Source organism: Equus caballus, chromosome 20, assembly GCF_041296265.1.
Source record: "Equus caballus isolate H_3958 breed thoroughbred chromosome 20, TB-T2T, whole genome shotgun sequence".
NCBI classification, from domain to species: Eukaryota; Metazoa; Chordata; class Mammalia; order Perissodactyla; family Equidae; genus Equus; species Equus caballus.
In genome coordinates, this window is record NC_091703.1 from 13137031 (window position 1) to 13269745 (window position 132715).

Sequence of the window (132715 nt, forward strand, 5' to 3'; positions counted from 1 at the left end):
AAGTTCTGAAACTAGATAGTGGTGATGATGGCACAACATTCTGAATGTACTTGATACCACTGAATTGTATACTTTAAAATGATTAAAATATAAGTTTTCTGTTATGTGTCTTTTATCACAATAAAAAATATACAAGGTAAGTGATCATCCAGCCGAAATATAGCCTGCGCAATCTTTGAGCAATTTTGAACACTGGGTTTTCCTTTTCTCTTTAACTTTCCTTCATGGACACAGCAAAACACGGTCTTGAAAAGCAAGGACTTTTGTGCTAAAGAAGGCTCACTCTTGTTTCAGGGACTCACCTCCTTCCAGAGGGCCAGAGAAAAGTGTCCTGGAGAATATGAGTGCCCACTCCTCCCTCAAACGACAACCCAAAAGGGAGAGCTTCCAAGTGCCCAGCCAAGAGCCCACTGGGGCCTGACCAACTGCCCCAAGTCATTGGCTAGGACATGGCTACTCTCAGCTTAGTGGAAACTGCCCACAGTTCAGATCTTGGCTTGTGATGTTGCCCTATAGAAACCCAAATCCTTTCCCCTGGCTCCTTCCCCTAGGAAGGGGACATGTCAGCAACTGTAGTCTCTGGGATACTCCTTGGGATGTCGAATGAGACCCCTAGAGCAGGTTTTGGAACCCCATGGGCTGCATTTGCCTGGATACCACTCCTTTGGCCACTTTTGCCCTTGCTATTATTTTTAATTGGTGGGATCATCATTTTACCCCTTTGCACAGTTTTCATTAGGAGAATCTTAAAGCTCTTGACCTCCATTCCACTCCACTGCAGCCTTTTTATCATTGATCATTCTTTTGCATTCCAAACTGGAAAAACAAAGCTCTTGGTGAGGCAAACAAACTCCCTTCAGCCAAGCACAGGACACACCTTTGGGAGGGAAGAGCCTGCCCACTCACCTAGGATGACCTTACTCCACATCTGCCCGTTACACTCAAATACGCGTCCTGTTCTGAGCCAGCATCCTGGGTCCCAAGCCCTTCTCTTAAAGAGAGAATTGGGTTTGATTTTGTTCTTCCGTCTTTAATTATTTCCTGCTTTATCACTTAATGGCCCAAATTTAGTTTAACACTCCATCTTTATAGTACAAGATTTCCAATGGGCCATCAGAAGCAGAAGTAACTATGAGTGGGAGGCATTGGAGAGGGATGGGGGAAGGGACGCACGAGGGCCACTAGGGAGGAGGAGGAGCCTATTAGCAGAGCCGGATTCTGACGTTCCCAGACTGCCCTCAGACACATGACAGACTCCAGGACCACACGATCCTTCTGATTCAGCTGAAGGGAGGTACAGAGCTGCCTGCAGCGAAATAACTAATCAGTCCTTTCCTTCCTACATCCATTCAGCATTATGGTGTGTTGGCACAATGCACAGTACTTGTTAACCACTCCAGGAAAAGAAAGAGCCACTCGCTCTGATTAGCTGTCAGAACTAATTTTCAGCCATGTTATTATATGGTAAAAAGGGAAAAAGAAAATCCAAGAAAACTGTGCTTAAGGCCAGTGCCTAATCAGGTTTTTTCCCCTTCATCTGTTTCCTACAAAAGCTGCCTGGAATCATTGGTGGGAGCCATTAGGTTTCTCTCTTCAAGTGTTAATTAAATGTGATATTTTAAAATATACACTCTTCTCTCCAGGTAGAACAAACTGAGCCCTTTGTAAATTGCTCAATGCCCGTTGGTCCTCCCTCACAGCTCGACTTCATTGCCTGGAACCTTCTATTCTCCTGTTGGGCCACAACTCCAGCAGCAATAAGTATAGAGTAATTATTTCTGCCAGAAAGGCTCCCCCTGAAAGGGGCTTGCCTTATTTGAGTTGTTTGCTTGGGAGAAAGGCATATTATAATATCAGGCCTCTTTGTTTTCCCTCTTTTAATACCCACGGGTTCTCCAAGATGTCATTGGCAAACACAACACCATTTGCTTTTGTTCCCTTTACAAATATTTTCCACTTGAGCCCTATTTCTTACAACTGCTGAGTGCCGTGCTATGGAAAGCAACTGTTCCAAAGGAGTAGACTGAATGAGCGCAGTCTGTGAGGTTTGGATTTAGGAAATATTTACTAAGCTTTTGGTCTGAAATGCCTTGGAATCCAGAGCAGTTTAGAGTCTCTTGGGTCCTTGTAGTCAAATCAAATGATAGGTATGTGTGTGTAAGGTGGGAGCTGGGGGCATATGGGGAGACTTGGAGAAACAAATTAATTTGTCTGTCATGTCTCTTCCAATCAAGCAATTATCCACTCAACAATTGCTGATGCCTACTATGTGTTTGCTACTCGTGGGCAAGTTGGGTCCCCCACAGGGATGAAAGCTTGTGTTAAATACTCCGTGTAAGGAAGGTCAAGGGACCACATCTCATCACCACCACAAATCTATGTAAGATGTAAGCCCTATCCGAAAATCTGGAGACATTGAACATTTTCCTATCTCAGAAGAATGACTACCATGAGACACTTACATAATTAAGTACTTTTTTTAATTAAAAGAAATGAATAAATTTCTTTGAGGGCTGGCCCAGTGGCGTTGTGGTTAAGTTCACACACTCTGCTTCAGCAGCCTGGGGTTTGCAGGTTCAGATCCCTGGCGAGGACCTACACATTGCTCACCAAGCCATGCTGTGGCAGAGTCCCATATACAAAGTAGAGGAAGATTGGCACAGATTTTAGCACAGAGACAATCTTCCTCAAGGAAAAAGAGAGAGGTTGGCAACAGATGTTAGTTCAGGGCCAATCTTCCTCACAATAAAAAAGAATAAATTTTGTATTATGCTAACAGACAAATCACATTATTGTCTCTTACTCCTGTGAAACCTCCAGATTATTTTAGAGTCCCAGTTCTTCTCTTGCCAGAGTTCATTGGAACGAGGTGCTTGAAAAGGGTCTTTCTGTCTAGGTTCAGGTCCTCCAACAAAGCTTATAATCCTACACTAAGCTATGATAACAAGAGGCCAGGCATTTGGGAGTCACATGCCTGGATAACATCCTCAAGATTCTGCCTCCTCCTCTGAGAAGTGCCTCCTTCACTCCCCAGATAGCCTCCAGTTTTAATTTGCTGGTACCACTATGACTCATTCCCGCAGAAGAGTGGTCTATACCTCACCCTAGAGCAGGTTCTCCTAACCATTCCTTTTTAAAGCATTGTAGCAAGTCAAACAGTGACTCCTTAGTTTGCTCCCATCAAGGTACGATAGGTTTAGACAAACTTCCCAGGACTCTCAGAAGTATGTGACTAGGTAGAATTTGGGAGCTCTATCCTAATGGGATTCTCATTTCAAGCATAGATCTAGGTCTTGGGGGTAAATGCTGGAGGGCAAGGACTGGCTCTTTTCTTCCTGTGCAGCCCACCATACCTAGTGTACAGGCAGCAGTGGAGAGCACACAAGATGTATTGCTATAGGGTGACATGCTTAGGGTACTCCATTAGCTGGCAGTGACAACTAGCTTCAAGTAGTGAAAGTGAACTCTGGCCTTTCTCCACCCTGTACACTGATCAATGCTGTGTTGGATCCATTAAATAGGAATGCACCTTTATAACAGGAAAGCCATCAAAATCTCAAGGATCCCACCCTCTATTTTCTTAAAGTGATACCATAATCATTTTCCTGCCATTTTAAACAGTTAAAGAACCATGCAAGAGGACTTTTAAAAAGCCTTGTGGCAGATTATGTTTGCAAGATGTCTACAACAATCTCTCTCAATCTACAGCTCTTTTGTACTATGATCTTGCCACTGTCTCATAAACAGATGGAGTCTATTTCCCTCTCCACTCTGCTTGGATCTAGGCTGACCCACTGACCTCTTTTGACTAATATAATGCTGTAGAATTGCACAGTGTACCTCCAACTCAAGGTCTTAACTTTTACTTGCCTTTACTTTTGGGGAGACTTCTTCTTGGAATCCAACCACCTTGCTGTTAGGAAGCCCAAGCAGACACACGGATAGGTCCATATGGAGGAGAACTGAAGCTCCCAGTTCATAGCCTCGCTGAGCTCCCAGACAGCCACCAGCAGCGTCTCCCAGTCATGTCACTGAGACCGCCTTGAACCTTCCGGCTCTCCCAGCACTCCAGCCAACATAATGCAAAAGAGAACTGCTCGAATTGTGAGAAATAATAAATTAACTTTTCTTTATAACTCAGCAAGTATTGGGGTGATTTGTTACACAGCAATAGACAACCAAAATAGGTCCTTTAAGGGCCCATCTTTTCCACCAGATTATATGTGCATGTGTGTGTGTTTGTGTGTGTGTGTGAGTGTGACCTGGTGTTTTAAAAAAACTATTCTTATGTACAGCATTTATCTAATCCTTTATGTTTACTACTGACTTGATAATTTCTAGTAAATCTCACAGCTTGGGTAGGGAGAGAGGTATCATTCTGTGGTTGAAACTTGATTCCTAAATATTCTCTTCTGCTCTACTCTTCACACTGTTTCAAGAATTATCTTTCTAAAATACAGATCAAATCATATCAGTCTATTGTTCTAAAACCACCCATTGTTCCACATTGATTACAGAATAAACTCTTTACCTTAACAAATGCTATTTTTGTTGAATTGAATGTCAGTCTTCCAACACAAAGATGCTGTTTGGAATAGAGGTTTGCTAGAACAAAATGATCATCACTGTGGAGGTGCTGGGGGCACTGGTCCTAGAAACAGAAATAGAATAAAAGCCAGAAGAGAGAGTCAATCTTCAGATCAACATAGACGATTTGAAATACCTAGAGATTCATGATGGGGAATCCAAGGGGTGGAATGACTTTTGAACAGTAGAATAAGGCACATTGGATTTGGATTTTTTTTTTTTTTTACTTACTAGATTACCAATTTATTTTCATAGGTTATAACTCAGGAAGAGCCAGATGGAAGAGATCCATAGGGAAAGGTACGGGGAAAGAGCATGCAGCTTCCATGCCTTCTCCAGTCATGCCACTCTCCCAGTACCTCCCTGTTTTCACCAACCAGGAAGCTCCCTGTACCAGATTTGGATTCTTAGAGGCCAAATTGGACTAGAGTCCAGATAAACTGTGGTTAGAAGCACTATATTTGTTCTAGAATGAAAAACAGGTGAAATAACACACGAGACTCAAACTTATGTACAATTGATCAAATTAAACAAAGATGTGAAAGATGGTACTAAAAATTATCACACACTTGTCTTCTATCAACAGAGAGTTGTCTAAGTGGCCCAGATCACGCCATGAACCCCAGATGGCAGCCTGTGCCAGAAAAGAAGAATCATATCTCTGTACAAGGTCAGGTTTCACTTAGACCCAGGGCATTTGAGATGGGAGATAGGTAGAATCAGTAATCATTTTGTCATGAAAAGTCTGGATTTATGAGTCCCAATGCCCAAACCAAACAAGCTAAGCTTGGGGATTGAAATCTTTTCCCAAAGACATGTGCAGAAGGACCTGTGGCTCTTAATCAACCACCTTGAGGTTTCTGGAATATGAACAGGTATTACTTGAGTGGAAACAACGATTAATGGAATTCCTGGCTTTGGAGGGCAAATGGTGACAGGCGTGTGGGATGCACTTTGGATAACTGGACTTTCCCAACTTCTGAAATCATGCCATTTTGTTTCCTGACCACTCTTGTGGGAAACTGGGAAGGTTGGAAGGTGAAAAGAATACAGAAATGTTTTTATTGGGATAACGACATCTTAAAGACAGGCCCTGAGTGGCCTGTTCAGCCCTCTCTTGCAGGGGATGCTTAGTGGAAAGGGAATGAAGTCAGAGGCGACTCCCATTCCCCTGGGAGTCTTTACAGCCCTCTCCTCCCCTACCCGTCCCCCTACAACAATCCTCCATCTCCTGCACCTACCGGTTATCTTTTGTTCAAGCAAAACTCAATATTGCTTATCTATGAGTGTCTCCAATAGTATTCAAGATAAATAAGCTTTCTCAAACACCACATCAGCTAGGACTCTAACAGGAGTGATGAGCCTGTTTTCATTAGGAAACTTCGAAAAGATTCACATGAAAACAACGGCCACCCCCCTTACCCCACCCACAAGAGGTCCATCTGGCCCAGAGAGGTTGAGATTCTGTTTCACCAGATTTGGAAGAGCTGAAAGGATTTAAATTTGGGGATTAACTGCAAATGAATAATACAAAATTAGAGTGAGCTTGCCATAAGTTTCCTCCTAGGGACACATCCATCTCATTAGGTCACTCTGCATTTGAGGCCTCAACTGAACATCCCTTTGGCTGGAGATAGCTATGTTGTAGATCAGTACTTCTCACACTTTAATGCATATAAAATGCAGATTCAGTAGGTCTGGGGAATGCCTAAGATTCTGCATTTCTAACAAACTCCCAGGTGATGCTGATGCTCTTGGTTCACAGAACATGCTTTTAATAACAAGGATGTGGTGAATTTACTCCATTGTCAATAAGCCAAAAGACATGGGTTCAATCCAAGTTCTACTCTACTTTGTGTAAGTTACTTCATCTCACTGAAATTCTGACTTTTCATCTATATAATGACAAGTAGTAATATCTGCTCCAAAGTATTGATTCAAGAGTTCAGTGAGGTAACCAGTAAAGTACTTTATAAGTCTACATTGATTGGTGATCCTGAGGCTTGCCTGGACTTTCCACCAAGTGTGTATTGGACAGCAGTGGGCTTTTCACAGCAGAACTGGAAAGAGGAAGATGGGGGAAGCACAGCTTCTCAGTGACTGACAGTCCCTGTGGCTGCTCCCTTGTCTTTGAGTGGAGGGGTAAGCAAAGATTAAAGTGGATCATGGGGACACCACCAGGAGCCAGGTGAGACCTCAGCCTCCCAGAAAGTGCAACAGCTATCTGTGTCCCTTCTTCATTTCTGAGAAAGAGCCAAGAATACATATTTCCCTTTTGATTCTATTTCTTATTAAAGAGAAAGGATGGAAAAGAGAAAATGTTTCTTTCACTGAGATATTAGAATTATGAATTTATTGGACAGATGGAGCAATTTTCTCCTAGGATTAAAAGTGATAACTCATGTCGAAAGCCTTTGAAATCTCTGGTGCTTACACAGGTCTAAGGCCTTATTATTGTGGAATTTCATTGTTGAAAAAGACCTCCTAGGCCACATGCTGATCGTGTTGAATTGGTAAGAGTCTTATAATTCATCCAAATAAAAGTGGCTTGCCTGGGTCCTGGCTGGTTGTGCTGGGTCATAGCTACGTGTGAGTGCTGTGGTGGGGAGAAACTGCTTGGGTAAAGGTCAAACAGATACCACATTCCTCTGAACAGTCATTAAACTCCTAAAGAAAATTCATATCAAGCCCCTTATGATGTTCTGTAAGGTTTCTCCAAATCCTTTTTTACTTTGGTTTTCTGCCAGAAATGAATGCAGATGCATCAGCTACCTCTCAAGGAAAACCTGTTCTCACAAGTTTTATCGCACCACTTGGCAGAGAAAAAGGCTTGAGTACAGGCTGAGAACTTCCACATAGATCCAGAAAGCTTGGGAATTCAGCCATCTTGACTTACCGCCCACCCCCTGAAAAGAAACTTAGGCAACTCTGAGAGCCAGGATCTAAGATTTCCCTACTCAGAGAAGGGAAAAATTCTTACAGAGGCCAACTTTCTCTTTGGGGCAAATTCCATAGATTGTTACAAAGACAGGCCATTTCAGAACTTTTCAGGGTAGTGAGGGAGCTCAAAGTTGCCGTGGCTCCCTATGCTCACACCCCTCTGCCCCTCTCTTCTCAACATCCACTGGCCCAGGGCAATTCCCTCAGGAGACTGCAACCTCAGGAAGATGCCAAACTGGTGCTAGAAGGCATGAGGGGCAGTACAGAAAGGGGAGCAGGAAGAAGAAATATTTTTCTTGGGCCAGTCTATGTATTTGGAGTCCATGAGAAATATGAGACGGGCTCACTCTAATTAAAGAGTAAACAAGGAAGACCATGAGACACATAACTGGGAATCTGTTGAGAATGTCTTCACATTACTCACAAGTTGTAATTTCCCCAAAAGTGGAAGCTTCTGGACGATGTTTGCAATTTATTTTAAAGCCCTTTAGAGCTTTAGAATAACACTCACAGTTTCTCTTGCTTTTTCATGGTATTCAGAGGTTTCAAACCCAGGCATTTTAGAGGCTCTCCACTTTGAAAGATGTAGACAAATTAGTGAGAAATACACAGAAACCACTCAAACGCATTAGAGAGCTTATTTACAATGTGAAATATATATATATGTATATAGATACGTATATATGTATATAGAATATGTGTATTCTATACCTTATGATCCTCATGGGACACTGTATGGTGTTGTCCTTGCAAATTTGCCATGGTAGCCTGTTCACTGTATACAACCCACACTGATGTACCCAAGATATCATCATTGACTATGCTAAGTCATAATTCATAATTGGTGCTGTGGAATACATAAGTCAAGGGGCATTTTCTGGGAATCTATTAGGTAAATCTCACTGCCTAGGGACTGGGAGGGAAATATGCCACCAGAAGATGTGACCCTCTCTGCTTGATAGAAGAGGCCTCTGAGAATTATAAAGGGAGAGAAAAACCAGTCATATATTTGGAACTGAATCAAATCTACCCACGTTCTCAGGGTACTCAAAGGAAGAATAAGCCATTGAACTTGCTTACCATTTGTTGATTTCACAGACAATTTTATTTCAAGTGCTATTAGGCCTAATGCATATACAAAGATGAATATGCAATGTGATTAAATGAATCTGAATCAATGAAATGCAGTAAAGCATGGCACATAGTAAGAGCATAATAAATATTGGCTCTTATTATCATCATTATCATTCTTATCCTCCTTATTATTATTTCTGTCATTAAGGACCTCTAAACCTAATAAGATAAATGACACACATATTTATAATAGAAGGCGGGAAGTATACAGATTATGTTGTTGGTACAGATAAAATTCTGTAGGAATCCAGGGACAGGAAAAGTAATTTCAGACTGGGGATAAGAATAAGACATATAATAACAGGGAAGGCCAGTACCCTCATCACCTTAGCATTATGTGTCTGAAAAGACCATCAAGTAAGATTTTTGCAAGAAGGCATGGCAATTTGCCCTTGAGCACAAGAACCCCAAGTGTTCCCGATTTGCTTAACAATATATTGTGGCTCTGTGCACCGTTAATTGATTCCAATCCTTCTAAGATCTATTTATATCTTTAATCATATGATCACTAAACAAGTGGGTCTCCAAGCCTGCTGTTTGCCCAGTGCCTTTAGGTGGTAGAATTATGGGATTTGGTAGGTAATTCTGTGGTCACTCTATTTTTATCCACATGATTTTATAAACTTTTATTGTATCTCTTGTAATCTTCTCTGTAGTCTGAATAAAGAATTCTACTATGTCAATTGTTTTTCCTAAAATAATATATCCAATCACTTTATTCTTTGAAATGCCTTCCCCCCCAGTCTCTGCAGCTCTCCGTTATCATTTTTAAGATATGTCAATAGAATGGCACTCAGAATTCCTCAGGTAGATGTATGTTGGTTAAGTTAAAAAATGTGATGCTGTTTAAATCCTGTTGCTAAAAACTATTCCCATATTAGCATGAGCTAGGGGACAAGCTTCAGGTTGACAGGGAACTGCATGTGTCATTGGTCATGAAATACGTTTGTAATCTAGGCTACAAAAAGAAGTGGTGTTCAGTTATAAATTGGTGATGGTTTCTTATAAAGTTGCCTAAAAAGAAATTGACATAATATGATTCATCTTCTCTCACACATCTTTTTCACACCTTGTGTTTGGGATGACATCAATCAAGTTATTGATTGGGCATGATTTATGTACTCAGCGTTGTGCTAGGCACTCTAGGGGTTATGAAGAAGCATGTGGTAGGTCCCCTGTCCTTCAGAAGTTTTAAATCTACCTGAAACAATACGAAACATAAAAGGAGAGCACATGACCCAATATAATCTATGATAAGTCTTCTGCTGTAAGCTTCAGGCAGAAAGAGCTTTTAAGAGTTCAGAGAGCGGAGAGATGAATGTCGACCTGAGTAGTTAGGTTTGGGGCATGTTTGGGGGCTGAGAAGAGCTCTTTGGTCTGCGTCAGAGAGTAGAAATGGCCTCTTGTCAGAGCTCCTGGTACTCAAGAGCCTTTAGGAATAAAAATCACAAGCGGGCTTCTTTTCCAATGAAGAACAGCGTGTGTGTTCTCACATGTTTTCAAAGGAGGTGAGTGTAAAGAATGGAGCTCTGTGAACGCTTTTATACGCTCCATGTTCTTGAGCAGAATCGATCAGTGGCCTTTCCCTGAGGAAAATGTCTGAGTTATCTAGTCAGGGAAGATGAAAGTTTGCTGTCGTCTTCATACTTGCCACAAAGGAGAGGGGAATATTTCTCAGCTGAAAGGGAGCATGTCAGGTCATATCCTCAATGTTACCGGACGTTAAAAAACAAACAAGCAAACAAACAAACATTTTTTCTGACCCCTTTTTAGAGCATGCCTAGATGTATTGGCTCACGAGCACCAGTTCACAGAATTATCAATTGCGTGTTTTCTCTTTTCATAAATTAGCCTGCACTATAAGGCAAATTAGTCAGAACAACAACGCCAAGAAGAAGATGAGTCAGGCTGATCCACAAGCTAGCATCTCAGATTTAAACCTCTCTGTCTAGTCTAGAGGACAATTTCCTAGAGCCTTCTCTGGTTACCAACACACCACTCCATGTTACTGCCACCCGTGGAGGATGGTTTTGTGACTGAAAGGACGTGACCTGTAGCCCCAGAATTCATGGAAAGTTTCTCCTTTGCATGCGGTGGCAGACACAAGGCCACGGGACTGTCTGTAACCAGCACGAACTTCCAGGCAAAGAAGCCTGAATCAACGCCTTGTGGCAGAATGGTAGTCTCTCAACCACTCAGTCAATAGCCTCACTCATCCAACCACCATTTGCTGGACACCTATGACCTGCTGGCCACCTCCCTAGGAAGAACACATGTGAAGGCAAATATATAAAGCTTCACCTCTAAGTCTGGGGAGCAGGAGACATGAAAATACAGAATCAGAATGCAGTATGGGAAGAGCTCGAGTAGAGTTATAAACAAAGTGGCATTGATCCCAGTGGAAGGTGTGACTAATTGAATGAGGTGTGACGGTCAAGACAACTTTTGACCTGCTGCATCTTGAAGGATAAATTGTAGTCCCAGTGGAGAAATGGAGAAGGGCTTGGAGTATTTAAGGAATTGCAAGTAGCCCCATATGAAGGGAGTATAGGGTGGAAGGTTGGGTTGGGCAGCTGGTGGTAAGTGATGGAAAAAAGCTGGAAAGATGGGCTGAAGATGGACTCTCAAAGAAGCCATAGATGTCATGCTAAATTCTAGAGTTAAATGGAGGGTCTTTGGAGGTTCGTCATTGGGGGAATAACATAATGAATAAAGCGTCTGTTTCAGACACTTTATCTTGTGGCAAGGGATTAGTGGGAAGTGAGACTGAGATCAGAAAAAGTCAGTAGTCTGTTAGCCCTCCATCTGGAGAGTATGTGAGGGAGAGTTCATGCTCCAGGTTTAAAGGGCCAGTCCTACCAGCAAGAGAAAGTCTACCCACCAATTCTTACTACCACAGCAGAAGTCAGTTCTCTGTAGTTCTTCTCATTCATTCATTCAGTCAGTCACTCCAACATTTACTCATCAAATCTTTATTGAGTGATTACTCTGGTGGTAGCCACTGAAGATACAAAACATATAGTTTTACCCTCTTGGAGTTTAGACTCTAATGGAGAAGATGGCAATTAAATCAGCAATTATTATTGGGTTTAATTCACTCGGACCCACGTTAAATACCATACCTAAAGATCTACATTTTTAAGGTGTGCTAAAATAAGTGCCTCTTAAATCTCCTCTGAATTGCCTAACTTCTAGCCCCTAATTATTTGTTGAATGAAGAAATAAATAAAGAAGATTTCAAAGAGGAGATTTCAGCCCCTCAGTGCTGCATGCCTCCTGGATATTCTCTGGCTGTAGGGGTCCCATCTCTGTGTCTTTGTTCACAGGGAGAGACAATCTAACATAGTGGAAAGAGTTTGGAAGCTGGAATAGGGAAAATCTACTTAGGTACCAACTCCTACACCATCTTAGCTAGGGGTAGTTGAGCAAGTTCCTTAACTTCTCTGGATCTGTTGTCTCATCTTAAAAACAAGGGTGACAAAATCTATCTTGCAAGGATAACATATAAAGGATTAAAAAGATTTAAGTGTAAAGGTTAAATAAAAGAATACATTTCAGTGCCAGGCACAAAGTGACACACTTAAGGCAGAAGTATTATGACTCTGTGGAGTCCCCTGTGACCTTTCTACATACAGAGAACTTGAAAGAGCTTCAGAGTAAGTCTCTGATGATGCCACTCTTTTACCTAAAACTTTAATTGACTCCCTATTGTCTTTTTCCTTGGGATAGCATTTAAGATCCTCTGGGATTGAGTTCCAACCTATCTTTCCAATCTCATTTCCCTTTGCCAACCTGGCATCACTATCACCCCTCCAACAGACTCTGCATTGCAGAGAAACCAGAGATTGCATTTCCCCAAGTCCTTACTCCATACTGCTTCAGGTTAGAATTTGCCAACATGAGCAATTTGCACAAGATTTGGAAAGGAGAAAGAAAGGCCGTTATTTTGTGAAGGTGGTTGCAGCCTGACCAGTGGTAATTTGGTATCCGTGGTCAAACATTCATTCTCTACCAGTAGCAAGCCAGGAGCTGCTTTTCACAATGAGAATAGTAGTTACTTTGCAGAAGAAGGCATAGCGATGCATCCAAATTCTAAAGGCCTGCATAGTGATTCTCCTATCGAGGGCTTCAGAGACTCCATCTAGCATCTCAGACACTTCATTCACCATCCAATCTGCTAGATCAAAGCATTCAAGTTCTAGAGCAGCTTATGTAGTAGTCTGAACCTGTTGCAGAGCCTTCCCTTGCTGTCAACATCTTGCAAAACTGCCTGGCTTAACCATAACTTGGTAAATCCGTTAGCACAGCTCACTTTACTCTGACATGTGCTGACTCCAGATTCCAAAGATTCCTGCCAGTCCTTGCACCTCTTTCTTAGTGGTAGGAGGTGCAAAATGACACAACTTTGCTTTCATCTCAGAGGGAATACCTCAATATTCCCCAGACCACTGGGCCCCTAGAAACTTCACCATAGGTTTGAGTTTCTGCTCTCTGCCACGAGAAGCATATTCTAGATAGAGGCTGCTCCTCCCAGTTCCTGGAATAAGAAGACACCTGGAGCTGGGCCAAACCAAGCTGCAGACAACTGGCAGATCTGTGAGCAAGACAAAAATGGTTATGGTTATGAACCTCTGAGATGTGGCAGTCATTTGTTATCACAGCAAAAGCTAACTGATACACCTTCACAAACCTTTCATCTCAGCCAAATGTAACTTGTAATTTGACATATGCCTATTCTTTACCATTGTTATTTCTTAACTGAGAAATTGAAATGCTCTATTTCATTTTCTTGAGCTAATTCCTGTCTTCAATTTGGAAGTCAATTCTTTCTTAATCACCAGCAGGAAATAAGTTCTCCAGGTTTAACACCCAAAACACTTTAGTTATGTCTTTTCTATGTTTCAACACTTTCTATCTTGCACTTTATAATGTATTTAGATGCCTGCTGTAACTATTCTGTTTGATTTCTCAATATCTACTCCATCTGACATGGTTAGTCTAAGCCAAACATACTAATTCCATTCTTTTATTGGTGATAGTTTTAGCAATGGTCTTAGAACCAAATACTGACTAGTAAAAATGTAGAGGAAAGCTCTGGAGGATTTCTAGGAAAAATTTCCTTACTTCTAAAAAAAAACGTAGGAAGAAGGATGGAAGAAAGAGGCAAAGGCAGCCCTTCCCTGTTCTTTCTCTGTCCACGTTGCTAACAGTGTGAGGACTAAGAAAACATAAGAGAGGAGCGCCAAGCTGAAACAAGGCCAGAGAAGGGGTGTCCTGCATAGCTCGGGACCTTGTGACACTGCCCTGGGTGACTCTGGATCTGTGCGAACTGCAGGCCTTCCCCAAGACAGACACTCAAGTAATTTATTACACGAATCAATAAAAAGAAAGCCTTTCAGGTTACTTAAGTCTAGGACATAAGATCTTTGAGTAAAGCCTAAGACAATGACAATTATTGAAGCCTGGAAGGTTGCTGGAGAAGCTCCTTAATCAAGGTACTCATGTAAATTCATTAAAAAGCAAAATAACAACAAACAAAAACTTTCAAGGGAATGAGATTCACTTAAAAGAAAAAATAGCGAAAGACTTTTGGAGATAAAACTTGTGTAATCTCTCTTTCCGAGGTATTTTTAAACTAAAGATTATATAGATTTTCATCCGTATGGGAAGTCTAGGTTTAATTCTGCCCACAGGATTCCAGCAAATCTTCGCAAACTAAATAAAGATGGAAATCTGAATTCGCTAATGTTCCTGACCAAAGATCACACTTAAAAAACACTAATTAGGGGTTGGCCCAGTGGCATAATGGTAAAGTTTGTGCACTGCACTTCTGTGGCCCAGGGTTTGCAGGTTCAGATTCCAGGCACAGACCTACACACCGCTCATCAAGCCATGCTGTGGCAGCATCTCACATATAAAATAGAGGAAGACTGGCACATATGTTAGCTCAGGGAAAATCTTCCTCAAGCAAAAAGAGGAAGATTGGCAACAGATGTTAGCTTAGGGTCAATCTTCCTCACCAAAACAAAACAAAACAAAACAAAAAAACACTAATTAATGGGACTGGCCCTGTGGCCTACTGGTTAAGTTCAGTGAGCTCCACTTCAGTGGCCTGGATTCGGTTCCTGGGCCCAGATCTGCACCACTGATTGGCAACAACTCACATATAAAATAGACAAAGATTGGCACAGATGTTAGCTCAGGGCAAATCTTCCTCAGCAAAAAACAAAACCAAACACCCACTAATTTAGTACATGAAATAAAATTGACAGATGTTTCTTGTATTTATACATTGAAGTGTAATAGATCCATATCAACTCTTTTAAAGAACATAGTATTACATCTAATCACGACAATTTAGAATAGCTATTTTTCCCTTGTTGCAGAGAGCTGCACATAAAGGTCTGATTGCCATCTCCAAGCTGTGTTTTGACCGTTTCTGGTGCACCTCTTAGGCACCTTCCTAGGACTGCGAGTCTATGACCTTGAGGCTCCAAATAAAACTGGTCTTTTGGAGGCCTGAGAAAATTGCTTTAACTCCTCTTCCTCGCCAACTTCTTAGCATGGCATAGTTGGAGCTCCCAGGAAGTGAATGCTGTAAGTAAAGGAAATGAGGCTCTATAGAGTTCCATTTGTCTTTAGAAACAAGAGATGTTGTGTCAGTGCTGCAGGGATGGGCCCGTTGAGCTTTCAATCCTTAGAAGAAAAAGGACAATTACAAAATCCCTTACATAGTTGTGAATTCCTGGCTTCCTTCACCCTGGAGAAAAAGAAAAACTCCGTTTTCCCCTCATCTGTGATCCTTTCCACTCCCCCTTATTCAAATCCTAAATGCATAGATGTTACTGGGGAGCAGAACAAAAGCAGGGGTTAACATGGCTACCGTAAAGTACAAGCAGAAGTTCTCATTTAAGTGACTAATATCCTAGGAGGCAGGAAAATCTGTCCTGTAGCTCTTCTTTTTCTTCCTCTGCAACACTGGGAAAAAACTGCTTCATTCAAGTGAAATGGTGCGTCTCATATGACAGCCCATTGAAGAATCAATATTCAGGTTCAGAAGCACAGCCATTCATCTTCTCACGCACGCGCAGTGCATGACCTCAGGTATTGATGCGCTCAGCCTGTAGAAGTAGTGCGATCTCAAGGCAGTGACGGTCTGTGGGGCAGGATTAGGAAATCTAAGATTTCTGACTTTGGTATTGACTCACAAAGAAATGTAAAAATAAAACCATTTTTTACCCCATGACTCAGTTTACTTCTTTTGAAAATGAACACATTACGTTACAAAAATGGCACAGTCCGCAGTGTTGAGAAAAGCAAGGCTGATGTTCTCCTTCAGACTTTTCTCTGTTAAAAAATCGTTAACTTATGACTCATCAATACCAGTCTTGCAAAAAGTATGTTCTTAGTACATGGTTGGGGAATCACATTTTTATAGAAGCACAAGTGTGCACTCATGGATAGAAGGGATCCTTTGAAAAATAGATTGAGAGCAAGTGGCTTTGTTTGACTTTCCAGGATAGCTGCTAAGCAGTAATCTCAGGAACAACCTTGACAGGAACTTCTGCATGGGGAGAGGATGAGAATGGAAGAGAAAGAGGTAAGCTGGGTGTCGGTGTCGCAATCCAATGTACACATCAGGATAGATGCGGAGAGGGCTGATGGCCGCTCTGAGTTTGTTGTAACCAGCGTTTCAATATATACATAGCTTACATCTGTTAGACATACACAGGTGTTCTGGATGAAATAATTAGCCAATGCCAAGAATTCTTAGTGATTTCTCAAGGAGCCCTCCCTCGGCGTCTGTTTTGATATTATCATGTTATTGCTGTGCTCGTATATTTTTATCTCGGAGCAGGCAAGGTCTCTTAGGCAATGGTCCCTCTTGCTCCCAATATCGATATCGTTTCTCCATCTGTGCCCCCGGGCGGCCGCCGCCTGGCTTAGGTTGCCCCCCCAGGGGGTCTTACCCGTCATTGGCTAACCGGCCTTCTCACCTCCGGGTCACAGTTTGTTGGCAAGCTTTTTCCAGTGATTATTAACCCTTCCTATGTCAGGGGCGGCTACACTGGGGCCTGGGGTGATTCAAGGCTGGTAACTAATGGGATAAATGGGAAACAGAACAGAGAGCGTTCTTTGTCTTTTTCATTTATCTTGTTTTGTCTTTTAAAAGGTATGAAATCATGATTTTATGAGACAGTAATAATGTTTTAGACATTTATGACAAAAGATTAATTTTCTACTAATTCTAAGTTGCCTGAATTATGGCTTGTTGTCGTTGGTTCTTACTTGACTTAGTAGTATTATGCATATTCAGAGAGTTGTCTAGAGCCTCTGAAACAGACAGTTTTCCAAATTTCCTTTGATGCTTTTGTTTATAGTCTCTCATTTATATCAAATACTGAATAGGAAGCTACAAATTGACATGAGGTATTAGGTGGCTGTGCAAAGTGCCTCTGGTGTCTTGGCTGCAGGTGGCATAATTGACCAACAGCCCCAGCCATTGCACTCTGGAATACACCACCGCATTGGCGCCAAGGCCGTGCTTCCATGGGCTGCCCCCAGCCAATGACTGAGTGTGGCAAGGTTGTAAGGCAGGCCCTTTCCTGGAAGGCAAGGACTCCTCCCATTGGCATTGTGTGGATCAAGGACTCCACATCAGCTTTGTCAATACTTTCTTAGAACTGCACTACAGTCTAAGGTGCTTGCATTCCACCAGCCTTCCTTCCTTGTCTCTCTTCTTCAAAGTCTGATGGCTCTTCCAACCTGTTCTCCCTCCCTCCCTATCTTTCTCCCAAAGATATTTTCCCTAATAAATTTCTTGCATGGCTAATCTCATCTTGGGGTCTCCTTCTTGGAGGGTCCAGACTAACACAGGGTAGAGGAAGAAAACTAGTCATTTGTTGGCTGATATCTACTTACCCAACAACAGTCATTTTTTAATCCATTTATTTGATATTTATTGGTTTGTCTACTATGTGCTAAGCACTGTGGTGCCATTTAATGACCACTGAAACAAAAACTTGAGGCCTGTGGACACTTCAGGGTGTGGCTGGACCACCATTTGATAAAAAGACTATGGGTGTGACTCATGGATCTAACCAACCATCCAGCAGAAACACTGCCAACTTGGACTGAAGGAAACAGAGACAGGAAGAAATGAAGGAATCCTATTGGGCTTCTAGGATTCTACAGGATGGGCCAACAGAGCTATCCAGCTGCAAGCATACATTATCCTTCAAGAGAAGGGAAGAACAACTCTAAAGCTGATTCAGAGATGGGCAGGGCTGCCACTGCCATCACAGGCCCAGAGAGCACCGTCCTGGTGGAGGAGGCTGTCTCTTCCTCAGTTACCGAGGACACCTCCTCAGTTTCAGCAGACCAGGCTGCTGATTTCCACAGCCACAGGGACAGGGCCATCCCTACAGTGGGGCCAGAAGGTGGGGCCGCCACTCCATTGGGCCCAGAGGACTGCGAATGGAACCAAAGAGGATTACTCTTGAGCCATAAAATCTAATGGAATTCTCTTTGCTAGGTTTTTAGACTTGCTTGGGACCCACAATGCCTTTCTTCTTTCTGATTTCTCCCTTTTGGAATGGGAATGTCTGTCCCATGCCTGTCCCAACATTGTATTTTGGAAGCAGATAATTTATCTGGTTTCACAGGGTCATAGCTGGAGAAGAGTGTTGCCTCAGGATGAATCATACCTTGAGTCTTGCCCATACCTGATTTAGATGAGACTTTGGACTGAGTTGATGCAGGGGCTGTTCAGATGGAGTTAATGTATTTTACATAAGAAGGAGGTGAATTTTGGGGGGTCAGAGGGCTGAGGGTCATGGACTAAATTGAGTCTCCCCAAAATTCATATGTTGAAGTCCTAACCCCCAGAACTTCAAAATGTGACTATATTTATTTGGAGATAGAACATTTAAAGAGGTAATTAAGGTAAAATGAGGTCATATGCTGTGCTCTAATCCAGTATTATTGGTGATTAGGACACAGACAATACACAGACTGAAGGATGATCACGTGAGGACCCAGAGAGAAGGCAGCCATCTACAAGCCAAGAAGAGAGGCTGCAGGAGAAACTAACCATGTTGACTCCTTGATCTTGGACTTCCAGCCTCCAGAGCTGTAAGAAAATGAATTTCTGTTGTTGAAGCCACCCAGTCTGTGATATTCTGTTATGGCAGCGCTAGCAGACTAATATATGAGGTGATAAAATTTCTCTGCTTAAAACTCTCCAATGACTTTCCATCTTCTGAGAGTTCTTACAGGGTTCTAGAAGGTCCACAATCCAGCCCCAGAACTCAGGTGGGAGGTGACTGATTGAACGACCTTAATCACTAGAAGCCTAAAGCCTCCAGCACCTTTTTCCAAGAGCTGGTTTTGCTCTCCAAGGCTAATTGTGCCACTGACCTGATCTCCTTTCCCCTGGATGGCAATATAAATGTGCACTTAATTTTTGCCTTTATAATGTCTCATTTTTTTATTTTCACTTAGGGCATTCTCCTTTGGTTAACCCATTCTTTCTCTAAATGTGTCTACATTATGGCTTAGGCTTTGGAGCTAAGCAAACCTAGGATAAGTTATTTAAACTATCTAGGTCTTAATTTTCACATATATAAATTGGGAATAATAATAATATCTATTTTGCAAGGGCAGTCATTATTCAGTCAGTAAATGTGTATTGAATACTGGTAGGTTCCAGGCACTATGCTATGATGATAAAATTAGGCAAAATATGTAAATCAAGATGCTCACAAGTTGGCTTATATTAGTTGTTCAATAGATGATATTATTGGCTTATGGTTATTTTTATTATTATTGATGTTATGATCAAATTCTAACTCAGCTCTTCAATCTGAGAGATATTTTGTCTTTGTAAGGTGGCTTTGCATAGATGTTCTCATTTATTATTTGCTAATTTTCAAATTTAATCCTTATAATCCTGAAATCCCACAGTTCTCCTGGTTTATCATCTTATGCCTCTTTTTCTCATCACATTCAAATGTCTTGAAAGTGTTAGCTATGCTCCCTGTCTCCATTTATTTTCTCATCTCCCACTTATTCTTCAATATGATCCAATTCAGGTTTTTACCTCCCTTAGTCCCCAAAATAACTTTATCGTAGGACCCCTTTTGGCTAGTATGAGTCTGATAGGGCTGCTACAACAAAATACCACAGACTAAGTGGCTTAAAGAACATGTATTTTTTTTCTTATGTTCTGGAGGCTGGAAGTCCAAAATCAAGGTGTTGGGAGGGTCGGTTTCCACCGACACCTCTCTCTTGGCTTGTAAATGGCCACCTTCTCCCTGTGTCCTCACACAGCATTTCCTCTGCTTGCATGCATCCCTGGGGTGTCTGCCTCTTACAAGGACACGAGGTATATTGGATTAGGGCCCACACTTATGACCTCATTTAACCTTAATTACCTCTTCAAAGGCCCTATCTCCAAAAAGCAGATACATAGGGTGTTAGGGCTTCAACATATAAATTTAGTGGGATATAATTCAGTCTATAATATGCTAAATAATTTTTTCCTTTTGCTTATTTTTCTTACTGACCTTACATGAGAATTTAAGGTATTGACCACAATTGCCTTCTTGAAACCCTCCCTTCTCTGGGTTTCTGCAACCCCCACATGCTGATAGTTTTCCCCTTTTTTCTCTCACCTCTTCTTAGGGTCCCGTTTTCAAGCTTATCTTTGACTCTCTAACAATTAAATGTTGGATTTCCTTAAGACTGATTTTGATTCCTTCTCTTCTCACTTTTTGCTTCTTTCTACATAAGCTCATCCATTCATGTGACTTCATCCAACTAATACGCAGAAAACTCTGTTTTTTTGTTTTGTTTCTTTATTGAAGTACAGTTGACATACAATATTGCCTTATTTTCAGGTGTACAACAGTGATTTGACACTTACATACATTGCAAAGTGATCACCACAATAAGTCTAGTTACCGTCTATCACCATACAAAGTTACTAAAATATTACTGCCTATATGACCTATGCTGTACATCATATCCTCAGGACTTATTTATTTTATAACTGGAAGTTTGTATCTCTTAATCCTCTCATCTATTTCATTCATCCCCCCAGCCCCCCTCCTCTGGCAACTACCAGTTTGTTCTTTGTATCTATTACTTTGTTTTGTTTTGTTTGTTTGTTTGTTTTATTTTAGATTCCACATATAAATGAAGTCATATGGTATTTATCTTTCTCTGTCTGACATATTTCACTTAGCATAATACCCTCTAGGTCCAACCATGTTGTCACAAATGGCAAGATTTCCTTCTTTTTTATGACTAAGCAATATTCCATTGTGTGTATATACCACATCTTCTTTATCCATTCATCTATCAATGGACACTTACATTACTTCCATCTCTTAGCTATTATAAATAATGCTGCAATGAAGACAGGGGTACATGTGTCTTTTCGAATTAGTGTTTTCATTTTCTTTGGATAAATACCCAGAACCATTTTTATGTGTATAGCGTATGTTTAAGTATATTCACATTGTTGTGCAACAGATCTCCAGAAATTTTTCATCTTACAAAACTGAAACTCTATACCCATTGAACAACAATTCTCCATCTTCCCCTCCCTCTGGCTCTGGCAACCACCATTCTGCTTGCTTTTTCTATGAATTTGTCTACTTTAGATATCTCAGGTAAATGGAATCAGACAGCATTTGTCTTTTCATAAATGGCTTATTTCACTTAGCATAATGTCCTCATCCATGTTGTAATATGTGACAGGACTTCTTTTTTGAGGTTGAGTAGTTTTTCATTGTAAGTACATACCACATGTTGTTTATCCATTTATTTGTCAATAGACATTTGGGTTGTTTCCACCTTTGGCTATTGTGAGTAATGCTGCAATTAAAATGGGTGTCCAAATATCTCTTCAAGATCCTACTTTCGGTTGTTTTGAGTATATATCCAGAAGTTGGATTGCTGGATTGTATGGTGGTTCTATTTTTAATTTTTTGAGGAAATTTCACACTGTTTTCTATAGAGGTTGAACCAATTTACATTCCTACAAACAGTGCATGAGGATTCCCTTTTCTCCACATCCTCACCAACACTTGTTATTTGTTGTCTTTTTGATAATAGCCTTTCCGACAGGTATGAGGTGGTGTTTCATTGTGGTTTTGATTTGCATTTCTCTGATGATTGGTGATATTGAGCATCTTCTCATGTATTTGTTGGCTATCTGTATGTCTTCTTTGGACAAGTGTCTATTCTGCTCATTTTTTAATCAGATTGTTTGTTTTTTTTGATATTGACTTGTATGAGTTCTTTATATATTTTGGATATTAATCCCTTATTGGATATATCACTTGCAAATATCTTTTCCCATTCAGTAGTTTACCTTTTTGGTTTTTTTGATGGTTTCCTTTGCTGTGCAAAAGCTTTTTAGTTTGATGTTTTTTTTGTTCCATTTGTTTATTTTTTCTTTTGTTGTCTTTTCCAGAGAAGACATATCTAAAAATATATTGCTAAGACCAATGTCAAAGAGTTTACTGCTGATGTTTTCTTGCAGTTTACTGCCTATGTCTTCTTGTATATGGTGTCAAATAGTGGTCTAGTTTCATTCTTTTGCATGTGGCTGTCCAGTTTTTCCAACACCATTTATTGAAGAGACTTCTCTTTTCTCTATGTATATCCTTGCCTCCTTGTTGTAGATTAATTCACCATATAAGCATGAGTTTATTTCTGGGCTCTCTATAGTATTCCATTGATCTACATGTCCGTTTTTGTACCAGTACCAAACTGTTTTGATTAATATAGCCTTTGCAGTATATTTACCTTTCAAATCATGGAATGTGATACCTCCAATTTTGTTCTTCTTTCTCAAGATTGCTTTGGCTAATCTGGGTCTTTTGTGGTTCTATATGAATTTTAGGATATTTGTTCTAGTTCTATGAAAAATGTCATTTATAGTTTGATAGGGATTGCATTGAATCTATAGGTTGTTTGGGTAGTATGGACATTTAAACAGTGTTAATTATTCCAGTCTATGAGCATGGTATATCTTTCCATTTATTTGTGTTTTCTTCAATTTCTTTCAACAATATCTTATAGTTTTCAGAGTATATGTCTTTTACCTCCTTGGTTAAGTTCATTCCCAGGTATTTTATTCTATTTTGACACAATTGTAAATGGAATTGTTTTCTTAATTTCTCTTTCTGATGGTTCATTGTTACTGCGTAGAAATGCAACAGATTTCTGTAAATTGGTTTTGTATCCTGCAACTTTACTGAATTCATTTATTTGTTCTAATAGTTTTATGATGGAGTTTTCAGGGTTTTCCATATATAGTATCATGTCATCTACAAATAGTGACAGTTTTACTTCTTCCTTTCCAATTTGGATGCCTTTTATTTCTTTTTCTTGTCTGATTGCTGTGGCTAGAACTTCCAGTACTATGTTGAATAAAAGTGGTGAGAGTGGACAGCCTTAACTTTTTCCTGATCTTAGAGGAAAAGTTTTCAACTTTTCACCATTGAGTATGATGTTAGCTGTGGGTTTGTCATATATGGCCTCTTTTATATTGAGATATGTTCCCTCTCTATGCACTTTGTTGAGAGTTTTTAATCAAAAATGGATATTGAATTTTGTCAAATGCTTTTTCTGCTTCTATTGAGATGATAATATGATTTTTATCCTTTGTTTTGTTAATGTGGTATATCATGTTGATTGATTTGAAGGTAGAGAACCATTCTTGCATCCCTAAAATGAATCCCAATTGATTGGGGTATATAATCCTTGTAGTGTATTGTTGGATTTGGTTTGCTAATATTTTATTGAGGATTTCTACATCCATGTTCATCAAGGATATTGGCCTGGAATTTTCTTTTTTTGTAGTGTCTTTGTCTGGTTTTGATATCAGGGTGATGCTAGCCTTGTAGAATGAGTTTGGAAGCATTCCTTTCTCTTCAGTTTTTTGGAATAGTTTAAGAGGGATAGGTATTAACTCTTCTTTAAATGTTTGGTAGAATTCACCTGTAAAGCCTTCTGGTCCCAGACTTTGTTGGGAGTTTTTTGATTACCGATTCAACTTCATTACTAGTAACCAGTCTGTTCAAATTTTCTATTTCTTCCTGATTCAGTCTTAGGAGATTGTATGTGTCTAGAAATTTATCCATTTCCTCTAGGTTGTCCAATCTGTTGGCATAAAATTTTTCATAGTCATCTCTTATAATACTTTGTATTTCTGTGGTGTCAGTTGTATCTTCTCCTCTTTCATTTCTGATTTGATTTATTTGGGCCCTCTCTCCCCTTTCCTTGATGAGAGTGGATAAAGCCTTATCAGTTTTGTTTATCTTTTCAAAGGACCAGCTCTTAGTTTCATTGGTCTTTTCTATTGTTTTCTTAGCCTTTATTTTCTTTATTTCTACTCTTTATTGTTTCCATACTACTAACTTTGGGCCATGTTTGTTCTTTTTCTAAATCCTTTAGGTGTAAGATTAGAATGTTTATTTGAAGTTTTTCTTGTTTCCTGAGGTAGGCCTGTATTGCTATAAACTTCCCTTTTAGAACTGCTTTTGCTGTATCCCATAGATTTTGGAACATTGTGTTTCCATTTTCACTTGTCTTGAGGATTTTTTCTATTTCCTCTTTGATTTCTTCATTGACCCATGCATTGTTTAGTAGCACGTTGTTTGGCCTCCACATTTGTGTTTTTTCCAGTTTTCTTCTTGTAATTGATTTCTAGTTTCATACTGTTGTGGTCAGAAGTGGTGCTTGATATGATTTCAATCTTTTAAAATTTATTGAGATTTGTTTTGTGGCCTAACATGTGATCTATCCTGGAGAATGTTTCATGTGCACTTGAAAAGAATGTATATTCTGCTGTTTTGCAATAGAATGTTCTGTATATATCTGTTAGGTCCATCTGGTGTAATGTGTCATTTACACCCAATGTTTCCTTATTGATTTTTCTATCTGGATAATCTATCCTTTGATGGAAGTGTTGAAGTCCACTAATACTATTGTGTTACTGTCAACATCTCCCTTTATGTTTGTTAATATTTGCTTTGTGTATTTAAGTGCTCCTATGTTAGGTGCATAGATATTTACAAGTGTTATATCCTCTTGTTGGATTGATTCCTTTATCATTATGTAATGTCCTTCTTTGTCTCTTATTACAGTGTTTATTTTAAAGACTATTTTGTCTGATATAAGTATTACTGCCCTAGCTTTCTTTTTGTTTCCATTTGCATGAAATATCTGTTTCCATTCCTTCACTTTCAGTCTTTGTGTATCTTTAGATTTGAAGTGAGTCTCTTGTAGGCAGCATAGACAAGGTCTTGTTTTCTATTCACTTAGCCACCCTATATCTTTTGATTGGAGCTTTTAGTCCATTTACTTTTTTTTTTTTTTTTTTTTTTTTTTTTAAAGATTTTATTTTTTCCTTTTTCTCCCCAAAGCCCCCCGGTACATAGTTGTGTATTCTTCGTTGTGGGTTCCTCTAGTCGTGGCATGTGGGACGCTGCCCCAGCGTGGTCCGACGAGCAGTGCCATGTCCGCGCCCAGGATTCGAACCGACGAAACACTGGGCCGCCTGCAGCGGAGCGCGCGAACTTAACCACTCGGCCACGGGGCCAGCCCCTTAGTCCATTTACTTTTAAAGTAATTATTGATAAGTATGTGCTTATCACCATTTTTTTAATTGCTTTCTGTTTGTTTTTGTAGTTTTTCTCTGTTCCTTTCTTCTTCTCTTGCTCTCTTCCCTAGTGATTTGATTTGTGTTGTGTTTGTATTCCTTTCTCTTCATTTTTTGTGTATCTATTATAGGTTTTCAGTTTGTGGTCACCAGGAAGTTCATATATAACATTCTGTGATACAACAGTATATTTTAAGTTTATGTTTGCTTAAGTATTCTAAAAGCACTACCTTTTTACCCCTCCCCCCATATTTTATGTTTTTGATGTCATATTTTACATCTTGTTATTTTGTGTATCACTTACCTAATAACTGTAGATAAAAATGATGTTACTACTTTTGTCTTTTAACTTTCATACTAGCTATATGGGTACTTGATCCATTACGTTTACTATATGTTTTCCTCTACTAAAGAGATTTTTTCTTTCATAATTTTCTTATTTCTAGTTATTGTCTTTTATTTTCCATTTAAGAAGTCCCTTTAACATTTCCTGTAAGGTCAATTTAGTGGTGATAAACTCCTTTAGCTTTTGCTTGTCTGGAAAACTCTCTCTCCTTCAATTCCAAATGATAACCTTGCTGGGTAGAGTATTCTTGGTTGTAAGTTTTTTCCTTTCAGCACTTTGAGTATGTCATGCCACTCCCTTCTGGCCTATAAAGTTTCTGCTGAAAAATCAGCTGATAGTCTCATGGGAGTTCCCTTATGCATAACTAGTTGTTTGTCTCTTGCTGCTTTTAAGATCCTCTTTTTTTCTTTAACTTTGGCATTTTCATTGTAATTTGTCTTGTTGGGGGGTCTCTTTGAGTTCATCTTATTTGGGACTCTCTGTGCTTCCTGAACTTGGATGTCTGTTTCCCTCACCATGTTAGGGAAGTTTTCAGCCATTATTTCTTCAAATAGATTTTCTGTCCCTTTCTCCCTCTCTTCTCCTTCTAGGAGCCCTATAATGCAAATGTTAGTATGTTTGATGTTCCAGAGGTTGCTTAAACTATTCTCATTTTTTAAATTCTTTTTTTTTTTCACTGTTTCATTTGGGTGATTTCCACTACCATGTGTTCCAGATCACTGATCCGTTCCTCTGCATCATCTAATCTCCTGCTGGTTCCTTCTAGTGTATTTTTCACTTCAGTTATTGTATTCTTCAGCTCTGATTAGTTCTTTTTTATATTTTCTCTTTATTGAGTTATCACTGTGTTCATCCATTCTTCTCCCAAGTTTGGTGAGCATCTTTATGTGCATTAATTTGAACTCATTATCAGGTAGATTACTTATCTCCATTTTGTTTAGTTCTTTTTCTGAGGTTTTGACTTGTTCTTTCATTTGGAACATATTCCCTTGTCTCTTCATTTTGCCTAACTCTGTGTTTTTTCTATGTATTAGGTAGATCAGCTACAACTCCTGATCTCGAAGGAGTGGCTTCATGTAGAAGGTGTTCTATGGGGCTCAGTACACAATCTGTCTGGTCCCCAGAGCCAGGTGCTCCAGAAATTATCCCTCTGTAAGCTGCATGTGGCCTCCTGTTGTGTCTAGGCCATGATTACAGCAGGCACTCTGGTGTGGGGGCTGGACCCCTAGAGCAAGAGCTGCTTCCAGGGGGCACCAGATTTGACTGAGGCCACCTGCCAGATGTGGTGGCATGGGACCCACTTTAGAGGGGCATTGGTTGGAGTAGGCGCATTAGGCAAAGTGATTCTGCAGGGCAACGTTGGGGTGGAGTGACAAGTACTAGCAAGGTAGGTGGAGAGTGTCAGAAATGGCACTCACCAGTGCCAAATCAGCTAGGTAGAAGGAGAATTTTTTAAAAAGGCACTAGTCAGCACTTCCATCCTTGAAGAAAGTTCCAACTGATCTCTGCTCCTCCAGCACGTGCTCTAAAATTAGTCAATGAATCTCCTTCACATATGATCCAGGCACTTTTTGAACTGCTGCCTCCATGCTGGGACTTGGAGCCAGTGAGTTTGTGTGCCTGCCCTTTAAGAGAAGAGTCTCAGTTTCCTCCTGTCCTCTGGCTGTCCTGGATGTAAGCCCCTGCTGGTTTTCAAAGCCAAGACATTATGAGGACTTGTCTTCTTGGTGCAAGTCCCCCGGACTAGGGAGCCCAATGTGGGGCTCCGACCTCTCCCTCTTCAGGGAGGAAATCCAAGGCTGTAATATCCCTCCCACTTGTAGGTTGCCACACAGAGGTGTGGGTCCTGACTTGAGTGCATCTCCGCCCCTGCTAGCTGTGTCAATGTGGCTCACTCTTTATGTCCTTAGTTGTAGAAAATCTGTTCTGCTAGTCTTCAGGTCATTCTCAGAGATAGTCGTTCTATATGTAGGTGTAGTTTTGGCATGTTTTGGAAGGAGGTGAGCTCAGGATCTTCTTACTCTGCCATCTAGATCCTTCTCCAAAACTCTCAATTTTTCATCTGTAGACAGAACTGTTGATTTGACCTCTCCATGCATTTACCCCTTCCTGGAATATAACAGACAGTGCTAGTAGTAGTTTTTTTTCCCTGCTCAGAATGGTTGTTGTATTGAAACATATTTACCCTATAAAATCACCTCTCATTCCACTGTACCATCACACCCTTGGGGGGAATTTCCAGGGTATTCTCAGATGAATTTGTGTGGCCCTTTACAGAGCTGACCCACATGTGTAGCTCCTCTTGACATCAAGGTGGCAGAAGAAGGGGGAATTCCAAGCTTCAGAGTGCATGAAAATAATTTTTAAAAGGTGACTGATAACCATCTACATTGCAAGCATTCTGTGACTCTCTCATTTTCTGACTAAAGACTCTGTTACCACACACTGACAGTGTGGAAGAGGGGGATTTTTTTAGTCTGAGCTGAGTTATTCATTTGCTGGCCTATGGTGAATGGTTTCACTATATTACAACTCTCTAGATTTTAGATGTAATTATATAGTTCCTTAGATAATGCATTACTAATTATTGCTAATTAGAAATAAAAGTGATAAAAATCAAATCATTCACAAAGACCACAAATGTCGAGCCTCTATAGCAGGTATCAAGCACTATGCTGATAAGTGAGGGAGAGAGATAAAGACAAGGGAAGATGGTCCCGGCGACAAGCTCCTTGGCATCACCAGCATCACTATCGTGCCTGGGTAGCCTGTTCACTTTACACAGAGTCACTCCGGGTGCATCTTGGACACACATGCCTTTGTTAGCCAACCTCAGAACAGAACCTGTGCGTGTTTGCCTGGAGGCAGCCTAATGCCACTCTTGACTTAGAGATATATTTCTGACCATTCAAGCTTCTTTCACCAGGAGCTATTTAATTACACGCATCCATGTTTGTCCTGAGGTAAATTAGCCTAAGTGATAATTGTATCAAACCCTCCAACTGAATTTTGCTCAAGGGCATCTAGCTTATCAAATGTCATGTAATTAACCTATATGTACTTACATTTATATTCTTTTAAAGGTTCTAACTCAAAATAATGTTAGTGGATATCGGTTGACTATTCCTTGGATTTTTTTTTTCCTCTCTTTTTGCCTAACCAGTTTAATTTTGTTTTCTTTAAAAAACAGTTAAAAAAAAAAAAGCAGTTTAAAATCTCCCTTTCCTTAAGCAACACAGAGTTCCCTGGGTCACCTCTGTCCACTATGAGTGGTGTAACCTCACCCAACTTTATCTAAAACTGTAGGATAAGGATGAACAGGATTTCAGCACAAACACCCAACCAGTGAAGAGAAAAAACCTTTAACCCTCAAGAATAATGGAGAAACAGACACCTTATACAGATTACCTCTGAAGAAAAAAATAATAAAATAACCCCAGCCTCACCCAATTTTAAGTGGAGCTAAGCAGGTTCCAGTAAAATGGAGATTGGCTGTCCTGGGATGGTTTATTCTCCCCATGCCTTGCCACTTTCCCCCTGAATGCCTGTGTATTTTCCCTACGTGTGGGGCTCTCATTGAATTGAAAAGGAACTCAGAGAAGTGAAGACTTCCAAGCAAGAGGAAATAAGAGAGGGATAAAAAATGAACTCCTGATTTCAGCTGAACTCACCCAGATGGCAAAAAAAAAAAGTGAAAATTTTGATCTTAGAAAGCGGTATAATAGTAAGAAAAGTCAACTTGAGCTCAACTGCAATTTCCTCTTTGATGACTAAATAAATGCTTAATTACTTTGTAAATATTTTAAATGAGTTGTTCTGGAGTGGGAGCAGTGAAAAAAGAAAGGGGAAAAAAAGGTTAACTACCCCACATAAAACAACCAGCTCATACAGCCTATGGCCAATTTTTACAGCTGGATTTTTATAAACTCCTTGAAGAGCTGGGCCAGGGACGGGTTTATGATGTTACCATGGCAGTACTGTAGTTTTTTGACAAAATATTGTGACACTGAAGCAGATGTACTATGGGGAGGTAGGCATAGCGGTTGGGACAAGTATGAAGGAATTTAAGACCTTCACTAAATATTTCAGCAAAGAATGTCTCACGGAACTGTCACTGGATTTAATTAGCTGTAGAGTGAAAGGTGACGGGTTAATCTAAGGTCAGCGTGGGGGAAAAGGAAGCCCGTGACACATGTAGCTATTTGATATTTGCCGAATGCCACACTCTAGTCAATTAGAATAGTAAATTGGCACCGTGTGGGAAAGAATAGGCACTTAGTTTCAAGTCAATTTGATACGACGGTGTTCAATTATTTAATTTCCATATGCATTTCTCTAAGATTCTTTCTGTCAATCCAGTAATTTCTTCTGAAGTGTTGAAAGTGACTGCCAAGTGAGTAAGAAGTATTCTCTGATTTTCAAAGTGAGAAACAATTTGATTCAACTCAATTAAAAAGGGGTGAATTTTGTTTAATAGTATTTGTTGTCTATATTTGCCTGTTTACACTACTTCAATTTTTTTTTTCTCATTCACAGGGAAAAAAACTATCTGGTTGACATTTTTTTTCTTCCTACAGAATCCATAACAAGCTTGTTTGTTTGAGTAGAACAAACTCTGGAGTCTGTCTAGAATAAAGGAAGACTTGTCGGGCATATTGAGCACCTCAAACATTCACTAATTGATTCAACAAATATTCCTTGAGTATTTGTTATGGTCCAAGCATTGTCCAAGGCACTGTGTTCCCACTAATCAGTAGGACAGAAGTGTCCTTGTCTTCATAGAGCCCTATGAGTTGAGACCCAGAACAATGGCATCTCTTCAGAGAAGCTCTCAGGGGTAAGAGGGTATTTTTAGTCTACTAACCAGAAGAATGATGAAATTGTTAGTCACCTTTGCAGCAAACCCAAGTTACACAGAAGCTAACTGATTTTTGAAAGATAACCAGCTATTCTAGTATGCACAGACATATTGAATAGTTCTCTGACTTCTGTTCTCTGATTTAACCACTAGATAGATGCTCCACAGTATTTCTCACGTCAATTTCTCAACCACACTTTAATATAATATTAGACATATTTTGACTTTGCTTTTCATTTTTCAAGATCGTGCTAATAGTATAACTTCCCATACACAATCAAAAGTGAGTATGTAGTCTGAGTTGAGAGGCGTGAATGAGCAAATATCTCCCATTCGCCATTAACGTAGTAGGGAAGAGAGAGGAAAAATCAGCTGACTTTAGCAAAGACTTTAGCATGAGGGTCCAGAATAATGTTAAGAAAAAAACAAGTGAGTCAACAGTTAACCATGTTATCACATTAGGTGCGGACATCATTCCAAGCCTAGGAACACTCCGGCATTAGCGAAGGAACACTAGCTTTAGCAGAAAGCACCAGGCAATTCTAACCGCACTGATATCTGCAGAGGCTATTAGAAGGAGCTCCATTCAGCAACAGGCTTAGAGGGAACGGCCAAAGATTAAGCATAAGCCCGGGTGACTACTGCAGTCTCTACCAGCTGCCCTTCCAGGGCTGACCTTGGAGCTTAAGGGCCAGACAGCTGTGAACATTAGCAGTTGTGGAAATAAGATACTGCAGTTTCCTTAACTCTAGCCCAACAGCTCATGCAATTCATCCAGTTGAAATCTGTTCACTGAATGGCTATTCAGCTGCAGATATTGTACTGGGTGCTAAGGATACAGCCCCAGACAAGAAAGACACTGTCTTTGTGTAGTTCAGTAGACTTGGTAGTATGGGAGTGTGAGCTGGTAATCTGGATATTTCAGTCAACTGATCTTTTAATTACATTGAGCTGAGTGACCCTTGCCCTGGTCCCACTGGAGAACTCTGTCATCAGGCAGACGTAAGGACAAGGACCTCTACCCTATGAAGTCAGATATAGATGATACAAAGGGGAAAGCATCTTGGAGGTCGCTGCCTACCCAGCATTCTGCATGTGGCAGGAGGTCACAGAAGGATGTGGTTGGAGTCCTCACCACCTCCTCTGTACTTGGCAGGTCTACACTACTCTCAAAGCAGCTACTCAGAACTCTTAAATGAGAGCAGCCAAACTGGCAATGGTATTCACATTCTACCTCCCTTAATTGCTTAAAGCCCAATATTCCTTGGGAACCACCCTCTTCTGCATGTGGATGTAGAAGGCCATGAACATATGTGTCTGGAAGAGACATTTGGAAGAACAAGAACAGGGGACACAGTGCTTATGGTTAAATGACATAAATTTTCATGAGATTCTTAGTTGATTGCCTCATAAATTCTCAAACTAAACTGGCACTAATCATTCTTATTGGATTCACGGATGTTCATCTTCCACTCGAGGAGTAGATCCACTTAATTTGGACTAATTGAAAGCAAAACAACATCAAAAATTCTGCTTGAAAATAATAACTATCATTGCTAAATACGATTTGGCATTAGTTTTCGAAATTAGTTGTTTACTCCTAGAAAGAAAGGATATAGGACACCAGTTCAGAAGTACACATGCTTCTGCAATGTGAAAAGCCGGTGGCACAGTTGTTCTGTTTCACTGACCCTTGATTAACCAGATGATTATCGGAAAATCCTCTCTTGGACACTGTTAGTAGGAAAAACACTTCCATGAGCATAACTCTCTTCTTACAAAGTCAAGTAGAATGACTGGATATGTTTAGGATCTTTTAAAGTCATAAATATGCATTCAGCATAAAAGAAAAGCAATTTAAGAAAAGGCTGACTCTGAAAATCCAACTCCATTAAGATCTTCTTGAAATCTGTGGAAGAAAAAAACAAAGTGAGGTTGAATTTGTATTTCCTCTTGGAAAATCAAATAACCAGTAAGGTTTACCGCTAAGGTCGGCTGTGTTGATATCGCTTAGATTTCTTGTGAGCTAAATTCTCTGTGACTGCTTCAACAAACATTTATTGAGTACCGTCTAAGGACAAGACCCTGTGCTAGGATAATTTAAAGATAGCACAACTCTTACCGAAGACTTGATACATACTGATTAAATCTTATTCACGGAAGTGGTGTATAAACAGGGCTTGAGCTTATATGTAAAGGAATTTCTGTCTGTGGTTTGGTTGTCTTATCTGCAAATGTCCATACTGGGAGAAGCAATGCCAATAAAAACCCCCAAATTACTGTACACTGACAAATTTTTTTAAAAAGGGATCTAGCAATAAAAATGTTCCAGCTCCAATCAAGAGATAAACGAAATAGAGGGCATTATGCTAAGTGAAATAAGTGAGACTGAGAAAGACAAATACTCTATGACCTCAAGTACATGTGGAATCTAGAAAAACAAAACAAAACAAAAACCCAAATTCATAGATACAGAGAATAGATTGATGGCTGCCAGAGGCAAGGCGTTGGGGGAGTGGGTGAGATGGGTAAAGCAGGTCAAAAGATGCAAACTTCCAGCTATAAAATAAGTCAATCATGGGGATGTGGCATACAGCATGATAACTAGAGTTAATACTATACTGTAAATTTGCAAGTTGCTAAGAGAGTAGATCTTAGAAGTTCTCATCATAAGAAAAGAGAATTTGTACCTATGTGCGGTGATGGATGCTAGCTAGACTTCTTGTGGTGATTATTTCGCAATACATACAAATACAAATATTGAATCATTATGTTGTACACCTGAAACTAATGAAATGTTATATGTCAATTGTAGCTCAAAAAAAGAGGTAAACAAAATAAATAAAAATACTTGAGCCACCTTCTGAAAGAATCGTTTTTTGCTGAGTTTTGAAAGATTTTGAGGCAGCAGCTGAAGCTCTCACTTGGATATGGGTGTTTGTTTGTGTTGTGTTGACGCCAACCTTGAGGGTGAATTCATTTATGTCATGGTTTTGATTGACTTGAATTTTCCTTAGCATTGGGGAGGTGAGCCTACGTACAAATGGCCATGGGATAGGAAACACATGCATACACATACGCATCTAACATATGGGTGTATAATGCACATCCCAGGTTAAGCTTCCTCCGGTTTGCATGATAGGGAGGTTTTTTGGGGGGAAGGTGGATGCTGAGCTCTTCTTGGTAACGGGAAAGCCATTGGTCTGGGGTAACAACCAGTATCAAGTAAAGAGTCAGATACAATCAGTAAAGAGCCAATGCCACTGCAGTGGGCAGGGAGCATCATCGTGGGGAAGCTGGGAGTTTTGGCAGGGTCTCAGATGCCAAGATTGGGATTCTGAGGTTAAGTTAATGGTAATAGGAGCTCTTGGAAGATTTTTAAATGTGGTGGGTTCAATTATTTAGTGGAGTTGACATAAACGGCCTCTGACGGTGACAGTGATTACTCTTTTGTGCTCGCGGTTTTTCTGACCCTCCAACAGTGGACAGTCCTTTAAAACCAACAGCCAGCTTGTGAGTGGAAAGGGCTGACATGCAGAAAATGAAGGTGACCACAAAGCATGCTTCTGTCCTTTTCTATGGTTCTGGAGAGAAAGGTCACCTGAGACACCTCCAAAATCAAGGTCCCTTAGAAAGATGTGACAAGAAGGGCTCAGTGTTAGAACATGGGTGTGCAAGTTATTTATGGCAGAGTCCCAGCTGCTGCCAGAATTCCCCTTCTTAAAATAACCAACAGGTGGGTGACCTGGCCTTTGAAAACATTGTGTCATTACCGCTTGCTTTCTCTTCTTGCTTAGATAGTACTGCGTTTTTCTACTTTTAAATCTGCTTTAATGTTAGAATTCAGATATCAGAAAAAACTGCTAGCACAGTGCTTATCATATAGGTATTTTGTAAATGTCTGTGTACTGACAGGTTAAAAATTCCTAAAAATGTGTTTGTGTGTGTGCGTGTGTATGTGTGTGTGTAAAGATTCTGGGTTTGAAACAGTCCTTCTGTTTAGATTAATATAATCATCTGTTTATCTTGTTCTTGTTGTCTATCGACTTCTTTCCTGTAATGTCTATACCAAGTATTGGCTGCTTCCTCTCCTCAAGACAATGCAAAATATGGCCACATTTCCTCTTTCTCAGAGAAAATGAGGAAGAATTTCCAGAAATCATTTTCATTAAGATCTATGTCCCTTATAGATGAAAAAGAAGACGGGAGCAGTCTTCCCTTTCCCTCTTGTCGTTGAACCGTTCCCTGGTGGAGGAGAAAGCTGGATCTGGAGCTCAGGGCCGCTGAACTGGTCACCTTCCACTTGTCTTTCAGCATGCCCTCTTAAGCTCAGGGAAACATTCAAAGGGTTTGGCCCAGGCCCCAATTCAACCAAAGGCATTACTGACTTGGCACAGGGGATTGTCTCTGGCCTTCGTGGCTCCTCTGATGGCTGTAGCATTTATTCCACAGAGATGACATTCAAATCTCAAGAGATGCATGGAAACAAAAAATAATGTGTGGAGAGGAAACAACTCCCCTAACTGGTTCTTCAACAGTCTTGTTTTCAGTTGAACCTGGATGCCTTTGGTTGAAAGCAGGGACACTGTTAGGCCGTGAAGAAAACAGACAGTAAAGGAAATGGGATTTCCAGAGTCCAGGAACAGAGGCCCTCCAGCAAGGGAGACACCCACAGAGTGAGTGCTGAGTGATCTGAAGACGTGGTGGTAAGTTTAAGGACAGGCAAGGAAATCCTTTTTCCTCCCCAGGGGTGAAGAACCAGAAGATACCAAGAAAGTCTAGGGTCACTTTGGAATATGTGTAGCTTAAAGACAAATGGTGCAATCTGGGGTAGGGAGGAAAGCGAAGAAAAAAGAGAGCCCCAGAGCCTGGGAATCAGAAAATCTGAATTATGGTCTTGGCCTGCTTCCAACCAGCTGTGTGTTCTTGGCTAAAACATTTTATTCTCTCTGAGCCTCAATTTCCTTCTCTCTGAAGTGTAGACATTGGATCAAATGACTTCTAAAGTGACTTCCATTTTTTATAATTATATGCCTGAGAGAAGTTGTCATTTTGATTTGGGTCGATTGGAGTCATGTTTTTTAAAGCTGGATAATAAGGAAAGTTTGCATGACAAAGTGTGCTTATCTTAGAATTATTATGCTTTAGAATTGTTATTTCTTTTAATGTTTCCCATTACCCTCCTTGGTTAGGTTCATTAAGTTTTCTATGTGCAATGGACAGAGGCATGCTGATCCTGATACGATAAGACATCTGGTAAGGAGAACTGGGCTTTGTTGAGCATCCCAAGTTATTTATCAATCCATTCTTCAGTGCCTATGGGATGGCGACAGAGAACATGGGTTATCAATCATACTAGCAAGGCCTTTGCAAGAGACTTCCAAGAAAGTTGTCGATGCAGCACTGATCAGTGGTCAAGGAGTAGTTTCACTGAAAAAATAGGTAAGCAATGAAATTTACCCTCTGGAAATATCCAAGGAGAACTGCACTCTGGACCTTACACTTGAAAAGGTTAATTTAGGTATTAGAAAAACACTTTGATATACAAGTTTAAAACTGATAAAGACCACCAAAGTCACCTATTCTGCCTCATTTTTTGGCAGAGGAGGAATCTGAAGCTCAGAAAAGTTCAGTGAATTCTCCAGAGAAACACAACTGGTTAAGCAGAACTGAGGCCCAGCTTAGGGCATTTGGCTTCCAATCCAACATTTTCTGTCCTTGCCCAATTTGCTTCTTATAAACAGAACTGGCTCTATTTGGAGATGCAGACATCACTCTGATAGGCAGCAAAACCTACATGCTGCCTGCAGAGTCTCCCAAGCAGCTTGTCCCAAGACCTAGAAGCTTCCTACAGCATCCCAGGCTGCCTGTCAAAGCCTTCATCACATGGATTGTTCTCTATTTGGATGTCTATTTCCAAGTCAGCTTCATGAGGGCCCAGACTGTACTCCTCTCATTCTCAGTTCCATTTCCAGTTTTAGCACATTGCCTGGCACATAGTCAACACTCAACAAATATTTATTGAATCAAAAGCTAATGCTCAACAGGGGCTGGCCCAGTGGCATAGTAATTAAGTTCATGAGCTCCACTTCGGTGGCACGGGGTTCACCAGTTTGGATCCCTGGCGCACACCTATGCACTGCTCATCAAGCCATGCTGTGGCAGGTGTCCCACGTATAAAAAATAGAGGAAGATGGGCACAGATGTTAGCTCAGGGCCAATCTTCCTCAGCAAAATGAGGAGGATTGGCAGCAGGTGTTAGCTCAGAGCTAATCTTCCTTGAAAAAATAAGAACGAAAGAAAATTTTTAAAATGCTAATGATTAAAAGCTTGAAGAATAAAATAATGAATGAATAAACAGGAACCCAAGATCTCTGTCATTAGAATCACTCCTATGGGTTAAGACATTGTTCCTTGTTAAAATGCAAAAAGACCTAGGCAAGAATGACACATGAGACCATTGTCACAGCATCTCAAATTGCTTCAAAGAGTCACAAGACAAGAAAACTTTAAAGGAAGGCAGGGACGAGGGAGTCAGGCTGGGAGTGAGTCTGGGACACTGCTATATTTGTGTTTGGTGGGGCAGAGTAGAGAAAAGTGGTTCTCACTAGGACGCCTCTGGGAAGTGGTACCCAAAATAATGCCTCATTACTTCCCACTTTGCCTAAGGCTGGAGCTACTTGTAGTCATTCCACCATCCAGAATGCGTTTCTTCATTATGGATTACAGTCATACAGACACAAACGCATTATGGCTGTGCATCTTTCTTAACTATATATCAATTAAAATTTTCCAGAGAACCATCTCTTCTCACATCTTATTTAATTTCTTTGCACCTTTGAGAGATCCGGAGCAGATGATGCTATCTCCCTACTGTTTAGAAAACTGAAGCAGGGGTACTGTTCTTTGGCCTCACAACCTTGTGCTCTGACCACTAAGGCAAACTGTGTTTCTTCCGTTTGTTAAGACTAATGCTGAATTTTTAAAAATATTTTATTTATTCTAGGAAAATGCTTTTTAGGAAATGTTCCAAATTTTTATTAACGAGGACATTGACTATAACAATCTTGCAAACCCATCCTGCAGTCTACACTTTACTGTCTTACATATACCTGTCAATCTGGCTGGCAACGTCCCTCCTGGAATTCCCCAGAGATGCTGAAAAGAAGAGGAAAAGAGAGAGCGCCCCACATTAATTCTTGAAAGAATTCAATTATGACAATACTGCTCCTTTCAATGCCTACACAGTTTATATTTTCTACTTGAAATAAAACGTTATATCTTTACCAGGGAGATAAATACAAAAGAGTGATATTAGAATAATAATGATAAATTTGTTGCTGCTATTTTGTTGTACTTCTGTGAGTTACGTTTTTTTACTCTTTGTTTGCAGTGACCTAGATATTTGTGACAGGTTGTAGAACTGCCATCATTTCATTAAAACAGGGTGTTACTTTTAAATATTAAGTCTCATGATCACTTTATCACCATCAACTCCCTCCTTCCCCTCGAAGCACGCAATAGATGAAAGACGTTATAAAATGTTAGAAGACGGACAGAGTTTGAAATAGCTTTTCCCCAAAAACTTTTTTCAAAATCAAAATCAGAACCCAACCTTTTAAGGAACAATCCTGAATTTAATTTTCTTTCCTTTGTTCTTCCTTTTACTTTCCCCCAAGCTACACTTGTGCTTCCAATGATCTTCTTTCCTATTTAATGCCAATAATTTGCACTTCTGTCACCTCTTTCATCTGGGAATTCACAAGGCCATCTGAAACTTTCTCTGATGAACTTCAGAGGGGTACTCTAACAGGGAAGTTTTTTGATGACCTTTTAAAAAGGTGCAGCAAGTGCACCCTTTCAACAATAGCACTCGCGTCTGGAGTCTAGGCTTAGGTGATTTTAACTAGAGGCTAGCTTCAGTGGCTCCGGTGGTCAGAGGGGATGCAGGAATAGTGGATACACTGTGAAAGAGTTCAAGAAGTCTTCTATACCTGCAATGCCACAACCCCTTCTAAGAAAAAGTGACCCTAAATTCTTTGTCCTGTCTGAGTAGTTCTGACTTGCACAGGATACTTGACTAGGGAAGTAAAATCATGTTCACTCTGGACACAGCTCATTGGAACTGGATGAGAACTGGTATTTGACACTCAGATAATCTTACCCAATTATTTTGGGGAGAAAGTTCAGGTGCAAGGTGAGCAAAGAAACATCTAGTCATTTGAGCTCAAGTGCCTTTCTCTGGGAACCCTGAGATACTATCTTAGTAGAATCTAAAATATGCCACAGACCCCATGGCGAGTGCCCCAGGATGAGAAAGACTAAAACTCAAATTGATGATGAGATGGAAAATTATGCTTCTACCTCACATTTCCGTGGCTACTTTAAGTCAATTTTCATTTCACAGTTGTGCAAGATATGAGTGTACTGCTTCACAGTCCCAGAGAACTTGACTGGCAGGATCAGTTCTACTGAGAAAGGATGAAAGAATGCAATACTTTCACGGCTTCAGGCTATGTGTGCATAGAACTGGGGCAGCCTACTGGTGAATCTGAGATGGCTCATAGCTTTTAAAGATTAAAGCAAGCTTGAAAAATTAATTACCAATGTGTATGATGTTGTCATATTATGTCTTTTGAAAAAACTAAAATGGTATTATGAGCCAGGAGGATGAGTAATATACACATTTATCTCTCCTCTTCAACATTAAAAAAATGATGTATTCACTTTAAAAAGGAACCATATTGTATTGCAACCCTTTATCAATGGGGCAGGTGACTTCCGGCATCTGTCCCCAGGTCTGTGACTGACCTTATCAAAGAAACTTTGATCAGGCAATAAACCAAGAGCAGAGCAGGAAATAAGATTTGAGGATCTTAGCTTCCAACTTTCAGATTACTAGCTCTAATACCAAATCACTTACAGCAAGAACATCCTACGCTAATAATTGGGGTGGGGGTAGAGGAAAGTGGTGGAGGTGTCACATTCCTCCCTCCCAAACCTAGATAATTCTTCATGTCAGAGAGCCAAACTTGTTTCATTTCAGTAGTCTGAAGGAAGTAAAATTAAAAGGATGGAAACTGTTCTGCAGAGAGTATATGGAAATGCAATTACATCCATTGTGTTTCCTGGTGCCACAAGAAGACTCCACAAATCCCTAGAGAGAAGGAGATTCACAGAGGGCAATCTGTGTGATTCCCGGCACCACACTCCGATGCTGGATCCTCACATTATCTCTTGGCCAAGATCTTCTCTGATGGCATGGCCAACTCTCAGTTCTGCCCTCAGAGTCAGTTACAATATCTCCTTCAGGCAGGTGGGCTGGTATCTTCCAGATAGGGCTCTTTCTCCTCAGGAGCAGTTGCAGGAAGCCACCCTTGCAGTTTAATTAGGAGTAACAGCTCATTTGGGAGTACTCATAGTGTAACCAGTGACAGGCCAGAGCATGGCACATGGATCATCTTATGAGTCACCCCTATCTGCTCGAGGTTCAATGGCTCCTACACAGAGCTCTGTTTGACTCCTCTCAAAGCAAAACATCATTCTTCCTGTTGGAGCTATTTTTCTTTATTTATTTTATTTACTTTTTCCTTTTTCTAAGTATAGTTGGTATCCTGCTCCCAGGGAGCAGTTGTAAAAAGAGACTTTCTGGAATTCACCTGAAATAGACCGGACCACAAAGGGCTGGTTCAAATTTAAAAGATGAACAAGAATAACAACTTGGACTTGGTTAAATACCACTTTCTTTCAGGTTTACTACTGAACCAGAGAAAGCAGTACAAAAGGAAACATACATGATCAATGACACACTAAGTGGACTCAGCTCTTGATGCTGTCATGGGTTTTCATAGAGGTCTGTCCACTGGTCAGTGCAACCCCTGACAAGTAAGGAAGCTGTTGAGTCAGAGATGCCCAAAGCTGTGGGCTTTTTAGAGTGAAGGATGTAGCTGAAGCTACATCAGTAACGAAGGGTCTACTTATTACTATATAAGGACATCTTCACAGCATCACACAATCATATACTTCCATGTTAGATTCTTAGTGTGTCATTGGGCTCCTGCTGTGCTGGAAGTGAAATACTCTAAATTCTTTACTTGAGTCCCAGTGTCTGACTTCCTGCCAAAGGAAAAACATAATATAAATTCTGGCTAAAAGTCAGGAGATATGTTCTAGCTCTGGCTCTGCTGTTAACTAACCAGCTGTGCCATCTTGCTCAAATCACATAACCTCCCTGGACTTGAGTCTTCTTACCTGCACAGAGGGCAGTAGGTGGGCTCTCCATCCTTTCTACCCTGAAATTCTATGAGTCTGAACCAGTGTCTCTCTCAGATGCATAAGTGATAGGACTGTATCCCACAGACTTCTTGGCCAGGTGTAGGGAATGGATAATCCGCTTTTGGAATAAATCATAAAATTGGCACAAAAGCAAGAAACATAAGCAAATAATGATGGAATTTAAGCATCAAGATACCAGTTTTAAATCTTATTCAGCAAAAAGGCAGAGCATCTGAGAAATTCTAGACTGGCTGTTGATCATTTCATGTCCTCGATGGTAAGGGAGGAGGTGGTCTGCACCTTTTTTAGATTTAGAGAAATTTTCTGGTAGTGTGAATTTGATGGAACTTTAGGGAGAGTGAATTCTTGATACCCAAGATGAGCAAGGTGGAACATGAGCAAGTAAAAGACAGATTTAAAAATGTCTAAGAAAAATATTAAGATGTATCAACCACATGAGACACTAAAGGGGGCACACAATTCCAGCGTTTTAGGATATTCTAGAATATTTTCACCTGCTATGCAATCACCATGGACACCAAATAGTAAGAGAAAAAGAGAGACACAGAAAATGACTGTGACTACCTAGGAAATTCTCAAAATAATTCAATTTTAATAAAATATGTGTAACCCTGGAAATAGTAACATTAAATTAATAATGTATTCCCTTTCTCAGTAAATGTCTAACCATCTATCCAATAAATTGAGCCAGAAACTAAGGACAGTTATCCTGGAATCTTGTTTCTCACTTCCATCCCATTCAATCAATTGCCAAGATCTTTCTGTTACTAAATGCATTCTGTTGCTAAATGTATCTCATTTTCGTCTCCACTATCACTGTCTTAATTCAGCTCTTTGCTATATGTCTCTTAGTTTACTGCAGGAGTCGCCTAATTTGCACCCTTACACCAGCTTCTAAACTCCTTCTAGAGATGTCTGTTTAACCCACTAAATAGGTGTTCTGAGACCAATTTCAATGTGTGTGTGTCGGGGGGGGGGGGGGTGTTCCCCATACCACCAAGCAATTCTCTGGACATCAGCTATGTGTCCTACAATCCAACTCAGTTCTGATGCTATCTACCCAGAGATAGCATCAGATCCCATGGGTTAAGGGTTCAATCATACAAGACTGCTCACCCCCTCACTTCGGATGCCAGTTACAAGCTCAGGTTGTCACCTGGGCTTCTGACTGACTGGCTATAAATCAGAGGTTCCCATAAGCTTTCCTTGGGTTTGATTAATTTGCTAGAGCAGCTCACAGGTTCAAGAAATCTCTTTACTTACTGGCTGACTAGTTTATTATAACAGAAGATAACTCAGGAAAAGTCAGATGGAAGAGATGTAGAGGGGAAGGTATGGGGAAAGTGTGCCGAGCTTCCAGGCACTCCATTCTCTCTTAATCTCCACATGTTCACTAACCCGGAAGCTCTCTGAACTCAATCCTTTTGGGTTTTTCTCGAGGCTTTATTACATAGGCATGATTGATTCAAGCATTGGCCATTGGCCATTGGCCATTGATTCAAGCTCCAGCCCCTCTCCCCTCCCTGCAGCTCAAGGGGGCCGGACAGAAAATTCCAACCCACTAATTACACAGTTGGTTCTTTTGGCAACCAAGGTGTTTTCCAAAACTTACTTCATTAATATACCAAAGACACTTTTGTGACTCTCATCACTTAGAAAATCCCAAGGGTTTTAGGAGCTCTGTGCCAGAAATGGGGGTGAAAGCCAAATATATATTTCTTGTTATGTTACGTTATCACACCAATCGATTTGATTTATCACTTTCCTACTTGAAACTAGTCATCAGATCTCCACTGAGTATAGAATTCCAAACTCTAAAGCATGGCATAAAAAGTAATTCTTTGGCTTTATTTCTCGGCATGCTCATTCACAAATGGCCTTCCAGCTGAAGCAAACTCTTGGAACACCCTGACCTCATGTGTCTACCTCCACATCTTACTTCAGTCATCACCTGGTGTCTGTAGCCTTCCCAGATATCCACGTCAAACAAGGTGCCCTTTGAGTTCCTACACATCTTCCTAAACATGTCTCTACAACATTACCTTTGTTTTTGTTGCAAATGTGAATTGACTTTTTTGTCTCCTTGACTAGAATATAAATTCTGATATTTCCATCAAAGAGGCCCAGGGCCACAGTTAGACAACCTCTTGCATACATATCAAAGTGGGCATGGTTGGCCTACACTCCCCACTCATTCTCCCACACACATACCCTCACCTCCACCCCCCCAAACACTCTCACAAACTCACACCCTCACCACATGAACCCTTACTCATAAATATTGAGTCAACATCACCCACAGGCATGAGGGCAACAGCCCATACAGACATAAGTCTTGTCCATTTTTATCTCCAGTGCCTAAGACACAGTAGGTGTTTAATAAATGCTCATTGATTTTTGTATATTGATTTTGTACCCTGAAAATTTGCTGTAGTACTTGATTATTTCTAATAATTTTATGGTGGATTCTTTAGGGTTTTTTATGTATAGAATCATGTCATTCACAAACAGTGAGAGTTTTACTTCTTCCTTTCTTTCCAGTTTGGATCCCTTTTATTTCTTTTTCTTGCCTAATTGCTCTGGCTAAAACTTCCAGTTCCATGCTGAATAAGAGTGGAAAGAGTGTCTTGTTCCTGTTCTTGTTGAACAAGACCTTTGTCTTATTCCTGTTCTCAGAGGAACAGCTTTCAGTTTTTCACCATTAAAGATGATGTTGGCTGTCAGTTTATGATATTATATTTATTATGTTGAGGTACTTCCCTTCTATACCCATTTTATTGAGAGTTTTTATCATAAATAGATGTCGGATCTTGTCAAATGCTTTCTCTGCATCTATTGAGAGGATTGTGTGGTTTTTATTCCTCTTTTTGTTAATGTGGTGTATCACATTGATTGATTTGCAGATGTTGAACCATCCCTGCATCCCTGGAATAAGTCCCACTTGATCACATGTATGATCCTTTTAACGTATTGTTGTATTCAATTTGCTAATATTTTGCTGAGGATTTTTGCATCTATGTTCATCTCTATATTCACAGCAATATTGACCTTGAATTTTCCTTTTTTGTGCTGTCCTTGCCTGGTTTTGGTATCAAGATAATGTTGCATTTCTATACACTAATAATGAACTAGCAGAAAGAGAAGTCAAGAATACAATCCCATTTACAATGACAACAAAAAGAATAAAATACCTAGGAATAAATTTAACCAAGGAGGTGAAATACCTGAACACTAAAAAACTATAAGAGATTATTAAAAGAAATCAAAGAAGATATAAAGAAATAGAAATATATTCCATGTTCATGGATTGGAAGAATAAACATAGTTAAAATGTCTGTATTACCTAAAGCAATCTACAGATTCAATGCAATCTCAATCAGAATCCCAATGACATTCTTCACAGAAATAGAACAAAGAACCATAAAATTTATATGGAACAAAAAACACCACAAATAGCCAAAGCAATCCCGAGAAAAAAGAACAAAGCTGGAGGTTTCACAATGCCTGACTTCAAAACATGCTATAAAGCTTGGGCTGGTCCAGTGGCTAGGTGGTTATGTTCATGTGCTCTGCTTTGGTGGCCCAGGGTTCACAGGTTTGGATGCTGGGTATGGACCTACACACCACTTATCAAGCCATGCTGTGGCAGCAACCCACATACAAATAGAGGAAGACAGGCACAGGTGTTAGCTCAGGGACCATCTTCCTCAAGCAAAAAGAGGAAGATTGGCAACAGATGTTAGTTCAGTGCCAATCTTCCTCACACACACACACACACACACACACGCTATATAAATAAAAATAAATAAAACCACACATCTATAGACAGCTAATCTTCAACAAAGAAGCCAAGAACATACGATGGAGAAAGGAAATTCTCTTCAATAAATGGTGTTGGGAAAACTGGACAGCCCACATGCAAAAGAATGAAAGTAGATCATTATCTTACACCATACACAAAAATTAACCCAAAATGTATTAAAGATTTAAATGTAAGACCTGAAACCATAAAACTCCCAGAAGAAAATATAGGCAATACACTCTTTGACATTGGTCTTAGTGGTATCTTTTCAAATACTGTGTCTACTCAGGCAAAGGAAACAAAAGAAACAATAAACAAATAGGACTAAATCAAACTGAAAATCTTCTGCAAGTCAAAGGAAACCAGGAACAAAATGAAAAGACAACCCACCAACTAGAAGAAAATATTTGCAAATCACGTATCTGACAAGGGGTTAATTTCTAAAATATATAAAGAACTCATACAACTCAACAATAAAAAAACAAACAACCCAATCAAAAAATGGGCAGGGGATATGAACAGACGTTTTTCCAAAGAAGGCATACAGATGGTCAACAGCCATGTGAAAATATGTTCAACATCACTAATCAGTAAGGAAATAGAAATCAAAACTACAATGAGATATCACTTTACACACATCAGAGTGGCTATAATTAATTATTTATAATTAATAATTATAAACAAATGGCTATAACAATACAAGAAATAACAAATGTTGGAGAGGATGTGGAGAAAAGGGAACCCTCATACACTGCTGGTGGGGATGTAAACTGGTGTAGCCACCATGGAAAACAGCAATGAGATTTCTCAAAAAATTAAAAATAGAAGTACCATAAGATCCAGCTATCCATTATTGGGTATTTATCCAAAGAACATGAAATCAACAATTCAAAGAGATTTATGCACCCCTACGTTCACCACAGCCTTATTCACGATAGCCAAGACATGGAAGCAACCCAAGTTCCCATCAACTGATGGATGGATAAAGAAGATGTGGTATATACATACAATGGAATACTACTCAGCCATAAGAAAAGACAAAATTGTCTCATTTGCAACAACTTGGATGGATCACGAGGGTATTATGTTAAGTGAAATAGGCCAGATGGAGAAAGACAAACACCATATGATTTCACTCATATGTGGAAGATAAAAAAACACATGGATAAGGAGGACAGATTAGTGGTTACCAGAGGGGAAGTGGGGGAGGGGCAGTGAAAGGGGTAAAAGGGCACACACGTATGGTGACAAACAAAAGCTAGACTATTGGTAGTGAACACAATGCAGGCTATACAGAAACTGGTATATAATAATGTACACCTGAAATTTACGCAATGTTGTAAGCCAATATGACCTCAATAAAATAATTTTAAAAGATAAAAAATAAATGCATGTTTAATGATGAATGAATTTTTATGATGGTTTTGATATCTGAGCTAAGCAAAAGATGTGTATATAACTGCCTAATGAGCAGGTCTGCTGGCCTAGGGGGAATAATGCCCCAGGAGATGGAGAGAGATTTTACTGATGAGTCATCTGAACCCCCTGTCAGTGTTCTTTGGGGAATGAACTGTGGAGCACAGAAAAACCAACAGGAAATCAGAGGAGATAAGTACCATGGTTTTTAAAGTACCGTGGTTTTTAGTATAGACCTGTTAGATCAATGTCAATCTTAGAAATAATTATATTAAGGGATATCTTGTGAAGATTTAGTAAAAGGAAGTAGTTTTCACCAGGAATCACACTCATTTCAATTCTTGTGGAGCAGGTTAACTAGTCTAGTGAATGAGAAGAATGAGATGTAACTAGATTTTAGGGATAAATTAGACAAAGTCAAATGCTCCACCCTGAAACGAGGTAGACACATGAAAGCAAGATGATGGCACCATTAGACCAATTGTCTTGGTGCCAGTTAGTTGGAAATGAAAGTAGGTTCCTGGTGTCTTGCGATAGTTTTGTCCTCATCTCTGACCTATTCAACAGCTTATCCAACACTCAAATGAAGATCCAGAAAGCACATTGACTGAATTCACGGCTGACATCTGTGTCATCAAAATATTTTGCAAGCCAGTAAATGCATCCTGACAGGACGTAGCAACTGGGAAAAAATGGGACTAACGCCGTAAGATGCAATTTGACAAGAATTTAAGGATCTTCTTCTGCAACAGCATCTGTGTATAGACTGGGAAACTTGTGGGTCCCCATACAATCTGAATTAACAGTGATCTAAAGTTTCCTTAAGGGAAATAAAGACCATAGAATGAAGGAAAAGATGGTCCGTTTTCTGCATGCTGGCAGAGCACTCCTGGAATATTGCTTTCAGAATGACATCAGACTTTCAAGTTGGGCCAGAGGTGAAGAAGCACAAGTGGAATACTTAAGGCTTTGCAACTATATCTCATGAAAAGCAGTGGAAAGATCTAGGATGAACAGCCTGTAGAAGGGGATAGTCCAAGGGCCAAGGCAGCCATCTTACATATCAGAAAGGCTGTCACATGGAAGGATTAGCAGACATTTGGTCCTGTCCAAAATATCTGTAAGATATTTCGTCCATAAGACATTTGGTCTACACTAAAATGTCCTTGACATATGGTCCTGTCCAAAATGTCCACGAGCATTTTTGGTCCATGTCAAATGGTTTTGGACAAGACCAAATACCAAGGACGTTTGGCATGGGCCAAATGTCTTATGGATGTTCGGACAGGATCAAGTGTCCTGCAAGGCACGGAAGTAAGATCTTACTTGATCTGTATGTCTGGTTTCACAGGTAGAGCTGACACCAATATGTGGAAGTTATGTAAATACAACCACATTTCATTACAACCAAGGGACTTATAATAATAACAGCAATGATTGGCATGCCACTTGTTGATTCAATCTTTTCATGGGAGATTGGTCTGAACAAATTTCTAATGTGCCCTCTAACCTCAATTTAAAAATATACCAGTAGCCATATAAGGTAGATTGCAAAAATGGCCAAAAACTTTTCCTATTCCTTTATGCACACTCTTTTGCAATATGACTTAGTAGCATCTCCCATCAAGAGTTTATTTCTAAACCCCTCGAATCTAGGCTTTCCTATATAACTCCTTTTGATTAAAGTGGAGGCCTGAAAAGCCCTTGCGTGTCAGGGCCTTCTCTATTGCTGTCCCCGGGGATCCCGAAACTGCCACGAACCTTGGCTATTTTTCTTTTATTTATTGAGTTCATACAGTTTACAACATTGTGAGATTTCAGCTGTATGTTATTACTAGTCTATCACCATGTAAGTGTTCCCCTTTATCCCCTTTGTCCACGCCCCAGCTCCCTTCCGCAGTAACCACTGAACTGTTCTCTTTGTCCATGTGTATGTGTATCTTCCACATATGACAGAAGTCATCTGGTGTTTGTCTTTCTCCATCTGGCTTATTTCACTTAACGTAATACTCTCCAGGTCCATCCATGTTGTTGTGAATGGGACGATTTTGTCTTTTTTGTGGCTGAGTAGTATTCCATTGTATATATGTATCACATCTTCTTTATCCAATCATCAGTTGATGAACACTTGGGCTGCTTCCATGTCTTAGTTATTGTGAACAGTGCTACAATGAACATAGGGGTGTATAAGTCACTTTGAATTGTTGATTTCAAGTTCTTTGGATAGATATCCAGTAGTGGGATGGCTGGGTCATATGGTATTTCTATTTTCAGTTTTTTGAGAAATCTCCATTGTGTTTTCCATAGTGGCTGCACTTGTTGCATTTCCCCCAGCAGTGTATGGGGGCTGAGCCTTGGGCTATCTTGTTGGAGGCATTTGACCCAGTGAGCCCTCTCACCCCAGCCAACAGACAACACCCGTAGGCAACATATGAGTAAGGCCATTCTAGACTGAACAGCCCCTAGATGGTCTGCCCACTGACCAAGGGTGAATGAGTGAGCCCAAGCAAGACCCGCACAACTCCTCATTTAAGCCCAATCCACATTGCTCTGTCAGAATTGTAAGCTAAGGAATGATTATTGCTTTAAGCCACTGAGTTTTAGGATGCTTTATAACACAGCAAAAACAGATATATCATGGACTATACTTTTCCTGAAATATTTCTGGTGGGTTTTTTTTTTTTCCACAAAGTCTTTTTGAGAGGCAATCTGAGCATTCTTCTTTTCTTAGTCCAAGATAGAATGTACTCTTAACCTAATAGTATAGAGAAAGTGGATTGAGATGCGGTGGAAGTGGTGGAAAATACAGGAGGACCAGAGAGAATTCTGCTGGCCTAAAGATTTTAAAAAGTTATTTACATACACGGATAATGGGTTACGTGGTTGAATATCCAAATGATTACATGAATGAAAACAATCATCAAAGACAGGAGCGCACAGAAAATTCTGTGCTGCCCCTTTGGGTTTCTTTCAGAAATGTTTCCCACTAACAAGAGAGGCAGATTTAAACTTTTGATTACCAGGTCTTCATGCGGGTTATTTTCCCAATATTAATAACTCCACTTTGCATAACACATTTTGGTATAAAAAACACTTTACATCCATTCCTTCATATATTTATAGTTAGTATTTCACACTCAGAATATTAGAAGTATGTAAAGCAGATGCATTTTAGTTGGGGTTTGCAGAGCAAATGAAGTTCCTTCTATTTCTCTGAAGGAGTGCAGAATGGGGGTGGAGGGAGGAGGGAACAGGGTTAAAAGATGAACCTGAAGCCCCTTCCTACCCCAGTCCCCCGCCCCGCCGTGGGGAAAATAAGCTGCTCTCCATTCTGGGGCTTGCAGAAGGCAGCTTGAAGGGTTCTCACACTGCTCTAGCTTGAAAGACCAATATCTAACACACCAATTCCTTCATTTGCTTTCCTTGGTGCAATCGCATCTCAAGGAAACGTTATTTATTTATTTTTTAGGAGCATTTCTGGATTTCCTTCATGAGGCCTCCTTTGAAGTTACTATATCTATTATGAAGAAGCTACGTAACCTTTGCTGCTTCTTCATTTCAAGTTTTCTTTTGAATTTTCTATTTTCTGAGCCAGGAAAAAGGAAAAGACGCCCTTTCTCTTTCTAACAGGTTAGACGGGGCACAAGCCTGAAAATGGATTCTTTCGATTTTATCAAAGCCTTGAACTTCTTCTGTCAGGCACAGCCTCCTTTCATTTTGTGCTGGCTTTTTTCTTACTTTGCTTCTCATCTTCTTTGTCGTGCTATTAAAAAAGGTGCTTTCCGTGTTTGTCCAATCTCTTGGGAAATGTGCATGTTCTTTGTTTATTCCTCTTCTAAATAAGAATCTCTAAACATTCAGAAATGCTGCCTAAAGAAGAGCATTTTAATCATAATTCCTGGGTTGGTGTGTTTTTTTCCAACAAAGCTTTGGACACGTGCTCCTTCGGGAAGCTCATGAGCCTTATCGCTGAATCCTTTGAGGCCGACTGGCTGACTGATAAACTGATTGACTGATTTGGCAGATGGCATTATGGAAGTGTTATTGAAACACTAAATAATAGATAGAACAATTTCATTCACAATCCCATCACCCCACAAATTAAATAATATTCATCTTCCATTGAGCTCTGTAATGGTGGCGTTTCAGGACTAGACAGAGACCAAAAATATGCATATATACATACATATGTGTGTATATATGTATTATATGTGTGTACATAGATATATGCACATACACCCGCTTATTTATATATGACTAAGGATCTAATGTTCTTAAAAAGCTTAATGTATAATAACACTTTGAACTTACAAATGAACTATTTTCACTTACAGATTCCCTTTTTTTCACTAGAAACAATATACATTTTATTACTTGTCCTCACTATGCCCTTGCCCCCATGTCCCTACCTCTACCTTCCTCTCTCCAACCCCCACCTAAGAGAGAGATATTGGGTCAATATTAAAACAGAAAATTCCTTTCATAGGCAGCATTTCGTTTTTAATACAGTAAGCAGAAGCAATGTCAGTATTAGGCAAAAAATTCAAATGTTTTTCTAAAAATTGCTCTAGTTCAGCCTCCTAGTTAGACTGAGTAATTCCTTTATTCACCTTTCAAACATTTGGCACAAGATTATCTTTCAGGGCATAAGTTATGACCATTAAGCAAATTTATCCAAGGAAAAATGTGCAGCAAAAGTGGTTTAACATATTCTAAGGTTCAGTGTCTCTTTTTTAAGGCAGCTACTCCGCTCAACAAAAATAGAATTTAGGCAGCACCAACGACAGCATCCTGCTGACTGAATCATCTTTACGAATGGTTGTTCTATTTTCAAAGTAAGAATATATTTTTTGATCATGTTTAGACACTACATAGCATAAAGGCATGCACAGAGAGATTAATTGCTGTGTTTGTGCTATTCACAACACAAGGCTGAGATTAATAATCTGCTCAGAAAATTATTTCTCATGCCACACACAGAATTTTATTTTGTGTATTTCAGTATTGCTATCTGATGGTCCCAAGAGTTCTCTGTATTAATAGAAAGATTTTCGCCTCTTTCCAGAGCCTGAAATGTTTATGTTTTAACACATAATCTTCAAAGATTCCAGTGTGAAAAGCAGAATGTATTTTAGAAAACCTGTTATGTATTTTCCATAGTTATTTACTAAAAGACTTTTTCTATCGGATCTGTGTAGATCAATGGTTCTCAACTAGGGGCTATTTTCCTCCCAGGGGACATTTGGCAATGTCTGAAAGACATCTGTGGTTCTCAGAACTGGCATCCAGTGGGCAAAGGACAAGGGTGCTGCGAAACATCCTATAATACACAGGACAGCCTCCCACAGCAAAGAATTATCTGGCCCAAAATGTCATCAGTGCTGAGGCTGAGAGACCTGGTATAGAGCATCTTGGCTGTGTATCACAACGCTGCATTTTACTCCACCCAATCGAGAATGTTGTCCATAATATACCAGAACGCTACCAGTGGCTTTTGGAAAAAGAGTGATCCTTTTGCTCTGAGAATACAACATACCCTCTCTCTGAGAATACAACATAAGGCGGGGAGCTGACCACCAGTTGGAGCGGGAGACTCTAGCTCATCAGACTTATGGCTTAAAAAGTTCAGTACTTTAAAGGGAATTTGGTGCTTTCCTTGTTAGTCATGGCAACTTTCCCGACTGCCTATGGAGAAAAGGGACAAGGAAATATGTCTTCAGTTGATATTATGGGAAAGGAATTTAATATGTTTTAAAAAATACTTATTATTTACTCTACCACTGATTTGCAACATGACCTTAGGGAACTCCCTGGCTTAAAAACATGATGACTCATAAATTCTTGATGATCTGTCACATGTTGAGACCACATGGTCTTGCCTCTATCGGTTTATTATTCCAATTCGTTTCTAAGAAAATAAACTATGAATTCCTGAGATATATAGTATATATTTCAGCCTACATTTTCCCTCCAAAAGGGAGGGTTCGATTACAAGATGAACCCCAAATTCAACTTTTGCTTCCTCAGCAAATCCTGTTTCCGTGCCTTCCTCTTCCTTCTCCCCTTTAGGGCCCCACAAAAGAAGTGATTTGCTTGGGCTATAATCAGGGAGGGGGCCCAGAGATATAACTATTCAAGTGTTTTTCTTTTTTTAGTACAGTAGATAGAACTTGCAAATATGAACTTATCAACGTATTAATCATTACGGTCATGAACACCAAAATTTCAAGGCAGCATCCATCCAACATTCTAAATCTAAAATCAAAGTATTTTATTCTTTGCACCAATCTTAATTATGGCCTTCAGGTATATTTCAAGTCACTCCAAGTATAACACAGTGGAGAACCCAGGTAGTGACCTAGGGCAGATTGTCTTACCTCTCTAAACCTTATTTGTAAATTGAAAATAATAATCATGCTTTACAGAGTTGTTGTGAGTTGAAAAAAGTTACAAGTCTTTATATTAAAAATATCTACTGAGGATTAAGCAAGTGGATTAAAAAAAACAACCCACCACTGGACTCAAATTGCTGAAATGTCAGAATGCCAAAGAATAAATAGAAAATCCTAAAAACTTCCCCAGAGGGGAAGAAAAACTGGCCACATGCCAACGGATGAAAAGCAAATTGGTATCAGACTTCCAATTAGCAACAGTAGACTCTGGAAGGCAAAATGACAAAGCCTTCGTTCTGATGGAAATTGACTTTGGTTCTTGAATTCTATACCCAGCCAAATAATCAATAAAGCACAAGGGTAAAATAAAGACATTTTCTGACATGCAATAATGCAAAACGGACACTACTCATATATCCCCCATAAAAATACTATCTGAGGAGTTATTCCAGAAATAAAGAAATGTTCGAAGGAGAGTACCACGAGACGTAAGAAAGAATAACAGTGAAGTGTGACCTAGAAAAGGTGAACAAGACTGGAAACAAATTTAAAAAGAGTCAAAAAGATGTTGATTGGACATTCTCTTTGGAGCAGCTAAGGTTAGTAGCAAAGGATCATGTAACTCTTCTGTGGATCCCTTTGTGAATAACATTTATATAATCATAATAGTTAAGTACAATCATCCCTCAGTATGCAAGGGGCATTGGTTCTAGGACCCCCTCCAATACCAAGCTCCATGGATGCTCAAGTCCCTTATGTAAAATAGTGTAGTGTTTGCATATAACCTACACACATCCTCCTGTATACTTTAAATCATCTCTAGATTACCCACAATACCTAACACAATGTAAATGCTATATAAATAGTTGTTATACTGTATTGTTTAGGGAATAATGACAAGAAAAAAATGTCTGGACGTCTTCAGTGCAGACATAACCATTGTAAACCTTCCAATCCTCGGTTGGTTGCGTCTGTGGATGCAGAACCTGCAGATACGAAGGGTCGACTGTACTCTTTTATAATAAATATCTAAGAACAAAGCATGTAAGGCTTAGTTAAAGATTACTAAGTGAATTTAAATATTATAAACTTTGGCAATAAAAGATTGCATGACTAATCCAAAGATAGTCATGAAATAGTGCATCTAAGCAAGGTAGAGCAAAAGTCTTTTAATTTTTGGTAACGGAAGTCAATAGATACTGTCTCAAATAGGTAACTGAGGAAGTATACAACTACAGAACTTAATATAGATCCCCTTTATAGCTATTGCTCTTCCTATTTTCCTGGAAGCATTAAACAATGCAATTTAATAAGACAAATAAATTAGAGGCATGAATTGGAAAGGTGGAGGAGACACTACCACTGTTCATAAATGTCACATTTATGTAACTGTAAAACCCCAAAGAATCTTCTGAAAAAACTGTTGCAGACAATAAATTAGTTCGGTAAGTTAGTAAAACATATCAGAAATCAATAGCCTTAATAAAGTGTAAAAATGGCAATATTTACAAAAGTAGCAAAAGATAAATTACCAAGAAGAAACTTAACTAGAAATATGTATAACCTTTATGAGGAAAATTCTAAATTATTCGTGATGGATACAAAAGTAAAAACAAACAAATGGAAAGATGTAATGTATTAAATTAGAAGACTCAGTATCATGAGGATGTCAATTCTGCCAAAGTTAACTTACAAATGTAACGTGATTCAAATGAAAACACCAGCCAGCCAGAAAAACTGTGATAAAGAAGAGCAGCTATTAGTCATACTAAGTATCAAAGTGCATTATAAAACTTCAATAATTAAAATAGTGTGGTAGGGGGCCGGCTCCGTGGCCGAGTGGTTAAGTTTGCGCGCTCCGCTGCAGCGGCCCAAGGTTCGGATCCTGGGTGCGGTCATGGCACCGCTCATCAGGCCACAATGAGGCAGCGTCCCACATGTCACAACTAGAAGGACCAGCAACTAAGATATACAACTATGTACGAGGGGGTTTGGGGAGATAAAGCAGAAAAAAAGAGAAGAAGAAGTTGGCAACAGTTGTTAGCTCAGGTGCCAATCTTTAACAACAAAAAAAAAAACAGTGTGGTAGTGTGGCATGAATACAGACAAAATGAAAAGAACAGAGACCCATGCATAGTTCAAAATACATCCTAAAATTAGTACATAATAAAGATGATACTGCAAATGAATGGGGTAAGGAAGGAGTTTTTAGCAAATGTTTTGGGGATAACCAAGTAACGATCTAGAATGAAATAAGAGGATCTGTACCTCTCACTGTATTCCAGATAACTCCAAAAATATCTAGGAATGAAATGTTGAAAAAAGGAAAAAGAGGAAAGCCATTGAAAGTACAGAAAGAATACATAGGCAATATCCTTTATAACCTTGGAACTCAGAAGTCCTTTGTAACTATGACTCAAAACCCAGGCACCAAAAAGGAAAAGATAGTTAATTTCAACTATTTAAAAATCAGTACTTTTTCAGGGCAAAACATCATAAGCAAAGTCACAAGACAAATGACAAATCGGGACAAATGTTTCTAACTCATTTCACAGGCAAACAGCTAATCTCCCAAGTGTATAACGAGTTCTTAGATGGCGGTAAGAAAATGGACAGTAATCAGTAGAAAACTGGGCAAAGAATATTAACAGGAAGTTCACAGAAATATGAAAACAGCCTTTAAACACGAAAAGTTGCTTAGTGTCACTAGTGTTAAAAGAAGTGCGAGTTAAAACTATACTGAGTTACCAAATTTCATCTAGTAGATTAGCAAAAATCTGAAATCCCTGATAAATATGTGAAATGACAGAAACTCATCCTGCGCCAGTAAGGAATATAAATTTGCTCATCTCCTAGGGGCAACAATTTGGCAATATCTACCAAAACTGAAAACACATTTACCCTTTGACCCAGTAATCCAATTCTAGGAACCTATCCTACACATACACCACATATTTAAATAATTATATATGCACAAGATTTTTTATTGTGACATTTCTGTTACAGTAAAACAATGTCATTCAGCGTAGGACTGCTTAAATAAACTATAACACAGCCACTCAGATATTATCCAGCTCCCCAAAAGAAAGATAGAAAAAAAAATGAGGAAGCTCTCTGGGTACTGATTAGAAAATATCTTCAGAAAATATTGTTAATGGTGTATCAATCCAGTATGCTGTCTTTTGTATAAGAAAGGTGGAAATGAGTGCATATTTTTGTTTTTGCTCTATCTGCATAAAGACTTACTAAAAGAGTCAAGAAAATAGTAAGAGTGGCTACATATATTCCTCAAAAAATTAAACATAGAATTACCATATGACCTAGCAATTCCACTTCTAGGTATATACCCAAAAGAATTAAAAGTAGGAACTCAGATGTTTGTACACAAATGTTAATAGAAGCATTATTCACAATAGCTAAAGGTGGAAATGACCTGAATGTCCATTGACAGATAAATGAATAAACAAAATGTGGTGTATACGTACAATGGATACTATTCAGCCTTAAAAAGAAATGAAATTCTGGCTCATGCTACAACATGGAAGAACCATGAAAACACTGCTAACTGAAATAAGCCAGACACAAAGGGACAAATATTATATGATTTTACTTAAATGAATAGTTCCTAGAATAGTCAAATTCATAGAGATAGAAACTAGAATAAAGGTTTCCAGAGGCTGAGGGAGAGAGAGGAATGAGGAGTTATTGTTTAATTGGGACAGAGTTTCAGTTTGGGGAGATGAAGAAGTTCTGGAGATGGATGGTGGTGATGGCTGCACAACAAAAGGAATGTACTTAATACCATAGACTGTATATTTAAAATGGTTCAAATGGTAAATTTTATATTGTGTATATTTACTGCAATAAAAATACTGGCTACCTATAGAGTCAGAACGGGCGGGTGAAAGATGCAGGGTAGGAGTGACATTACCCAAGACATTCCTTTTGCACTATGTAAATTCATTACCTAATTACCTAATAACATCCATAAATAATTCTTATGAAAGACTTAGATTTTCCTCTTGAATCACTTCTGTAATTTGATTTTTTTCTATATGCAAATGTTACCTTATTTCGTTTCGATATTTTAAAAGCACCTTCATCAGTAGTGGATTGATTAAATATCCACACACCAGAATACCAAGCAGGAATAGTGAAGACTAAGGTAGAGCTCTATTTCCTTCATTTCGATGTGCAGACTCGCAGGTTCTGGCCTCCAGAAAAGTGCTCCCGATTCCGGTCTTTGTGGGGCCGGTTAATTAAATGCACGGTGCCTGGCCTGCAGTCTCAGCCATCTGCCTGGGGGAAGGTGAGGGAGAGGAGAGCTGACCTCTTCATCTTACATGTGCCTCATGCTCCAAGATTACCTGTAGGAGCAACCCTGTCTTAGGCATGATGGAGTCCTTGCTCAGCCATTAACCAATCAATCCCTCATTTCGTCTGACTGTTTTCCCTCATGCGAGTACCTCCCGGGGCAGGGAAGCTGAGGGGCAAAGGAACCAACAGTAGGAATAGGGGTCCAAATATCCCCTACACCCCTTTCTTTATCTGCAGCTACCCAGCTTTCACCTGAACAACTCCATTGCAGTCGGGCACCCCTCTATTGGGGTGCCCATTCCACTGGGCAACAGCTCCACCAGCCAGAAAGTACTTCTTTACATTGAGCAGAAGTTTGCCTTTTAGTAATTTCCACCCATTGGGCCTGTTTTTATTTTCTGGAACCAGAAAAAATATTATAATCCTCTTCTATATGATATCACTTCAGATATTTAAACGGCATTAGTGGATCTTTTGCCAACAATGGATCTTTTCTCCAGGCCCTGAAGGTTTGCTATGAAACCATATCATTTTAGCGGCTAGAATCCCAGTAATTTCTGAGCGCCCAGCCCCAGCTCTCCTCTCTCAGTATTCATCAGATGCAGCCCATTTCCATGAATACACCTTTGATTCCACTGTTACTTTTCCACCTACCTCTTACAAATCTCTTTTTTCTCTTTTAGAAATCGAATAGACATGTAAGCCCAAATGAAACACATCTGTGTAAACGCAGATGTGATAGGTGGTCTTTAAAATGGTTCCTAATGGCCTTCGTGCCCTGTGTAACCTCCTCGTCTGGAATATGGGCTAGACCTAGTGACTTGCTCCCAAAGAACAGAATATAGCAAGAGTGATAGGCCGCACTTCCGAGACTAGACTATAAAAGACCATGACTTCCATCTTGCTGGCTTTCTCTTTTGGGCTCTTCTTGCTTTGATGAATCCAGATCCCATGAGAGGTGCCCTAATGGAGAGGCCAACATGCCAAGAACTGAGGGCACCTCCAGCCAACAGCCAGCAAGAAACTGAATGCTTCCAACAATTGTGTGAGTAACCTTGCAAGCAAATCCTCCCCTAATCAAGCCTTGAGACGACAACAGCTCCAGCCGACCCCTTGATTACAGCCTTGTAAGAAAGCTGAAGCAGAGGATCCAGCTAAGCTATGGACCAGAATTTCCTGACCCACAGAAACTGTGAGATAATGTTGTTTTAAACCACTAAATTTGGGGGTTATTTGATATGCATCGGGAGATAACTACTACCACCAATGATAAGAACAAATAGTAAGGAGAACTAACCTTGACCCACCTAAGCCATTAGATTCCTAAGCATAGCCAGTCAAATGAAATTTTCCTCTTTCATTAGGATTGTATTTTCCTGTCACATCAAAATTAGCTTCATGAAATTCATTCCAAGTATGACAGTTACTTTAGATTACCTTAATGCCACTATTTTAAGTAAAGACAAGAATTCTAATCACTGGTGTTGCTTGGAAATTTTTCCAGATAACAGGAACCTAATTAAGTACTCGTAGATTTTCTCTGAAGAACACAGTGTTGTGTTGGTAGTAAGACAACACAGACAGAGGTATTGTTTAGCAACTGTAAATTACTTTCAAATAAATTGGCGTTGCTTTGGTGTCATTATGAAAAATAAGTTAGTATTAAGATAATCTCTGAATAGTACACTGAAAAATGAGAAAAAGAACTGAGCAAAAAGTCAGAATCATTATAGATAATGATGGTGTGGATCTTGAAGACTGTGTATTTTTCAATCATCCACCCAAGACTAACTCCTTATACAAATTTCTTACTAGCTGATCTTTTAGCCTGTTTTTGACCATTTCCAGTAAACAACAACTCAGTTCTTCATTATATTGGCTCAAACTGTTTCTTCCTTCACATAGGGATAATTTTTCTAAGGCTCAATGAGATTTCTGTGGATGTGTTTCATTTCAGAAAGACTAGGGTGGAAGGTGGCCCCTTCCTGCCTAGTCTTTTACAGATGACTTGGATCATTTTTACATATTACATTTATTTTTAACTGTGGTAAATATCAAATAACATAAAATTTACCATCATAAGCATTTTTAAGCGTACAGTGTATCGTGTTAAGTATACTCACATTTTGTGCAACAGATCTCTAGAAATTTTTCCTCTTGCAAAACTGAAACACTATACTCATTGAACAACAATTCTCCATTTTCCCTTCCCTCTAGTCCTGGCAACCACCACTGTACTGCTTCTATGAATTTGACTACTTCAGATACCTCATATAAATGGAATCAGAAAGAATTTGTCTTTTTTTAAATGGCTTATTTCACTTAGCATATTGTCCTCATCCATGTTGTCGTATGTGACAGGATTTTCTTCTTTTTTAAGGCTGAACAGTTTTCCATCGTATGTATATACCACATTTTGTTAAGCCATTTATCCGTCGATAGATATTTGGGTTGTTTCCACCCCTTGGCTATTATGTGTAATGCTGCAAAGAAAATCGGTGTGCAAATACCTCTTCAAAATCCTGCTTTCAGTCTTTTGGGTATGCACCCCAAAGTGGAATTGCTGGATCATATGGTAATTTTATGTTTAATTTTTGAGGAACCTCCACACTGTTTTCCACAGTGGCTGCACCATTTTGTACCCCCACCAACAGTGCACAAGAGTTCCCATGTCTTCACATCCTCTCCAACGCTTGTTATTTTCTGAGTCTTTTTTTTTTCATATGGCCTTCCTGATTGGAGGAGGTGATATCATTATGGTTTTGATTTGCATTTCTCTAATGATTAGTGATGTTGAATTTTTCTATGTGTTTATTGGTCATTTGTATATCTTTTTTGGAGAAGTGTCTATTCACTTCTTTGGAGAAGTGTCTATTCAAGTCCTTTGTCCGTTTTTTATCAGGTTATTTTGTTGTTGTTGTTGAGTTGTAGGTGTTCTTTATATATTCTGGATATTAACTGCTTATCACATATTTGAAGGTTTGCAAATATTTTCTCCTATTTTGTGGGTTGCCTTTTCACTCTGTTAATTGTTCCCTTTGACGTGCAGATTTCTTGGATATGATACCAAAAGCACAGGCAACAAAAGCAAAAATAGACAAATGGGACTACAGATGACTTTTTCTTAAATAACGTCTGTCCAGTCATCAACTTGTGTGCACCATCTATCAGTCTCTCTCTCTTTTCTCTCTCTGTCACTCACACAAACACCCCCCCCCGCCATGGGCACACACATCCATGGTTACCATGGTTACGACATCCTCTAGCCTCTAAACAGTTAACTAATTTACAACTCTTTCTGTACTGCTATCATCTGAGAAATTGGAGTTGTCTGGGGCCAGCTTTGGAGGCCATTCCTAAAGAGTTGCCTGGTTCTGGTTATCTTTGCCTAATCTCTGGTGTCCATTCCATGCATCAAGAATCATTTTCTCTCATCCAGTGGCACAAAACTGCTTACCATTGTCTGAAATGCAACAACTAACACACATCTCCCTGCTTTGAGTACAAAATACTTTCTTATTTTACCAGTGTCGAGAAACATATTCATTTAATATAGAAATTCATGATGCAGTCAGAAAAAGAGCAAAGTGAATTTTGGTTCTTTTTAAACTTTTTCTGTTAGAGCATTGGCTGCAGCAGATTTTCATTAGGATTTAAATTAGCCTCTTTTGAAAAGCTCTCTTCTAAAATGAATTATCCCTCTTCTGATATTTACGTAAATTTATGAAACATACCAAAATATGTAACCTCAGCAACAAATGCTGTGTTCCAGTTGCTGAATCCTGATATTTAGCCATTTATTACCCTGTGGTGTGCCACGTAAAGGGACTCACCGGGATCTTCTCAGAACGGACCCTCCTCTATTCGCTTACCCACTCATGGAGCCCTTTCTCCTCCCTTTTCTTTTTTTTATAACTTTCTTATCTAGAAACTTTCTGTTAATTCCCTCCCATTCCTCACATTCATGGGGCCAAAGAGTACAAGCAGAAGTTTACATACAGTATGACTAGATATTTAAAATTCTAAATCACGCTAGCAAACTACTATATAAAATGGGTACATCTGGTCCTCATAATTTGTGAATTCTGTATTTTTTAATTTGCCTACTGTCTAAAATTTATTTGTAACTGGAAATCAGTGCTCTCAAGGGTTTCATGGTCGTTCGTGGACACCCACGGAGAAACAAAAAATTCAAGTTGCCCAAGATGCACACTCCCCCTGAGGGTGAACAAGGCGACACTCTGCCTTCTTGTTTTAGTCCTCGTACTGTAAATGAATGTCTTTTCAACAGTCTATTTAGGGTGACGTTTTTCACATTTTTGTGATTTTTCTTGGTGATTTCACCATTGATAATGGCCCCCAAGAGTAGTGCTGACGTGCTGCTGTGTCGTGTTTCGAAGCTCAAGGAGGCTATGATGTGCCTTAAATGTGTATTAAATAAACGTCTTTCAGGCATGAATTATGGTGCCATTGGCCATAAGTTCAATGTTAATGAATCAGCAATATATATTAATATATTAAATAAGGTGTCTTTAAACAGAAACACACGTAAAACAAGGTTATTTATTGATTGGTGGACAAAAACGTTGGGACCAGAGGCTCACAGGAACCTAACCATCTATTTCTCCAAGGGCTACAGTTCAGTATTTGCTAATTCGGTGTTCTAGGGGACCTGATAGAGGAAAACTACCACGAATAATGAGAACCGACTGTACCAGCCTTCTACCTTAACAAACACACATTCACAGTGACAAAATAAAAGATGCGCAAAGCTATAGGTTTTAGATGACTAAAAATTATCATCTAAAGAAATACCAAAGAAAATGGAATTAGTATTATCATAGATGTCTTGATGTCTTATAGATAGGTCAGTAATGTTTGGATAAGCAATAAAGACATGCATAACTTGTGCATTATTTATATGTATTCCATATTTTTCTTGCCTTCATTTCAGCAAAGACAAGAATAATGTTGTTGTAATAGAGATTTTCAAATAATTCGTTCTATGTCAGGAGTAAACCAAAGGATTAAAAATGTAATTGTGTGCAATGTATGCAAAATATCGATATATTTTTATCTAAAAGCAAATTGAAATAAATGTTTAAATTGAAAAATTAAAATTATTTTCATATATTTTATTTTTCTCCTAAAATATTTAAAATTCTCTATCAAAATTAAAAGAAAAAGAGAAGTTATGATTTATGAAACCTAAACATATAATAAAAATTATTTTAAAAGAAATTATGATTAATCAATATCAAATTTTTAAATAAAACTTCTTTTAAAAAATTAACCTTTTAAATTTATTAAGTATTTTTATAAGGACTATTCATAATTCTAATTTCCAATATCCATCTAGTTGCCAACATCGTGATAACATACAAGTTACATCTAGACGTATATATAAATTCAAAATGATGTGAATTATTTAACATAGCAAAATGTCTCTTAGACACTATGTACAACTGTTGAAAAGCCTTTGCTAATTCCTGAGTACCTCCAGAACCACAATAGGAAGAGAGGCAAGGAAACGGATGCTATGCTAGGCAATCCTGAGAGACAATGCCTTGTTGTGCAAGAACAGAAGAATGTGACATGTTCATTAATTTCTCTTTTCTCTCCCCCAAATTATTTCACCATTTAAACTCTCCCTATCTGAAGCAGCGTTCACCTCTGTTGACGGCAGGGATGCAACCCTCAAGTTTCCACAGCATTCAGATGCACTCACCTACTATTTCAAGGACAGAGGAGCATTTCCGAGGCGTGAACAGTGTCAGTCATGAAAACGGATATTTAGGATAATAGGTCCAGCTGTGGCAGATCTGAGCACTGAATGTGACTGAGTCCTATATCAAAGGCCCGACTGGTTAGTCCTAATGAATGGTAGAAGCAGCTGTCTTGAGGAGGAAAGTTGCTACAACCATCCCTGATCTAATTGGAGCACAGGGCACATGTGGTCATCAGCTGGACACAGCTGCGGGCCTGGCGCACTGCCTCTTAGGCACCCGTCTGGTTAGGCCACAGCCCTGATCTGAACTAACCTTTCCTCCTGGGTGAAGCTGAGTTTCCTGCTTTCAGCAGAGCAGGAGACACTTGCTGCCTTGAGTACAGAACCAGGTATATGGTGAAATGTTTACTGTCACCCAAATGATTCTTGGACGGCATCTAACCGTGGACTGATTTCTGCTCTGCTGACTGACCAAGATCTGTAGCCTCTTCCGAAATTCATCTGACTTAAAGCAACACTTTTCTTTTTTATAACCGACTTTATTCTTCCTTCCACTTTGGGCAACCAGTTCCTCTTTGTTTTCTAAATTTAGAAGATAAATTTAGAACTAGATGGCATGTGCTCTATCCTGGGGCTGATCATGTTAGTGACAACAATAAGGTCTAACACTTATCCAGTGCTTACTAAGTGCCAGGCATGGTTCCAAGCACCTTAAATGTATGAACTAATTTGCCTTCACAGCAAGCCCATGCAATGCGTGCAGTTTTACTGAAAAGCAAATTGAGGCACAGAGAAGTTAAATAACCTGCCAAAGTAAGGTTACACAGACTGACTCTAGTCCAAGTTCTTACCCAATTCACTATATGCTACTATGGGAGATGGAGAAATGGTGCTTTTTATGTGCCATGGGCATGCTTGGCTTATTTTATGGGAAAATGATTTTCTTGCACATGGGTTGAATATGATACATTCAAGAAAAAGCATTGTATATGTTCATTCATTGCTTTTCCTTCTGAGAAATTATGCTGTCATTGATTCCGTTAATACTAGAACTGCCTAATATCTGGCACCCCTTGTTAACACTTTTTCCCAAAGGGCCTCCTGTGCTCATATAGACAAGTGGACAGAGAAAAGAGAGAAGAGCTCCATGTAGCTCCAGGCAATCACTGCAAAGAGCCCACAGACCTCAGGGATGTGTTTGCAATGCCCCCAAGTGTCACAGCCCACAGAGCAGGAAAGAGTTAAATCATCCACCCCCCCTCCCCACCCCAAGGTCACCTTGAATGTCAGTGGAAAAGCTGGGCATGGAGCCCGGGCCACTGGCTCCTCTCACTGAGTTTCAGGAAGCAAACCCCACTCTGACATTTAATCAGTGAGACATTTTGTTTGTGTTTAAGCATTCCTTTGCAATATTTGCAACCCAAACACTATAGCAAGGAGTCAGTACTTGAGAAACTGGGAAGAAAATCTGACCCAAAGCCAAAATGCCAATCCGCGATGCAGAAAGAATATAGTTAAATCAAGCTAGATTCAATAAACGATGGCATAAGATATCATCTTTAAGTTTTCACTTCGTAATCACCAGTATTAACACAGGTTAAATAACATGATGATAGATGCCATCATCATAATACAACTCGATCTTCAGCCGGTGGCCCTCTTCTTTCAAATAGTATTCAATGCCACCAAGTTCTAGGACATTCTCCGAGAATTTGCTGCAATGGAATTTGGCCCGTACTCTAACAGGGTACCATCATACAACTTAGAAAGGTGAAGGAGTGCAATAGAAAGAGGACCTTCTATTACCAGGAGGGAGAACTGCATGGTCTATTTTCCAGAAGACTACTCGCTGGGCCAAGTGCAAAGCAAAAGAATCGTCATGAAGAATTGGCATTTTAGACCTGGAGCTGCATCAGCTTCTCTATGACTAAAGAAAGCTCTACATCCTACTTCTCCTGGGTGGAGAAACAGGTGGAAAAAACGTTTACAAATTTAAAACGCAGCTTAATTTTCCCTTGCTTCTATAGCTCCCCCATTGACACCTTGAAAGATGATCCCAACAATCCACTTTTCAAAAGAGCTTCTTCAGGGTGCTCTCACTGCTCAGCTCTGGCCGAGTCGTCCTCTTCGCCTTCACAGAAAGGGTGCCTCTTATGCGCCATCAAGACTGCGGGAAAATCCATGGAGATACCAGAAGCCTTCAGCTCCGGCTCGCTCTGGAGTCTTGCTGTTGCTTCCCTTCGCTTCCACACAGACCATCTGCTGGGCTCCTGACTCCTTGTATCCAGGGACTTTGCCTCGGCCCCTCAATCACTGTGATACAGGCCTTTGGACCCCCAGATATGCCTCCCTGGGTCTGTGAAAACTGCTTTTATCTCCCCAATTCCTGAAAGACTCCAGTGGACTTACTCATCTAATTTAGAGTGAATGCATCTTGTATATGTGCAATCCCAGACTGGGTCCTCCTGGTATGTCCTGTCCAATCACTTAACACAGTAACGTTAAGTAGGAACCACCCATACGAGGACATAACTGAACGCTCTGCAGCGGCCTCAGCAATCCTTTTTCAATGTGCGATGCCCATTCTATGCCAGATTTGTCTGCCTGATGCCACGTGCTCACCAATTGTGCCCCGTTAAATTGAAATTATGCTTTAGACTGTGCCCCCAGAACTCGTTTAGAGATTGTTTCAGTGGCCTTCTTTGCATCCTTCTAATTTGATCCTCTATGTACGCTCTGTTGAATGCGGAGCTCAGTCTGTTAAGTCTCCAGAAAAACATGATGTGTTTCTCACTAGGATTTTCTACTAACAACATAGCAGGACAATTTGCTGCTCAAATGTAGCAGAATTAGGTGATAGCTTTATGTTTAGTATCAGCCACGTGCCTCTCATTTCGTATTAAACAAAACACACAAATTGTTTGTTCTGGAAATCTCTCCATTCTTCCTTTCGTTCTTTCTTTCCTTCTCTCTCTCTTCTTCACTCCCTTCCTTCCTTCTTTCTGTCCTTTCTTTTTACAAATTGAATGAAACTCTGAGTCAGGCACTGAGAAAGCAGTCAGTTACAATACCAGGCAATGACTGCTAAGCTGGCAGTAAGCACATGGCTATATTTGAAAGACCTTGTCATACCTTTTAAGGTAAAAAATAAAAATGTTAATTTTGTAACAAAATAAAGCATAACTACCTATTGACATCATCATAAATAACTTATTATCTTAAATAATTTACATTCTCTGTCATGTACATCTATGAACTATGTTCACAGGCTGATTGAATTAAAAGTTGTTATATCACATGCCAATCTACTGCTAGGTAACAACTAAAAGTAATACACTCATGTACACATATCTCTATATACACGTGTGTGTATCCTAATATTTATATAATCATGTCCATAAGTCATATCTATCTGTGTACATGTGTGTGTGTTTACCTTAATATTTAGAAAGAAATCAAACTATCCCAACACACACACATATAGAGATGATTATAAACAGGTAAATATAGAATGTTCCTTTGAAGGTCACCACCACGGCCTTAGTAATCATTTAAATGATTCACTTGATAGTAATATACTATTTGTTAGATGGATCATGATTCCAAGAGCACATCCAAAGTGGACTTGTAAGTAATCAGACATTCTGAACGATTTTCTCAAGATCTTTTCACGGTACGTGGAGACATTTCCTGGATGACGGAATTTGAGTCTTGGTTTTCTGTGCTTGGAAGCAATATACTTTCTAGAAAAAGAATTTTTATATACAAATATAATTTATTTATGTTTGTGCGTGTGTGTGTGTGTGTGTGTTTCATGACTTTTGTTTTATTGTTGCTATTGTTTGTTTCGTTTTAAATAAAGTTCATTCATGAGGTGTACAAGTATATCCAAAATGAGATCTTGACTGGCCGGGATGACATTGTAACTTCAGCCAAACACAATTCTTCCATGTTTTAAACTCAGTTATTTATTTTTCTTCAGTGTACTTTCCCCTTTTTTGGACGTTAAGCTGCATCTCTGCTAATAATAGCAAATTGAAACTTTTCCCCATAAATACATTATTTTAAAAAAATGTAAACATCCAGCCAACATTGAAAATATTTAACCCTTCTCTCTGAAATATACTTAAAGCAATTTAAATAATTTTTTACTAATCCAGTAATTTTAAGATGTCATGTTGTCTAATTTTATGTTTTATAGAATAAATGGAGATAACCGTCTGAAAGTACTCTTCAAAGAGAAAAGGTAAAAAGAATTTGAAGAGAAATGTAGCACTTTTTGAAAAAGGTACTTATGGGAAATTTTTTAATGATATTTTATTTTTATCAGGGTAAAATATATATATATACATACTCAAAAAGTAATATGTTTTATAGTGAAAAACATCAGTCCCTAACTCTGCTCTTTCCCACACCGCCAGAGACAACACTTTTGACTTTTTCATTGTATCTCTGATATTTATGTTCATATTTCTAAATAACATACATTCTCTGAGGTTTCTCAATTTATCAATTTTAGACGTTATTTATTGACTTTCTATTATACGAAGTCAGGATTTAGCTCTCTTATGCCAACATCACCTTTTCCTCCTCTCTCCTCATCTTTCCAATAAAAATAAAATGTTTATTTAATCAATATTCAGCATTTATATTATTTTGATTATATAAATACTGTTAATTTCTGAGCTATGATTACATTTCCTTTCTCAGACAATTCTTTTTGTTTTTTTTAAAGGTGGTAGTAATTGACTCACTTTTTTATTGCTTAGTTTTCTGTGTACCCAATTCTTCACCTACGCTGCAACAGATTAAACCATTCGTTCATTCGTTCATTCGTCATTCATTCATTCAACAAATATATACTGAGTAACTGCTCTCTGTTGGGCACCATTTTGGGTGCTTCAAATTCATCAGTGTACAAAACAAACAAAAATCTCTGCTCTTTGACAGCTTACACTCTAGCGGGGAAAAGGTAGATAGTTCGAAGGAAACGTAGTGACTAAATAAGGTTCATAATGTTTTAGAATGTGGAATGTGCTCTGGGAAAAATTAGAGCAGGTTATGGGATGAGTGCAATCAATTCCATATTCAGTAGGAGTGGGGATGGAAGTGCTGAAGGAGGTTTTATAATTTTAAATAAACAGGTAAAGTAGGCCTCACTGAGGTTACATCTGAGTGAAGAATTGAAGAAAGTAAAAAGTGAGCCAGGCAAGGATGGGGGCCGAGGGGGGTGTTCCATGCAGAGGGAACAATTAGGACAACTCGGGCCCTGAGGAAGGGGCTACAAGCGACAGGACAGAGTGAACAAGGAAGAGTGTGATGCGAGAGCTCACAGGGGCTAGATTAGATTTCATTTTGTAGGTCTTTATGAGGACTTCAGTTTTTATGCTGATTTGGCTGAAATGATTTGTTTTACCTTCAGATAAAAGTCCTTTCATATGAAGGCAAAGATGATTTTACCTTTTATCTAACAGAGGACAGCTACTTCAGATAGGTCCAATAGTCGGATCCAATGGCTAGGTAATAATCATCTATACTACAAGTGACCACAGACCCAAAAGTTGTAGTTTATGCCACATATGAGGCAGTTAGCTGGGGTAGATGGAAAAAGCTGATTCATCCAGCCACGCGTAGCTTTTGGGCCTTAAGTAGGCAGTCTTGGTTATCACCTTTCTTGGCTGTACCGTCTTCAGTCACAATATCACATCCATCATCTCTCTCATCTTGCTGGGCAAGGCAGTCCCAGATATACACACAGTTACTTCCCCTCAGCACAGACCCTGAACTTCACTCTTCTTAATGGAAGCTACATGTGTACCATCAAACTCAGATGACGTTCCTTAAGGTACAAAACTGAAGAAATCTATTTCATACCGTTCTCTAGAACAAAATAAAAGCTATCTCTCTGGTGAGGTCAGCATTGTTCCATCTCCCTTTGCTTTAATTAGTGCCACCAGACATATTAAAAGCTGTTTGTACAGGACACAGGGTCAGTGTTACAGGAATAAAGTAGCTCTACGAGACCAACATGAAGGCATAGCAGCAAAGAATTAGCCTCCTGGCTTTTCAGTGTTTCTGTTAATCCAACAAGGAATCTTTGCAGGATATTATCAGAAAAATGCCAAGACTTCATACAATGCTACCTTTATACCTGTCACTACGGTTAAGCCCTGTAATCCTATGACTGCTAAGGACTTGTAGCTCATTGTCTCCAGCTTTCAGAAGACCAGTATAAGTTGGTTTTGCAACAGTAAGTATACGACAAGATGTGTTTGAACTGGTGGCAGCATCTTCGGAATAGGAATCAGCAGGCCTGTGCCCCTGTTCTTGCCCTGCTAAGAAACGGAACGCATCTTTTCCCCAAGAGAGTGGGGTTGACCACCCTCCCTCCAAGCCCACAAAAATATAGTCCAATCATTTGCCCTGGATACTCCAAGCTCCTACCCACACACTCTCAGGGCAAGCTTTAGGCTTTAAGATATCAAAACAGTTAGCTCTTAAATGTACCTGAGAGAGAGGTTACTTGTAAGGTGATTCTCAGAAAGGACATATTTGGAAACCAGAGCAAAATGGCGATTAATATCCAAGAGACTGTCTCCAACCCTTCTCTAGGTAACGTTGGCGTAAGGCAGACTGGTCTTGGCCCCTGTCCAAGGGACTCATTCCTGTGAATCCTGGGAAAGACCTTGTCATAACAAAGTTATCATATAGCAGAGACCCCGCTATCGAGGGTGAATTCAAGGCTTCTTTTACAGAAGAAAAGAGTTTAGGGAAATTTGCAAATCCTAAAATGTCTCAAAAAGGAGTGTACCCAGCAAAAAATATTTTGCAGTCCTTGCATTTTAGAAATAATGTGATTCTCAAAAGCAACCCATAATAGAATTCACTGAACAAGAGTTGCCCGGCTCCCCGGGGCTTAGCCTGATTGGGCAGAAGAATGTAACTCAGGAATCCCACTTTGCAATTCAGCGGAAAATTGCAGACGTATGTCCTAAGAAATGAAGGAAGGACATGAGGAAACGCTCTGGTTCTCTTTTGTCCTTCCTAAACAGTTTAGATATTTGGAGGTTTAGCGCAGCCTGATTCCATCAACAGCAGTCTAGGAAGGTTTGCCCCACCAGTCAAGAAAGCTGTTTACCTCCATGTCTCTAACCAGTTTCAGTGGGTTTCACGTTAAATGTTTGATTGGATTACTAATTTTAAAACTGGCCACTTCAGAATCACCCAGAGCTTTCATTTCCTATCTAAGAGCCCAAAAATCGTCATGATTACCCCTGAACTGCGGCGGCAGGCTGTGTCAGAGAATTTTGAGAATGTTTTTTCTCTGAACACAGGCGGCTCAGAAAGCAGAACACCTGCAAATAGGTTAATGAGCCTCAGAATTGCTGGAGTTGTCAAGACCAACTGTTGAGAGTTCCCGTGGAGTTAAGCAGGATGTGAATCCGGCTCTGAGTAAATATCATTACCCCGGCTTTCTGACTTCCTGCTCTCGGGTTTTGCAACGCGCGTGGGTTTTTCCCCTTCAGCTCAACCGTTTGGTAGCAGTTGCGTTGGGGGTGGCTGGAAGAATTCTTTAAAATGGCTTTCTTGGTGAACAGAGGCCCCGGCATTTATTCCTGGAGCTATGTGAGGGGTAGAACACTTTTTAGAATATTCATCGCATTTTATTCGTGTCTATGAACCAGGAAAGCAAGCAATCGGCTTATATTCTCAGAAGAACTGTGACTGGACACTTAGAGTGTCTCATTTTGGTGTTTAATAGCCATGAGACACAATGAAGAAGAAAACCAGCAATGACATCCGAAATGCCAGTCTTCTTAGATCCAAACCTTCAAGTATTTACTATTTGATGACCTGTATGAAGAACCTTTTTAGGGGCTGGACTGGTGGCACCTCAGTTAAGTGCACACATTCCACTTTGACCAGCTGGGGTCCACCGGTTCAGATCCCGGGTGGGTGCAGACATGGCACTGCTCATCAAGCCATGCTGTGGCAGGCATCCCACATATAAAGTAGAAGAAGATGGGCACGGATGTGAGCTCAGGGCTAATCTTCTTCAGCAAAAAGAGGAGGATTGGCAGATGTTAGCTCAGGGCTGATCTTCCTCAAAAAAAAAAAAGAAAACATTTTTAGCATATTTTTAGTGTGTCAGTGTAAATGTGAGCCTTGGGTTGAAGTGTATCATAAAAACAGAAAGTACACATATCATAAGCATACAGCACAATACATCCTCACAAAGTGACCATACACCCGTGTAACCATAATTCAGATCGAGAAACGAGACACTCTCAGCACGCAGAAGGCCCTCCTGGGCCCTCTCCCAGTCCAGCCCCGCAGGACTCACCACTACCCTGGCTTCCGACACCTGGGATTCTTTTCACTTGTTTTGAACTCTGTACAAATGGAATCAGACAGCACGGATTCTTTTGTATCTGGCTTTTTTCAAGTATGCAGAGATTTTACGAATATGTCCTTATTACAAACCTTTCACGTCACGGTCCCATTGGCTAGGAAATCATTAATCTGTTCTAGAGCAACAGTTTGCTCTCCTCAAAATGTGTCAGGTAAAGACATTCACACCGGAAATAAGTGTATCCACGGCTGGGTTATATGCTTCAGCCTGCCAATGAGCACATCCCATTTCTAACAGAGAGAGAAAGGAACTTCCTCTGGGCCTTTTTAGAGGAAGATAATATGAGCTTTGCTATGCAGCCGCAACAAAACATTAAAGGATGATGGGAGACCAGGCTGAGGAATTCTGCTCTCTGAACTGAAGCATAAAACTAGCGACACGCACAAGAAAATGAGATTTGTCAGTTGAATGTTGATGGACCAGAATGGAAAGTGAGAGCATGATGTATAATTGCAGATATTTCTGTTTCCTCCCACTTTATAGTGATGGGTTCCCAATCAACAGGCCACGGCAGGTGATATCTTACTTCCCGCAGTTCGTAAGTTCGTAGCTGGCTTTTTTTTTTTAGACAAATGACTTCCTTGGCCTCTGGTCAAGGAAAGGACAAGCATAATAATAATAAAGTCATCTTTCATGCCTGCGCTGTATTAAAACAGTACAACTTTGTCACTAATGATGAAGCAAGGCAAGAATTTAGAACACAGTCACAACGGCAAGTCATAAAATAATTACATGTTGTTGCTGTGTGCAAGAATATTTAGGAGCCAATTTTACAGCAAGTAACTTATATGGGATTATCCCATCATATGTGTGTGAACCATATATGCAATCGCAGATTTGTTTGACCAGGCGTCAAGCCTCACAACTGGATTCCAAGCGAATCAAGCACTTGTTTGGAAAAAAAGCAATCAATTTCGGATTATTTCAACAAGAGCCAAAGAGTTTCTTTCTGAGTTTCCTGCCAGCAAAAGGCAGGGGATTTATGCCACTCATTTTTGTGCAAGCCACATTTCTCTAATATGGCGGATCGCTCCCAGTCTAAACATTTTCTTTGAAAATGTGAAACCCTGCAATTAAACCTCCCTTCCCTGGAACGGGGAAGTTCACTGAGCTGAGAAACCAAATGCATCCCCCATGGAGAAGACTGCGATTGGAAGGAGGAGGTGTTGTCTGGGGGGAAGACCCACTGATGGGATGAAAACAGGAGGATGTTGGAGAGGAAAATGCATGTGCTCCTGTGGGGACCTTCTGTGTTCAAACATACACTCAGGGCTGATTGTGTGGGTGTGTTCGCCCCTGTGACACGGAAATACTGCTAATACTCAAAATATTTTTTTATGGCAAAGATCACATTTAAATGAAATAAGCTTTGCTATTGACAGTATCCCTTCAAGTCATGTTTTGCCTTTTGAAGAAAAGAAAAAACTTTACTAAAGAAAACAAGAGGTTTATTAATGAAATGATTCACTGCATTGAAAAATGGTGTCTAATATTTTGCAAATGTGATTTTTCCTTTCTAGAGAATCTCATTTCCTTAGCATTTACCCATGGTGGTGTTTCACAGAGGGTCACTTTGGAACAGGTCCAGAAATACATTTCTTTCCCCTGACCACTGTGTTGGATATACTGGGCTGGATGCTTGGGGTGAGGGTCTGATCACCAGAACGTAATTAGTCTCATGAAGATTATACATTTGGGAATAGGGGTGTGGGGGTCAGGGGTGGGCACCTGTTTAGGTTGCCTTCCTAAAATATTTCTTCATTATCTTGCCATACGGCCCTAAATCCCCCAAAATCGAGTAATTTAAGGCAAGCTACCTCCAGAATGCCCCACTGTTAAAATATGTTCATTTTTCTCCCAATAGACATTTATCAGACCTAAAAGCTGCCAGGTATGTATAGTGCCAGGTGTAGGGAAAAGGGAGAGAATGCAGCGATTGGGTAAGTCACATTCCCTAGCCTCTGGGATTTCTTTTTAGCAGGGAATTGATATGATTTTGTGTTTTAGAACAAACACCCTAACGGCAACTTAGAGGCTAACTGGTGAAACATGGAAAAGATGTAGAAAGCTATCATAAGTAATCACCCAGGCTTGTGAGGATGAAAGCCTGACCTCACTGGAATGGAGGGTAAGGATTTGTGAACTGCTACAGCCTGTGCTGTTCAATATGGCAGCCACTAGCCACTGTGGCTACTTAAATTAATTTTCATTAAATAACTTAAAAACTTTAAATAACATTAAAAATTCCATAGTCACACTAGCCATATATGAAGTATTCAATAGCCACACTTAGCTGGTGGCGACGTTATTGGACAGTGAAGATATAGAATGTATCTACACTTATGGAAAGTTGTATTGGGCAGTGCTATGTAAGCCTTTGTTCTTCTAAAAGTTCATGATTAACTGTGAAGTGTGATGACATGAGAATTTGTAATGTCGCTGGGACATGAATTGAACCATACTGCGGGTTGATATATGAGAGACAGTTACCCGGATATTGATGAGCCACAATGCCCCTACGGCCTCCCCTCCGGAATTTCCATATCACTGATACTTGGTGATTATCAAATTGTCCTGCATAACACTTGTATTCACATACATAATTTTGTGTATTATGTAGTATTACTTATTCTATATCTATAGATCATCTATAGATCATAGATCTAGATCTACATATATAAAACACTGATGACTGTACTAGCTTGAATCCTCCAAATAGTATACATTAAGGTGAGATTAGCTGCACACAAGGAAAATGCCTATAAAGAAGAAATGCGGAGAGAACCAGAGTAGGCAAGCAGAGCCTTCAGACCACAAGGCAAGTATGACATTTGTGGAGGAGGGGGCAAGGAAGGCAGATTGAGTAGGATAAGTCTTGGAATGCAGCAAAGTTCCTAGAAAGATTCAGTCAGATTGATGGGGAGTCTTTGACTCAACCTCCCCAGTCAGAGGAGTCCCAAGTTTCTTAGGAACGGGCCTGCATTAGTATCCCCACTGAGCTCAGTCATTGGCTGGGACCAGGCCACAGGAAGCATGGCCTTGTGTGAATGTGGTGGCAGATCCAGAGGGTGACAGCTGGGACCCTCAGACATTAGGCTCTCCACTGCCGGAGACCTCAGCGGCACCTTTTTCTGACTTCCACAATACGATATTTTGTATTATTAGTGTTTCATATATATGTAATAAATAATAATCTGTATGAGATCTATTTTATAGTATGCTGTATTTATAATTATTATGTATTCAGGAATTGGGGAATTCTTACATGAGAACCTGACACTCATGAAAATCAAAGATTTCCTGTAACTAGGTGGTAATATTGAAAGGACTTGATGGGGGTACTTCCACTTACAGAAAGATGGAGTAGACATAGTTTTCCCAATTCCTCCTACTAAAAATCTGGACACTATACATGAAACAGACATAAGAAGACTCTAAAAGATAGAGAGAAAAAGGCAGACCAGTTAGGAATCTCAGGATTCATTCTAAGTTCCCTAGATTTTCTTTTTACCCCATATATTCTAAATTGGGTGCTAGAGAAGTCAAAAACCCAGAATGGTCAACAAACACAGATGTTTAAAAGCCCAAACAAAGGTCTGATCTCTTGAGCCAAAGGACTAGAAAAGGGGCAGTCCAACAAGAGAGAAAACTTTTAGAGAAAAAAACGGTCTATATAACCAAAGACCACAGGGCAGAAAAAACTATGGCCACACCTACATCCACACCAGCAAAGGCTTAGTTGACAACCTGGGCTTTCACCTTTGTCAAGCTGTAATGAAATGCCCCAACCTCCCTGCAAGGGTGGTGGCAGAGAAGATTGAGTAGGGAGACAAGACTTTCATTGCCAATGGGTAGTAAGGAATACCTCCCTTGGGGTGTCAGTGTAGACCATGTGGGGAGCCCAGACTTCCACCCCCATCCTGTAGTAAGAAGGCACTCCTCCTTCTTCTTGATGGGGTGGTGCCAGAGTTGCTTAGTGGAGTGTGAGGACATTCACCACCACCCACTGGTAATGAGAACCATGCTTTCAGTGGAGATCGAGTGGGGAGCAGTAATGAAGCACTCCTACCCACCGCCCACAAGCCAGTAACCAAAAGGTATGTGTGGAGGCCTGGAGGGAAGGCAGAACTCCTATCAACCCAGCAATAATAAGGAGTCCCCTTCCTTGGGTGTCAACAGAGGTTGAGTAGAGAACCTGGACTTCTACCCCCACCTGCAGTAACAAGGGCCACATCTCTTCCTCTCCCAAAGTGGTGCAAGAAACATCCAGGTAAAAGGTTTAAATATGATCTAAAATCTCATAATACTCAAAATGTCCAGTTTCAATCTAAAATCACTCATCATACCAAGAACCAGGAAAATCTCATACTGAATAACAAAATCCAATTAACAGATGCCAACACTGAGATGACAGAGATGTTAGAATTATTTGACAAAATTTTTAAGTAGCCACAATAAAAATTCTTCAGTAAATGAAAAAAATAGAGTCTCAGCAAGGAAATAGAAAATCTCAGCAAAGCAGGACATATAAAGTAGAACCAAATGGGAATTTTAGAATTGAAACTACAGTAACTGAAATTAAATAATCAATGAATGGGCTTGACAGAAGAATGGAGAACATAAGAAAGAATTGGTAAACTTGAAGACAGAAAAGAAATTACCCAATCTTAACAACGCAATGAAAATAGACTGAGAAAAAATGAACAAAGGCTCAGGATCTGTGGAACTATTACAGGAGATCTAACATTTGTGTCACTGAAGTCCTGGAAAGACAGGAGAAAGATGGCGGGGCTGAAAAAATACTCAAAGAAATAGTGGCTGAAAACTTTCAAACTTTGGCAAAAGACATAAACCTACAAATTACAGAAGCTGAGTGAAACCTAAACAAGACAATCCAAAGAAATCCAAACAAAGATGTATAGTCAAACTTCTGAAAACTAAAGATGAAGAAAAAAATGCTAAAAGTAGCAAGAGAGAGATGACTCCTCACCTAGAGAGAAAGAGCAATTTGAATGATAGAGAAGTTCTCATCATAAACCCAGGAAGCCAGAAGGAGTTGGCACATTTTTCAAGTGCTGAAAGTAAAGAATTGTCAAGCCAGAATCCTATCTCCAGTAAAAATATCTTTAAGGAATAAAGGATAAATTAAGACATTCTTAGTTAAATAAAAACAGAGTTGAAGAAAAACTCAATTGAAGAAAAATGAGATTTCGTTGCCAGCAGATCTAGTCTAAAAAAACGGCTAAAAGAAACTCTGAATGGAGAGCAAACAATAAAAGAAGCAATCATGGAACGTCAGGAAGAAAGAAAGAACACAGTGAGCAAAAATACAAATGCACTAGACTTTTCTCCTCTTAAGTCCTTTAAATCATGTTTCAGAATTGAAACAAAAGTTATTTTTCTTTTGACACTGTTTCATGCGGCTTTAAATGCATGTAGAGGAAATATTTAAGACAATTATATTACAAATGGGGGACGATAAAGGGACATAAAGGAAAGTCAGGTTTCTATGCTTCACTTAAACTGGTAAAATGGTGATGCCCGTAAACTATGATAAATTATGTGTATATAATGGCATACCTTGACCAAGCACTAAAAAATCTTTGCAAAGAGATACACTCACAAACACCATAAATAAATAAAAGTGATTTCTAAAAAATGTTCACGTAACCCATAGAGAACCAGGAAAAAGTAATAAAAAACGGAGAAAACAAGCAGAAAACAAAACTTAAAATAGCAGACTGAAGCCCTAACAAGTCAATAATGACATTAAATGTAAATAGTCTAAATATACCAATTAAAAAACAGAGATTGGCAGAATGGATCAAGAGAGTCTCTTCAAATGTACTAAGTTATGTTGAAAGTAAAAGGATAGAACAATATGTATATATCAGGCAAACATTAATCAGAAAAATAAAGCAGGAGTGGCTATATTAATGTCAGATAAAGTATGCAGAGCAAAGAAAATTACCAGAGAGAGAAAGGGACACTTCTGATAAAAGTTTCAACCCACCAAGAAGATATAATAATCCTAAAGGTGTACACACCAAACAACAGAGCGGCAAAATACGTAAAGCAAAAAAGGATAGAACGGAAAGGAGACAGAAACAAATCTACATTTATAGGTGGAAGTTTCAGCAACTCTATCTCTACAATTAACAGTACAACTGAGCAGAAAATCAGCAAGGATATTGAAAAGCTCAACAATACCATCAACCAACAGAATCTAACTGATCTTTACAGAACACTCCACCTAACAGCCAAATACACTTTCCAAGTGTCCATGAAGCATAGACCAAGACAGACAACATCCTGAGCCATAAAACAAACCTCAACAAATTTAAAATAATTGAAAAGTGCGTAAGACCTAAATCAAGGCCCAATGCTATGGGCTGCCTTGACATCTGGTGAAATTGAGAAGGCCTCATCTGGCCTAACCACAAGTTCCCCTCCTCACTCTGCTCTTGTGGATCCCCTCGCCAAAGGTCCCCTAACCAAAGACCTGTCCTTATCAAGGGGAACAGCTGCAGTTCCCCCATTTCCCTGAGTCGTGGGTTTCAGTTCCCTGCCAGCTGTAGAATTATTCAAAGAAACCAATCACATCCTCCTATGGGAACCAGGGGGCACCCCGTCCTCTTGGTACTACAAAGTCTGCCTCCCACAGCCCCTGCTTGTTCATTCTGTTCCTGGGTGCAACCCCCTGGGGCCCTGTAGGGTGTTCAGTGTCCTCCTCCCTCAGTCTGTGAGTATATGGGATAGTAAACTGCTGTCAATCTCATCTGCCCAGCGTCAAGCGTCATGAGTTCAGCTGTCTGCTTAACCCTAGGGCAAGAATCTCTCCCTCACCAGTGGGGTGAATAGGAGGCACTTAAAACATGAAATCAGTGTGTTCTCCAGCAACAAGGGAATTAACCAAAATTCAATAACAGAAAGATAACAGAAAAATCCAAGACCCAGAAGCTAAACAATACACTTCTAAATAATCCACGAGTGAAAGAGGCAATTTCAAGAGAAATAAAAAAAACTGGATGAGTGATCAAAGGTGAGAGATAATTCAAGGGAGGAAGGAGTTGAGGATGATTTAAAGTTTAAATGATGAGGGGCCGGCCCGGTGGCGCAGCGATTAAGTTCGCACGTTCCGCTTCTCGGCGGCCCGGGGTTCGCTGGTTCGGATCCCGGGTGCGGACATGGCACTGCTTGGCAGCCATGCTGTGGTAGGCGACCCACGTATAAACTAGAGGAAGATGGGCACGGATGTTAGCTCAGAGCCAGGCTTCCTCAGCAAAAAGAGGAGGACTGGCAGTAGTTAGCTGAGGGCTAATCTTCCTTCAAAAAATAAATAAATAAAGTTTAAATGATGAGAGACAGGAGGCAAGCTAGCCATCATAGATCACCTTAAGAGACATTAGGTAATTAATCACCTGGGAAAGCAGACGCAGGTACAGAGTGCTGAGAGCAAAGGTTGATAGGTGGGAGATGGAAAGAGAAAGCTGAGCGAACCTAGGAGAGCGCTGACCAGAAACAGAAGACCCCGCCCGGTGAATCACCTTCGCAGGATACAGCCAGCGGAATCATAGACGAAGGTGGGAAAGGACTGAGGTTGATGGCGTGACACCGCAGACTTCCTTCCTTCCCTCTCATGCCTGGTCTTGTGTTTAGCCTTTTTAGTGGGAATGCTGGCAAGGAACGTGGAACTTTGACGTGCGATAGTAACGTGATGAAAATTTTCTGCCAATTGCTCTGCTCTGAGCAACCGGAAGGTATTTTTATGAACTTTTCTTTACCTTTGTCTTCATCTGCTCAGATTTTGCAGATATCTCAGAGATCATTTTACAATTATAACTACAAAGATACAGGAGGGAGACTTTTTAAAAAAATAGGTTAATAAGCAATTTTTATTATTGTAGAGTTTATTACTTCACCCAATTTATCCAACTTGACTTTCTGTACTGCCATCAAGCAATTCTGCGTCCATGAGTAAGCCAAGATGGTTTTATCTCTAAATTTCTGAAAGTTGATTAGTTTGATTCCTTGACAAGGTTGCAATGACTGACATTTAAAAGTCAGTGTAGTGTAATTGAAACAGCATGCATTATATGTAGCACATATTACAGAATACACATATAACTATATGTACGATTATCTATATTTAATATATGCAAATGTATACATCTAGAAAAATGTGCAACTACATATGCATGTTTTTTAACTGAAAGGATGATTTTGAGAACGTTGCTAATCCATCTCTGGGTTGTGACCCACATGCGCAGACTAAAGGGGGAAAGAGTTTCAGCCTCCAGTTATTACACACACAGCAACCAAATCAATCAGTGCAGGAATGCCCATGGGCAGCACGCACACACTTACGCAAACACGCATAATCCACCTTCAGTTGGCTTAAAAACACTTTCATCTGCAAAAAAAATTCTAAAACTTTCTGCAAAGTCATGATGGACCAGTTACGAAATCATAGTGTTCCTTACTCAACATCACACACCATGACTAAATTGTGATCCATGTGCTTTGGCGTAACGGAGGAAGGTTCACATTCTTAAGGAGGATTTTTTGTGACTAACCTTTCTATTTCCCTGCCAGTGTCATTCTAGAAAAAGGCAAAATAGTTTCAACCACTCTCCTACGATTGTTCGAAGGTCCGATTACGGTAAAGAGCATGAAAAATTATTGCAGAAAAAAATCACTCTCCATTAATTCTCCATTTCTGTTTCCTTTTGTCGCCTTTATGACATATACAAAACAATTTAACACAAAATCACAGCTAAAAACTCTATGTTGCAGAAAGGAGAGTATGTCAATGTGGTCAATAAGTAAATATTATACTTATACATAGGCACACATAATCTCGATCACAGCATTTTTCATATTTAATAAGCATTTTGAAGACTACTAGTTATTCCTAAATATTTAGGAAGGGTTTTAGTGCCTTAAAAGAAGGAAGTGAGAGAGTGAAGGAGTGTAAAGCTTGTACAAACTTACCATATTAAAATACTGATGATATAACAATTCCTAAAAAGTGGGAAGTAAAATTGCACAAACATAAAAGAATTGTGAGATCACAGCTCACGATCTAAGCAAAACGAATTCCTATGCAAATGGAAGCATAACATAGCAAAAAGACTAGACGAAAATGGTATTTGTTAGAGGTCGAAATACAAGTGAATATTTTTCTGTCGTTTACTCTTTTGTCATTTCCAAGTTTTCTGCAATGTGTTTATTTTACGTCTGTCTAATAAGAATAAGATTAGCTTTTTATAGACCAAAATAAAATTGGTCCTGAAATCTAAAATTTTTAAGGTAAACAATATTTTCTGTTTACATTTTAACTGGATATAGTTTCTTCTAGGAGAGCTGTTGAACCTTTAAGGAAAGAATTTCTGCTGTAAGCCGATGTTTTTATACTGTGAGTTCTGTAACATTGGCAGTTTTATATTTGATCCTGTGATAGAGCTGGTTGCTAAAGTACTCAATTACCAGTTTGTATGAGACTCAGCTAAGGCATTGATTAGAAATGAGGCAGAAACGTGGAAAGTATTTTCTAGAAAGAAAGAAGGAAGGAAGGAAGGAAGGAAGGAAGGGAGGGAGGAAGGGAGGGAGGAAAGGAAGGAGGAAAGGAAAGGAAAGGAAAGAAAAGCCCTGACAAAAGGACTGGTAAGGATTGAATGCTGAACATGGCAATGATGAGACATTCTTGCATACACAAAGCAGAGCCATAGCAATAGTATGAAGTAATGGCTTACAACAATATAAGTATCGTGGTGGTTACACTCAGAAGACTAGTATTCAAATTCCTCTCTGCTCCTTACTGTGATTTTCTACAAGCTATTACCCACATTGACCTTAGCTTCCTCGCCTACAAATGGAAAATAATTATAACTTCCTCATGATATTATTGTAGAGATTAAATAAAGCAAAAAATGAAAGCCTCTGGTATGAAGTCTATATTGAGGAAATGGTAGTTTCCTTCTTGTATAATTAATGGGAGGTATTAAAGAAGTTATGGTCTCACCTATTTCCTTACATAAACCTTTCACCTTTTCTTCTTCTTTTCTCAGTTTAACAAGGCGTATGATGGAGATGGTGTCAGCTCTGGCTCGGTTGCTCCTTGATGCCATCAGGGTTGAGGATCTTGCCACACTTTCCTTCCACCATCCTCAGTGGGTTGTTTTTCAGCCTCATGTTTCTTGTCTCATGGTCACAAGATGACTGCTGCAGCTCCAGATAGCACATAAAAATCTAAGGCAGGAAGAAAAACCAGAGGCAAAGAGCTTTCTTCTGACGAAATGTTATCTTTTTATTTGAGAATGAAGTCCTTCACAAGAAACTTCTTACATCTTGTTAGCCAAAACATGGTCACTAGTCAAGGAGAATGAGATTGCAAAAGTATTTCTTTACAGCTTTATTGAAATATGACTCACATAACATATAATTCACTCATTTTAAGTGTAAACCTTAATGGTTTTTAGTACATTCACAAAATTGTACAATCGTTACCACATTCAATTTTAGAACATTTTCATCACCCCAAAAAGAAACACTGTACCCATTAGCAGTCACTCCCCATTTCCTCCCAATTCACCCAGATCTAGGTAACCGCTAATCTACTTTCTATCTGTATAGATTTGCCTATTCTGACATTTATATAAACGAATTCATACAGCATGTTGTCTTTGGTGACTGGCTTCTTTCACTTAGGATAATGTTTTCAAGGTTGACCTATCATGTAACATATATCATCTCTTCAAACTTTTTTGCCAAACATTTTTTCATTGTATGGATATACCACATTTTATTTATTCATTTATCACTTGATGGACATTTGGATAATTTTCACTTTTTGGCTATTATGAATTAAGCTTCTATGACTACTTGTGTGCGACTTCTTGTATGCACATATGTTTTCATTTCTCTTGGATATATAGTTAGGAGTAGAATTTCTGAGTTATATGGTTACTTGGTAACCAAATGCTTAACTTTTTGAGGGATTTCCAGGGTGTTTTCCAAAGCGGCTGCACCATTGTGCATTCCCAGCTGCAATGGTCTATCCTGGAGAATGTTCCATGTGTGCTTCAGGAGATATACACTGTGTTGTTCTTGGGCGGTTATCATTTGTTTATGGTGTTATTCAGGTCTTCTATTTCCTTGTTGATCTTGTGCCTAGTTGTTGAGATATTCAGGTCTCCGACTGTGATTGCTGAATTGTCTGTATCTCCCTTCAATTCTACCGGGTTTTGCCTCATGCATTTTAGGACTCTGTTGTTGGGGTCATGTATTTGCAATTGTCATATCTTCATGATAAATTGACCCTTTTATCATTATAAAATGTCCCTCTTTATCTCTAATAATACAATTTGTTTTAAAGTCTATTTCATCTGATATTTACATAGCCATTCCAGCCTTTTTGTGGTTGCTATTTGCATCTTGTATCTTTTTCCGTCCTTTTATTTCAGCCCTATTTGTATCTTGAGATCTAACATGTATTTAGGCAAACAGCATATAGTCAGATCTTGTGTGTTTTTTTCAATCCAGTCTGAAAACCTCTGCTTTGATTGGATTGTTTAATCCATTCACATTTAATGTCATATGATAGATTTTATTGTTGTATTTACATCTACTGCCTTACTTTTAGTTTCTGTATTTCTCATTTTCCCTCCATTCCTCCTTTACTGCTTTCTTTTGCATTGAGAATTCCTAGTGTAACATTTTGATTCTTTTAATGATCTCTCACTATATTTTTAAGTTTTTTCTTACTAGTTGCTCTAGGCTTATAACATACATTTTAATTTATCAAAATTGACTTCAGAGTTCTACTAACTTTATTCCATTGAGACAAAAATGTTACTTCTATAAAGCTCTATTCCCTCTTTTCCTGTTTCTGCCCTTAATAATTATTAACGGAATTTTTTCATTTTGGCTTTCATTTGTACTTTTTAACTTCAGAATGTCCACTGTTTTTTTTTTTATGATTTCTATTGCTTTATCTTTATTCTCTATATGATGAGATATTGTCATGATACCATCTTTTACTTCTTTAAGCATGGTTTCCTTTAGTTCTTTGAACATATTATAATATGTGCTTTGAAGTGTTTGACATCTGGGCCTTCTCAAAGGCAGCTTTTGTTTCCTGCTTTTTTCCCTCTGTATGTGTGTCATACTTTTCCGGTTTCTTTGCATGTCTTGTAATTTTTTGTTAAAAACTGGGTATTTTAGACACTATATTGTTGCAACTCTGGATACCATCTCTTCCTCAGGGCTGTTGTTGTTTTGTTTCTTTATTTGTTTAGTGATTGGACTGGGCTGTTTCTGAAGTGTATTTCTCTTTCAGTGCAGCCCCTGCTATTTCTGAGAGGACACAGCCTTGGGCGTGTATCCGGCCCCCCTGGGATGACAGTGGTTTGGGCAAGCCTCTCTTTCTGAATATCTCTTTTTCTTGACCTTTCTGTCAAGCTTTTGGTGTGTCTGCCTCTGTTGACATCACACCAGCAGTTGGCCTCCACTAATTTCTGGCTGATTGCTCTGTTGTTTTCTACAACGTCCTGGGTCATAGATTTCTGATTGAGGCCCCTTTTCAGGAGTAGTCTTTGAGGCTGGGGCACAGAGTCTTGTTCTGACTCCAGGAGGGCTCTTCTTAGCTTTCTTTCCCTAGTTCTCTCTGTTAAACTTCTAGCTGGTCTATGGTTTAGGTTGTTGCTATCATGGGGCTGCCACCTTCCTCTTAACTGTTTACCACCAAAATCTCTACCGATTTCAACAGTGCTCTTAGGTTTGAACCTCCCATGTTCAGTTCCGGGTAAAGTCAGTCACCTCACAGAGAGTCGTAGAGCCATCTGTTCTTGTGGCCTGCCTCTCCCCCAAGCAGAACCTCTGTTCTGGAGCTAGAAGCAGACACAGTGGCACACTTCTGTTGGCATGACACCCCTGATTTACAAGTGGGGTGCTTGTTGGAGGCAGTAGCTTCTCAGGTTGCTTCTCACTGGTTATAAATTCTGAGTTTGATAGGTTTCGGGTTTGTTTTTTAGTACAGTCATGTACCACATAACAACATTTCGGTCAATGATGGACCAAATATACAACGGTGGTCCCATAAGGTTAAAATGGAGCTAAAAAATTCCTCTCACCTAGTGATCAAAGCCATTGTAATGTTGTAGTGCAGTGCTTTACTCACGTGTTTGTGGTGATGCTGGTGTAAACCAACCTACCGTGCTGCCAGTCATATAAAAGTACACAGCATGTAGATTATGTACAGTATGTAATACTTGATAATGATTATAAATGAGCATGTTACTGGTTTATGTATTTGCTATACTTTTTATCATTATTTTAGAGCATACTCTTTCTACTTACTAAGAAAGAAGTTTACTGTAAAACCGTATGTCATATTATGCCGGCACAGTCTCACACATCTTGCGTTTACCAGGTCTCTTGATTGCATCATTTTTTCTTGTGCTTGATTTAATCCTGCGTTGTTTTTTTCATCATAGCCCCAAAGATTGCCAGTAAGAGGTCACGTTGAGAGATCGACCTGGAAACAAAATTAAACGTGATGAAGGACTATGAAGTGGAAAGGACCACAAAGGTGGAAAATCAGTGATGGCTCTTGAGTCAGGCATGTTCCATTCCTCCATAGCTACAACCCTGCAGAACGAGAACAAAGTGATGGGAGCTGTTAAAGGATCTGCTTCATTGAAGGCAATGAGACTAACAAAAATTTGCGAAGGGCCCATATCAGACATGGAGAAACTAGTAATGACCTGGATTGAAGCCCAGACACAGAAGTGTATGGCTGTCAGCACCACGACAATCACGACCAAAGGAAAAAGTCCGTTTGTGATGTTGAAAGAAAAGGCTGGGCCTGACAGGAATGTTGAGTTGATTGCTGGCTCTGGTGGTTTAAATGATTCAAGAATCATTCTTCTTACATAATGTGAAAGTGAGTGGTGAGTCTCTGAGTGCTGATGCGAAGGCAGCTGGAGAATTTTTGGAAACTCTAGATAAGCTGATTGTGAAGGAAAATTATTTGCCAGAGCAAATATTCAATATGGATGAGACTTCCCTATTCTGGAAACGGATGCTTGAAAGGACATTCATCCATAAGGAGGCCAAGTCAATGCCAGGTTTCAAGGCTTTTTTTTTTTTTTTTTAAAGGATCCTTTAAGTATTCAATCAATAGTACCTTTTATTTTTTTTTCTGCTTTATCTCCCCAAATCCCCCCTGTACATAGTTGTATATCTTAGTTGTGGGTCCTTCTAGTTGTGGCATGTGGGATGCCACCTCAATGTGGCCTGCCCAGCAGTACCATGTCCACGCCCAGCATACGAACCAGCGAAACCCTGGGCCGCCGCAGCAGAGTGCGCAAACTTAACCACTCGGCCATGGGGCCGGCCCCTCAAGACTTTTAAGGACAGGACAAGAGTCTTGCTTGGGGGCAATGTTGCAGGCTACAAACTGAAACCCTTTGTGATCTGGCACAGTGACAAGTCCAGGGCCTGCAAGCAGATCAATAAACGCACACTGCCAATGTACTACAGGAGCAATGAGAAGTCATGGATGACCCAGCTCCTTTTCCAGGATGCCCTCCTGAGTTGCTGTGCCAGCAAATTGGAGAAGTGTTATTTGGAAAACAACGTACGTTTCAAGATTTTGCTTATTGTTGATAATGTTCCTAGATAGCCTTCTTTTATTGATGATCTTCATCCCAATATCAAAGTGGTGTTTCTCCCTCTGAACACCACCTCTTTGATCCAGCCAATGGATCAAGGAGTTATAGCAGCTTTTAAGGCCTCCTACCTGAGGAGGACATTCACCCAGGCTATTGCTGCAACTGAGGAGACACTGATGCAATTCTGGAAGGATTACAACATCTATGGCTGCATCAAAAAACTTTCTTGGACTTGGGGTGATGTCACGAAGGAGTGTATGAATGGCATCTGGAAGAAGACAATCAAGCACTCATCCACTACTTCAAAGAAAGAGCTTGCAAAAATCAACGAGGCTCTGATTGAGATGGCAACAACTTTACCCTGGGTGTGGGTGACGATGACGCCGAGGAGCTGCTGGAGGCGGTGCCCGAGGAAGTGATTAATGAGGAGTTGTTGCAACTGGAACAGGAACGCAGGGCTGAAGAAGAGGCGAGAGAAAAGGGAACTGCAGGAAGAGAAAAAGAAGAACCCGCAAGAAAACTCATAGTGAAGTGTTTAGCAGAAGCTTTTGCAGACCTCCACAAGCCCCTTAAAAATTTGAAAACATGGACCCCATCATCAAGAGATTTTCCTTAATAGGGAGCAATGTTTGTGGGGCATTAATTGCTTACAAGCAAATGGATATGAAAAAAAAAGAAACAAGCCAAGCAAATCATCATAGATATATTTCTGAAAAGAATGACACCTCTTCAAAAAGAGCCTCAGGCAGGTCCTTCAGGAGGTATTCCAGAAGAAGGCATTGTTGTCATAGGAGATGACAGCTCCATGTGTTATTGCCCCTGAAGACCTTCAGTGGGACAAGATGTGGAGGTAGAAAATAGTGATACTGAGGATCCTGACCCTGTGTAGGCCTGGGCTAATGTGTGTGTTTGCGTCTTAGTTTTTAACAAAAAAGTTTAAAGAGTAAAAAAAAAATTTTTAATTTTAAAATAGAAAAAACTTAAAGAATAAAGATATAAAGAAAGAAAATATTTTTGTCCAGCTGTACAATTTGTTTGTGTTTTAAGCTAAGCGTTATTACAAAAGAGTCAAAAAGTTGGAAAAAATTTTAAAGTTTATAAAGTAAAAGAGTTACCGTAAGCTAAGGTTAATTTATTATTGAAGAAAGAAAAACATTTGTTATAAATGTTGTGTCGCCTGAGTGTACAGTGTTTCTAAAGTCTACAGCAGTGTCCAAGAGTGTCCTGGGCCTTCATGTTCACTCACCACTAGGTCACTGACTCACCCAGAGCAACTTCCAGTCCTGCAGGCTCCATTCATGATGAGTACCCTACACAGGTGTACCATTTTTTAATCTTTAAACTCTCTTTTTACTGTACTTTTCCTATGTTTGAATACACAAATACTTGTTATTGTGTTGCAATCCCCTACAGTATTTCACTGTAGCATGCTGTACAGGTTTGTACCCTAGGAGCAATAAGCTAGACCATGTAGCCTGGGTGTGTAGTAGGCTATACCATCTAGGTTTGCGTAAGTGCACTCTATGATGTTCACACAATGACAAAATCGCCCAATGACACATCTCTCAGAGCACATCCTCATCGTTAAGTGATGCATGACTGTAATTTAAAAATGTTGCGCGACTGTTTTCGGGCTTGCATTGTTTCTGAAAAAATGTAGCTGTCATTCTTGTCTTTGTTTCTTTAAACATAACGCATCTTTTTTTTATCTGGCTGCTTTTATGATTTTTCTCTTTATGACTGTTTTTTAGTAATTGTGTACTATGTGCTTGAAGTCCTTATGTTTATGTTTATTCTACCTAAGTTTTTGTTTGATTCTTATATATGTAGGTTTACATTTTTCATCAAAATTTTTAATGTTTTTGACAATTCTTTGTTCAAAAATTTTTGCTCCTTTGCCTATTGTAGCCCTGCTCTACTAGGAATCCAAATACACGTGTTAGACTGCTTGATATTTCCCCAAAAGTCACTGAGCTTCTGCTAATTTTTTTACATTTTTTTGCTTTCTGTGTTTCATTTTACTTGGTTTCTATCACTATGTTTTCAAGTTCACTGAATTCTTTTAGGGGGAAGGCATAGTTTAATTAATCCCACCCAGTGTGTTTTCCATTATGATCTTCATAAAATCAGCATATTCTATTTTAAGATAAGTATTTTTTATATCTAGGAGTTCCATTTGGGCCTTTTTTATTTCTTCATTTCTCTCCTCATTATTTTCATACTTTCTTTACGTCCCTGAGGATATTCATAATATTTCAATACTTATAATACCTGTTTTAAAGTGCTTGTCTGCTAATTCCATCATCTTTGTCATTTCTGACAAAGTTTCTGAAAGAAAGTTTCAAAGAATCAGAGTTTCAACGAATCAAAGTTTCTGATTTCTAAAAAATCATTTTATTGACTTTTTTCCCTTGGTTACAGGTCATGTTTTCCAGTTTCATTGCACGCCTAGTAAATTTTGGTTGAATGTTAGGCATTTTGGATTTTTACATTTTTCAGTCCTGGATTTTGTCTTATTTTTTTTAAAGAGTGCTGGACTTTGTCCTGGCATGTTGTTAAGTTATTTACACACTAGTTTTTCCATTTAAATTGACTTTAAACTTTTGGGTCAGGCCTAGAGCAGCCTTTAGGGCTAAGTGAGCCACTCCACTAAGCCATGACCCCTCTGAGTACACTAACAAATACCCTTGCATTACGAGAACTCTTCATCTTTGCTTATACGAGAATGTTCCCAACAATGTTATTCATAATATCCCAAACCTGGAAATGGTCCAGGACCCATCCCCAGGTAAAAGGATAAACTGATATATGTATACAATGGTATACGCATGCTCAGCAATAAAAAGAAACAAACTACTGATATGTGCAATAATAAGGATGAATCTAAAAAGAATTATCCTCGTGAAAGATGCCTTCTACAAAATAGTACGTGCTGGACAATTCCACTAATATAAAGTTCTAGAAGAGGTGCAACTACTCTATGGTGGAAAAAGACCAACCAGTGGTTGTCTCTGTGGGTGGGGGCAAGGATTGCCCGGGAAGGAGCATGAGGAAACTTTCAAGGGAGATGGTAACATTCTACATCTTAATCATAGTTTTGGTTATACAACTGTAATCATGTGCCACAACTCAGTGATTATACACTTAAAATTTGTGCATTTGATTGATTATAAATGTTATATCAAAAGAAGCAGCTGTGTACCAGTATTGAATTCTAACTAATGTTATACCTGCTGAAGTACTTAGAGGAAGTCCCTTGATGTCTACAATTTACCTTAAAATGCATGCAAAAATGGGTTGATTGACAGACAGGGGAATGGCTAAAGAATAAACGGATGATAAAACAAGTCTAGTAAAGTGTTAATAGTGGAATCTTGGTAGGTATATGAATGTTCCCTGGACAAGGCTTTTAATTTTACATTGTGTTTGAAAATTTTTATAATATGTTGAGAGGAAAACTGAGTGGGAGGTGTAGCTTTGAGGTAAACATCTTGCCAGAATTTTTAGCCAAAATAACTTCAGTTAACCAGGATTATATTTGTCTTCTTTAGTGTATATGAATTTTTTAAGCCTGGAGAAAAAGTATATAAAGATTTAAACAATCAAAATTATGATGTTAATGCTTTCAGAAGGAGGAATATTCTGTCATATCAAGTGTTTCATATTGATTTAATGTTTAAGAGAATTTGCCCTAATAGAATGGCAACCTTGCAACTCCAGTTTAAAATAGGTAAGTAACTGAGATAGACTTCTGATTTTAAACTAAAATCTTATTAAATTTAGTTTAGTATTGGAAATTTTATGATGTATAAGTATTAAGTGCTTAGAAAAGTTTTGTTGTTGTTGGGACGATTCAAATATATGTACTTTAAAACAAAATTAAACATCAAATTTATAAATGCAATTTAAAATGTTTGAAAGTTTAAACATTTTAGCTAAATCTGTAAACATAACCAAACTGAATTTGAAAATCCCTTTTAGGTATCAGATAAAATTTGCTAGACTTATAAATAGAATAAGATTTGTAAGCTGAATTTGAAGCCTGTAAATTGTATAAAACAACTGCTTTTAAGTTTGTCAAAAAGCTCATATCACTAGAAAGAAGAATGACCCCCAAAATATTTTTCAAGGAGTATTTTGGCTCACAGAGACAGACTCAAGGTAGCTAGCTTTCCAATAGACTTCTGAAAGTTCATAAAAGATACGCACCCAACCCTCAATATCTTTTAATGTACATAGGACTGTGTTTAATAAGCAAGATATTCCAGGACTTTTACAAGGAGTTTAACAATATAGCTAAGCTCAGATTCACTGTTACTCAAAGTTGATGAAAGTTCAGGAAGAGAAATAATATTTGCTGGGTGTTGCCTGATGTATATATAGTCCATCCTGTCCTCTAAGTAACCTAAACGCTCTCCAGGACTAAGCCGGACCGTCAGAAGGCTCAGCTCATTCTTCCGTGATTCTACGATTTAGCATCACAGAACTTCTTTTAATAGGCTCTTTTTTGAGATTTTGGCATCAACCTGTATGTATGTGCCTTGTAAGAAACAAATCTACGAAATTTAGTGTAGGACATACTTTCTTGATCTAACCAAGGACCCCATCCACTGGGTCACACAGAGTCTTCTTGCCAAGGACCTGTGGGAGGAAATTCTTTTGGGTCACGGTACCAAGAAAAGTTGTGCTTTGACCTTTTAATTATTTTACGAAACGGATAAATAATCACATCTCCTCTCTTCATGGTGGATGCTAGAAAGTTGAGAACCACATCCATGGTCTTGTAAAAACTGTGCCCAGCTATTGTAGACTGCCCTCTCCTTTGATTTTATTTTACTTTCTTGATGCTTATTTTTATTTCACTAGATCCCTTTAATTTATTTTTATCTTTTTTTCTAATGTATTAATAGGTATAAATAACTGCATAATCTTTAGTCTCTCTAAATCATTCTTAGAACAAGTAATAGAATTCAGCAAATAACTCCTAACTGTAGAGTTCGTCAACAAAAGAAAAATCTTAAAATCAAAGAGAAGCAAGGCATACAAGATGAAGATAAAGGGCCCAAAATGACACCTATAATGGATGAAGAAACCCATAAAAATGTGCTGATTTGGGCTTTGGCCACTTTTTTTAAGTGATTCATTGAAAACAAATTAGGAAGATGCATTGTTTTGAATTGTCTTCTGAAAACTGGAAGTTGGGAGGTTGAAGGAGCAGAGAACATGCAGGAATTCTATAAACTTCTTTTCTTCCACACAATAACCACTTCTCATTATTCTGTGCACATTTCATGTTTCAAAATGTAGACAGAAATGCCAATTTATATTTTCCAGGGTTTGAAGAACAGGAAACCTTTAGTTCTTGTAATTTCTATCTCTTGTTAAATTTAAATTAATCCCACATTTTTTTCAGGGAGGTCAAAACAAGTTACAGTGGTGAATTGTCAACCCATAATTCCCTGCGTCAGTCCTCACCCTGTTCGTGCAGGAAAAATCTTGTGATAGTTCTTCCTTTTTCAATTCTCAGAGATGTTGCATGTGTTCTAAAGCACACTGGCTGCCACAGGAAAGACGATTTTCAGTGAACATTGCTGCTAGTGGACAGTCAAGGTTTTCTGTCTCTGAGTAGATCACATACATTGCACACTCTTTGCTAAACAGACTTTCCTCTGGAAAACCACTGCCCTCCCTCATCAGCCCACGTGTTTCCAGATGGAGTTGAGGCCTCTCTCAACTCCAGTGATAGGATCTCCTTGGTCTTTAGGCCAATAAGTAAATCCTATGTCCTGGCCATAGTGATTGGTTCATATTACACAGCCAATGATACATGTTGGCTAGTCTACTGGGAAAGGTGGAGAGCCAGACTGTCTCTCTCTTCCACTAGGTTCACTGGTATGAAAATTTAACACTTGCCACTGCTTCGACCATCTGGAGAAAGCCTGGATCTACGGAGGGCCACACACGCTCCCTGGATAAGGGCTAACTCACAGCAGAGAGCCATGGGAGGGAGCAAAGTGACACCTTTAAAGCCTGAGGTAGGTACTGCCTGAAATTATCCTTGCCCATTAGCCTTCCAAGTAATGAGGCAACGCATTTATTTTTGCTTCAGACAGTTTTGAATGGGTATTTCATCAACCTGTACTACTTGAAAATATCCTCAATTGTACTTAATTTCGCCATCCTGCCTGCCATTGGCAAAGAAAGCAAAAAAGTTTGTTTTCTGTTTCTTTGTCTCTCTTCTAATCAGTTTACATGTACCATATTTATTTGCGTTATTTCCTTCATTCTCATATCCCCAACCCTTTCAAAATCTGAGCTGTATATGATTTTTTTCTTTCTCTGTGTAGCTCTTCCTTGACAGCGAGCTTCGACAGTTATGTGAAAGCTACTAGGAACAGGTGAGAATTCATGTATGAGCCTGTTTACTGAAAACAAAAGAAAGTGTGTTGAAGTCCTTTTCATAGTTCTTAAATTGTTCTTGCCAAATCTTCAGAAAGTCTGCCAAATGCGGGACCATGATCCGGTCGCAGCAGGCTAGGCTCCTACAGTTCAGTGTTGGCAAGTTGTAGTTGAGGATCCCTTGGCATCAGAATCGCTGGGGTACAGTAAACAGATTACCAGGCTCCCTCCAGCCTTGAAGTCCTAATCTCTAGGAGCTTGACCTGGTAATCTCAGCTTCAGTAAACTCCCCAGGTGGTTCACATGCATAGTAAAATCTGAGAACGCCTACCCTAGATTTACCCCAGACTTGTCAGCAGTGACAACAAGAAAATTCCCTGTGTAACAGTTTTGTATCACTGTGAAAAATCTGCTCTCCCAATTTATGGGCAACGTTACTGCTTTTACATATAAAAGTTACATAAGTAATCATACTCACGGGAGGATTGTAACTGGTCGGAATTGAATGAGATGTAGAGAAGACTGAAGGAATTTCAAAAGTACTTTACACCTAATCATTCATTTTGAACGTCTGTCTTTATCTAAATCAGTTGTTCTTAACTTTCACTTCATGTCAGCTTTTTAAAATGCTGCCGTCTAGGCCACACTCCAGAACAGTGAATTCAGAATCTCCGAGGGTGGGACCCACACATAAGTATTAGGACCAGGGACGGTCCATCAGTATGAGTTGGCTAGACAAAGACCATAGATAAGATTATTTTCAAGACTGCAGAGGCAAAGCTAATTATTGAGAAGAAACCAGATCTGAAAATAACATAAGAAAGAAGCAAAATCCATTGAACTGGTGATCCTGGCCCATCTCCTTTACTGTAATCCCTGCCATCATCTCCAAAGTATCTCTCTACTCTGATACAGCTTTTCAAACCCCAATTTTCTGGGACTCCTAAGGCAGACTTCATAGCTAATGAATATATCCTGATTTCCCAAGGTCATAATCACGGCAGAAATAAATTTTATATTTTTCATGAAGTACTCTACCCTCATCCAACTATATTCCTATCACAGAAATTTTTTTTTTCATTCACTACACCCCCTTTAGCAGGCGAAAATCAGAGGAAAAGAGCCAGCTTCTCTCAAATCCACTGCCGAAGGCTGAGTGTGTTAGATGGGTAAGATTACTGTCAAGAACCCCGTGGCCCTAATGAGCTCAGCAATGTAAAACTACGTGGACAAAGATATGGCACAGAATATATAAGGAGTTTCCTTTTCCTGGTGTCAGAATGTCACAGCCTTACAGCTGAGCTGTGGCTTGATTAATTGAATCAGAATGACTCCTGTTAAGCAATTGTCTTCTCTAAAAAAATGCCAATGCAATCTGCTAGCAACTGTCACTTTATATCAAGTATGAATTATGCTGTATAATGGGTTCAGGTGCTCATATAAATTGACTGTCATAAAATCCTTGCGTGTGATAATTCAGTGAAATCATCTCATTCAGAGGATGAAAACAAAGGAGCAAAAGAGTGACAAGAGAATGAAGGTGATAACCTCCACGCTGCTGACAAGAAAAACAATGTCTAAAAATTGCTGTTAATTTATTGTTCACTCAGCTCGGTAATGAGCAGCCCCCCCGCAAAATAGTCTCAGACGCAGTGATGATGTCATGAGAAAAAACAAGATGGAAAACTCTCATGTACTGTTGGTGTGAACTGATTGCAGCCAATTGTCAAAGTGTATCAAAATATATATCAAGACATAGTACTGTGTATACCCTTTGACCCAGAAATTTCCACTGCTAGGAATTTACTCCAAGGAGATAATATCAGAATGCAACAAGTAATATGAACAGAGTCTTTACCACAGCACTGTTTAGATTAGCAAGAATTGAAAAACAACATAAATGTTTATGACAAAGGGTTGTGTATAAGACGTGTATAATGATATCATGAAAACCTTAAAAATGATGAATATCTATAAATATAATGACATGGAAAGATGTCCAATACTGACTACAAATAAAACTTATAAAACAGATAAATAGCCATGTAACATTCGTGTAAAACTATATGCGTATATACACATATATATGCATGTGTAAATACAATAGAGAAATGTATGGAAGAATTTTCACTGAAATTTTAATAATAGTTTTCTCTGAATGGCAGAATCTAGGGTGATTTTTAATTTATTTATTGTACTCTTCCATGTTGCTTGAATTTTTACAAGAAACATTCAGCAATTTTACAAAAATGAAAAAGCTATTTAAAAAGAAAAGAATATAAGAAACTATATATGAGTACAAATGAGGCTGAGGAATTTGAAAGGGTTCTTATGATTACACCTCCATTCGGAGATGATGATAATGATGATGATGGGTGAATTGCATAATAATCACTTATGACAACAAAAGCATTAATTTACAATTTACTGAGAGTAGCGATATGTGCTCAGCACCATAAGAAACAATAGTAATAAGGGGATTTGAAACTGCAATTAAATAAATAAGCCAAAAGCACTTGCAAGCAGATCACATGGGAAGATTAAGGCCATTTTTGCGGGGGAAATAACACGTGACATCTGCGAACTGCAATGTTAGAGTAATGAGCACGGTTTAACACAATTCAGGAGAGTTTATCTTGGCCCAGGAAAAGGTTTCTGGAGGAAATGAATGTGAGAGGTGAATTTAAAAGTGTGAAGTAGACAGCCTGCTGGAGAGGAAAGTCAAATAGAATATTTCATAGACCCCAAAGGAAGGAAGCAGAATATTTCTGCCTCGGGACTTCCGAAGAGTAATGTAAAACGTGTCTCTATTCTGTGGTTACTGCCAAAAAAGTGCAGCCAAGCCAACTGTCTGTCAGACAGGCATACTTCCCTTAAGATGCCTTGGCAGGTTCATTGTGTAGGAACTACTGTGGAGAGAGTTCACCCTCAGAAAAATCACAAGAGCAAATCCTCTGGGAAGCCCACGTTATCTCTTTTCAGACCACAAGGATATCACCGAACGCACAGCGGAAGCGCTAGAGGAATGTTCTGCATTTCAGTGCAACCACCTTACGGGTGGGCCAAGTCCCTATCAACTTGAATGATGTTATTTCCAGGGTTTCTAACAGTTCTCCCCCAAATAATCCCCAGCCAGTCCTCAGCTAGAAACTGAAATTCATTTACGTATTCATTTCTTTTTGTTGAAGTTATTGCATCTCTTGACTAGCGTCAATAAAATAGCTCTTCATCAGCCAGTAACAGTAAGGAAGCTATGTTCCTTGTCACAGGTTCCTTTATCAGAAAACAGAATACCCAGGGACGGTGATACAATGAAGATATTTTGATGGAGTTAGATAATAACGGCCAGTCCTTTGGATACTACCTGGCTGGGCCTGTTGGGGAACCATAATGGCAGATAGGGAGGTATAGCCAAGATTGCTCTTTACATATATAATGCTTTAATATATAAAACATAATTTTTAATTTAGTGTGTATAAAATGCAAGTTTGTTCAAATGTTGAAAGCAGACAAATTACTCTAGCAGCTCATAACCAGGTATAATACTTATCACAGTTTGTAGCTATTTATTTTATGTATTATTGTAGTTGTGATTATTTATTCTCTACCTTCTTCTCCGGTTAATACGTTCCACGCGGGTTAGATCACTTCAGATTCGCTCACCTCAGTACTCCCAGCAGCACCTGGCACACAGTAAGTGTTCAGCAATCTTCAACGAGTCGCATAGAATGAACGGAACTCCAGGCAAAGACCAAACACTCAAGCAGGGAAAGGAGTTCAGAGAACGGATTTGGTGGAAAGAGGAGCCCGGACGCGAAATAAGCTACTTTACAATTTTGTCTTGGGTGTGTCCGACTTGACAGAAATATAGAGCATCCTCATCTTTTAAAGATCATGGTCACTTTCTCTTGCTGTGTTACTTCTGGATTTCCCTCATATGCAACTTTGAGACCACAGTTGCCTTTCTCCTATCAAAAGCCCAATGAATTAAATTTACAAAGTAGAATTCTAGATGGTCAAGGTTAAAGAAAATATGAATCTGTTCAACAATGGTGGTTCTTAACTTTCCTTTTAGATTTGTATTAGCTATGAATAATTTTTGAAAATATTCCTCTTCCTTTCTTTTCTTTGAATCTCCAAATCTCCTCACATTAAATATTTAACAGTTTATTTCCTGTATCTCAATAGTGTAGATATAAATTTTTTCTACACTCTGAGTTCTCCATCAGTACCAGAAAATAATTATTCCTCTTTAGCATATCTTTATTCCCTGCAATATTATCTGTAAAACGATGTGGAGGGTGCAGAGGAAGCTACAGAAGGGTTATCTTTGCCATTAGTCAACTCTCCCCAAACATAGGGACTCACTTATTTATTAATGTTCATTGAGTGCCTGCTGCGTGCTGGGACCTGGCTCTTGGCAATGAAAACACAGCTGGGAATTAACCAAAGCCCTTGGGAGCTAACATCCCAATCGCTCAGAGGTAGTTTTCTTGGAATTGAGGTTCATTTCTTATATAAAAGTCTGCTAAAATATAAAAAATACAACAATCTCTTGAGCACAGTACAATTGGATTTTTTCTCCCAACTTAAAGAATCAAACAATAAAACAAGCCCGTGTCATGAGCATCACACACCTAAATTACTAGTCATCATGCTCGAGACAGGAGACACGATTTCTAACCCAACGATGGGTGATAGCAGGATTTGTCGTGAATCTTCACAGCCTCTTAGTGGAGAGCGACCCACGGTGCCCTGTTTCCAAAGCAGGTTGTGGAGGGGATGCTGCCAACATTCTGGTTCCCAGGAAGCTGTCAATGACAGAAAAGGAGACACAGGTAACATTCCTACTTTTAAAATCCTTACCCAACCCACTAAGTTTATCCTGAGAGCTGTAAAATAGGGAAAAAGAGCAAATTGTTGTAAGTTTCTCTCATCTGTCCCCTAGTCCCACTCAGAGCTTTCAACTGGAAAGTGGACCAGAGCTAGGAGGACTTTATTTTTGCTGACTTCAGCATCTCTGATCCCTGGGGTCTGGGTTCAAGCTCCCCAGAAGCAGAGTCTGTGAAAAGGCACTGAGTTCAAGCAGTTTCTTTGGGATGTGATCCCAGGAAACACGGTCAAGGGAGTGAGGCAGGAAAGAGAGAAGTCAGCGAGTTTCCACCCTCAGTCATGCCACGGAATCACCTCATGAGGTCTGACAGGTGAGGGAGCTAGACATCCATGCCCTGTGGAAGACAGCCTCCCAGCCTGGAGCTGCAGGACTGTCCTTCCTCATAGCGAGAGGCAGGCTCTTCTTGTCCTCCCCTCAGGCTGGGGCGGCTGGTGACTTGCTTCTACCCTCAGGCGGTTGCAGAAATGAGGCTGGGCAAGTTCTGAGCCAGTAAGAGACCCAGAAACCTCCACTCTCCTGCTCTCCAGGGAAGCCAGCTGCCATCGTGTAAAGAATAGGCTACTACTAAATAACGAGGCTCATGTGGAGAGAAAGAGGCCGCCTAGAGGAGCACCCAAGGGCCCCACATGTGAAGGTGGCCTTCTTGGGCCTTGCAGCTATCTAGCTGCCAGCTGACGGCAAGTGAGCTGGTGACCCAAGGCTACAGAGACCAAAACTGCCTGGCAGAGCCCTGCCTGAATTTCTCACCTACAGAATCATGAGAAATAATAGAAAACATTGTTATATGATTGTCTGGACATTTCTTTAGGAAGGATAGCTATCTAATACCTAATGCCAACTCTAGCCCGTCATTGGTTGAGGGTCCCAGGGGTGTTAATTTCCTGGCATTTCTGGCCTGTTTCCCAGGTGGGCAAAGTGGCCTTCACCACTCAGAGAAAAGCTCAGAAAAGAAATTCAGGTTCTCTGGCCTGTGGATGCCCAGATAGTGTGCACTGAGGTGGCAAAGACCCAGGGATATGGGTGGGGCACCCACAGCCTCTGCCACACCTGGATACTCTCCCTTACAGGACATCAGAGGCTTCTGGCAAACCAGGTCTTCTACCTTCTTCTGAATCCAGAGATCTCTATTGCTTCTGTTGTCAAAACCTAGTCCTTCCAAGTGCCCAACTGCGATCTCAGTTCTTCAAGGCAAATTCTTGCTTCCCTGGAGATTAAAATCTGACTTCTCCCTACATCTGATCCCTTGAAGCTTCTAAGCCGCTGGTTTCTTTCCTGAAACATTCAGCATTTCTATGCCAACTGGTTTAAGGAAGAATAAATCCTAACTCAGCATAAAGTAGTGTATTAGGTAACGTGGCATGTGTGTGTGTGTTTGTGTGTGTTGGCAGAGCAAAGAATTCCAAAGAAAAGAATACAGCCTCTTTTCTCAAGCAGTTCAAAGTCAAAACAGAGACAGGAGCCAATTAGGAAACAGTTACTATCCAGCAACGTTATCAAGATAAAGTCATTCTACAAATGTACCGTCCTATGGGATAAAAGTCATGCTCCCTTTAAGACGGAATGCCTGTTATTTTTCTTGTTTTTCTATTGGTGGCAATGAGGTCATCCAGAGGACCCAGTCTCTCCCCTCGTTGCCCTGGTAATCAAAAGCATGTAATTAAAAGCTGGCTGGTGACAGCAGTGAATGTGGTTCTGTGAGCCAAGAACAGTTTTTTCCTCAGCAAAGCTTATTAGACCACATTAAATTCACAATGGGTTTAAATTCACAAAGTGTACACTACTATGATCATTAACAAAGGCTTTTAACTAGAGAGAGAGGTGGTTTAAGGCCTGTTTCGTAAAAATGTGAGGAACCCCGGTAGAAGTTGGGTTTTCTAGCACTTACACAAGGCAGGCACCCTTACAGAGGAGCCTAACATGTGAGGTTGGTGGTTGGGACGAGAGAGAAAGAGGAGAAATGGGTTAGCTCAACCAGGCTGGATTGGAATGCCTTACTGCCGGATCACATTCTTGTCTAGATGCTTAAGCTAAGTCACAGTTAATTTAGTATTTTCTATCACCTAAACAGTTGGTTCAAATCCCTGGACCAAAGGATGGGATATATGTGATTGGGGAAAAAAAAAAAAAGACTCTGCAATGCCGTGGCTTGTTCATTCATTTCTGTCACTGAGACTGTATCCCACCTCTTTCTGTTTTTGGTTTTGTTTTTAAGAAAATTACAGAGAGAAAGAAGGTGTGTAAATTCCACATACCTTTTAAGAAGGAGACCCAAACTCTTCTGTTTTGACCAGGCTTTGGAGCATTTCCCCATATCCCCTTCTAAGTGGTCCAAGAGCTAAAGCCCTAAAGGAGCCCCCAGGGTCTTCCCTCTGCCAGATGTCTGCCTGCAGGGTGAAGAAGGAAGGTGGTGAGTGGGCAGAGCAGACGCGGGCCTGCTGTCAGCCCAGACAGCTGGATCGAAACCTTCAAAGGCCCGCGGTGGACCCGTCGCCAAAGCCAGCAGACAGGAAGGAGGCCTCACACCCTCCTGGGAATGAACCTGCTTGACTTTGAGCAACTTCTTAAAGCTCTTTCAGCCTCCGTGTTCCCCACCTGAATAAAAGGGACAATGATAGCACCTGCCTCGCAGAAGTGTTGTCAAGTACTCTGCACGGCGCCTGTGACATTGTGAGCACTCATTCCCACTCAACAATAGCACTCAAATAGTAGCACTAGTGTTCTTGTCATCATGATCGGCAGCCAGCGCAGGCAGTGTGGGGGATTCCTGACCTGACGTGCTTTTAGGGAAATTTCTCCACATGCAGAGATTTTCCTAGTCAGCTCTTCTTGACGCCTGAAATCCCTTATTAGAGAACTTCTCTGGTTTCTTAAGAACTGTCACTTATTAAAAACGCAACTCAGCACCTTCAGAAGTGCCTTGTAATGCTTCCGAACCCCCATGAACATGCTGAGTTTCAAGACACACCCCACCCTGGGCTGAGTGTCCTGGGTTTCTCAGGACACGCACCCTTCACCGTTAGGGTGTGGGCGCATGCTCAGTTATGGTGCGGCGGCTACCTCCCTGTAGATGCCGGTGCATGAGCATGGTGTGAGACAGAGAAAAACAGTGAATAATTTTTTTTTTTAGTATATATATGTCCCAAATACTGCATAGGACATACATATATTATAGAATTATTCACTGCTCACCTGAAATTCCACTTTAAGTGGGAGTCGTGTATTTTTATTGGCTAAATCTGGTGTGGCGGCCTGAACTGTGTCCTCCCCAAATTCCTAGGTTGACGCTCTAGCCCCCAGTACCTCAAATTGTGACCTTATTTGGAAACAGCCTCTTTAAAGCAGTAGTTAAGTTAAAACGAGGTCATTGGAATGGGCCCTAATTCAATATGACCGATGTCCTTATAAGAAGAGGAAATCTGGACTCAGACATGCACAGAGGGAAGGCCACGTGAAGTCACAAGGAGATGATGGCCATTTACAAGCCAAGGAGAGAGGTCTCAGAAGAAACAAACGCTGCCAACACCTTGGTCTTGGACTTCTAGCCTCCAGAACCGTAAGAAAATAAGTTTTTGTTGTTTAAGCCAACCAGTCTGTGGTATTTGTTATGGCAGCGCTAGCAGACTAATACAGCTGGCAATTGTATTTGGAGAGAACTCTGAGTAAAAAAACATGAAGTTATGAATACAGAATTAAGAACAAATGTGAAGATTTATTAGAAGGAGAAAAGAAACCACAGCAAATTACTAGAGCCTTGAAGGTTTGAGGCCCTTTTTCCAGAGACGCATTATGGCCGTTGGAACACCCAGAAGCTCCTGGAGCTCTCAGGGGCCCCCTGCAAGGGAGAAGCTCTCCAGTCTAAGCTTTATGAGGATCCAGGTCAATTCAAATCTGCTGGGATGCTCACATCTTTTCTACAGCTTTCTCCGTTTATTTCCCTGGTTTCGACTGGTTTTCATGGCAGTCTCTCAAATTACACAGTTGGGTAGTTTTGTAACTCTGTCTCTTCATTCCCTTTTTTAGTCTATTTTCTCTTTTCTAAGGGCTAGGTTTTTACCTCTTTAATTTCATGTAAAATGGATCCAAAATAATGTTTATAAAACAGTATAAGTTTTTCAAATTAGAACTATTTTAGAAACATCATATTGTTATTTTAATTATATGGGTAACTTGATAACTTTTTATTTTCTGCATCTTGTGAAGTCTGAAAAGAGAAACAAGGAATAATACAATTTTCTTTTACATGAGGAACTCTTATAGAAACATTTAATTTGGGCTGTAGCCTGCAGATTTATAAAGATACATAGATACATGTATATTTATATACATTTAATATATTTCTAAATGCTACACGGAATTATTTAAAAGCACAACTAATTATGCCAATTTGACTGACGACTAGTAAATCAGTTAAATGAGACAAAATTGTTCTGTCATAACCATATATAAAATTCTTTGTGGATAAAATGTATGTATATTTAAAATATTGTCTATGAAGGGTCTGTGGAAGACATTTCTTTCTCATTTGGAATTTAAACCAGTAAGTTCAATTTTTTTATTGAAAATTTTTGAACATTATTACATAGATTTCACATCAGTATAGCAGGCAATGTTTTGACCTTGAAAATGTTAACTGTCTTTCAAATAGGGCTAGAAATTGACTTAAAATGCACTAGCATAGAAAATAAGAAGTATAATATTATAAAAGAGAATAAAAGTAAGATGGATGATACAAGCAATACGGGAGGAAGAAGAATGCAGAACAAGCCCATCAGAGTGAAACATGCAAGGAATATACAGAAATGAAATCTATTTAGCAATTTTTGAAAAATGGTGTGAGGTGAGTTACATAATGTATTAATGGATGCTCAACGGTAATTAAATAAACTGGCTCACCATTCTGGCTATACCATTCTTGTAAGGTCATAATTTGTGCAGCCATTTGCTTGCTTTTTTCGTCCAAAATATTGGAGATATTATGTTGGGTGTGAGTGTGTGTTTGGGGCGGGGGTGCGTGTAGTGATGGTGGCACATTAGAGTGTGTGTTTGCATAAGTGTGAATTGTGTAGTGGCAAATTGGTAGGGCTGGTGGTGAATACCACATAGCAGCTATAACTATTCGGGATATTCGTCTTGCTTTTTCCTGTATAAATTATAATTATAGTTAAGAATCACTAAGATTTTCTTTTACTGAAATATTTAAGAAGGAATAGAATTATATTACTGTTGAATCTTTAATTCTGTCTTTCTTTTTGAAAAGAATTACTTAAATGCCCAGTAGTTATTTATACTATTTTAAGGTTTTCACTTTTTCTTCTTGCTTTAACTCATCTTATTTCTTGTGCAAGTAATTACACAGGTATCTTCCATGCGTGTACATTTGATGCTTGTGGGGGTTTTTTCTTGGCATCGAATATGCAACTGCTGATAAATTGTTATCCATGTACACAACTTCAGCTGGGGAGAAGGAAACAACCGGTACTGCCTCACCAGAGCTTCTTGTCCTTATTGTCTGACACGAAGATTATTCTATAGACCAAAGTCGCAGAAAAGAGCCCGCTCTTCTTTCAGGAGTATTATCGTTTTATTTGCTATGCTACAAATGTGTTTGCTCTTTCGCTGAGTGTAGCTGTCCCAAGTTTGTCTGGTTATTATTCAGTAGCCACTTGTTGTGGTTTGAGGCCATTGTATTTTGAACACTCTTCCTACACTTATTCAACTTTCTATATAACAGATTCCTGGATATCCCATTATTCTCCAACTTTGCACAATATATCCCAGCTCAAATTATTTGCGGTAAATGATGCTTCTCAGAAAGACTCATACATGTGTTTAGCTGAAGGCAGGGGTTGCAGAACACATTTTCTCATCTTTTGAAAGTATAAAAAACTCAGTTGAAAGGTAAACTATTTGTTTCAATAATTGGTCATAAAAAGACTGCATTACATAACATTTGAAACATTTGTGAAAAGGAGCATTGCATTCAGCAGTAAGAGAAAGTGTGCACCAGTTTTGAAAATATACAAGCGTGTTTTTGTTTGTTGTGTTTTTTTCAGATGCAAGGAACTTTTTTTGAATGGATGAAAGGTGCTTAGAGGAGCGGGAAAGAAGAGCTAAAGAATCGGACAGCTTTTGTGGCCATCAGACTGGTAAAATGTTAACGTTTGACCATTCTAAGTTTAAAGAGGCCCCCTCATACATTTCTGGTGGGAGTATAACTACGTCAACTATGCTAGAGATGATGAAACAAGACTGAGTCAAGTTGAGGATGCTCCTATCCCAGGAGCCAGCAGCATTACTCCTAGGTGTATGCCCTAGAGAGACGCTAGCCCAAGTGTATAAAGAGAGGTATACCAGAAGGCTCATTAAAGCTAATTTTGTAATGTTCAAATAGCTACTTTTACTACTTAAAAATAGTAAATGGTATTGAATGGGTATTGGGAATTAGATGTATAAAACATTTTAGTATATTCATATAAAGAAATACTATACAGCAGTTAACATGAATAAAATACATGAGTTATACAGATCAATATCAGAAATACAATATGGAGGAAGAAAAGCAAGTTACAGAAGGGTGGATGTAATGCAGTAGCATTTATATAAAACAAAAACAGTACCGAGCGCGCACACAGAGACCAGCAGTTAAAGTATAAGAATGTACAAGGGCAACAAAAACATGAACTTAAGGATAGTGGTTCTCCCTGGAGAAAAAGGAGGGAAATGGAATTGGGTTCACAGGGTACGTTACCTGTATCTATATAAATAGATATATCTGTAATATATCATTTCTTTAAAAAAAAATACTTGAGCAAGGCAGTGTTCAGAGGAAAAAAGAAATGAAGTGATCTTCTCACTGCAAATGAATGAAAGAATAATAAATAAGTTAAAAAATAAAGGGGCCGGCCCCATGGCCGGGTGGTTAAGTTCGCAGGCTCTGCTTTGGCTGCCCAGGATTTCGCTGGTTCGGATCCGGGGCACAGACACGGCACCGTTTGTCACGCCACGCTGAGGCGGGGTCCCACATGCCACAACTAGAAGAACCCACAACTGAAATATACAACTATGTACTGGGGGGCTTTGGGAAGAAAAAGCAGAAAAAGAAAAAACGGAAGATTGGCAACAATTGTCAGCTCAGGTGCCAATCTTTAAAAAAAAAATTAAAAAATAAATACGGGTGAAAATAGATACCATTGATAATGATACATAAGTTAATTCTCATAAATTAATACAGTAGAGATGAAGATGAAGATCTCTAAACTTGGTAAAAATGACAATTCTTTATTCACTAGAGTTAACCTTGATTGATTGCGTTCAGTAGTGAAGAAAAAAAACAGAAAAAAGGAACGACATGCTGGAAGTATATTATCAAGCATCATTTCTCAAAGGTGAGTATATTAAGTGTATTTTTGAAATCTAATTCTCTGGGAATAATACTTCCTTGTTAACATAGGGGCCTGTGGTTTGACTTTCTCATATTTGATTTTCAGATCTGTTTTCAGGTAGCCTTTACGTAGTGGATAAGCTACCTGTTCCTAGAAGAGTTACGCATCACCAATCTTAGTAAATACACCAAAACAGAGACCACACTCCCTTGATTCTCCTCCTCCTTCACTGCCTCATCCTGTCACATCCTCAGAATTCGCTCAGACACGCTAGGATCCCTAGTCCCACCTGCCCCCCTCAGCCACATGTCACAGTCGTTCTGCCAGTTTTGCCCCCATACCCTCCTCTCCTCCTTCGATTACTCAGGCGCCAGCAGCATTAACTGACTTGCAGTAAAAGCCCCACCAGGCTGTCCACACCCCAGTGATTGCACCCACTGTCCCTTGGTCTGGCAAGCCTCCCCCAACTGGTCCCCATTTGTCTACCATCCTAAGTCCCAAGCTGAACGAGGGGCTCCTTTACTCTCTGAGTGTCCTGCGCTTCCCGCTGCCCTATGGCCCTGCACTGCATCATAGTCTTTCCTCTCAACTGGACCTAGCTCCCCAAGGGCAGGAGTGATGTCTGATGCCATGCTTAACGCATCCCATGGCACAGTTATCGGTGCTCAATAAACTGAACCAAACTGACTAACAATTGGTAACCCATATTTAGTACAAATGATTAAATTAAAAAATATACTGTGCTATGCCATTGGCAAAATCCTTACCCAAGAATGATTAAGTCCCCGGCTAGGTCGTAACTGCATCCTCATTTTCTGTCCTCATTTTGACTTCCCATCATCTCCTGGGATTCCCTTTTCTTCCCTCTGTCTGCTGGTCCACCCTCTGCACTCTACTGGACTGAAATAGTCATTTCCTTGTACTATCCGGGCTGATAAAACAATTGCAGAGATTTTTCATGCAATTAACTCGATGGGTAGACTCTAAGCACTGCGCTGGGTGTTCTAGAGCAGCACACTGCTATTTCTAATTTGCAGCTGTACGAATCCGTGACATGTTGGAATTTAAGGAGGTTCATTAGCTTACAATGTTTACTCTGCAAAATGTTTGTTATAATTGAAAAACTAACCTCCCCCACTTCACAAAGATCATTAACTCCCTTTAGGTTGCTTCAAGACCATATTATGAGATATATATCCCCTCTTCCAGCGCAGGAACTTGGAATTTCAGTTCTTTAATCCTTTCTGGACATTTACAAGTAGACAAAAAAAAGGATAGATATAATTGTGAACAATAAATTACACAGAGATGTAACCTGTGTGTCCCATTTTGGAAGGTCTTATCACCTGGTAGAACTTATTTTGGTCTCTGTTCCATTTCGGAGTTTATTGGCAAGAAATCTCTCTGGAAATGGAAAGATATGTACAGAGGCAGGTGGCACAATGCCGCTAGTGAAACTGCTTTTTGGAAATCAGGGGCTAGACGAAGCAGGCTACAGGAGAAACAGGCTACATCAGCACCCCCAGGGCGGTGCATCATAACCCATGGAAACACACACACTCTACAGTCTGCATGCCAGTCCACTGGCCATGCCTCCCGTGCTTGAGCATGGGCCCTGGAAGGGAGCCCACCAGAAGGCCAGAAGGAGGTGTTTTGGGAGGGTAATTGAAAACTAGGAACAGGCTCTGACAAGAGATGAAGAAGAGGAATAGGAGCAAGCAATGAAATAGAAAAAGTGCAGTGGAGGACTTTGTTGAGTGTGTGGGCAGAAACGGTATCAGGAAGTGTAAGAATGAAAGGGTACATTAGATTTCCAAGGGGCCCTGACACAGCTGTGGAAAGGAGATACTCAGTCCATGGCCAGGATGAAGTTATCACCAAAAGAGAAGAAAAGCTGCTAGGGACAGCACTGACCCAGAAGGACAGAGAGAGCCTGCAGCCATTCCAGATGGAGAAGTAATCCCCTCGGTGAGGAGATTCTTCTACCTATGGGAAATTCTAAGGTCAGTATCATTATTTAAGAATGTATGAGATTATATATTATAATGGAAATTCTAGTTGTGGCATTTAGTACTTCTATTAAAATAATAATCAAGTCTACAGACAATAATTCTTGAAGGAGTTTTTACATCTAGAAGTAAATTTTTTAATTTTTTGGTGAGGAAGATTGGCCCTGAGCTAACATCCTGTTGCCAATCTTCCTCTTTTTGCTTGAGGAAGATTGTCCCTGAGTTAACATCTGTGGCAATCTTCCTCTATTTTATATGTGGGACACCCCCATAGCATGGCTTGATGAGCGGTGTGTAGGTCCACGCCAGGGATCCGAACCCGTGAACCCAGGGTTGTTGAGGCAGAGCACACAAACTTAACCACTACGTCACTAGGCTGGCCCCTAGAAGTAAATTTTTAAAACTCAAAGGAATATTTTTTCAACTTAAAATTTAAGATCAAAATGGCAAATGTGATCATTAACTGCAAAGATATGAAGAATGACTCAAATTTCAAAATCTAAAGGAAATATTTTAATTCTTATTTGGTATGTTAGAATATATACATTTTGATTAGTTTCTATGTGAAAGTGAATTAACTTTTAAATGTTCACAGAGGTGTAATAGAAAGGTCAGCCACACAATGAGAGAATGATCAACCTCATCTAACGCTCCTTTATTTGTACACACCCATTCAAATCAGGATGTATTTGTCATCAATGCTGACCAAAGGACAGCTGTGCACAGCGCAAAGGCCCAGGCCCTATACACCTCAAAAGAGGAGAGTTCTGATGTGTACTTCATCTCACAATTCCCATTAAACCAGAGAATGGAATGTAAGACTCAGTTGACCCAGAGAAACTCTTTTTCAAATCTGAAAAATAATTATGCATGAACATAGAGGGAAGAGGCAAGTTATCCATAAATGAAGGCAGAATATGTAGATTTTCCATTGGCATATTATTAAGACCGAAGTAACTTTAATAGAATAAGCTATATTTTCTCTAGAAACATTGTACTTATATCATAAAAATGTGTATTTCACAATACTGCATACCAGTGCTTCATCACCCCTCAACACACACACACACACAACCGTGTACAAAACACACTTGCATAGGCACCCCTGCACACATACCCATGCACACACATCCACAACACATGCACACACACACACACCCTGTATTTTCACAGAGTGTTTATACAGTAGTCCCTCCTTATCTGCAGGAGATATGTTCCAAGACCCCCAGTGAATGCCTGAAACCACAGAGTACCAACCCCTATGTATACTGTACTGTGTTTTTTCCTACCCAATCGGCTAACAGGAGAATAGCATACACAGAATGGATACACTAGACAAAGGAATGATTCATGTCGCAGATGGGATGGAGCAGGATGGTGCAAAATTTCATCAAGCTACTCAGAACAGCCTGCAATTTAAAACTTTTGACTTGCTTATTTCTGGAATTTCCCATTTAATGTTTTCAGAACATCATTGACCTTGGGTAACTGAAACCCCAGAAAGCAAAACCGCAGATAAGGGGGGACTACTGTATTACCCACAAGGTCAGGGACAAATTTCTTTTCCCCTTTTATCCTTAGTCTTCAACGCACATTCCATAAGGGATGCTCGTCCATTTTTGACGTATATTGGCAAGCTAAATCCAGCTGCTGTTCTGTGACACACCATCCCCCATGGTTAATCGAAACTACCCATTTCCCAAAGTAACCATGTCCCCAGGCAGGCGGGTGTCACACATCCTACTACCATTGTACCAATTCCTGGACTCCTTTTTTTATTGCCAGAAGGCACAGGCTTTTTGAAATAAAATGTTGTCTTGAAAGAATAAACATGAGACCAAATTCAATTTATGAAGATAATTCAATACACAAATATTTGCAAAAGAAGACTATCTATTCATGTGCAGCTTCAACAACGTATTTCTTTTTGAGCATTATAAAAGCAGTATTAAGAACCACTATTGGTAAGTTTTGTTCACAAAGAAAAATATTCCAATATGTCTCTACATAAAATCCCGTCCATGTGAGAACCAAGAAACAAGATGGAAAGGGTGGACAAACTGGCCAGTGGTTCCCAAAGTGTATGCCAAGGATCCTCATGAACTTTCAGGGGGCCCACAAGGTCGAAACTGTTTTGATAACAATACAAGCCTTTACTCACTGTTGTAAATTTCGTTGTCCCTCATGAGTATGGTGATATTTCTCAAAGGCTATGTGACTTGTGATATCACCACCAATTCATTCGACTGAATGTGGAAGCAGACACAAGAACCTAGCTGTCTCCTCTCAAGCCAGACATTAAAGAGATTTGTAAAAATGTAAAACAGTGCTATTCTTCTCTCTCTTTATTTTTATTTTGGAAAATACAGTTATTTTTCATAAAAATATGTTACTTATGTTGATGTAATGGTTTATTATTGTTATTTTTAATGAACTAATAAGTAAATACGGAAAATATTTCTCAGTTTTAATTGATTTCTAGTAGGTTAAATATTGATAGATACAACCTACACTATAAGAAGCTCTTCAGGGTCATCAATCATTTCTAAGAGCATAAGTTTCCTAAGACCAAAAAATTTGAGGAGGGCTGAACTATACAAACAGGTGGGTGTACTACTGTCAACTTGGAAACATTCTCCCCTAAAAAACATGTTTCAAAATAATGTTTCAAAAAGATGTGTTCCATGACTCAGAGGGGAATTTTCCGTACAGAAGCCTCTTGATTGGCTATCAGACGGCTGCACCTGGGCTGGTTTCCGCCCCACCTTATCTTTAGCATCCTCCATAGCAGTGTTTAGGCAAACAAAGCCCAAGGGGGCTGGGAGGCCTTCAGGCCCCACAACATATTATTCTTGGAAAAGGCCTGCCCTGGGTCCTGGGCTTCCTCAAAGCTTTAACAGTTTAAGCAAATGCCTCCGAAGGGGTCCCACCTTCTCTGCCTGCTTATCTAAAACTCATCCTATTTCAGCTCTCCTCAGAGTAAAAGCAGCCATTTGACATATCTCTCTGGTTTCTGATTGCATACGAACTACCTGGGACACTTTTTAAATATAAAGGTTCCTAGGCCCCATCCAGACCTAAGGAATCCATAGCACAGGGCTGAGAGGAGCATGTCCGTTCTTTTTGACAAGCTCCCCCATGATCCTTGGTACACACTGTCTCCAGGAGGCCGCTGTTAATGTGCAGGTCAGCCATAAAGAAAGGAGGGCCTGGAGTGCATCACCTCCACAAAGCAGGCATCCTGTGCCTTGAGATACAGAGACGCCTGTGGCCGGGGTAGCACCCGACACCTGCCAGTGAGCTCAGGCCAAGTAGGGCACCCAAGGACACAGGAGCCCAGACAAGGAAAGGTGAGCCAGGTGCCTTAGTGCCTGGGGGCAGTATTTGGGCTCAGAATGGCAACTGAGGGAGAAGGAGCGAAAGAAAGGGGATGATGTGGGGAAATATCATGGCAAGAAGAGGGAGGTTCCAGAAATGAGGGCCCAAGAGCGCTGAACTATCAACATTTTCCACCTACAATTTTGCTTAGAGCCAGCCCTAAGCCTTGGTATGTAGTCAAGACCCAAGGCAGACTTGATAAATACCCCAACGTCCAGCTTTGATGAAGACTCTCAGAAAACGTAAACAGAGAGAATGTTAAAGGCCAGAAAGAGTAAGCGCATGAAAAGACCTAGAAAGATCATGTAAATAAGTACTAAAGTGGGCACGGAAAAAATCAAATAGAAGCTCTGAAGTCAACAACATTTTCACCTACAGAGCATATGCGGAGGAGGAAACTCTGCGTCTGCGTGTCCTCCCAGCCCAGGGGGGCAGGAAGCAGAAGGCAGAGCAAGGCGGTGCTAAGCCTGGTTATGTACCATCACCCATTGCTGGGCACATTATAAAAAGCCCTCCCAGAAAAAAACAAAGAGTGTTTATAGCCTTTATTAAACTTTTCTTGGCTGTTAGTGCCCTGAATTAGAGTCAGTGAAGCTTTAGTGCAAAATAGTCTAAGGTGTAGCCAGAGTCTAACTCCTAACTCTCCCCATCTTTGCAATTATCCGCAGTTGCAAGTTGCTTTCAAGGAATGGTTGGACCCACTATCCCTTTCCTTGGCTCCTTAGATGTCTGAATGCACTGCGAATGCTTAGGCCATTCACATATTGATGGTTTTTAAGCTAAACTATTGCATTTCAGCAAGGGCCTAATGAATTTGGGAGAGATGGAGAATAGGGTAAAATCTGATTGACTGGGATGATTTTCGGTTGCCTGAATATTTTCAACCTTCACGTATGTTGGTTGCACAAAGGAGATTGCACCTCTCTAGCAGGTCTTACCCAGGTTTTGCAACACATTTACAGTTGAAATCTATGTGGCAAAGAGCACTTTTGTACCACAAGCAGCTTTGATAACAAGCCAAGGTAGGAGGAGCTCAATTTAGCCCAATCTGCGTGCCTTTGACAAACTCTTTGCTTTCTTTGCCTTAACCATCCCCTTTCTCAAGATCAGATAGGAAAAGACAAAAATGTTTACCTTGTACGGGCCTTTCAGAAGAGGGATTGCAGGATTATAGAATGCCTAATGAGATGTACAATTCCTTTCTCATTGGCTCACTGCTAAGAAGGACTCCACTGCTCATATTTGGAAGATATAAGATGCTTCCGACTACATTAGATCTATTTAATAAATGACCTTGCCTGTGCTTTTCAGCAGTAGATGCTCTGAAATTATTCTGAGACATCTTCCACAAACACCTTTTTTCTCTCCAAATCAATTCTTAGCGTGCTTCACATATTTGTAAGACATCACTAGTTTCGTAAAAGTATGCAACGAAAGTGATCCAGTTGGTCAAAACCATCAAGACCTCACTTTAGGCTGAATTACTTTTTATCTCTTTTTGTCCTTTTTTCCCCCCGTGTCAAAGGATCATTCGCATGGTAGGTCCTCAGGAAAGAGCTGATGAAGGAACGTGCACCAATGCCCCATATAGTAACTTAGTTGAATGTGACCAGAGAATAAAGTCTTTTGGGTTATTCAGAGAGTTTTCCCCAGATTTCACATCACATGCTCAAGGCAGGCGAGGTCCTCAGTATAACAGAGATCCCAGCCTCCATCTAATGAGGAGAGAATAGAGTGGGCCACTGGAGCACCGTGAAGGGAGTCTGCACATCACAACTGCTCAGCCCCTAGACAGCGTGGGACAGACAGGACATGAGAACAGCAGGTCCTGCCTCTCTTGAGATCACTAGATTTAGTTAATCTCTCCCCAGATTTTTAACATCTAACATTATTTTCTCTGAAATTTTATTTTTTATTATTTACGTATACTTATATTTTATTATTTTTCTAGACAGGCATGAACTTATAATTCACTCAACAAACATCTACTGAGTACCTATTTGTTATAAGACGGGAAATCTGTTAGTTTCTTTACAACTAAAGGATATATTTGATTCATGCGGGATTCTGGGTCTTATGTTTGTATCTATGCATATGCTATTTGTTTGCATATTTACTTATTTGTCTATTTGTGAATTCATAATCTGCTTGAGGACAGAGGCTATGTTTTGCTTATCTTTGTATCCCCACATGTTTAGATAGTGAGTGCTCAATAAATGATGAAATAATGTTAAACCAATCTCGTCAACTTCCATAATGGAATTGAGGCAAATTATAATTAAAATGTGTGTCTCATCAATATAAAACTCAAATTACCAGGAAAAATTTGCAGAAGAAATGGGGAAAGCAGGCTGGCCCGGTGGCGCAGCGATTAAGTTCACTCGTTCCGCTTTGGCGGCCTGGGATTCACCGGTTCGGATCCCGGGTGCGGACGTGGCACCGCTTGGCACGCCATGCTGTGGTAGGCATCCCACGTATAAAGTAGAGGAAGATGGGCACGGATGTTAGCTCAGGGCCAGTCTTTCTCAGCGAAAAGAGGAGGATTGGCAGCAGATGTTAGCTCAGGGTTAATCTTCCTCAAAAAAAAAAAGAAAGAAAGAAAGAAATGGAGAAGGGCATTAAGATATAGTTAACGCAAATTAAGCTGTAAATTAGACTCTGAGCTTACTGACAGCCAAGGTAAAAGGAAAGTTTGCAAAAATACATCAGAAATAAGAATTGTAGATTCAGAGATTTTGGGTCTTGGATTTTAAGACATTTTACCTGCTAACAAATACTTTATTATTATTTTATTACATTTCAAGAATTTTCTAATTACAGTTACATATTTTTCTTAAGATAATTAATATGGATTCCACAGGAAAATTACTTTTTTGTTTTTACATACTCTGGGCACTTGTGGAAAAATGGAAAACATCAAATAATCCTATGACAAAATAAAAGTTAGTCTTTTTCAAAGTGAAATTTCCTTAGCTTTTTTTCATAGAAATGAGCAGATTACAGCCATGTACTGCATAGCAACATGGTAGTCAGCAACGGACCTCATATAAGACAGTGATCCCAAAAGATTAGTCCCATTTTGCCAGGGTGTGTAGTAAGCTATACCACCTAGGTTTGTGTACATACACTCCATGATGTTCACACAATGATGAAATTGCCTAATGACACATTTCTCAGAACGTGTCCCCGTCATTAAGTGATGCATGACTGTACTTATTTCACTATGTTTGAGAATATAAACTTTACATATAAAATGTACCTAAAGCAAACCAAAAGCTTACCCTAATCCTCTGCCAATGAAACGTACCTAAGAACAAGATCGAAATACCAGGAGTGGTCAGGTGGGTTGACCCCTAGAATAACCATGGGAGCTACATGTGAGGAATTTTCAGCAAGTGGTGCTGTAGAGTAAGTCTTGAGTCCATAGAGCCATTGATGAACACTTGAGTAAGGAAAGCATCTAAACATTGCAGTGAACTAAGAGCTCTGATTATTCAGACCCGGCAGTCATGTTGTTTCTCCCGTTTCTTTGAGCCTCTTTGAACATGTACTTGGAATCAGAGCCCTGGGCTCCAAGATCGCTTACAGTCCTCTGATCTTGGTGGGGGGTCTTAGGGGTCACTAACTCTATTAAGCCCCAGATTCTTAACCTGAAAAATGAGGATCGTAATACCCACCTCATAAGAGTACTGTAGGAATCAGTGCAAATAGATGAGGTTATATATGTGGACAAACGTCTCGAACTGTAAAGATACAGCTTTGGTCCTATAGAGCCCACACTGACATGAGTCATATGTGAGTTGGGAACCGGTTGCTTTCTTATAACTATGCACGTGTGATTAGTCAAATTCACATAACTGTAAGTAATTTCATCTGCTGATGAAATCCACGTCACGTTTTTTGCTCCATAAATGTGTACAGTTTAAAAAATCTTTTGAGTTCAGTGCCTCAAATAAATCTGTATTGCAATACTGGTTACAGAACTTGATTTTATATTTTCAAAGCTCTCTTTCTGTGAGAAACATGAATTCATGGTGCCTATCTATAAACTTAGTACTTATTTATGTGTTATCATCACGCGGAATAGTTCTAGGAAGAATGAAGTCCTACTTCTTTTTTCCAGATTATTTTTCTCTTGGCTTATTTGCACTCTCCTCGGATAAGCATAGTTATATAGTTTAATAGTTCGAGTGATTACACCATGCTTTTGAGGTTTTAATGAGGAAAATTGGAGCATATTATGTTTTTAAGTGAACTAATTTGACCACCCTCTAAACAAAATAAAAACCCTGGCTCTCACTAATTTTTTAAATAGCTACATCATCTTGTCTAGAAGCAATCAATCAGCAACAGCCACATTTCAGATAAACCTCAAGGTTAAGATGTCACCAAGGTGATTGGAAGGAAATAATCGGCCTCAGTGGACACACGAAAACAAACCTTTTAATTGAAGGCAGAGATCACAGAGCAGCTCATTCATTCCCTTGGGCTACATAGCAAAGGAACGCTGGTGAGAGCCGGAGAAATACTGCATGAGGAACCACACTGTCCTTTCCGGGTCTGCCATGCTGGCACTCAGAAAGAACACGGAGCAGTTGCCAATGCGGTGGAGGCATGAACTAGGACATGGCGTGAAGGACTTGAGGTGCCCAGTGGCAGGAAAGGAGGGGAAAGAGGAGTTACTTCATCCTCTGACCGTCTGAACAGGCCCTGCCACCACGGGAGAACAAGTCACGGCATCCCGACACCATGGGCTATAACTCCTGTCCAAGGCTCTCTCCCTCCCAAGAACTCACTGACTTCTTGTCTTGATGATACTCTTTACCGGGCAAGGTTGGATGGACCAACACCCTACTGAGCGCTCATTTCACTCCTTGATTCTCTCCCAGCTAGGGAGTAACAGCTGGGATGACAAAGACTTATTATTTTGTGGTATTTCATTTTCTTTAATCTACTTGCTGTGTCCAGCAAAAAGCTTACACATCTATATGGAAAAACCTACATACGTAATTTCTCTTTCTGCATATATGATGAAAGCGTGTGACTCCTGGAGCCAGTTCTTTTTACATGTGTGAAGAAAGCAGAGATTAATAATAATGCTTAAACATGCACCCAGCCTGACCCCAAGGTGTGCGTGTTTAGATTTTTATGTCTCTTCACTAGAGTTGTTGATTTTAATGCACTGTAAATCGCACAAGGTATTTCTTTGGCAACAGCAAAAGAAAGAAAAACTTGTTTATGGTGTTTTACAAAATCTCAACCCCACCGTTTCTAAAGATCATAAATTTATGATTGGGTGCTAGAGATTCCTAAGGAATTACCTTAGTATAAGTGGAACTCATCTGTGACTCTTCAGCAATATTGACTGTGAGAGTATATATTTTCGGTTCCAGGAGTCAGGAAAGTGCTAATCTTATGAGACTAAAAACATCAAAGTACTGATATGGTGGAGACAGCAGTACTCATAAACATTCTATTTGTTCTCCTGCTTTTTCCAGTTAGGACTATAAGAGGGAGTGAAGTATGTCACTTCCAATCAGAGGCATGAAGAGACCTTGAGCAATTCTCCAGTCTCTCTAAATCTATGAGGTTGACAGAAGAGGATGAGAAGGTGGAGGCATGAGACTGAGGTAGCCAACACTGTGGGCTACTGCCTACAGCAGGCTCTCAGATCACAGTGGACATTATGGGAGGGAAAAATAAAGCTCTACCATGCGAAAACACTTAGATTTGGGAGATGTTTGTTACTGCAGCATAGCCTGTCCTGACTAACATAGATACTAAGAACAGATTTCAGTCTTGAGAGCTAAATAAAAATCTACAGTTAGAATGTTACACATTCTCAGTCTTTTAATTAAAAGCTTAGTAGGATACAGCAAGAATTGGCAAAAGTTTTATGTAAGGGCCCAGACACTAAATGTTTTAGGCTTTGCAGTCCAGATAGGCTCTTCACAACCACTCAATTCTGCCATTGGAGTACACAAGTAGCCATGACCATACAGAAAATAACATGCATGGCTGTGTTCCAATAATACTTTATTTATAAAAACAGGTAATGGGCAGGATTTGGTGCATGGATGATAGTTTGCTGCCCCCTGTGACATGGCATCTACTGTCAAATGTGCTTATGTTGAATACTTGGTCTGTGAGTTTCCTAGGACTACCTTAACAAAGTACCGCAAACTAAGTGACTTAGAACAATATATATTTATTCTCTCATGATTCTGGACGGTGAAGTCACAGTCAAGGTTTTGGTACGGTTGGTTCTTTATGAGGGTTCTGAGGGACAGTCTGATCCATGCCTCTCTCCTAGATTCTGATTGTCGCTGACAATTCTCAGCATTTCTTGGCTTATAGATGCATCACTCCAGTCTCTGCCTCTGTCTTCACATTGCCATCTTCTCCCTGTATGTCTCTGTCTTATAACGCAACTGGTCATCTTGGATTGAGGGCCCACCTTACTCTAGTATGAACTTATCTTAACCAATTACATCTACAGTGACTCTTTTTCCAAATAAAGTCACCTTCTGAGGTACTAGGGGCTAGGATTTCAACCAATCTTTTGAGGGGTACACAGTTCACCCATAACACTTGGTAACCCCACACTTAGTAAACTGACAATTATACAAGTGAATTTTAAATAAACTCACAGGCTTTGGCTTTACTCAGAGGGGTGAATTCATTAATTCCTTTGACAAGATTGAAATTTTAGGTATCTAATAGGGCCATCAGAAGAAAAACTATGCTCATAATTAAAACAATAAATAAAACTTTGTAATGAACACTTATAATTCAGTATTACTGTACAAGCTTCTACCTTTTCCAAATCGTTGATTGATGCTTAAGATGAGAAAATTAGATTTGATTTACATACTTTATTTCTTGAGACTGTTATTAAAGCACAGGATTGATGAAATGATTATTCCTTAGAGTCTGAACGCAGACATCTGTAAGAATTTATTGAAGACAAAAACCACAATTTCTTTGGCAGGTTTTGGAACCCTAAAATGTGAAAAAGCAGCACACAGGTGAGCAATCAAATAAATGCTTTAGATGGTACATACAAAGAGTTCCGAAGAAGGAGGGGCCACCAAGGCCTAGGAAGAAGTGCCCTCTGGGAGGATGAGGCGCATGAGCTGGACTCAAAGGGTGGCCAGGGTTGGGATAGACTGGCCAGAGAGCATCTGATATGAGCAAAGGCATAATGTGATGTAGCTTGTAGGGGAGGATCAGCCTGAATTGAAGCAGCAGTGACATGTAGGGAAATAACAATAGTTATAACAGCAAGGTGTGGTCAAAAACTGCTCTAAAGGACCTTAACGTCAGCCTAAGAAGAGATCAGATTACATTCGTGAGCAATAGGTCTCTGAGCAATAGGTTTTTGAGCAAATAAAGCTGTGTGGTGTAGTACCCAAGATAAAGAAGGCAATGGATTAATGAGGAATTAACTAGGCATTAACTAGGAATGTTTAGGCATTATGAAAAAGTGGTGGTAAACAGTGTGGCAGAGTGGTGGGGTCAAGTGAGATAATCAAGAACGATTCAGAAGAATTTTGATGAGTCTTGATGATTGGAGTTCTGAGGGAATGAAAACCACGAAGGAGAAAAAGATAAGCCAATGCAATTTCATGAGTGAGGGACTACACGGAAGAAGCAGACATAGAAGGAAGGCAGGTCAAATTCTAGCTAATTACTATTGGAGTGAAGACTAATTCATAAGTTCAACTTAAATTAGTCAAGATAAGGTAAGATATCCAAGGTTACATATAAACTCCCATGTTTCAATAGCTTAGCACTACAAAAATTTATTTCTTGTTCATGCTACATATCCAGTGCTCATTGGAAGGAAAGTCTGTTCCAGAGACTCAGGCATCAAGAATAATTGGCATTCCACTATCTTGTGATGCTTCCAACTCAACATGGAGCTGCATGAGGGGAGGAAAGCAAGAGCACGAAAAATTCCCACCACTCTTAACTGCCTCCAGCCTATTTGCCAGAATAATCATATAGCCCCAAGCAAATTGCAAGAGAGTTTGGAAAAGGTAGAGAAGCCCCTGTAATATATGATAAGTGTTGCCATTTCTACTGTATTATTATTTTCCCTTCAAAATTGTTATCTATGAGTTTCTGTCCTGATTTTGCCTTTGATAAGGTAAAGTTATTTCTTTCCATGTGTTTCCACTGACTAACAACCAGGAAATGCTCATATATTCTCAATCATAACCATGACAAAGGGCTTTATTTTCACAACCATCCTGAACGATAGAGATATAGACAAAAGCAGAATGTTAAAATCTGCTAATGGTTTTCCCTACTGCCCACATTGGTTATATGGGCTTCGGCTGTCATGTGTATTTGTCACTTCTGCTTCCTTAGCACCCCAGATTGTGTAATCGTCCATAAGGGCAATTGTCATTAAAAATACCAACATGTAACTGAAGGTTATTTATATGTCATGGGTTATTAAGCGCAACTTTTCCCATCCAGAGTCTAGATAAAGACCCCAACAGTGGAGAGTAATGCAATAGTTGCCAAACATCCATGTGATAAAACAGTGTGCTCGATCACATGTGCAGGCATAGTAAGCGATTGTGAAACTAGTTCTTCTGGCATCAGCCCATCAGCCAGGCTATATGAGGAGGCCAAGAATTCATTCTGTGGTTGACGAGGCCCATAATGGGGATTTCTTTGGAAAGAAATGGCGGTGGGTTGTGTGTTTCCCTCTTCCAAATGGGGAAGGAGAGGAAGATGCTTCCTTTTCCCTCAAGTCAAGTAAGAGGCCTTAAAAAGAACCACATGAAGAGCATGGTTACCCGGAGTTTAGTAGAGTCAGAGTCTAACATTTGACTCATGCCCTGAAATATCTAAAGGAAAGAGGCTATGGCTAAAGAGAGGAGCACTGGGCTGTCAGAGAAAAGAAGACTGCCATAGGAGGGGTCTGCATATAGAGAAAGGTGTGTATGTATGTGTGTGTTCCATAGACAGCTGTGAAATCCACGGAAGGTCAAGCCATGGGTTATCTTTCAAAGGACTCTGCCAAAGAGCATGTCTTGCCAGTGACAGGATAATCTTAGCATGAAAGAGGCTGCAAGAGAATCATCAGATGCAGAAGATGCAGGAAGGGGCTGGGGGTAAGTAGCCAGTTAGAAAAGCCGTCACCTACACTAGAGACTGGTGAGTGATTCTCAGAGATAGATGGGGGTCAGGGGTAGGGTAGGAGCAAGGAGGTCTCCCCAAATCCCAAAGAACAGCCCCTATGTGAAAGAATACGCATTTGGAATCTGTGGGACCCACAAGCCACTGACACAGATGATAAGAGCAATGTACTAAGTACAGCTCTCATGCTCCTTCCTCTCCCGGCGCCGACCCTCCTGGAGGGACCCCAAACAGCAGCCAGGAGGCTGAAGACAAAAGGAAAACGAAGGAATGGACAACACTTTCCTCTACACTGCAGCTCTCCGATTGAATTAGAGCTCGCCTCAGGGGACGAGAGGTTTCAACTTGATTGAATAATCAGACCTGAACTAGGGAAGGAGGCAAAGTTTCAAATAGGTTGAAAACTTGGCATTTTGACATCACACTGGCTGGACTTCCTCGCATCTGAAAGAGGATTTGTTACTGAGAGAGGTGGTGAAAGCCCCAGGACATGCCAGGATTTTACCGTGGAGCAAGAAGACAGGGAGCAAGGTTTGCAGAAGCTGTGGTGAAGAAAAGCGAATTCTCTTTTCACTTGCACCTTATTGAGTCCATCCGGTTCAGCAAGCCTGTACACATAAATAGCTCTGTGACACTAATAAATATGGCATGGGTTGTTAAATGGAGTTCGTACTGAAAAAAATTTTAATGGAATAATGAATTCTTGTGAATTGGTTTCATTGGTGATTGATTTGATGGGTGATTATATTTTTAGAAATTTAAAGTGTGTGTAATCAGTAATCCTGTAATTCAAAACTATTTAACTGAGCAGTTGTAGTATGCACGAGCTGCTGTAGGGTACACAGGAGACCCTCAGCCTACTTTTTCAAGGCTTTTACCTATTAGTGAAAGAAGCAGACAAAAAATAGTCATAAAACAATGTGATAAGTACCATAAGAGAAGAACAGATACTGTGATATTAGAGCAGACAGTAAGGGCATGTTACGTCTCTAAAAGGGTCTAGAAAGCTTCCCGAAAAGGTGATGCTTAATCTGATGTTCGATGTCTTTATTTCACCATTGATCAGAATGGGTTGAAAAAGAGTGGAGGTTATTCTTGGAGGAAAAATAAAAGCGCAAAGGCGTGCGACAGGAGACCCAGGAATGTATATATATATACATATTCTGTTTTCTTCTGTTACTTACATATTTATAAAATTTTTTATCCTATTTTAATTTTGTAACCTTCTTTTTAGCTTAATATCATCCTGTGACTCTCTTCCAGTGTCACTGAATAATTTTTGACAACATGATCTCTAATGAGTGACCAATATTACAACAAATGAATCCACTATTTTTAATTTAATCACTCCTTTACTGTTAAAAGATGGGTTGTTTCAAATGCGTTGCAGTTAACATCCATATATAAAAATCCTTCAGTACATTTTCTGTGCCTTTAAGATAGAGTTCACTAAATTGAATTGCTGGATCAAAATAAACTCTTTTAAAGCTATCTTTCACAGATTTCTGGATTTAGTGCCAGAAAAACTTTGCTAATTTACGCCCTCCTCTCTTGCTTCAGTAACGGTGTAAAATACTCTGTTTCTGTATAGAAAATACCAACATGTAACTGAAGGTTATTTATATGTCATGGGTTATTAAGCGCAACTTTTCCCATCCAGACACACACATACACACCTTTCTCTATGTGCAGACCCCTCCTATGGCAATCTTCTTTTCTCTGACAGCCCTGTATCCATGGGACGAATTACTTGTTTTTAGAAGTAATCTTTGCTGGATTTCTTAATACAATAATTTTTTATAGATATTTTTATAAATAATCTTTGATAAATAACTTTTGTTTGATTTTTTTCATGAAAGTCCACTGAAGAAATGTTGAAGAATACAGAAAAATGCAAAGAAAAAAAGTTAAATAATTTTTATCCTATTTCCTCTAATTAAGGACTGGTAACATCTCGGTATATATCCTTCCGGTTTCTTAAACTCTCTCTCTCTCCTTCTCTAAACATATTTAACAAAATTGAGACCTTACTGGGCACCATGGCACAGTGGTTAAGTTCACACGTTCCGCTTCGGCAGCTCAGGGTTCACCGGTTCAGACCCCGGGTGCAGACATATGCACCATTTGTCAAGCTGTGCTGTGGCAGCATCCCACATATAAAGTAAGGAAGATGGGCATGGATGTTAGCTCAGGGCCAGTCTTCCTCAGCAAAAAAGAGGAGGATTGGCAGCAGATGTTAACTCAGGGCTAATCTTCCTCAAAAAAAAAAAAATTGAGACCTTACTGTATTTGGACTTACTTATATTTTGTCTTTTTCATATAATACTATAGAGTAAGTGGGGGATGTATCAGATCATTAATTAGGCTTTAAAACATGGCCTTCCCTTATGTGAATGGGCTGTTATAAATCAATATTTCTGTGTTGGAGTTAGGTTGGTTCTAATCTTTCATCTTCACCTGAGCATCCTTGTGCATACATCTCTGTGCATATCCTAATTCCTTAAAACAAATTGCTAAAAATGCAAATGTTGAGTAAAAATAGTTGAACAATTTTTATGACTTTTCATTCATATTGCAAAGTTACTTTCCAAAAAGGATGTGCCCGTAAGTAGTGAATGAGAGGTCTTGCTGCACAAAACTGAGGATTATCAATATCTTAATTTTTCTGGTTTGACAGATAAAAATGGCTTTTAATTTTAATTGGACCTTCTTTGATTATTTATAATATTAAATATCATTTCATGTCTTTACATGAGAATATTTACAGGGCAGTATTTATTTTTGTCTTATTTTGAGGATTTGGTGCCATTTTTGCTGATGTTCAATGCCTTTTCCTGTATGATTAAGAACGTTAACCATTTATTTGTTATATTTATTCATACAGTCCTTCTTACCCTGTATTTCATATCTGAGTTATTGGATTTTGTGTCTTAGTTGACTATCATACATCTTTCATATTTATTCATACAGTCCTTCTTACCCTGTATTTCATATCTGAGTTATTGGATTTTGTGTCTTAGTTGACTATCATACATCTTTCAGTAAGTTTTTTGGGACACATTCAGGGGTGCTTTCTGAGCCCTTGCATACCTAAAATATCCTCTCTATTGCCATCACATGTGAATGACCCTTGTTGGGATATAGAATTCTTTGGCCCCAACCTTTTCTCTCACAGATCTATAGCTATTGTCTTCTGATATATAGTGTAGTGGAGAAAAAGTCTGAGGCTGGCGTTTGTGTATGTGGTGGTGAATTTTACATGTCAACTGGATTGGGCCATGGGGCACCTGGATATTTGGTCAACCATCATTCTGGGTGTTTTGGTGAGGGTGTCTTTGGATAAAATTAACGTTTGAACAAATAGATTGAGTAAAGCACACTGCCCTCCCTAATGTGGGTGGGCCTGATCCAATCAGTTGAAGGTATGAATAGAGCAAACAGGCCTTCCCCAGAGTATGAGATAATTCTTCTGCTTGACTGTTTTCAAACTGGAATCTCGGCTCTCCTGAGGACTTATCACCTCTATGATCACTTGGGCCACTTCCTTAGAATAAGTTTCTTATATATATATATCCTATTGGTTCTGTTTCTTTCAAGAACCCTATGAATACAGTATGTTACCTGGATTCTTTTTTTTCTGCTTCTGTGCTTTTAGAATTTGTTTTCTTTATCTGTGAGATTTTGAATTTTTATCATTATATACATATAGGGGTGGGTTTTTCTCAATCTTTCTGTTTGGAACACAGGAAGATCCTAACGGGAAGTTGACGGATCTCCATGTGACAGCTGTTTGCTGCGGGGTGCAGTACAGGGAACATCATCTGCTGGGAGAAAGGAGGGAGGTGATGAGGATTTTGAATTCTGTGATTCAATGCTGTGCCTTTAAAGTCTGCTTCTTGCTCGCTGTGCCTGTCAGCTCATTCATGGCACTATAATATTCCTCCTCTCCCAGCTTAGGATTGACCTTCCACTGCTTTGATTCAGATGTGACCCAAGTCCAGCTCTTCACTCTGAACCACCAAACCTTTGCATTTAGCGATGATTTATTGTTAAGTTTTCATATATTCAAATCCTCTTCACTCAGAGTGGAGCACAGGAATTCACTTATATTCACCTTTCACATGGTAGACTTTTGTAATATTTGTTCTCTGATTGAAATTGAAAAGACCAACAAATATTACACTGCAAAAGTATGCAGTTACATAGTTTTAAAATCTCCATTCTTTTTAGATCACTGTTGATGATCATCAAAGTAAACTCCTTCTTTGGGCTGATCAGCAGGCTTTGTCCTTTAAAAAAATGCATATGAGGGCTGGCCTGGTTGCATAGTGGTCAAGCTCGTGCTCTCTGCTTCTGCAGCCCGGGGTTTGTGGGTTCAAATCCCAGGTGTAGACCTGCAACTACTCATCAAGCCATGCTGTGATGGCATACCACACACAAAAATAGAAGAAGATTGGCACACCTGTTAGCTTGGGGACAATCTTCCTCAAGCAAAAAGAGGAAGATTGATAATAGATGTTAGCTCAGGGCCAATCTTCCTCACCCCCCCCCCCAAAAAAAAGCATAAGTATATAAATACTTATATGGATTTGTTACAGACAAGAGAACACAAACATAAAAACTTTATTAGAAAATGTACCTAAAGTAAATGTTTTCCAAGTGCTCTCACTAAGGATATAAGGGGGCATGCAATTAGTTCATCGGTACTAAAATTTCACAATTGAAGATTTCCGTGTGATTGCCTACAACTTCACTCAACAATAAATAATCAATAAGACCTACTATGTGTGTGCAAATGTATCAATAGTCTTATCCATATAGATTTTTAAATTTATGGCACAAAACTATGCTGCTTGCACAATGCATAACAAAAATCACACATTCCCGAATTTAATTGAGTCTTCTTTCCATCAGTCACAATAAAATTGCTACTTTACATAAATGATATTATGCTTCAAGATTACTAGATACTTAAGTGCCTACAATCAATAACTCGTAACTCATCTAAGCCACACTTTGCAGCTCATCTCTCCTCATTTTGTTGGGGTTGATTCCATAGAATCGTTACTGTCTTATTATGTACAATCCATGGGTAGGTGTGTGTGCACAGCCATACGTGTCCACACTTCCTGAAAAACTGTCTTACATAATTCCATAGCTATCAAAATTTGGTTCACCCACAATGTGCGAGGTTCCAGAGATGTCAGTTCTTGAGTTTTCTCATATTTACTCAGCTTATTCTTGTCTATGCAATTTCCACCTCACTCCTGGGGGTCTTTGGGCTGCATCTGTTTCCCACCCACTTAATTTTATTCAGTTATTAGTCATGCAACCAGTCAGTCAACAACAATTTCCCACAAGTCATGCACCACAGCACCTGACATAGAGAAATGAGCAAGATGTAGTCTTTCCCCTCAAGAACATCAGAGTTTAGTACCCTCAGAGGGAGGGCTTTATCCCAGGGTCTTGGAAATCTAGGGGCTTGAGGCAGTGGATGATCTGATCCCTGACAAACAACTATAGCAATAGCTCCATGCTGTGAAGAGGGAAAGGGAAGACAAAAGGGGACAGTAAATAAAAATAATACATTTTTAATTGATGGAATCTGAGTCTCGGGAGACAAGGGAAGAAATGAGTGTAAAAGGAGGTATCTTGTCCTGTGCTTTGGAGAAAAGGGCAAAAAAACTCCAGCTGTGCAGGAAGACTTCTACAAGGTAAGGCAGTCTCTGAACCCTGAGGCTGGACCCAGAAAATGAACAGACGAAGCATTGAGCAACACTGCTACACTCCAGTCATTTCTGTGAGTAGGCCTCCAACAAATCCAGCTGGACCAGACCAAGATAATTCTTCCAGGGAGAGCAAAGGCAGAGCTGCTTGTAGAAACAAGCACCATTTCTTCTGACTTTCCAGTCTCCCCAACATGCTAAAACAACTCTTTGATTAACTGTTAGTCCTCCCTGTTTCAAGGATAACAAATGGTAGAGCAACCCAACTTTGTAAAAAAAAATAAAAGACAGCCACCATTTTGTTAGCCTAATATTATATATTGGGCAAGTTTTTCATTACCAATCTGGAGGTAAGAGATTTAAAGTGAAAACACTGTTGGGAGGCTACGTGTATTCAAGTGGAGGCTGTGGGTAGCAGAACTCTACTTGTTTTCTTGGGACAGTGGGAATGGGACATGATGGAAGCAAAAGGCCAAAGAACTTGGAGCTCCATGGTTCTAAAAGCCAACTCTGCTTGCATCACAGTCTTGACCCTACACTGTCAACTGTGAATTGCATACACACAGGTAGAAGCTGTGTCAGAAACATTTTAAATCACTTTCAGTTCTGGACGCTTCTTGAAAATATGGCTAAAGAAGGCACGTTAGTCTGCTTAGGCTGCAATAATAAAATACCATACAAGAGGTGGTTTAAGCCGCAGAAATTTCTTTCTCACGGCTCTGGAGCCTCGGAGTCCAACATCAAGGCGCTGGCTCATTTGGTTTCTGTTGAGAACTCTCTTCCGGGCTTACAGACAGGCACCTTCTTGGTGAGTCCTCGTATGGCTGAGAGAGACAGATCTCTTCCTCTTCTTGTAAGGCCACCAGTCCTCCGGATTAGGGTCCCACCTTTATGATGTCATTTAACCTTACCTACCTCCTAAAAGCCCTCTCTCCAATGACAGTTACTCTGGGGGTTAGGGCTTCAACACATGAATTTTAGGGGCACACTATGCATTCCATAGCAGGTTATATAATTCCTTACCATAATTTTGTTTCTATAACTAGATTACTCTTACTTTTCTTAAAATCGCTTCAAGCTTGCAAGAGAACTAATGTTTGGCTATTTAAATAGTATACAGTATTCAAAATAACACTAATATCTTCAGCTCCCAACCTCACAGATAAATTTGCTGAGCAGCCCCCACTTATCCTAATTCACTGACACCCCAAACCAAAAAATGTGCCTCATTTTCTGAAGCTCATATGCAGTGTCTTAATAAGACTTTGTAGATCTTTCTACTTCAAAAATATGCTTTGATGAGGTTTCCATTGCCACAATTACTGGATTTGGAAATGCGGGACTTCGGCTATACTTGCTCCATACTGTTTATGTTCACTGTGGCACAGAACATCGCAAGGATATGAAATAGTTATTTTCTTGCCCTGCTCTGATCAACTCTGCCCTAAATACACAGGACAAAACGTAGCCCAGAGAGACTGCGTGGTTTTCCAGGCAAGAGTGTCTGTTGAGAACCTCTAGGAACGCTCGTATGAAGAATGTGTGCACACTTAGTTGAATCATTTCTTGAACCAACATAAACTATGGGATGTCAATCTTCATTAACTATTATAAGAAGACTCTGATTGTCTCACTCTTGTGTTATCTCTTGGGTACATTTTGTGATTGATGGTAGAACATCCCGTAATAGAGACTGAGAAGCTCCAAAGGTAACCTGTTTAATAAAGAATTGTGCGGGAACCTTCATTTCAATCCAATTGCAAGTAGCAAACATGCTTTTCTGTCTCACAGGCAGGTGTTGAAGTTCATCTTAACATGAGACAAAAATGCTGGCAAACTAAATGAAATAAAATCCAGTGGACTCACATTGTCAGCCTACCTAAAGAAGGGGGGAAAAATGTATACCAAAGGTAATTAACATACAAACTCCTTTTAAAAAAAACTCACACTCCTCAGTATATAAATTCTTTTCTAATGTTATTTAAATATTTATAGACATAAAAGTAAGTATAAACCCCTAAGCTTTATATCTCAAATCGCGCTATAAAGTCAGAAAAAACTAGCAATGAAATACAAACAAAAAATTCAACATCGATAAAATTAAAATTGAAATACTTTCACAGGATTGCATGCTGTTCTGTTAAATCACTGCTTGTAACATGATTGTATGACTAACAGGATTGCTTTTTTTCCCTGACTATGGAGATTTGGATGGTTTTAGATTTTATAATTATATATTCATAAATCATTTTATTATATTTGATTTAATAAAAATACGTATTGCATAGATAAAATTATGCACAATTAAACATACTTACATTTTATTATAGAAACTAAAGTACAACTTGCAGCATAACATTTATATTTTATAATCAGTTTTTAAAAAAATTAAAAAATACCAAAGGACATAAAACCAATTAAAATTATCCAAACATCTAATACTTAGAGACCTGGCCAGTTTGGTTATTTCTTTTCTCTCTTTTAAATGCACGATTGTGGAGGGAGGAAAGGGTGACGCAGGTTAATCTACATATGAACTCTTACGTAGCACCCTGCACTTTCAGCTAGCTGACCAGCCATCCCATTTTGCCTGGGAGTGAGGGGTTCCCTGAGACGTGAGACTTTCAACTCTAAAGCCAGGAGAGTCCCAAGCAAACTGGGACGGTTGGTCACCCTACTTTCAGCCTCATATCTTGGTCTCTGCTTCTTCATACCTAAGTCTGCATGTATTTTAGCCTCTAACTTCTTTTGCTTTCCACCGTCAGTCAACACTCTTCATTCAATTTTCTAACATTTCTTGAAATACATTAACTTCAATGTTTCCCCTTTGTTCCCTTTGTTGTTGAAGGTTAAGAACTATGCTTTATCTAAACTCCAAGACTGCCATTTTAATGAGGTCTCAGGTGTGCTCTGTCCATCATCTTGAACCAGAAGGTGCGAGATTCTTTTGAGTTTCACATGATCGTATTCCTATGGATCCGTGATGACTCAGTCCTAGCTCCACTTCTCAAGAAACCTACCCCTGTACAACTTGGACTGCTCTTGCCCTGAATGCATTGCCTACTGCCTACTGTCTAGTTGCTGCTAACAGTCGAAGCAGACTTACTTTTCCCTAATGCCGTCCTAAATATAAGTAGAAACACTAGGACATGCCACAACTAGAAGGACCCACAACTAAAATATACAACTATGTACTGAGGGGGACTTGGGGAGAAAAAGCAGAAGGAAAAAAACAGAAGATTGACAATGGTTGTTAGCTCAGGTGCCAATCTTAAAAAGAAAAAAATAGAAACACTAGGTTGACATAGGATGTTTGGCTATGAAAAAGTCATCCACATGTTATTGAATAGTCACTTTTTAGAGTATAATTAAAATAAACACACACAAAAATGTAATGCTCATGAAAACACTCTTGAACCCCCAAGAATATATGCGCAGATTCAGGAGTGACTTCTCATAGATCATTTTAACCCTTCCTGTTTATTCATATTTACAGAGATCACCATTTTAAAATATGGAAAAAATTGTAATATTGAGTTAGATGTTATTTAAAATATGCTAAAATCTTGGCAAGTCCTCTTTAATATAAATTGTGTAAGGTTCAGTCACTTGTCTATTGAAGAGAAGAATTTCCTAAGAAACATTTTCAACAAGATCATATGATAAGAAAAAGTAGGGATTGGCCTGGTGGTGCAGTGGTTAAGTTCGCACATTCTACTGCGATGGCCCAAGGTTCACTGGTTCAGATCCCCGGTGCGGACCTACGCACCACTTGGCAAGCCATGCTGTGGCAGGTGTCCCACATATAAAGATGGGCACGGATGTTAGCTCAGAGCCAGTCTTCCTCAGCAAAAAAAAAGAGGAGGATTGGCAGTGGATGTTAGTTCAGGGCTAATCTTCCTCAAAAAATAAAAAAAAATAAGAAGTAGAATGTTCACCTGACTTCTTATCACCAGGATTTTAATTTATAGGTCAAAATCTTTTTCCTTCTAGGACTTGCAATTTTATCCACATTCTCCTCCTGAATATTTTCAGTTAATTGGGGCATATCTGTTCTAGCTCTTCTCTTTTAAGAGTCTACACCTACCATCGACAGGTAGACTATCTTTGCAAATGTTTTTACCATAACTTAATTTCTTGTTTCATATGTGAAATAAATCAAAAATGAGAAGATTAGTAATGCAGTAAAATTTATAGGACCCATTTCAGAATGTCACTTAGACACACGCTGGGGACTATGCTTTCTTCACCATGAGGCCCATTGATGCTAATGCTCGCTATGGGAACGATTTAAGCAGGCTGAAGCCCTGTAAGCTGAAAGAGAAACCTTCTTATCTTGACAGATATGAAAAGAGAAAAACACAGAAAATATTATCTATTTGGAGGAAAATTTGCTGTTCACTGTATTATTATTGCAAATACACGAGTTTGAATCAGTTCTTCACCACCCCCCACAATTCTTTTTGGTTGATTCCTCAAAATAGCAGTATCTGTTTTTCATCTCAAGCTTATTGCTCTTTGTTATAAACATTTTGACTTTGTTGGATTGAAAGAAAGAAAAGCAGTCCTCTGAGAGATATTTGTGCCCTTGATAAATAAGAAAAATGGTTCAGCAAAATTCCAAACATGAAAAAAGTATATTTTGTGAAAAAGATTTGTTATAATGTCTTCTGCAATGTGAAGATCCTCTTTAAGGAAGCTACTACTTATTCAGCGGTATGAATTTTTGTTTCGTGATTATTTAAGCAATAAACCCTTCAGTGTTTTGTGAGATGACAATTTTATAGACCTCTTTTTCAATCAAATAACTTGGAAAAAATTTCTAGTTCCTTAAATCACACAAGAGCATATTTCCCCCATCTCTTAATTTAATGTCTATAAATATCTTGAATCAGGATAAAGATCTGTGACCAATTCATGTCCCCAGAGTGCAGTCTTGATTACAATCATTCTATACATTCATTCCCACTTAAATGTTTGATTATAAATGACATGAAGTCAAAATATATATCAAGTGCAAATGGAGGGAGAAAAAACTCAGAAGGGCAACTATGGAGGTCTGGAACTGGGCAGAAGCAGTCACTTTGAAGATAACGGGGACAACGTATGAGATTACTGAAGCAGCATGAAGTCTTTAACTTCACTTAGGTTCCCATGCTCTTCTTCCTCCCACAGAAGGACAGTCAGGGTCTACTCACCAGCTTTGTAGAGCTCGCCAAAGCCCAAGGCAATGACGCAGTTTGCCATTTCCTAGGGCTGGTTCTAGCCAAGGCAAGGATGCGATCTGTTGAGAGCGAGTCTGAACAAAGACTTAGGAATGAACAAATATAATCCTCAGCAATTCAACTCTTCTATAGACCCCAGAACTCAACAGGGTGTCAGTAACCTAAGAGTCGAGTTCCAAGTTGATTGCTTGGAAATGTTTTCCCACAGAATTAACATTACATATGGAAGTTAGGTTTGAACCCACAACATACATACGTTGTATTACTAATGAACCTTAGACCCTGACCATCACACGTGCCATTGTTTTGCAGAAAAAGAAGGTCCGTGTGTCAATTTCCAGGTGCTGTGGGCACGTCTTTCCCATTGCCACCTTGACAATGAGGGCAAACTCCTCCTCTTCTCCAATCTAGCACCGGCCACTCAAAGAAAACCAGGATCCTGGAGCATCATTAGAAAGAGATCCCAAATCTCCATTGCAGAGAGGAGACAAAACATGGAAGGGGTTTAATGATTGGGTTTTCAATATGTGGCATATAATTGTCAATTTGCAGGCTCAAAAATAGGTGATTTTCCAAGAAGCTTAATATTCTGTTCATCTCAACTTTAGAAATTTCAGTCCCTGTAAAATTTCACGAAAGACAAGATGTTGATGATATTTATGAGAGAAAGAAGAAATAAAATCCTTCCTTTACGCCTACTTCATGAAATAAGATCTATAAACTTTAATGACCTCAGAGGATTTCACTGTATCCATAATTGTAGAAAATAAACGTGGTAATGGAACACTTGGTTCTTCCATTTTCCGGAGGCTGTCTTAACACCACATGAGTAGTGAGTCTAATTTTTCTGGCCTTTGGCCATATTATATACACAAGCCGTGCTGACCAAATGTCTTACTTTTTTAGCCAGAATGGTCTCACTTGTATAGCAAAACATGAATTAATGCTTCGTCTTAGCAGTTACCTGACATTACATTTCCTGTCCTTTCTAAACCCTCCTGTGAAATATACACAATATTAAAATTTTAAATCCTGACATTTATAATTCTTTTCTTCTAGTAATTTGCTTCTTTCCTTTGGCAACTCAATCACCACAGGCCTGGATTTTTTCATTTATAAAATGAAGGAATTATACCAAATAATATCCAAGGGTTTTTCTAACTGAGAAAATCCTTAGTACTACTTATGTTTATACTAGGATTGAACAAATACATAAATATATTGTGGATAATGAGAGCCAGGGTTTTCACTTTTTGAGACAAAAAAAGTTACAAAAAAGGAAGGGGGAGAATAGAATAAGCTCTGTGGTGTTGGGTTGAAACTAAAGGTGTTAGTATGAATTCATGGTTTTTAGTATACATACAGATGGAAAGACAAAGAAATATAGATAGATGCATATTTAAGGGTTCGTACACAGACATATTTTCTAGCTCTGTCTGCTGAGAAGGCCTAGAAGCAATAACAACCCAGTAGTGATGAGCACACCTAGAGCGCAGATATTGGTTCTAAATTCTATTCTCTAATAAAAAGAGCCAAGGATCCTTGGAGAAAGTATTGATTCTAAGACTGTGGCAGGGAACATACAAGACAAGCCCAGAACATCTTGTGGTGCCACAAAGTCAACATGCATTTGAAAAATGATGGAGGCCATGTCAAAAGAACACTGGAGCCGGGGCTGGCCCTGTGGCCGAGTGGTTAAGTTTGCGTGCTCAGCTGCAGGCGGCCCGGTGTTTCGTTGGTTCGAATCCTGGGTGCGGACATGGCACTGCTTATCAAACCACGCTGAGGCGGCGTCCCACGTGCCACAACTAGAAGGACCCACAACGAAGAATATACAACTATGTACTGGGGGGCTTTGGGGAGAAAAAGGAAAAAAATAAAATCTTTTAAAAAAAAAAAAAAAAAGAACACCGGAGCCAATTTAGAGGAGCTCCCAATGGTCAAAGCTGGAATAACTTGAGTGACAAAATAAATATTGATAGTATTGGATTATAACCCATAGGATAAAATAAACATCCACAAATTCCTACTTATATCAACCAATCAATCAATAGGAGAGAAGAGACTACTTTTCTTTACAATAGCATTCCAATAAATAAATATGAAAGAAATGAGGGAGATAGAAAACAATTTAAGCCAACACAAGAACCATGGAAGAATGCTAAAATTAGTGGGCAAAATCATATGAGAAACTAAGATGAATATTTGCATACCCTTAAAGTATCTCCCAACAAGATAATTATTATTTAAAAAGGAGAAAATTCTAATTCCCCTTTTCTCAGATTGAGAAATCAGCAAATACCACCTAACCAAGTGGTCAGCTATCATCATCAACGTCACATACCCACTGAGATATGATGCATTGAGAGAGCACAACATCACTTCTGCAATCTCACCAAAAATACATAATCCCGGAGCCAGAGGTTAAGTTTGCACACTCAGCTTCAGTGGCCCAGATCCTCTGATTCAGATCCCAGACATGGACCTACGCACCACTTATCAAGTCATGATGTGGCAGGTGTCCCACATATAAAATAGAGGAAGATGGGCATAGATGTTAGCTCAGTGCTAATCTCCCTCAAAAAAAAAAAAAAAAAAGAAATACACCATCCAAATCTAATCCTGAGGAAATATCAGATGAATATAAATTAAGAGCTATTGTAAAAAATGACTGAATAGTACCTTTCAAAAATGTCAGGGACATGAAAAACAAAGAAAGATTGAGAAATTGTCACAAATTGAAGGAGATTAAGGAGACATGACAATTAAATGACATACGAATTTCAGAATTGAATCCTGGACTGAAAACAGACGTGACTGGAAAAACTGCTGATATTTGCATAAGGTTCGTGAGGTGGTTCATTGTATTGTATCAGTGTTAATTTCCTCCTTAAAATAATTGTACTACGGAAGATGTTTACTATGGAAGATATTTATAGAAGTTGGGCAAAGGTATATAGGAAT

The 132715-nt window shown here is 39.5% G+C and overlaps 2 long non-coding RNA genes across 3 annotated transcripts; one reads left to right on the forward strand and one right to left on the reverse strand.

Annotated features, from left to right (window-relative positions):
- Positions 1-32104: 32104 nt before the first annotated feature.
- Positions 32105-62641, reverse strand: LOC138919355 (uncharacterized). Its single transcript, XR_011429508.1, has 2 exons — positions 62495-62641; positions 32105-32452 (listed from the first exon to the last, which is right to left on the reverse strand). It is a non-coding gene; the product is annotated as an uncharacterized lncRNA (long non-coding RNA).
- Positions 62642-100303: 37662 nt separating this feature from the next.
- LOC138919349 (uncharacterized) lies at positions 100304-108725 on the forward strand. 2 transcript variants are annotated; one of them, XR_011429497.1, is made up of 3 exons: positions 100304-100428; positions 102929-103021; positions 104165-108725. It is a non-coding gene; the product is annotated as an uncharacterized lncRNA (long non-coding RNA). The 2 variants fall into 2 exon arrangements; XR_011429498.1 differs by lacking the exon at positions 100304-100428 and adding an exon at positions 101521-101712 and having other exon boundaries at positions 104165-107127.
- Positions 108726-132715: the final 23990 nt, after the last annotated feature.